The sequence below is a fragment of the Centroberyx affinis genome, unplaced genomic scaffold, assembly GCF_046629955.1.
Source record: "Centroberyx affinis isolate AG114_WGS23_722 - 3 ecotype Tasmania unplaced genomic scaffold, CSIRO-AGI_Caff_v1 ptg001801l_1, whole genome shotgun sequence".
In the NCBI taxonomy this organism is placed as follows: Eukaryota; Metazoa; Chordata; class Actinopteri; order Beryciformes; family Berycidae; genus Centroberyx; species Centroberyx affinis.
This window is the reverse complement of record NW_027280191.1, coordinates 74,841-188,296: the sequence shown is the minus strand read 5'-3', so window position 1 is coordinate 188,296 and position 113,456 is coordinate 74,841. Positions and strand designations below refer to the sequence as shown.

The 113,456-nt window shown below is 41.9% G+C and overlaps 6 protein-coding genes across 6 annotated transcripts; 5 read left to right on the top strand and 1 right to left on the bottom strand.

The window, feature by feature from the left end:
• Nucleotides 1-3,868: 3,868 nt before the first annotated feature.
• On the bottom strand, nt 3,869-21,575 carry LOC139652462 (macrophage mannose receptor 1-like). Its single transcript, XM_071529548.1, has 7 exons — nt 21,516-21,575; nt 20,022-20,060; nt 18,828-19,220; nt 18,205-18,486; nt 6,458-6,610; nt 5,547-5,828; nt 3,869-4,002 (listed from the first exon to the last, which is right to left on the bottom strand). The coding sequence occupies exons 2-7, from the start codon at nt 20,044-20,046 to the stop codon at nt 3,869-3,871; spliced, it is 1,269 nt and encodes a 422-aa protein (XP_071385649.1). The 5' UTR covers nt 20,047-20,060; nt 21,516-21,575.
• A 3,921-nt stretch (nt 21,576-25,496) lies between these two features.
• LOC139652471 (adenylate cyclase type 4-like) lies at nt 25,497-55,929 on the top strand. Its single transcript, XM_071529559.1, has 26 exons — nt 25,497-25,635; nt 28,909-30,273; nt 31,669-31,866; nt 32,228-32,389; nt 33,988-34,137; nt 35,075-35,229; nt 35,867-35,978; nt 36,793-36,920; nt 38,839-38,997; nt 39,957-40,116; nt 40,735-40,911; nt 41,235-41,266; nt 41,557-41,610; nt 42,527-42,590; nt 42,871-42,968; nt 44,480-44,564; nt 45,719-45,856; nt 46,519-46,599; nt 47,265-47,440; nt 49,239-49,323; nt 49,540-49,698; nt 50,385-50,531; nt 50,976-51,083; nt 51,972-52,086; nt 52,728-52,852; nt 53,526-55,929. Exons 2-26 carry the CDS (start codon nt 29,470-29,472, stop codon nt 53,658-53,660), a joined length of 3,807 nt encoding a protein of 1,268 aa, XP_071385660.1. The 5' UTR covers nt 25,497-25,635; nt 28,909-29,469; the 3' UTR covers nt 53,661-55,929.
• A 231-nt stretch (nt 55,930-56,160) lies between these two features.
• Nucleotides 56,161-77,415, top strand: cyld3 (cylindromatosis (turban tumor syndrome) 3). The gene is given in 19 exon segments (XM_071529560.1): nt 56,161-56,228; nt 56,553-56,797; nt 65,324-65,441; nt 65,775-65,932; nt 66,143-66,640; nt 67,390-67,495; nt 68,346-68,818; nt 69,477-69,642; nt 70,060-70,201; nt 71,015-71,137; nt 71,691-71,782; nt 72,048-72,111; nt 72,973-73,177; nt 74,214-74,322; nt 74,687-74,805; nt 75,536-75,558; nt 75,560-75,741; nt 76,279-76,305; nt 76,308-77,415. Coding segments are annotated over 18 exon segments (2,931 nt in total). The 5' UTR covers nt 56,161-56,228; nt 56,553-56,626; the 3' UTR covers nt 76,463-77,415.
• An 86-nt stretch (nt 77,416-77,501) lies between these two features.
• Nucleotides 77,502-87,974, top strand: emc4 (ER membrane protein complex subunit 4). The gene is made up of 6 exons (XM_071529561.1): nt 77,502-77,645; nt 78,250-78,394; nt 82,407-82,521; nt 83,485-83,638; nt 86,082-86,242; nt 87,240-87,974. Exons 2-6 carry the CDS (start codon nt 78,291-78,293, stop codon nt 87,273-87,275), a joined length of 570 nt encoding a protein of 189 aa, XP_071385662.1. The 5' UTR covers nt 77,502-77,645; nt 78,250-78,290; the 3' UTR covers nt 87,276-87,974.
• LOC139652470 (jerky protein homolog-like) lies at nt 78,406-79,873 on the top strand. Its single transcript, XM_071529558.1, has 2 exons — nt 78,406-79,798; nt 79,842-79,873. The coding sequence occupies exons 1-2, from the start codon at nt 78,589-78,591 to the stop codon at nt 79,871-79,873; spliced, it is 1,242 nt and encodes a 413-aa protein (XP_071385659.1). The 5' UTR covers nt 78,406-78,588.
• Nucleotides 87,975-90,985: 3,011 nt separating the features above from the next.
• Nucleotides 90,986-105,449, top strand: lpcat4 (lysophosphatidylcholine acyltransferase 4). The gene is made up of 13 exons (XM_071529557.1): nt 90,986-91,452; nt 92,649-93,012; nt 94,831-94,943; nt 96,766-96,826; nt 97,348-97,406; nt 98,643-98,677; nt 99,425-99,479; nt 100,305-100,387; nt 101,293-101,418; nt 101,567-101,726; nt 102,165-102,257; nt 102,921-103,056; nt 104,637-105,449. The coding sequence occupies exons 1-13, from the start codon at nt 91,363-91,365 to the stop codon at nt 104,819-104,821; spliced, it is 1,560 nt and encodes a 519-aa protein (XP_071385658.1). The 5' UTR covers nt 90,986-91,362; the 3' UTR covers nt 104,822-105,449.
• The last annotated feature ends 8,007 nt before the right edge of the window (nt 105,450-113,456 follow it).

The following is a 113,456-nucleotide window of genomic DNA, read 5'->3' as shown; positions in this document are numbered from 1 at the left end:
ATATCTGTAACACAATAAAAAGCAGAAACACACTTTTGATTAAACTATTTCATTCAATAAAAATCTTATTTTAGCTTTATGTATATTTGCACTCATGTATTAAATAATAAAATGCTCTCTAAACAAAGCAACACAAAATCTAGGTTTAGATGTAGATAGCAAGCTATCGTTTAACTATATTAACACATCAATAATTATTGAAAACATAATGAAATTTCACACATATTCAAAGTTTCTCCATTCAGAAAAGCACAAGCATTACTTTGTGAAAAAAACATTCCAGACACATTTCCACTTTGTTGAAAAATAATCTGCCTTTTTAGCTCTCCAATGCAAATTAATGTTTTCTCTGTCACTTCAGTTTTGACAATCAAAGAATCTTAGGAAATGGAATTTAAACAATTTCAATTTTATCACTTACAGTGTGAAGTCATTTAAATCAATTCAAATTCATTTGTTAAGCATTTTTAACCAAAAAAAATCAGTACAAAGTGCTTTACATTGCATGAGAGAGTATAAACACCGGAAACAATAGGAGAGCACAAAATTAAGGTGTGTGTGTGTTTGTGTGCGTATGTGTGTGTGTGTGTGTGAGAGAGAGAGAGTCTGAGTATGCATACAGGTGTGTCAGTGCATGCGTGTCAGATATGCACACATCAGGGCAACACCAGGCGGTCCACAGAAGCAGAGTAAATAGCAGACTAAAGGGAAGATGCAGATCGTGTATACTTTTCCATTTTACAAATTACAATTATTAAAACAAACATAATGTCTTGTACATTCATGAGGTGGAACTAAACACACTGAATAACCATTTCACTTTTTCTCTATGACAATTTTACATTTAAATTTGTATTTCTATTGCTCTCATTAATTACCAATGCCCTGGACTTTGACAGTTATCAAACCTTGATTGAAAGATTGTTTTTGAAGATAATGTTGGTAGTTATAAGTATAAATAAACACATTATCAGCATAAAGTTGCCACAAAGGTCAATGACCAGGATGAAACATTGTTGCAGCTTTACACTTTTTTACAGCTTGGGTCAGTGTATAATGGTATGACTTTGGATATACAGCATAAGTATTTATTTACATGTAAACATTATGTGATAAATAAAAAGTGTTTTTATACTGGATATTACTATTTTTGTATTAGACAAAAGGTTAATATTGTATGTATGCTGCTTTGTTGTCTAAATATTGTGTTATGAAGCATGATATACTCTTAACAAAAATGGTTGTATATCACCAGAAAATGATTTTTTGGTTTCTACGACAGCAGAACGTTTTAGTTAGTTGCCTTTCCATGAGCGCTTCACTGTGCACTGCTCATTCTGTTTTTATTTACTTTTAATAATTTGAATGGGCAAATAAACTAAACCTAAAATCTTATCTAAACAAAATAACTGGGTCTCACCATGAAAATGTCTGGGAACCAATGCTACAAAGAGCCAACAAATATTTAAATGATTTGTTTGTCAAATCAAAATCCATTACAGAAAATTATTCATTAAAAAACAGTAGGCTAATCAAACCAAAGAGGCAAACCGTTAGATTAGGCCTACATTTTTACATATATAAAATATAAAATTTACTATATGCAAAATCCATTAACAGTGTTGAATTTGTAAGAATGGACTTAAGCAAGACAAACAGGTTCCCTCTATATCAAAACTGCATTCTTCTTATTTTCTTCCTTGTGGAAGACTTTTCCATCAGGCGCCTTTCCCCATCCAAGTTTGATGTTCTTGTTCATCCACTTCTCTCCCATTTTCCTCTCCATCTGAAGAACAAAAGTAGTAAATATCTGCTTTTTCAGCACCTCTCTGCTTCATATTATAAACACACATTCACCCCAGGGAGCCCAGCCCAACCACAGCCTTCACTATGAGCAGCTCTCGTGGAGAACTTCGGAGAAACATGGGACCTCTGGTGGCCATATTGGAGGTCCTCATCTCTTGGGCGACAGTAGCTGAGAACAGCTGATTGTGTTTCTAAATGTGCAACTTGGCCGTCTCAACAGAAATCAATATACATGGTTAATTTCTGTGCTGTTTTTGACTGGGAACTGATTATGTTGCCACTGATAAAATCAATTTTGTGTTTAGCTAATGTTAGCTGGTTATCTAGCTAACCAGGGAGCCAAAATTGATGTCATTTCTGTCAACTGCCAATTGACAGAAATGCCAATTGACAAAAATACTGGCACCCCCCAGGGGTCATGTTCACCCTGTATACTAATAAAAGCACATCCAGCACTTCTAACAATTACATGATAAAGTTTTCCGATGATATAGCCATCCTGGGTCTCATGCTTGACAATTCAGACACTGCAGTATACAAACATGAGAATCAGACCTTTGTTCAGTGGTTCGACAAGCACTTCTCATCCTCAACACTAAGAAAACAGAGGAGATGGTGTTCAACCCCAAAGCCATTGGAGACCACTCATCAGTGGATATCCACAACCAACATGTAGCCCAGGTTGCAGATACTTGGGCATACACATTGACAATAAACTGACATGGAGTGTTCAGGTAGAAAATGTCTGCACCAGGGTCCAACAGCGACTACACTTCCTTCATAGGCTGAGGGTCTTTGGCGTCAACCAGAAAGTGTTGCTCCTCTTCTACCATGCTGTAGTTGAGAGTATCCTGCGATATGGCATCTCAGCCTGGTTCGGCAACCTCAGCGTACAGCTGAAAGCCCAGATTACCTGCCTCACACAGAGAGCCATGAAAATCATGGGAGTCAGGCAGCATCCCATACTCCAGGCTGTCTTTGCTGAAACAATCATCAGCCAGGCCCAGAAGATTACTTCAGACCCCACCCATGTCCTCCACCCTGAGTACCAGCTTCTACCCTCAGGCAGACGCTTCAGAGTCCCCCAGTGCAGGCTCAACCGCTTTAAGAACTCCCTTGTCCCCTTGTCCATCAAAGCCCTAAGTAATAACCAAGCCAGGGTCTGAGCCTTGTAATGCTGTTTTTACCGTATGCATGTACATTTCATCAGAGTTGGACTACATTGGCTCTTCAAGTAGCCTATCTGAATAACTAATTGACAATGATAATTAAAAAAAAAAGCTTTCCAGAAATGGCTGGTAGCTCTATGTGTCTGTTGGTGAGCATATGCCAGTGTCCCCATTTACCTCTACTATAAGGAAAGTTCTGCGCTTCCCTAAGCAGGAAAGAACACCTTGTGGTGGCATCAAGGTAAATTAATACCAGGCTTTTATGTGCTCAATAAAAATCCTTTGTACCTTATTCAGCTGTTATTTTTTTCTCTGACCCTTCTAGTCCTTACTATCTGTTGCTTATAATGTTGATGTAGAAATTTAAGCTCATGGTACAGTTGCATTCATTGCACGGTCATCAGCTAAATACCCAGACATAATGAAAAAAGCAGTGTTATTCAAAAGATCTACTAAAGTACGACGAGAATAGTTGTATTTTGTTACTTCCCACCACAAACCTACATGTACGTGCAGCGTCAAGGTGGTGTCAGTGAGTGCGTTTACATGCACATTAATATTCCATATAGGAGCCTTATCCTGACTAAGGTCGGGAAATGATGTTCTCTTTCATAGCATTCGTTTCGATGTCTCACTATGGGATACGCCCCAACGCAAAAGCTGGCCTGCTGTCGCAGTGGAGGCCCCCGGTCTCGCTACAAGGTGAAGAAATTACCCCAGGCTATGAGGGCTGCTAAGCCGCTCCTCCTGACTTTTCCGGTGCTCCTGGATTGCTCCTAAACGCTCCTCATTGGCTGTCAATGCCTTGGCTGGTGGAGGTGAAACAACTCCTCTGCAGCCCTCCCGTTACACAGGGACCTGTTGTCCCAGGCGGGCAAGGAGGTATTTCATCCTCACCCAGAGTGCCTCACCCTGTGGACCTGGCCCGTGAGTGGCATACTCTGAGCTCTGCTGGGCTTCCTCAGAGTGTCATTAATACCATCCAGAATGCTAGGGCGTCTTCCACTAGGTCTTTGTATGACTGTACCTGGAGGATGTTTGACGAATGGTGTGCTGATGCATGGGAAATTCCTTTTCAGTGTTCAGTGGGTGCGATTTTATCCTTCCTTCAGGTCCTGCATGCATGATCCTTGCCCCAGGGGATTTGCAGGTTACCTTACGGCCTGACCCTGCTTTTGTCCCTGAGGTTATCAACTCATGCTCGCCTGTGGTGCTCGTTGCTTTCCAACCTCCACTGGTTAACTCTCCGGAGCAGCGGCAGTTACACCTGTTGTGCCGGGTGCGCGCTTTATGTGTGTATTTGGATAGAACTGGTGGTTTCAGGAATGGGGACCAGTTGTTTGTGTCTTGGGTTGCGCCCTGCGAGGGTAAGCCTGTCACAAAGCAGAGGCTTTCTCACTGGATTGTGGGGGCCATTGCACTAGCCTAGTTGAGCTCGGGTCTCCAGGCCCTGGCTGGTTTACACGCACTTTCCACTAGGTTACCTCTTGGGCTCTGTTAAGAGGGGTCTCTATTCACAGCATATGTGCTGCAGCTAGCTGGTCCTCGCCTCTCACGTTGCGAGGTTTTACAAGTTGGATGTTGCTGCCCCTTTAGGTTACTATCATAACCCCGGTTCTCTGCTTTCTTGAATGACTCGTGACACCCTATGTGTCAGCCTTATATATAGGAAGAGGGTCCTGACGCACGCGTCATGACTGCCAGCCACTCAGGGCTGGGGTAGTGTAATAAATGCTGCTGAAGATATGCATGGGGGCGTATCCCATAGTGACACATCTCACTCATGCTACTCAGAGAACCGGGGTTACGACAGTAACCAAAAGTTTTCATGTAACAATCAGTAACCAGTTTTTTCATATACCCGTATACATGGAGGTAGTCTAATGTTCTAGTTTTGAGTAGTTGCTAATTAGTGCACGTTATTTTGATGCTTGTGACTCCACAGCAACTCATGAACAGAATGTTTGAATATCCTGAATATAAATGTGCATGTAAACACACCTATTTCAATGGAAAACATGATTGGAGGTGTTCATTTCATTTCACAACCCCAAAGATATACCCGCTGTCACCACTTTCCTTTCATATTCAAGCCCAGTTACCATGCGGGAGCTCACCATAATTGAATGGCACGAGGGATAGATACAGATCCTGTCTATTTAATTTGTTGGAGACTAACCTGTTTCAAGATGGCCTCCATCACAGCAGGATCATTCAGGTTGAGAGCGGAGTCTGCTGATGTCAACTTTATTTTGAACTTCAACTGCGTCACTCCAGCTTAAACAAACATGTGGAGATAGATAGACAGATAGATAGATAGATAGATAGATAGATAGATAGATAGATAGATAGATAGATAGATAGATTTTTGAATGATTTTCATAGGACATGTACTTGTATGTACTGAATTATTTACTTTTATCAGCTTTAAAAATTAATGCCAAGTTGTGAATATTATTTTGCCTATTTTTTATCAAACAGTAAATAACTCACGTTCATAGCAAATGAAATGATATTCATTCGTACACTTTCTGTCCACCCACTTTCCAAGATGAATCAGGCTAATCATACTTGCAGCGCAATTCTCACGGAAATTCTCATTTCCTGGTTGTCCATCCATCCAGTATCTGAATGAGGAGTCGCTCCCTCCTGACCACCACCTCCAGGAGTCTCTGAACAGACCGATCCAAACCTCTGCTCTCTTTGGCACCACCTTCTGGATCTCCCGGTTCTCAGTCTGGTTCCTCACACTGGCCAGGTCTGTGTGGTGCTGCCTGCAGTAGCGCTGAGCTTCGGTCCAGGTCTTTCGTTCACTTACATAGATATATCTATCAGAGGTGCTGCTTGGCACACCTGGAATAACGCATGTTTTGCAAAGTTTAGTTCATTTTCACATATAAATATGATAAAACTAAGAAGTGAGAAGAAAAAATACAAATGCAGGTGAGATAAAGAAACACCAAGGGGCTTCTAGAAACATCTCACATTAGAAGCAAAAAATAAATAAATTAGTTTAACAAAAACTGAATGAGGTGAGATAAAGAAACACCAAGGGGCTTCTAGAAACATCTCACATTAGAAGCAAAAAATAAATAAATTAGTTTAACAAAAACTGAATGAGGAAAATGGCATAATAAAAATATGTATAATTGGCAAGTAAGAGAAATGAAATTTTATTGATGCAGGGAGATAAACTATAAAAGTATTAAAAAAAAAAAAATGAAATAAGAAAATAGCTTCTATTTAGGGGACTCACCATGGATATTTGTGTCATCATGGTAGCAGACAAAAGGGCAATTTGCATCGCAACTCCAATCAAACAACTTCCCGTTCAATATACCACAACAGAACTGCTTGCCGCCCCTGTTATTAGGTTCAGCATTTACCCAGTCTGTAAACGCAGCTTCTTCCTCTCCATAGATACTCTTATCTGACAGAGTCAGGTTTGTCATACAGGCCGATCCAGACTTAACCCCTGTAACCTCTGCCTGCAGAATCAATCAGCTTCTTCATGTCGTCCATGTCGTCGATGGTGGCCAGGTCAGTGAACTTCTCTCTGCAGTAGCTTTGGGCTTCATTCCAGGTCTTTTTCTCTTCAACAAGGTGGTACTGATGATGAAGGCCTGAACAGAGTCCTGTGAACAAAATGACATGAGCAAAATAACATATATCAAATGTTACCACATGTTACCGGATGTTCATTGCTGAATATTTGCTTATTTGGTGAGGTAAGAGCTCAAAACAGCCAAATTAAATCATATTTAATTGTGCATTTTACTTTAACATAAGAGGAATTCCCTGCAGAAAATCAACACTGCGTTTTATTTTTGTGGAGTTATGGTCAAAAACGTGATTTTCATATCGTAAATAAAATATTGAAAACAGACGTGTTTTTTGTTTTTGTCATAGATTATATTTATTTAATGCTGCAAACTTCTATCATCTGTTAGATCTATCGGGAGACTAAACATCAGCAAATGTTTCATGTACTGTGTTGGCTTAACTTTTCTGTTCTCCTATTTTAAATACAGTGAGAGATGGGAGGGACGAAAGTAGCACAGCCTTAACTATGCATTTCTTTGGTGTTATGCTGGCTGGATCTGCCTAGGATTAACATGAGGAAGACAAACCGAGGTCTGACCAGGTCTGAGGTGTATCAGAGGGCCTGCAGGCTGTCTGGCATGAGAGACAGTCTTATAAGAGGTGTGGTAAAGGCAGGTCCCCATTAACATATCAGCTGTCACTGAACAACACTAGGTCAAAACCTAGTATATGGCTGGACCGTGTATGAGTGTGCCACGTGCCACGGCCGACCAATGGTGTAACTAACTCCGCTGTTGACAGGGGTTAAAGTGGGATTTGGCAGGTGGGGGAACCCTGTTTCGGAGGGGGGGTTCAGAAAAAAATAGTAATTTAAAACAAATTTCCTGCATTTCTACAGGGGGTAGATACATAATTGGTGGGGGGGTCAGAAAAAAATAGGGTAACACTTTATAATAACCATCATTAATAAATGGTAAATTGATAGTTAATTAAACTTTAGTTAATAGTTATTTTACTGTTAACAAACAATGAAATGATCATTAATAATGTTTACTAATTATTAGTAATGCTATAATGTATGTTATTTTATCATTAGTTTGTGTAATATAAAATCATTTGTTTATAAATTATATATTGTATCATAGCTTTTTACCCTTTTTACCGTCTCTTATCAGCTATGATACAATATATAATTTATAAACAAATGATTTTATATTACACAAACTAATGATAAAATAACATAAATTATAGCATTACTAATAATTAGTAAACATTATTAATGATCATTTCATTGTTTGTTAACAGTAAAATAACTATTAACTAATGTTTAATTAACTATCAATTTACCATTTATTAATGATGGTTATTATAAAGTGCTACCAAAAATAGTAATTTAAAACAAATTTCCTGCATTTCTACACCACCTAACCTCTTGGATTAAGTCAAGAAACAGCAACCCTGTATAATGTTAACCAAAAATGTAAAGATGATGTTATATTACTAGATTTCAGCATTGAGGTGCTTACATTCATGATCTTGCATAGGCATACTAACCTAAAAATGCTATCATTGGGAATCATGAGAAAGTTTCGGAGTGACAGACACAAAGCGTAACCATAGCAACTCACTCTCACTCCTGCCTGCGTGCGCAAGGCGTGAGAGGAGAGGGAGAGACAGTAGAGCCGCTGACTGAGATTACTCTGAGCAGCATGCATGGGAATAAATTACAATATAATAATTATATAATAATAATATAATATATATAATAATATAATATAATAATTTGTGTATATTTCTCGCTATTCAGATGGTCTGAATAACTCGCTGCGCTGTGCTGCTCTGTCTCGTCTGTCCTGCTGTCAGTTTCCTTTTTTCACGTTGCGACGTCATCAGTTATGAATTTGTTTTTCACTGCGTGAGAAAATAGACTTGTGGCGTGAGAGCGTGTGAAAAATGTCAATTGCGTGAGTCTCTCAGTCAATGCGTGAGAGTTGGCAGCCCTGTGAACTCGCTTGTCATTATTATGTATGAAACTGCTAATCAGATTTATTTACTTATTAATCGAAGGTGCCGGAACGCCGTTCCGGATCGTTCCGGCCCACTTTAACCCCTGGCTGTAGACTGCTAATACAGAATAATAGTCCATACATCCATACTGATCGTTCCAGCGCGTCCCGTCTCTCTCTCCACCGCTGTCGTCTCCACCCACGGCCCGCATTGATCCTGCCGATCCAAGCGCCAGGCGCTCTGTTACCCGTCGGTGCCGAAAACGCTGTTCGCCGGACACCTGGGGCGCATCGTCGCCGGGACCCCGGCCGAAATCTCGGCCGGATCATCGGGAACAAATCGGCGCCCAGCTAGCGGCACTGGCCGGAACCGTGGCCCCGGGAAACTTCGGGAAGGTCGGCAATAAGCCCTCGGCGTGATGAAACCTCCATGCTTGTTTGTGTCTCTCTCTCCCACGACAGAACAGAGGATTTCAGGTGAACTGAGCTCGCGCATATGCATCGACATAAACGGTGATATGATATAATTGTATAGATTCTACTTTAGCTTCAGCTTACATGCATGATATTGGTCAGCCTGCTTACTGTGTGGGAGAAACGGGCTCCTGATCTCAGCAGAGAAACTAGACGGCGGAGAAAACGAAACTTAAATTTCTGGCTCTGTGATACTATGATGTGCCACGTGCCACGGCCGACCAATGGTGTAACTTGATCAGTCAGTCAGTCAGTCAGTCAGTCAGTGACAGACATGCGCGTTTGTAGGGCTGGCCCCGCTGTTGTGGTCCAGCCAAAAATGACAGTGCATATATAGATTAGGTACATATTCTGAAAAAAAGTGAGTGTAGACTAGACATTACAAACAAAACATGACAAGAAATTGATGTTTCGAAACATTTGTTTATGTGGGCCATTAAATGGAGGATAAAATATTGATTAACCAGTAAAATAGTTAGACGCAAGGTTGAACTGTAGCCTATATATTTGTAACAGACAACGTAATAAATTGTATTACATAATGTCAACATTCGCTTGGATGATCAATCGGTGAACTAATGATAAGTATATGTCATAAAAATGTGTTAGTTAACTGTTTTGTGGTCCGTTTTGACAGGTGCTACATTCGTCCCCCGCCTGTGCTACTTTCATCCCGACAGTGAGGGGCAAATGTAGTACTGTGCAGCTTCTCTTTTCGGTCTGATGACGTTTGATGTATTGATCCGTGGGACAAAATTATTGTTTGTATTGGCAGGGCACATATGTAGGTTGTCCACATTAAAATATTGGAACTCTAGGTGACACAATATTTTTGTAATGAGGAAAAAACAAAAAAGTGCGCCAATCACCCGGATCTCCCCAACAAATTGTGTGGCTCTCCATAAGCAACAGACACTGGACCATCATGAATTGATGCTAAATTGTGGAGCTGTTCAGTCAATCAGCAAAGAAGAGTAATGTGGCTTTATTTTACCGTTTATGCACTTTATTGTGTAATTTTAAAATGTTCCAATTCAAAGAATCGAGTTTGAACTCTGTCCTCTCATCCTTTTAGAATTGCATGGAAAAGATCACATGTAACAACGTTCTCTTCTCTAAAAAGTAACTTAGTAACTTTTACGCAAAGTCACAATACTTCTACTTGAGTAGGACATTGTAGTAGTTTTTCCACCACTGGGCGTAGACCTAGTGGGGTGTAAACACGGAAGTGGGGAAGATCCACATGAACACGCGAGGACTGGTTGCATGCAAGCATAAACATTTTTGAAAACAACAGCTTCAGTGAAGATTTGCATTAATAATGCCGTAAATATCAGTCTTTTCTACTCACAGTATCATCGTTTGAATTAAGAATGCTTGGATTATGCTGCACAAGCATGGAGTAATGGAGTGTGTGGAGTAATTTTATGGTTATTTTTTGCTCTTTGTGGAACTCTAAAGTCCTGGTCACCACAGACTTCAGTTGTTTTGGAGAAGGCTGCTACAGAGTTGTGCTGGCAACCTCCCTGTGTGTTATATGGACTAACAAATTTCACCTGTGCTTCAGCCGACATGAAGATGAGTAGATAATGACAGAATTTTCATTTTTGGGTGAACTATTCCTTTAACATTTAACAGAGGACATTTCCACTGAGGACAGGAGGAGTTGGTCACTCATTGCGTAGCATTGTTTGGGCTCTCACAGTTCACTGAACATGCCACACCCAGCACACATTTTATGTGAGAGTGAGCTCTGGATCTTTTTAAACAGCTCTCCTTGTAACATCATCAGACACATTCACATTCATACACTGACACTGACCTGAGAATAGCAGGATGAAAAGCATGGTGCTTGAAATGACTGTGGGAAAAATGAATTAAATACATTTAAAAAAAAATTGAACTGACTTAAACAAGGTAAAACTAAACATCACACAACATAACCATATTTACTTCATATTGATTTAATCACCTAGAACTGTAATTATTAGCAGGACTATTTGACATTAGTGACAAATATTTTTGTTCCCTTTTTTCAAAATGTGCTGGTGAAATGTTCAGTCCAAATTGTTTGTTTTATTCAACATTGACTACAATGTCTGCTAAAATATACACTGTTCATCATGTCTGTTTGGGTGTCTGTGTTTTTGTGTATCCTTCTATAGAAATATCTTTGCTACAATTCAAGATAGAGCCATAAAACAAAATATGGTGATGCTCAGTGAGGTTGTGTAAATCTCATTGTGACAATCCTGTGTCAAAGGCGCTCCTTACAGTATCTTGACTTGCCATGAGTACGCAAAACACACTGATCTCAGAGAAAAATTCATGAGCAGAACAGCGAGATACTTACTTCTAAAAGGATGAAGAAGAAAAATGGGGAGATCAGACACCCATGACAACTGACTCTAACAATATTAAATCTTTTTGTGTTACATGGTAAAAGAGATATGGAGCTATACAAATTTTTATGAAGCATTTAAATTACATTAATTAAAAATATTGCTAACAATTTTTAAATCCAAGAATATCAAATGCACTAATTGAAATAAAAACCTTAATCACATTACCTGAAATGGGAGCACTTGATATTTTGATCTTCAACACATATTTCCTTCGTCCCTCACCCCACGTTCCCTCTCTAAGTGTTCTGTACACATATCGAACCATACCATATGTGACCCAACCTTCCAACCGTATTAAATTTTACTGACCGGGCCTGGAAGGGCACTTGAAGGCCACCAACAAGCATCTACTATCAGCCTCTCTCTTCTCTCTTCAGCAAATCAGTCAACTATATATATATATATATATAGTTTGTAATATAGTTTATTCTTGTTTTTGACCTTGCCCTATCAATGGCTATTTGGGAGGTATACTGGGGTTTTTCTCACAACTGGCTGCTCCTCCACCATATTTTGCATATTTGGCTGAGCTGATTGAGGCTATTGATGGCTATAGGGGCTCCAGGGGAGGGTCTTTTTTTACAACCCATAAAAAATACACTGAGCTGAATACGGAGCACAACAACAAGCCAAATGAGGGATGAATGGATTAGAAGTGTATCCTTCCACCATATCTTTTGACATACTGAGTATAGATTAAAGTGAAAAATTTACAGATTACCTTTAAACAATGAAACTTTGGTTTCTTTTTAAACCTTTATTTTTTTACGGGCTGATAAATTTTGTGTATTTTCATTTTTCAAATGAAAAGGACATAAGAGTTTACATTTTAACATGTTTTATTTATTTGAATAGTATATTTGTAACAATAAAAAGCAAACACAAACTTTTGATTAAATCATTTCATTCCATAAATATCTTATTTTAGCTTTATGTATATTTGCACTCTATATTAAATACAAAAATATTATTTAAACAAAGCAACACAAAATCTAGGTTTAGATTTATAGGAAGCTATCGTTTAACTATATTAACATATGAATAATTATTGAAAACATCATGTAATTTCACACATATTCAAAGTTTTGACATTCAAATGTCAGAGAAGCACATGCATCACTTTGTGAAATACAAAAAAAAAAATCCAGACACATAAAATAATCTGCATTTTGAGCTCTCCAATGCAAATTTATGTTTTCTCTGTCACTTCAGTTTTGACAATCAAGTAATTGTGGGAAATTAAATTTTAACAATTTTAATGTTAAGTTTTAACACTTACCATAAAATACAGTGTGATGTCATTTAAATCAATTCAAATTCATTATTCATTATTTATTATTAAGCATTTTTAACACAGAAAAATATATATATCAGTGCAAAGTGTTTTACATTGCATCAGAGAGTATAAATAAAGAAACAATAGGAGAGCACAGAATTAAGGTGTGTGTGTGTGTGTGTGTGTGTGTGTGTGTGTGTGTGCGTGTATATGTGTGTGTGTGTGTGCGTGCGTGTGTGTGTGTGTGTGTGTGTGTGTGCGTGTACATGTCTGAGTACGCATATAGGTGTGTCAGTGGATATGCAAACACCAGGCAGTCTGCAGAAGCAGAATAAATGGCAGACTAAAGGGAAGATACAGTTTGTTTATACTTTTCTATTTTACAAATTACAATTAGTAAAACAATGTGTTGAATGTGAGGTGGAAATAAACACACTGAATAACCATTTCACTTTTGTCTATGACAATTTTACATTTAAATTTGTATTTCTATTTCTTTCATTAATTACTAATGCCCTGGACTTTGACAGTAATCAACCCTTTAAATAGATTGTTTTTGAAGATAATGTTGGTAGTTATAAGTATAAATAAACACATTCTCAGCATAAGGTTGCCACAAAGGTCAATGACCAGGATGAAACATTGCTTTACACTTTTTTACAGCTTGTATCAGTGTGTAATGGGACTTAAACACAAACATATGGCTTTGTGATATGCAGTATAAGTATTTATTTACATGGAAACATTATGTGATAAAAGCGTTTTTATAGTAGATATTTTGTATTAGACAAAACATGTAGGTCAGTATTGGATGTATGCTTCTTTGTTGTCTTGTTAATATTGTGTTGTATATATTGTATATCACCAGAATTTTTTATTTTTTTTGGTGTCTACGACAGCAGAATCTTTAGTTTGTTACTTTCCCATGAGCAATTCACTGTGCACTGCTCGTTCAGTTAGCCTGGAACAAATAAACCATTTTTTATTTAGTTTTAATCATTTGAATGGGCTAAAAAAATGAAACCTAAAATCTTACCTAAACAAAATAACTGGGTCCAACCATGAAAATGTCTGGGAACCAATGCTACAAAAGCCCTTTTAGAAAGAATATTTAAATGATTTGTTTCTATTTGTCAAATCAAAATCCACAGCAGAAGATTATTCATTAAAAAACAGTAATCAAAGAGGCAATAAAGATTAAGCCTACATTATTACGATATGGTTATACGCCAATAAATCAGAATGTAGGCCTACTTAAGCAAGACAATCAGGTTCTCTCTTAATCAAAACTGCATTATTCTTATTTTCTTCTTTATGGAAGACTTTTCCATCTGGCGCCTTTCCCCATCCAAGTTTGATGTTGTTGTTCATCCACTTCTCTTCCATCTTCCTCTCCATCTGAACAACAAAAGTAGTCTTAAGATGCTTTTTCAGCACCTCTCTGCTTCATATTGAAACACACATTCACCCCAGGGAGCTGCCCAGCACAACCACAGCCTTCCACTGTTTGTTAGTGAGCAGCTCTAGTAGAAAACTTGGGAGAAACCTGGGACCTCTGGCGGCCATATTGGAGATCCTCATCTCTTGGGCGACAGTGGCTGAGAACAGCTGATTGTGTTTCTAAATGTGCGACTTGGCCGTCTCAAGAGAATTCAGTATACATGGTTAATTTCTTTGCTGTTTATGACTAGGAACTGATTATGTTGCCACTGGTAAATCTAGTTGATTTTGTGTTTAGATAATGTTAGCTGGTTAGCTAGCTAACCATATAGTGTCTAGTTGGATAACCATCACTATTGTAAACACAACTGATTTAGTTAACATAAGTAGAAACTAGCGTTGTAGTGGGTAATAGTACATGTTAAAGAAACCCCAAACCCAAATCGGTGTAAAGCTTGACATCTAAAGGTAAAGGCATTGGCTAAAGGTAATCTGCTATTGGCTGATCTTTGGTGCCAGGCGATGTCATCTTCTATAGAGTACAATAGGTGATGACATCACCTGGCAGCAAAGATCAGCCAGTGTTGTTTGTTAACAGTTGCTTTGCTAAATTAGCCTGCTGGCTAGTTAGTAACTGTATGTTAAGGTTAACTTGTAGTGCATTGGAGAAATTACTAGGACCCAAGTGGAAAACGCTAAAAGCAAGAAGGTTTCCCGTGTCCGTAACCTAAGTAACCCAGCAAGCAATAGACGTAATTTCAACGTCTCGGCTAGATATAGCCCCGATTTAGTCCGGCTATGTGTAACCCACTTCTAGCCACAATGATCTTGAAATTGGTTTGATTTAGTTTTTGCCAACGCAGCTTGCGAGATGTATGATATTCCATCATGTAAGCAAAGTCAGCAGTGATTACAAGGTGTTTAGTTTCATTTCTTTGACATGGTCTATGCGTAGCCACGAGTTAGCTCCCAATTGGCCGGCTATTTGTAGCCCATTTGTAGCCCACTTCTAGCCAAAACTGTTTAATTGTAGTTTTTGCCTAGGCACCTTGTGAGATGGATAATATCCCATCATGTTTGCAATGTCAATAATAAATACAAGGTGTTAGTATCATTTCATTGACATGGTCTATGTGTAGCCACGATTTAGCTCTGAATTGGACCGGCAACGTGTAGTCTGCTTTTAGCCCATCCGGCGAAATCGAGGCAATCAATTGCCGTCATTTCAACGGCTTGGCTATCACCGGCTATGTGTATCCCACTTCTAGCCAAAATAGTGTTAAAATTGGTAGTTTTCGCCCACGCAACTTGTGAGGTGCATGGCATCAGATCATGTTAGCAAGTCAACTATGAAAACTGAGATTAGTATCATTTCATTGAAATGGTCTAGCCTATGTGTGGCCACGATTTAGCTCTGAATTGGACCGGCTACTGTATAGCCTGCTTAAGCCCATCTGGTGAAGTTAGCATTAACCTTTGAATTAGCATTATTTTTTGCTGTTACACATTCATATACACCATTCTCCGTATTTGACTTTCTTTCATTTTACAAGTAAATACAAAATGCAATTACGATTCACAACTGCTAGAGGGCAGATGTACTGCTTGAGAGACATGACGACTGGCAACGCGAGACTTGACAGTTAGGAGGCATAATGCTCCGCCCGGTTGAAGAAGCAGTCAGAGGCGGAGCAGAACTGAGCAGTTCACGACACGTTTACGGCTTATTTGGTTTAACTTGTAAGCCGCTGTGTTTTTGTCTTGTCATGTGTTCATTATGTATCTACATTATTTGTTATCATGTGCAGGAACCGTGCCATTTTAGCAGTTAGCAGTGAGTAAGCCATAGTGTGGTTAGCTTAACATGCTACCTAGAAAGCACATGTGCTGGCACAATATTCATGCACATTTCACAGCAGCAGACGATGTGTATTCAAGTTGCATCTGTGTCTGTATAAAACTAGTGCAGTGCCCGTTCAAAACGGGCCTGTTAGCGTTAGCATTCGCCTTAGCGGTTAGCCGCGCCTAGCAGTTGTGTTGTTGTTTAAAATGTTCCATGATTGTAGTTTTTGTTATAAATTACTTATATATTTATCATGTTTTAATATGTTAAGTTGTTTAAAATGTTCCTGTATGTAATTTTTGTAATAAATTCTTTATATATTTATCTTGTTTGTTGTGTATGAGTGTGACATTTATTATCAGAACATGTTATATTTGAGTAAAAAGAATCCTTTAGCCATTATTTTGTTGTCTATTAGACTTATATATGTAGTTGTTCAATAGACGTCTAATTGATGGCTATATACTTGGGCTATGGTTGGACGTCTACTAAACTTTCACTGACAGCCCAAATTTAACCGTGTTTTAGCCTAGACTTCAGGTCTACGTATAGACGCCTATTAGACGTCTTTTAAACGCGAGATTGGCTTGCTATTTTGTCTATCAGACATATATATGTAGTCGTTCAATAGCTGTCTAATTGATGGCTAGGCTATACTTGGGCTATGGTTAGACGTCTACTAAACTTTCACTGACAGCCCAAATGTAGCCGTGTTTTAGCCTAGACGTCAGGTCTACGTATTGACGGCTTTTAGACGTCTTTTAAACGCAAAATTGCTTACTGGGAACCTAAATGTGGAAACAAATCTACGTTATCAAACTTTTCACTTTTACTTTACTAACTTTACTGAACGGATGCAGCCACTCTACAACATTCTTTTTCAGGTATCTCCCTTTTTAATGCATGGTTGTTTCATACAGTAGCCTGTTTAGACATTTGTGCATAGCCAGTTCTCCACTGGACCTTCAGGATGGCTCCAGATGTGGCTGCTAGGAGATTTATGACACAACTGCAAAGCCTCTATTGGTGACCTTACAGTCACCAGCCAGCTTCTCTAAACTTTAGGCTACTGTGCCCGTATTACACCTTCCAAAAGTAATTTGCATCCAGTCTTCCAGTCTTGTAGAGTTGGTCTACATTGTGTCTTCAAGTAGCCTATCTGAGGAACTAACTGACAACGACAACTTAAAAAATAGCTTTCCAAAAATGGCTGGTAGCCCTTTGTGCCTGTTGGTGACCACTTGCCAGTGTCTGTGTGTCCCCATTTGCCTCATGCAAACTATAAGGAAATTCTGCGCTTCACTAACCAGGAAAGATCACCTTGTGGTGGCATCAAGGTAAATTAATACCATACTTTTATGTGTTGAATATCTTCAAGTGGAATTTAAAAATCCTTTGTACCTTATTAAGCTGTTATTTTTTTCTCTGACCCTTCTAGTCCTTACTATTTGTTGCTTGTAATGTTGATGATGTAGAAATTTAAGCTCATGGCACAGTTGCATTAATTGCAAGGTCATCATCTAAATACCCACAGAAACAGAAACACAGCTTGTGCCGTTTTCCAAACCCAACAATAAACAGGACGATTAGGATGCCAGAATATACCGGTTAACAACAGCATATCCCAGCTAGCATATTCAGGTTTTTCATATTCAGGATATGGGCTTATTAAACAGGATATGGTGTTTACAGGTGCCAACTCAAACAGAATATTTGAATAAATAAATTAAATATATTGAATATTAATGTGCATGTAAACACACCTATTTCAATGAAATACGTGATGAAGGTGTTCATTTCACAACCCCAAAGATATACCCGCTGTCACACACCACCACTTTCCTTTCATATTCAAGCCCAGTTTCCATCTGGGAGCTCATCATAGTTTAATGGCACGAGGGATAGATACAGATCCTGTATATTTAATTTGTTGGAGACTAACCTCTTTCAAGATGGCCTCCATCACAGCAGGGTCATTCAGGTTGAGAGCGGAGTCTGCTGATGTCAGCTTTATTTTGAACTTCGTCAACTTCGTCACTCCAGCTTAAACAAAGATGTGGATAGATAGATAGATAGATAGATAGATCAGCTTATCAGCTTTGAAAAGTAATGCCAAGTTAAGAATATTACTTTGACTATTTTTATCAAACAGTAAATAACTCACGTTCATAGCAAATGAAATGATATTCATTCGTACACTTCCTGCCCGCCCACTTTCCAAGATGAATCGGGTTAATCTCACTGACAGCGCAAGTCTCACGGAAAACCTCATTTCCTGGTTGTCCATCCATCCAGTATCTGAATGAGGAGTCGCTCCCTCCTGACCACCACCTCCAGGAGTCTCTGAACAGACCGATCCAAACCTGTGCTGTCTTTGGCACCACCTTCTGGATCTCCTGGTTCTCAGTCTGGTTCCTCACACTGGCCAGGTCTGTGTGGTGCTGCCTGCAGTAGCGCTGAGCTTCGGTCCAGGTCTTTGGTTCAGTTACATAGATATATCTATCAGAGGTGCTGTTTGGCCAACCTGCAATAATGCATGTATTGCAAAGATTAGTTTTCACATTTCACATATAGATATGATAAAACAAAGAAGTGAGAAGAAAAATTACAAATGCAGGTGAGATAAAGAAACACCAAAGGGCTTCTAGAAACATCTCACATCAGAAGCAAAAAAAGATTAAGTTGAAAGACACAGCAGAATAGGATAGCAAAAACTGACTGAGGAAAATGGCATCATAAAAATATGTATGAATGGCAATTAGGGAAAATGAAATTTTATTGATGCAGGTAGAGGAACTCAAAATAAGTATAAAAAAATGTTTTGACTTAAAATAAGAAACTTTAGCTTCTATTTAGGGGACTCACCATAGATATTTGTGTCATCACGGTAGCAGACAAAAGGGAGATTAAAATCGCAAATCAAATCAGACAACGTCCCGTTCAATACCCCAACACAGAACTGCTTGCCGCCCCCGTTATTAGGTTCACCAATCTTCCAGTTTGTGAACACAGCTTCTTCCTCTTCATAGATACTCTTATTTGACAGAGACCACCTCCAGCTGTCAAGTTTGTCCTGCAGGCCGATCCAGACTTTTCCCCTGTAACCTCTGCCTGCAGAATCAATCAGCCTCTTCATGTCGTCCATGTCGTCGATGGTGGCCAGGTCAGTGAACTTCTCTCTGCAGTAGCTTTGGGCTTCATTCCAGGTCTTTTTCTCTTCAACAAGGTGGTACTGATAATTGAGGCCTGAGCAGAGTCCTGTGAACAAAATGACATGAACAAAAAACATATACCACATGCTACCGGATGTTCATTGCTGAATATTTAAAAACAAATCATTACATTCCACTAAAATGCTATTATTTAGTGAAGTAAGAGCTCAAAGCAGCCAAGTTAAATAATATTTAATTGTGCATTTTACTTTCACACAAGAATTGTTTTGCCAAGTATATTTCACGTCTTTATAATGGTGGACATCCCACTTTGGAATGAAACTCTTGACTTTTGTCCATGTACAGGTTTGTGTAGCATTGGAGTGTAAACACGGAAGTAGAGAAGAGGTCCAGGTGCATGCACGCATGAAAGATTTGCGCTAAATAATGGTGTAAATATCAGTCTTTTCCACTCACAGTGTGATCATTTGACTTCAGAAGACTTGGATTTTGCTGCACGAGATATTTGGAGTAATTTTATGGTTATTTTTTGCTCTTTTTGGAACTCTAAAGTTCTGGTCACCACAGACTTCAGTTCTTCTGGAGAAGGCTGTTGTGCTGGCAACCTCCCTGTGTTATACCTGTGTTTCAGCTGGCATGAGGATGAGTAGATAATGACAGAATTCTTATTTTGGGGTGAACTATTCCTTTAACACTTAATAGAGGACATTTCCACTGAGGACAGGAGGAGTTGGTCACTGATTGTGTAGCATTGCTTGGACTCTCCCAGTTCACTGAGCATGCCACACCCAGCACACATTTTAAGTGAGAGTGAGCTCTGGGTGTTTTTAAGCAGCTCTCCTTGGAACATCATCAGACACACTCACATTCACACACTGACACTGACCTGTGAATAGCAGGATGAAAAGCATGGTTCTTCAAATGACTGTGGAAAAAATAAATTAAATAAAAAAGTGTATTACATCAAATTTGTTGAATTAGACATGGCAAAACTAAACATAAGGCAACATAAACATACTGACTTCACATCGATTTCTTCATGTAGAACAGTAATTATTAGCAGGACTCTTTGGCATCAGTGGCAAATGTTTTTTTTTGTTTTTTTTAAATGTGCTGGTGAAATGATCTGTCCAGATTGTTGTTTGTTTTATTTGTTTTATTTGTTTGACTACAATGTCTGCTAAAATATACACTGTTCATCATGTCTGTTTGGGTGTCTGTGTTTTTGTGTATCCTTTACAGGAATATCTTTGCTACAATTCAATATAGAGTCATAAAATAAAATATGATATTAAGTGAGGTTGTGGGACAAAAATAAATTCATGACAACAAACCACAGGGCTAAGAAATAACCTCAAGACAATTTGCCTGATCATATATATGTAGATAGATTTATAGATTATATATCCTAGACTAAATTTCATCAATTGTTCTACCCAACTCTAAGTATTTGTCAAACCAAGGCATGATGTTGATTGTGTTGATGGTTGCCACCCATTGGAATTGCTAGGATCGCATAGGTAACATGAAAAACCAAACCTTTATGCACAGAGATTAATTAACATAAAGAAATATTACATAAAATGCGTTACACAAAAAGGTTTATCTCTCAAACTAATTGTGGTATAGTCAACAGAGCAACGTGGCATCAGAAACAAAGGAAAAGTAGTGGAAGGTCATTTTTTCATTTCTCATTCTGAAGCTGTTGTCCATTTGTCCAAGTGTTTGAACTGGTTAAAATGAAGATAATTTAAAGTGTTACACTTTTGCCCATATTTAAATATCAAGTGCCAAAAAAAACACATAATAATATAATGCATTATAAATGGCTAGCATTTTTTGGGGGGGAACTTAAAACAAACAATTTTTGGCCCTAAGCTGCAAAAGAAACAAAAAAAAGACTGGTCTTAAGTCGCTGTTCACTGGCTCCCTACTGATTCTAACATCAAACTAACTTACACAAACTCATCTTTGTTGTAACCCTTGTTAATCTGTTTTTGAGTGCTTTATTTTCCGTAAAGCACATTGTGACAATCCTGTGTTACAGTAAAGGCACTCTATACAGTAACTTGACTTGCCATGAGAACACACTGATCTCAGAGAAAAATACATGAGCTGAAGAGCGGACCTTGCGATACTTACAGAGTAATTCTATAAGGATTGATATCGGACACCCGAAATGAGCTACTTTTTACTTTTATTTATTTTTACACCAGTACTTTTACTTCTATTTAAGTAAAATATCAGCAAAAGTAACAATACTCCTATCTGAGTAAGACATTCTACCACTCTTTTAAAAATGTTGCCATTACTACTATTGCTAGCAACTTTTAAATCCAAGAATATCAAATGCACTTATTGAAATAAAAACTTTACTTACATTACTTGAAATGGGAGCACTTGATATTTCAATCTTCAGCACATATTTCCTTCTTCCCTCACCCCACGTTCCCTCTTAAATGTTCTGTACACATATGGAAATGTGACCCAACACTCCTTACTTACCTTTAATCCACAGGATTAAATTATACTGACCTGGCCACTTGAAGGTCACCAACAAGCATCTACTATCAGCCTCTCTCATCTCTCTGACTGCCTGCTCTCTCTCCTCTGTGAAGATCACCTTTTTTGAAGGATTTTTTTCTAAGATACATACTTTCTATCCAGCAACATAAACCCTTCCTCAGTGGTTGTTGTTTTCACTATACTTTTAAGCCCTTTTTAGTTACTTTCAAGTTGTGATTGAATATGGAAACATCATGCAGCTTATTCATCATTTATCTTTCGTATTTGGAAGCAATAACCAAGGGTTTCGTGCAATTTATTTTGTGTCTTGGTAAATTTCTACCTGCAGTGTAAGAAGTGACTATTCAAAACTTATTATACTTCATAAAGTCTACTTCATAAAATATCACAACTTGTCCTACAATCTGTAATTAATTGTACCTATAAATATGATATTATATATTCACATATCTTCTTAAAGAAGATGACAACTGTAAAAAAAAAAAAAAAGTATTCCATCCAATAAACAATCAAACGATAGATAGATAGATAGATAGATAGATAGACAGACAGACAGACAGACAGACAGGTAGTGTCTGTGTGTCCCCATTTGCCTCATGCAAACGATAAGGAAAGTTCTGCGCTTCACTAACCTGGAAAAGTCACCTTGTGGTGGCATCAAGGTAAATTTAAAAATCCTTCCTTCCTGATCTCCTCAGTTGCTATTTTCTTTTTTTTTTTTTTACCCTATTATACATTCAAGTGTCACAGGAATATTTGGTTGTATCTTTTGTCAAAGCACTGTGGTTCTGACCTTTGCACTCCTTACTATCTGTTGCTTTTAATGTTGATGATGTAGAAATCTAAGCTCATTCTACAGTTGCAATCATTGCAAATCACTCTGGATAACAGCGTCAACAAAATACCTACATTGTAAGAGCAATTTAAATATATATATTTTTTTAAAGTATAAAACAAATGAAAAAGCTTACTGCAAGTATTTAGTTACTTTCCACCTTTACGTTTAATCATATTCAAAACATATTCATTTGGTAGATGCTGGGCTAAGGATGATGGAAGTGGACATAACCTGTCTGAGTAAATATCAGCTTTATTGTGCCAGGCGCCATGGCCTTCGTCTTTGATCAAGGCATCATAGCAACTGGAAAATCAAGCTGACATTGTGGGGAACATTGCTTAGAGTGAAAAGACGAAGGGTTGATTTTTCCCTAAAGATTACCTGGTAGGCAAATTACCTGCATTATTTGTTACTGCGAGAAGGAAGGAAGTGCGGAGAGGTAAATGGACGTGAGCAGGGAGAGAATAGGAGGACTGCAGGAGGAGGGTGAGCTGTGTTGAGAGGATGGATCTCTTCAACTCTGCTACTCTAAACGTAACTTTTCCCTCACTCCACCGGCAAGATTGCAACAAAAGATATTAAAAGTATAGAGCTATGAGATAGAGTGAGGAGAATCATAAAATACATACAAATAGACATAATAGACATATGCAAATACATATAAATAAATGTGATCTGAAGGGATTTTTTTAAGGCAAAGGGGTGTTTGTGCTTGTGATCAAAGCCAGCTGCAAAATGTGCTGTGTTCAAACTCAACGAGTAGAAACACTGTGTGTGCATTAGAGACAAATAACTGGGGGGGACAGTTCATCCTTCTTCTAATATCCCTTCATCTCAACTGAGTGGTAGAGCTGACTTTGAGAGTGAATAAACACATGAGAAGGAAAAACAATCTGTGTATCAGCTGGATTGGTTTGTGTGTTGTATGTTTCTCCAGTAGAACAGATCTTAAATAATAAGAATATTACAAAAAGTATGAAAATGATGGGATGGTGTTTGAGGGAAATAGGGGGGGTAATGATGAAGATAATGAGTGTGTCAGTAAAGTTAGAGGTTATAAAACAATATGTAAGTTCTTGAAAAGATTGTTCATATAAAATGTTGAAAGAAATGATATTACTGAATTAAATCCAGTTTTACCCTAAATGGACATCTCAGCTGTATGGTAGACTTCCATAGCAAACATCAAAATGAAAAAAAAAAAAAAAAAAATGTTGGCAGTTGGTTATTTGGGTTGCTAGTGATGAGAATTTAAAGTAAAATATTTGTTTCCAGGGGTGACTGTTGGGGATGTTGAAGGAGACATGTCATGTCTGGTTTTCTCTGGTATAGATGCTGGTATAGATGATGTTTCAGTGCGTGATCATGGCTGAGAATCTTAAATATTATGGAGAGATGACAAGAATGAAGCCAAATAATTCAGTACAGTGGTGAGGGTGGACAGACAAGACGGCGGTAAAAATTTGAGGGAGGGGAGAATATGACAGGAGTGTTTGCACTGGGATGAGGAGAGTATAAAGCAAAAGGGGGGAAGATCAGAATCAGACCAGAATCAGCGGGATATCCAGTGAAGTTCTGGTCGCTGAAAAGTTGACTTTGACCACTGAAAAGGCTCCGGGAAAATGAACTTTTCCGCAGTCTGTGTGGAGCCATAACTTTAGAGGGAAAGGAGCCAAAACATTTCCCAAAGTCCTTTCAACCTGAGATCTGTGGAAGCTGAAAAAGGGGAAAACTCTCATCCCTTTGTTCTCTCTGGCAAATACGTTGCCATGGCAGCAAACAACTTAAAGGTTACATCTGATGACAACAATAACATGGAATAGACCATCCAATAAATAAGGATATTCAAAGTAGACACCATATGATTATGCTTCTAATTATTAGTTTATTGAAAATATCAATGTTTATTCATCAGTCACACCTTGTTGCCTATTTAAGACAACAATGTAAAAAAGGCAGTTGACATTACAACTCAGTTTTGTAAAAAAAACAAAAAACAAGTGCTGTTCATCTTAACCTCCTGCAGAGGTAGCACTTCACCAATACAGTACGTATTAAATTAGAGACGTGAGAAGAGAGGAACATGACCATTATGCAAAAATTTTTAAAAATGTAGAATTTAACTCTCAATGTCTATATAGTATATATAACTCTAACCCTACAACATACTGTATGTTACATAGGCAAGATGCATTCCTCTACTCATCCAGAAATACAATTCTCATAGTTTCCCAAATATTTAGTCATTTTGCCTACAAAATGGCAATGTTTTAGATGATACATCCATCTGTGGATTTCAAATATAGAGTGACAAATTTGTGGCAGTACATTTTTTCCAAAATGGATCTACAACATTTAAGAATGAAACCCTTCATATGAAAAAGATGTGTATTTTTCTGAACCAATAGGAGTTGCTTCTATCCATTTTCAATCCTAAAAGGAGGGACCGCTCTGCAGTGATGTGATTTATTATCAAGGGAATTATAAAGATAATAAAGATATACAGGAGGGGAATGGGGTATGGAATGATAATGATTAGAGCAATACACAACATTTCATCTGCTAAAATGTTAAAAAAGTTATTCTATTTCTTCTAGCTTTTTCTGGCATATTAGTAGTATTAGTATCATTAGTATTATTAATAATAACAGTATTAGTAATATTGCTGCTACTATTACATGCTAACTGCATTAAATAACAATATATGTATATATTTAGAGATATACCCACATTTACACATATTTTTGTTGACAGGAAGAGAGGTAAGTCCTTTTGCCCATTTGGACTTCACAGTGGAGGGTTGAATAGCTGCTGAGAATAGATGCATATTAGACCGGTTAGGTGAGTTTTGAACAAAGGAGAAAATAGTCTGTGCAACTATTTTGGGAACGTACTGAGAGAGAGAGAGAGAGAGAGAGAGAGAGAGAGAGAGAGAGAGAGAGAGAGAGACAGAGACAGAGACAGAGAGACAGAGAGAGATAAATGGATTGATACAGAGGAGGAGAGAAAGGTTGGCTAATTTTCAGATAGCTTAAATCAAATAAGAGAAAATAAAAAAACGCTCAATGGACTTGCCCAGTATTTCCAATAATCAACACATTCAAGAAGTCGGATTCACCTACACAAGGAGTTTAAGGTGAGAGGCAATGGGTGGCAACTGTAGATTCATTATTTATGATAGCAGTCTAATAACACATATGCATATAGTGACGGTGAAGTGAATGCAGAGAATAGGGAGTGCATCAAAACTGAGAGAGAGATGAGAGAAACATGAGAGAGAAACAATTAATATTTTTTATATGAATGTGCAAAATATGTTGGAAGGAGACACAAATTCTGCCCCGAATTTAAAAAATATACTCCAGATTTGAATTTTCTCTCCAATGTCATGAAACTTAAGAAACCTAAGAAATAATTGTTGATTTCATCATATTTATTTCTGATTGAAACTTTTTCTTATTGTCTCAATCGTAACATAATGTAACTTCCCTAACAACATAATGTAAATTCCCTCAGTTCTATAGTTTGGTTGCTTCAATTTGTTCCACTGCAAGTCTTGTATTCACTGCATTTTCTGTCTTTTTTCTTTTTTTTACTCTTATTTCTCGATGATGTAGCCTACCTATAAGGTCAAATGTAATATACTAGTTGCTTGCAATGTCCTGAAATGCTTTGGCAACATTGATTCTCCTCCTTTCACACTGATTTTATTGAACTGAGAGAGAGAAAGAGTATGAAAGAGAAACCAGAAGAGCAAACCAACAGCATTTGATGTGTCGTGTATTCCAGCATATTTGGCGGTCACTGAACGTTACACCCTGTTCTTTCCTTGACTGGGTGTTCAGTTGCTTGTTTGTTTGCCTGCTTGAGTGTTGAAATGTTGAAATGTTGCAGTGTGTCTGACTGGTTGGCATTCTGTTGATGGGTAATACCCGGAGCATTCCCTTTGTTTTCTGTTTTGTTGTCTTTATATATACAGTATATATGTGTATGTGTGTTTGCTGATGTTGTAAAATTGCTTTGGCAATGCAAGGGAAATCTTACCGTGCAAATAATTAGCTCTGTGACTTGAAAAGAGAGAGAGAGAGAGAGAGAGAGAGAGAGAGAGAGCATCCAGTCTGCTTGTCTAATAGACACACATGCGGTCTGACCTTTGACCCGGCCCGCCCGCCTGCCTTTCCATCCCTCTGCCTCTCATCTCTGTTGTTTACCTCAATCTATTTGCATAGCTGGACTATAGAACGACACGCTCGCGCTCGGTATCGCGCTCGCTCCTTCCTTCCTCCTCCGCCGCGCGTTCGAACCCCACACACGCTCGCGCACAGACCAGACGCCGTGCTGCGACGAGCGATGGACGTTATAAAAGGTTAAAGTTACAAAAAAAAAAGTGCGGCTTCAGGTTGCGCTTTGGCGGCAGAGAGGATGATGGAGAAGGAAGAGAGATGAGGGCGGAGGGAAATTACCGGGCGCGAGAGCAAAAAAGAGAGAGACAGAGCGGCGAGAAAGAAGTTCGGATTATATAATAATGAGGTAAGAATATTAAACTTAAAAAACTTAACGTGTAATGAGACTTGCATTATCCAGTGTGCTTAAATTGATTGTCTTAGTGTGTAAAGCGAGTGTGTTATAGGCTAAGTCTAAACCTCCCATACGAATAAAAACATAACTATAATAAACCTATAATCAAATTTGGAAGGATATTATACAGATATCACAACAACAACAACTTGAAGGATAGTTTTAGAGAGATAGTTTTACAGAGATACCGTGGAGATTAAAAAAAGATCAAGTAGCCTGTAAACATAGGCTATTATTTAGTAGGCTACCACACACATCGGCTATATGTGTCTTTATGTCTTTATTGATTTTTCGTCAGGGAAGACATATTTCTCTATGTGCTTATGTTTAACTGATTATGTCTAAAGTGAATGAGATTTAAAAGGCTTTAATCTGCCGCTGCTATCGTCACGCCACAGATAAAGGTAGATTTTAACGATAGCTTTGTTGACAGAGGCGTCATTGATGATATTTAACAACATCCATTGGACAATTTCTATTCTAACCTCCTTGTATAAACTCAGCAGTTTGAGGTCTGGGAGCTGTGAATGTAACGTGACTATTTTTGAATGTGTGTGTGTGTGCTACTCTTTTTTTCTTGGAGACCCAATAACTCATTTTATGTCTCTAAAAAACTCATCTATGTGCCATTTGTGGGACAACACACATTTGTGTTACTTTTCAACACAAGACAAGAGCAATAATAATGATAATAATAATAATAATAGTAATTATAATCATCATTATCATCATAAACTTTACTTATATAGTACTTTTTTTTGCTATAAAGTGCTTTATAGCCAAGCAGAACAAGTAAGAGTAAGTTTTCACAAGTAAGAACAACAAAAACAATAGTATACAATAATAAAAGTCAAGCCATTGTTAATAACAACATACTGTATGTTGTGTTGAGATGTATTGTCATTAACACATGTTGTGTCACGAGTGTGTGCAGTTCCACAGACGACACACAGACGTGTTTAACAATGACACATCCTTTTTTAGAGTGTACAGTAGAAACCAGACTGTTGTAATGTGTTGTAGGTGTACAGCATGAGGTTGACCTGCAGTATGCTTACAATAAACTAGCCAGGTGAGTTAAGGTGAAAGGATGAATAACTGTATAATCCCTCAGTGGTTTCCCAGTTAAATCAGACATGTACCTGAAGGGGAGGAGACAGATTAAAGAAGGATTTTTAAACCTTGAATTAATGGGGTAGATTTAGTATTAGGACTGTGATATTTTGCACATCGAGTGTACAGTGTGTGCAGTATTACAACAGACTATTGTCATTGTTTCACTGAGATGACAGACAGGGTAGAAAACGCAAAAGAGGGAAGCGACAGAGAGAGAGAGAGAGAAAGAGAGAGAGAGAGACAGAGACAGACAGATAAGGGCAAACCACTCAGGGGGTGGTGACAGGAAAAAAGTTTTTGAAGTGTCTTGGGTGCGTCACTGACAAGTCATTCCAGTGAACACCTGATGTACTGAAGTGCACTGTGTGTGTGTGTGTGTGTGTGTGCACATGTGCTCAAACGTGTGTGTCACTAGGGAAGAGGCTGCAGCCAGACTAACAAGTTTTTTTTTACATAATGGGGAAATGACTGGGAGAAGTTTGTCATGTAATTGGCATTAAAACCATGCGTAGACACGACTTCCTCACTCTTATTGTTCGCCTTTCAGCTGTGGCAGAGACACACTCACAGTCTGTACGCTGAAACTGTCAATGCTCATCGAATATGTATGTTCTGATCCGTCCTGTTTATTCTCTGTTCTGTATTGATTGTGTTTTGCAAGCGCACGATATGATTTAAATTCTGCTCTTCTAATTGTTAATCTCTCTTTTGACAGTGAGGCTCTTCTTCCACACAGTATGGAGCAGCACTTGTCAAACGGGGAACTCGCAAAGGTTTAAAAGCAACAATCACCGGGACCTTAACGGATCTATGTGACATCAGGGAGCCGTGTCATCATCATCATCATCATCATCATCACTGCTGTCATCACTTTTTTTGCTGGGGTCTTTGGTGCTTTCGTTATTGTGGATATTTTTTTAGTTGTTGAGGTAATCCCAGTCCACAAAAACAGAGGAGCTGGACTCTCTCTATAGAATAGTCTCAGTTCATCAAGTTTATTCGTTTTTTTATTTCTTTTAATTCACTTGAATCTTAGATGTAGGTAGAAATATAGGTAGAACTAGTGCTTGCTGCATGACCTGACAAGGAAAAGACACAAAAGCATATGTTACTCTGGTGTGTTTTTTTTTAACGCGTAGGCAAGCAGCCAGAGAGAGACGGATAATGAGCTCCACTGGAGATCCTGACACAGAGACGGACAGACCGACAGAGAGCTAGACTGGAAATCAGACATCAGAGAGACAGGCAGACAGACTGTGAGATCTTTTGAGACCAGATGCAAGTACTCACAATGCCGGACGATTCTCAAGGTGCTCCGGAGAGGGGCGGGGCCGAGGAGGAGGCGTCACGGGCCCCTTCGAAGCCTGACTCCGGCGTCTCCGGCGGCGGCGACGGCGGGGACAGCGTCCTGGAACTCGCCGCCTTGACCCACGCGACGGACGCGCCTCAGGTTTGCGTTGAGGTGGGCGTGGCCAAGGCGGCGCTGGCCCCGGAGCCTCTCGGGCTCCAGTCGCCCGTCAGAGGGACGGACGCTCCGGTCGACTCCGGCTCCGAAGACTCGGACTGCAGCAGCGCCAAATCCAGTCCTGACTACGCTTGCACTAGTTTCAGTGCCGACCTGCGCGATGGTGACTGTTCTAAACTCCACGAAGAAAAGAGTATCTCTCCTGTCATTATCTCTGAACTCAGTTTAGGCACCTGCAGTAAATCTAATGACAGCACCAAACCGAGCACAGACAAGGACAGTGGCGATTTCAAAACAGACTTAACGGCGGACGACACCGCTAAACCAAAAGACTCCCTCAGTCGTCACCCGGGCAACCACAGCGTCACGCTTCACCCCGACATTTTACCCGACGGTGGCGGCGGCGCCCCCCTCACCCGAGCGGGGGCCGGCGGCGAGGACGGGCGGAGCACCAGGTCCCGGCGGAGCGTGAGCGAAGGCGTGTGCTGCTGCTACCGGGCGGTTCACAGGGCGTTCCTGCAGTGTGTGGAGGAAACGCCCGCCATGCTGCCTGGACTGCTGCTGGCCATGGCCTTCTGCGTGGCCGTCATCGTCCTCATCCCCGCCACCCACAGGGTGAGAGAGAGAGAGAGAGAGAGAGAGAGAGAGAGAGAGAGAGAGAGAGGAAGTGTGTGTGCGCATACATGACCTCTAACCTCTAGTTCTGGAATAGAATTTACAGTAGATAATGTCCTCATGGGTGCCTTGCGTGTGTGTTGTTTTGCGTGTGTGTGTGTGCGTGTGTGTTAGGGCTGGGCGATATGGTTGAAATCAATATCACGATAATCATAATGATTTTTCTCGATATCAATATATATCACGATATGGTTCATGTATGCAAAATCATGTTAAATAATCAAATGAATGTTCATCTCATTGAACCGAATGGTAATGTTAGGTGTGATGTCAAACAAAACAGAAATATTCAAATAATATTCCTACCATACCTCATTTTATGAGAGTTTTTAAGTAAAATTTGCTTGTCATCATCAATTTAGACAGCAGAAATGTGTGTCACGATATTAAAATATTCTTCATATCATCACGATATGATTCCACTGAAAGACGATAAATAATATTGAATTATCGCCCAGCCCTAGTGTGTGTGTGTGTGTGTGTGTGTGTGTGCGTGTGTGTGTGTACATGCACACCACACCTTTCCCCCCACTGTTTTTCCTGCCCTGTCGATGGCTTATGTGGCACTTTGCATGATGTGTGTTAGATCCTTTAGGTGCTTGTGCCTCTTCTTCTTCTCTCCTCTTCTTTCCTAAAATCTCTCTGTATCCTCTTTCTGCCTCTCTCTGAATGTGCGTATTAAGGTTGGATCACTATGGGTTATTAAAGGCCGATAACCAATATTTTTGTACTGAAGCTGCCAATACTTTGTGCTGATATTCAATATCTTTTTTTTTTAAACAATTTATTTATTGACTTTTCTCAGACACAGAGCAGTTTACAGGAGAAAACACAGAATTGAAGTATTGAGGTATCAAGGATATAAAAAACAAATAAGATTAAGTAATAATCCCACAAGACCAGTCCCCCCCACCCCTACCTCCAGACAAGGGCCATAGTAAACCAATGTGTCAGAAAGGAAAAAAAAAAGGTACATTGGTGAGATAAACATAAAGCTGATATTCAATATCATTAAATTTGACCATTTTTATGCCCAAGAAATTGCAAGCATTCAGTGTTTTCCCCAAAATTCTTGTCAGGGTGGAAAAGCCTTCAAAACTGCATTTAGACCATGATGGCACACTAAAGCGCTCCATTGAAAGCAATACTAATGAAATTGTGAATAGGCCAACGTATTGGAAGTTTTTTGTAAATGTACATTACCGTAAGATCCAGCCAAAAAACATTACCCAAGACTCTCTGTCTCATTGCAAAAAATTTACATTCCTTTACTTCACCATATCAGGAAGATACTGTATCTCCAATAATCTACTAATGTCCACTCTTTCCACACAGAGCATCAGTGTCCATGTGGCTGCTCTGTCGGTGGTGTGTGTGGTCCTCTGCCTGAGCACTGTGCTGCTCGTCTGTTTGCCCTGGCTGGCTGCGGTGCGGCGCTGCGGCGACGTGCTGGCCCTCTTCGTCTGGGGGACGCTGTACGTCACCGCCATAGTCTTCATCTTCACCGGAGGACCTGTGTCTGCGTGGGAACAGGTGAGGAGGGAGGAGAGTGTGTGTGTGTGTGTGTGTGTGTGGTTGTGTATTTATTTTTACCACGTCTATGTCACTGTGGTCTTCAAGCTCATCCAGGTGGACTTTCTATAATTAATAAAATTAAGTAAACATTTTATTACTGTGAAAATGTCTCTTTAAATAGGAATCTTAATACTTAAGCTGCAATTTGAATTAATTAAAAGTATTTCAAATTAGGGGAGTGAGAGGGAGGGAAGAGCCAGAGAGTCAGTTGATCGTCACCATCCTTCAGCCGGGGTTCAACTTTCTCACTCTCTCCATCCATTTTCCCGTCTTTCTCGCTTTCTCTCTCTCCCACTCCCTCTCTCTCTTCCCCTCTCAGGTAGCGTTCTTCCTCTTCCTGTCTCTGAGTGTTTACACGGTGCTGCGCCTCTCTCTGTCCTGGGCCCTCATGATGGGGATAGGGACCAGCGTTTCCCACATCATCATCATCAGCACCTACGTGGCCGTCACAAGCCCGGAGACGCCCGACCTGGCTGTGCAGGTAGGTACTGCGCCCGGAGGCACAGACACAGCAAAACACTCATTCAAGCAGCTGGTGGCTTTAGTACATGTTTGCACAGACACACACACTTATTTACATACAGTATATGCATGGAAAGCATACATTGATAAAGCCGTTAAACTTTGCAGAGCACACACTTTTACACTAGGCCTGCACAATATTGAAAGATATTACTGCATATTATATTGTGGTTATTTTGCTGAATATCACAGCTGTGATATAAATTGCAGTACAGTATACAGACACAGCTTTTTCAATATTTTAGATTTTTCAGCAAACAAGAAACATTTTTAATAAAAAAAAACTGAGATGTTGTTGCTTAAGATTTGCTCTGTTTGAATTAAAGTTGTTGTTTTTTTTACTAGTATGTGCAATTTAATTTATAGGTCAGAAATTGAGCTCAGCAACAGAATATCATGTTCAGGAGTCAATTTTGAATCGTTTATATTGCGATTTTCTTTTTTTTTTATTAACTGCGCAGCCGTATTTCTCACTCCTCTCAACTTCTTGCTATTTATTAAAAAATGTCCGTCCCATAATTTATCATTTATAAGTGCAGCTAAGTTTGCTCATGCCAGTGCACGATTAGTTTTAGTATTGCTGCAACACAAATCCTCGCAGCATCATTAACTTCAAATGGAAATGCTGTAGGCAAATGAGCTGTAGGTTTAAAGAGAAGAACACACATACACTTTTGCATGTGCCAAAACACAGCGTCCGTATTCAAATGCCAGGTGAGCACGTTAGGTCAGCCCACACAATAGTGTTCTGTGGTTTGTGAACAGCAGTGTGTTGCAGCTCCACTGAAATGCAAATGATCTGCATTACTCTCCACGGGTTTGTGGAAAAGTCCCACATCCGGTTCTAAGTAATTCTTATCTCAGTCTGCTAATAAATACTACAGTCTGGTTTTCCATACAACAGAAGTAGCACAGGAGCACAGAAATTGTGTTCAGGGTTTTTGAGAAAGTAACAAGTATCTTCCTCTCCTCTCCTCTCCTCTCCTCTCTTCTATTCTCTTCTCCTCTCCTCTCTTCTCGTCTCTTCTCTTCTTTTCTCCTCTCTTCTCTTCTCCTCTCCTCTCCTCTGCTCTCCTCCCTGCTCCTCTCTTCTCTTCTTTTCTTTCCTCTCCTCTCCCCTCCTCTCCTCTCCTCTCTTTTCTTCTCTTCTCTTCTCCTCTCCTCTCCTCTCTCCTCTCCTCTTCTCCTCTCCTCTCTCCTTTCCTCTCCTCTCTTCTCCTCTCTTCTCTCCTCTTCTTTTCTCCTCTCTTCTCCTCTCCTCTCCTCTCCTCTCCTCTCTTTTCTTCTCTTCTCTTCTCTTCTCTTCTCTTCTCTTCTCTTCTCCTCTCTCCTCTCCTCCTCTCCTCCTCTCCTCTCTCCTTTCCTCTCCTCTCTTCTCCTCTCTTCTCTCCTCTCCTCTCCCCTCCTCTCCCTCCTCTCCTCTCCTCTCTTCTTTCCCCTCCCCTCCTCTCCTCTCTTCTCCTCTCCTCTCCTCTCCTGTCTTCTCCTCTCCTCTCTTCTTTCCTCTCCTCTCCTCTCCTCTCCTTTCCTCTCCTCCTCTTTTCTCCTCTCCTCCAGCTGGTGGCGAATGCGGTGCTGTTTTTGTGTGTGAACTGCGTTGGGATTTTCCACCGGTGGATGACTGAGCACGCTCTCAGGAAATCCAGCCAGAAGAGAGAACAATTCAGCATCATACGCTCCCAGAAGGAGATAAAGAAATACCAACAGGTTAAAACACTCACTTCCGCTCAATAGAAGACAAGAGTTCACTTTGATTTGGCGCTGCCTTTATTTGCTCAGCTCACCCTGGTTTATTGCAGTTCAGTTCAGTTCTCATATAAGAAACATCCTGAACAACACAAACCTCAGCTTTTACTGGCTCTAAACGTCATTTTACGCAACACAATTCTCAATTTCACTGCAAAAATGCCCATCTTAACAAGCCTTGTAGTCTTAAAAAATATTATTTTCTTGAAATAAGTGAAATGTTCTGCCAATGGGATGAGTTAATGCTGCTTGTTTTCAATGAAGTTGTTTCAGGAATCAAGTGTAGAAGTAGACGCAAGTGTCAATAACTCTTGAAACAAGCTGATTTGCACGGGGAACAAGTGCGAAACTTGTTTAAACTTGTTTCAAGAAAGGTTTTAAAACTCAATACCCACTTAAATGACTCGTTAAGATGGATATTGGATGGATGTATGGATAGATGTAACTTAATCCAAGTCTCTCCCATGCGGTTTTGTTTCAGTCACACTACAGTAAATTTGAAATTGTTACAAGTACAATCACTCTAATTAAGTCAAGGTGGGCAGCCTGGGGTTTTGGTTACTGTATGCTCTGCTGGCTATTAGGTCAATAGATTAATCATTCACTCGTCTGAACCCTGGCAGCAATAGAATAGGCAAACCAATGTGGACACCATTCACAGTAAGTAAACAAATAGATGAAACGTGATCCAATGGGTAAACATGGCATCGTTTCAAGGAGGCGTTTGCTGGCCGCCTGTTTCTTCTTTACAAGCTTTGTGAAAATAGATTTGTCACTTCTGCAGGTCAGCAATCCACTGACCCAACACACAAGCGCTCAAACGCTCTAACGGCGATGCCCCCTAACCCCCCCCCCGACTCACACATACACCCTGTCGTATCTGTTCCCATGGCGACAGGAGCAACTCCTCCTGTCGGTGTTGCCACGGTACATCGCCGTGGAGCTGAAAACGGAGGTGATAAAGAGGCTGTCGGAGCCCAAGGGCCAGGATGTGAACGGACACAACATCCGCAACTTCCACAGCCTCTACATACGGCAGCACAAGGACGTCAGGTGACACTAACGCTGTTATATACGGGAGAGGGGGCGTGATTCAGTGGGGGGAAGACGATGTCAGGTACTTCAAGTCTTCAAAAAGTACCAATTATATCATTATATATCACCTCTATCCACTGTATTCTCAGATAAATCCCCGCCATCTCTCTCCTCAACTTTTTCTTTTCCCTAGCTTTTCTCTCCCACATGATCTTTTTGTGGTTGGATCTTTTTTGTGCGAGCGTTATTATGGCTCTGACTCCTTAGTATTGGTTGCTTTTAATGATAGTAATCTGGAAATTGAAGCTTATTCTACTGTTGCACTCAAGCCAGAGAGGTGTAAGTGCTTTACTAGAGAGACAAAAACAAAAAGTGGGCCTAACCTTGATCAAATGTTAATATCTTTTGATAATGATAATGTCATCACATAAATACACAAATAAAGAGATACACTACTAAATAGATCTCCTCAAGAGCTTTTACTTGATATATAGATCAAAATTTTGCCCAAATGCCAGTTACACCCTTCTGGCTCATAAGCACTGAATCAATCCTAAGTGTTACTGCTTAACACATTCCTAACGTGTGTGTCTTTCTGTCTCTGTGTGTTTGTGTGTGTGTGTGTGTGTGTGTGTGTGTGTGTGTGTGTGTGTAGTATCCTGTATGCAGACATTGTGGGCTTCACCAAGCTGGCAAGTACCTGCTCACCAGAGGAGCTGGTCATTGTGCTCAACAAGCTGTTTGGCAGGTTCGACGACATCGCCAAGGTGAGAATCCAGCACTGCAGGAGCTCTTTGGTGGCCAGTTGGTCTGTTATGTTCAAAGTTCATCGCTAAAGTTAAAAACAAACATTTCATTGGACAAACCAATGGCAGTTCTTGTGTTGAACTCAATTTCAAACTTATTCATGAAGAGAGTCTTGCATCTTGTTTGCATCTTGATACAGCATATAATCTGATTGGTTGAGTTAAACCTCAGTGGGCGGAGCCAAAGAACCACAGTTTTTCAGAGTGCAAGTTAGCTAACCGGCAAACTTGAATGGCAAAGAAGGAGCTGTGGTCAAAATATAAATAAAAAATAGAAGTGAGAATTATTTTGTTTTCATGTTGGAACGTCAGCAGCTAGCTAACTAGCTTACCTAGATAGCTATATGCTAGTATGGCTAGTTTGAATTTAGAAGGTCAGCTAGGCTAACTAGCTAATCTACATAACCTAGTATGGATAGATTGCATTTTTTCAGTTAGTAGCAGATCGCTAGGCTTCATAATATTAATTAACTCCTCTCTTACTTCTTGCCTTTTTTCACTGGGCTTCACTCCAAAGTTACTTAGCCTGAAAGAATTTGGTTCTTTGGCTCCGCCCACTGAGGTTTAACTCAACCAATGAGATTATTTCTCCCTCCAAAGCAGCTCTGCCTCTGAGAAATGTTTGTAAAACTAAAACTTCAATCTGCATCTCTGAATTCCTCTCACAAATTATCTTCTAAAATTATCTTTCTCTTTGTCTCTGTCTGTCTATCTGTTTCTCTATATCTGTCACTCTCTCTCTCTCTCTCTCTCTTCCCATCTCTCCTCCCTGTAGAAGAATGAGTGTCTTCGCATTAAGATCCTGGGCGACTGCTACTACTGTGTGTCTGGCCTGCCGGACCCGATCCCGACTCACGCCAGGAACTGTGTTCAGATGGGGCTCGACATGTGCACCGCCATCAAGTCAGTTTCATTCAGAACATCAGTCAATGATGTAGTTCTGTTCTGCTCTGCTCTGTTTTCCCCGACCTGATCTGTTGTCTCTCTCTCCTCTCTTCTTCCTCTTCTTCTTCTTCCTCTCCTCTCTCCTCTCTCCTCTCTCCCCTCTTCTCCCCTCCCCTCCTCTCCTCTCTTCTCTTCTCCTCTCCCCTCCTCTCCTCTCCTCTCCTCTCCTCTCCTCTCCTCTCCTCTCCTCTCCTCTCCTCTCCTCTCCCCTCCTCTCCTCTCCTCTCTTCTCCCCTCCTCTCCTCTCCCCTCCTCTCCTCTCCTCTCCTCTCCCCTCCTATCCTCTCCTCTCCTCTCTTCTCCCCTCCTCTCCTCTCTTCTCCCCTCCTCTCCTCTCCTCTCCTCTCTTCTCCTCTCCTCTCCTCTCCTCTCCTCTCCTCTCCTCTTATTTTCCATAAAATTTTCCATGTTCCTCACAAAGAACTGGTGAGGAACAAAGTTGTCTGCCATCATCTTGTATATAACATCCTAAAGTTTCTTCTTTTTTTTTTCAAAATCTTTTTATTGAGATTTTCAACATAAAGTTTCTAAAAAAATACTTAATTACATTTTATGCAATTTTCCATTTGAATGTAAATTCCACAGGTCCATGTACAAAAGATGGGGAAAATACAATGGGATGTATTGTAAATATAATAAGTATGAATAAATACCTAGGCAAATGACTATTGTTTAAAAAAAAAGGAGGGGAGGGTAAGAAAATAAGGCAAACTGCTCTCCACTCTTTCAGTCTGTATTATTGCTGCTGTTTCTTTGTTGCTTCTGTGATCTAAAGCTACACAGGAATACATGCCGTCCAACGCTCACTGATTTGCATCTCATTTTACTCAGCATGACTTCCTCATGGCACACTTTGACTGGACTAACAAACTTTTGGTCACTTCTCTTTCCTGTACAGCTGCAAACACTCTGTATTTCACGCTGCTTGAATGCACACAGCTGTAGACAGTGGAAACAGCATAATATGTAAAAAAAAAAAAAAAAAAAAGTCCATAATATTCTCACACTCTACCTTTCCAGGTCTTGTTGTCTTTGTACCATGTATATCATGTGTATATATACAGTGTCTTGCAAAAGTATTACAGTAAGATTCTTTGGCCTTTTGCAAAAAAGATTTTTGTGCAATAAAGTTATTTCAAAATGCATTTATCAGATATTTTTAGCCTGTGTTCTATGCAAAACACTCTGTTCTATCAGACTGAAAACAAATGTGTAGAAATGTATATGATGCATAAGTATAAAATTAAAATAACAAAAAGTATTCAACCCCTTTGCTTTGGGCTAAACTGCCACACCAGCAAAATTTGCAATTGCAACATTTCATGCCATCTGTTACTCAGATGTCATATTTAGATTGTGTTAAGCAATTCTGAACAATGATTTCCTTTTACTTTTTTGCTAACGAAGCTGAGACCACCTCCCTTCACTAGATCTTAATGGGACTTGAGTTTGTAGGCTGGACTCTCCATCAGAATAATTAACACATATATGGTTAATTTATGGATGACAGAGTTTCAGATGATAAAAAATATTGAGCAAATTGTTGCTAGTGTGGCAATTTAACCCAAACGAAGCAAAGGGGTTCAATATTTAATACTTATGCAAACTCAATTTTTTGTTAATTTAGTTTTAGTCATTCACATAAATTTCTTCAGTTTTGTTTTCTCTTTGATAGAACAGATTGCATAGAACTCAAAATGAAAATCCTGAATAAATGCATTTTGAAATAACTTAATCGCACTTAATCGGTCTGAACACTTTCGTAATGCGCTGTATATGTACGTATTGTGAAAAATGGTGTATTGTGTAACATGTCAATATGTCACTTGGTGTAAACGTAATTCTGATCCTCATGGTCGTTTTTGTCTCCCTGTAGTAATCTGCGAGAGGCGACCGGAGTCGAGATCAGCATGCGGGTGGGCGTTCACACCGGCAACGTGCTCTGCGGCGTCATCGGCCTGCAGAAGTGGCAGTACGACGTGTGGTCACATGACGTAACGTTAGCCAATCACATGGAGTCTGGAGGTCTGCCCGGGTGAGAAAGTGGTAGAAGCTGCTACGATGTGAATGATTTTTCAATAAGGGAAGTAGTGCAAAAACTGATGAGGCAACGAGTGGCGGGGATGAGGATGATGAGGATGAGGATGATGAGGATGATGGGAATGTTGAGGATGTGAGTTTGGCGTCCATTCCAAGTTTGTGATCTCAAAAATACACTGTGAATCCCAAAATACTTCATATCAACTTTATCAGTATCATCTTTCAGACCAATCTTTAAAACACAGAGACACTTTTTGTATAATTTGTTTTAATCTATTTTATTATTATTGTGCTCGTCTGTTTTCATTCATTGTCATTGTCATTTTCAGTGTTTAGTATGGAAGCCCATTGAGGACATACTATATTCATACAGTTTATTTATGCTGTTTTCCTGTGATAACAAGTTAACTTTCTTTTGTTTTCTCGAGATATTGAGTTATTTATGTCATTATCTTGAAATAACACATTTTGTTTTCCGAGATGATGAGATAATTTTCTGTTTGGAATTAACATCCTAAAGGAAAGCATGTCATTCAAAACCCTGAAGGGCATCTTCAGTCAGTCAGCATGTCATCATGTCAGCTGTGATGTGAGTTGAAAATCTTGAGGAACAATATAAATTAATTCATTATCTCGGGAAAACAAAGTTTTGTTTTCTCCAGATAACAAGATAATATCTCTATGCCCATTACTTTGTTATCTCGAGATAATGAGAAAATTATGTTGTTATCTTGAGAGAACAAAGTTAAATTAACTTGTTATCATGGGAAAACAGGGTAAATATAATGTTTGAATATATGTCCTCAATGGGCTTCCGTAGTATAACTTATTGGTCTTTTTTAACTTGTGCCATTGCTTGAAAACAGTGAAAAGTGATATACACACACTTATTACTAATCAACACTGTAATCAAAATATAAACCGCCTGTTTGATAACATTATGTCCCTTTTCAGGCGAGTCCACATCACAGAAGAGACGCTGCAGCACCTGAACGGAGTGTACCAAATGGAGGAGGGGGACGGGGGGAGCCGGGATCCTCTTCTAAAAGGCAGGAAGACCTACCTGGTGATCGACCCCCATAACACAGACAGCCTCACCAGGAGGCCTAAAGAGGTTGGTGTGCACACGTCTGAGTTTGACTTGTGTGTGTGAAGCACTTGTGTTGTGGGGAAGTGAACTGTAAGTAATCTGACGAGTTGAAGATGTGTGGGTTAGTCTGCATGCAAGTTTTACATAAAACTAGTTTTGTGCATCATCTGGGTGTGTGTTTGTGTGTGTGGTGTGTGTCTGTACATGTGTGTACCTATATGAATTTAGTGCAGAAAAAAATGAGTGTAAATGTGTGCACATGAAAGCATGTGTTGCCAAGTGTGTTATTGGTTATTATTTACAGTACATCAAGCATACTTTTCTATTATTTCTTTTTCTTGTTTCTTGTTTTTTTGTTAAAGTTGCACTTGCAATAGGAAGAAAAATAAAAGTAACAACATAAAACTAACACATTTTTAAAAAGTAACTAATATTGGATTACAAGAATTGAAATACTAACACATTAAGTTATTAGTTACCTCAAAAAGGTAATCTGAGTACTCATTTACCCCCAACACTGACTATATGTGTATAATAGTGTATATCTGCTCTGACATCTGACCTCGGAACATGCAGGAAAACAAACTCCAGCTCCTTGTAGTGAAAAACTGTCAAATAACATAACCTTGATTTCGATTTCAGACGAACACTCTTGTGTCGAGTGAGAGCCGGCAGCGGGCGTCGGTCCGGATGTCGCAGTACCTCCAGTCCTGGCAGACCATCCACCCCTTCGCCGACCTGAGCAACCCCAAGGCCACGCCCTCCAAGCAGCCAATCATCCCCGCCAGTGCTGCTGGGAACCAATCACAGCTGTCCGCCGTAAGTATCCGCCCTGAGCCCTTTCCTACTTGCTCAGTTTGTCACACGTTTTAAGGTTTTTAAGATATGCGTGCAAGTAAAAATGCATCTAAATGTGCACACACAAACACAGTGCATGCTTAAAAAAAATACTTAAACCATCATATCTATTGTTATCCTGTTGTAAACGTACACCTTCCTTCCAGAGACACATGGTTTTGATAATGATTAGTTCTGATTCTGTATGCCTCTCACCTTAGAGAGAGGACAGTGTTTCACCATATCTTCTGTATTGTGTGTGTGTGTGTGTGTGTGTGTGCGTGTGTGTGTGTGTGTGTTTGCAGGAGACACCACCTGCTCAGAACAGCCCCAGCTGGTAAGCTCCTTTCAACTCTTAACACCAGTTGTTGAACTATTCTCTATATTCTCTTAAATGGGTTTGAATTATGTTTGGGTGTGAACTGTCTTTAAAAGTAACAGGATTTTCTCGAAGTACAACTGAATTTTTACACTGACTGTCAACATAACAGTCTGTAGCCCCACATAAATGCTCTCTGTTGTTGTAAAGTTTGCACTTAACTGAGTCGCTAAAGCACGAGTGCAGCGTGTGTATTGTTGTGATATGGATAAAGCTGTGTCTAATGTGTTGTTGTTGTTCTGTCCCAGGCTGGTTGTGGATAATGATGTGAGGGGATCGCTGGACACGCTGGATGCCGCAGGGTAAGGCGTCAACACAATACTGTCAGTAACTGTTTTTAAAGGATTATTTTCACGGTTTCGTCTGTATTAGTTGTTAGTAGTTGTTGAGAGGGACAAGAAAGGGGGTGAGAGAGGATATGGCAAGAGACAAAGTTGACGAAACATTTAAATCCACAATATTACCGACCGCTCTGCTCTGTTATCTGTTATCTGTTATCTGTAATAAAATGATTTGGTCTTTTGAGCATCTTCACCAATGTGGAATAACCTCTGCGTTAAGAGTGGATAATGCTTCATTTGTTAATATGAGTTATGAGATGTATTATAACCCCTATTAACCCGTACAAAAAAGTCACATGTGAAAACCCACATGTGAATTCAAAGCACATTTTGTGCATTTTGGACACGTGTTGGTTTTCATATGTGAAATTTCCCTGCAAACTTTGCCTGCGAAAGTTTTCACATGTGAAACAAATATTGACTTATCTAATGGTGGGTGAAAATGTGGAGAAAAAAAAAGTTCACATGCGGAAAAAACCCCCACTTTTTTTTTACATCTGAAGTAAAAACTGTCACGTGACGTCAGAATGAGTGAGAAAAAGTGTTTACATGTGAAAACCAACATGTGTCCAGAAAGCACATGTGCTTTGAATTCACATGGGTTTGCACATTTTTTTGTAAGGGAACAAATGAAACATTATCCATTATCCATTATCTAGCCATATTCATCTCCAGAAACTTTTTTTAGTCTTAAAGTAGATTATAACAGATTTTGTTTGTTTTGCCATAATGTGTGTGTGTGTTATACTCTGATTTCATCATTTTGTAAGAGCTGGTATTGGATCTTTTGTTTCATTTATGGATTTCGGAATGAAACCTGTCACTGTCTCTTATCCTCTAACCATCCCTCTGTTTTTTCTTCATGTCTGTCATTCAGGAGGAGAGCGAAGAAGCTTAACTGGCTGACTCTGCTGTTCAATGACATGGGCCTGGAGAAAAAGGTAGCTTCATTCTCTGATTTAACCAGTACATACAGCAGGATGTGTGTGCGTGTGTGTGTGTGTGTGTGTGTGTGTGTGTGTATGTGTGTGTGTGTGCACAAGCATGATGTATTCGTTTATGTCTGCAAAATCCATATGGTGTAACAATGCTTTTTATGTCCTTAACTGTCCTCAAGCTACGATGAACCTCTGTAATATTTATTGTTTGAATCTTATGTAAAGTAAATGTGTGTGTGTGTTTCTGTGTGTGTGTGTGTGTGTGTGTGTGTGTGTGTGTCAGTTCCGCTTTTCAGAGGTGACGGGTTTGCACCAGTCAATGAGCTGCATAGCTCTGATCTTCGTAACTCTTTTCACGGTCCAGATGCTCGTCTCCGAAAAGTGAGTAACACTTTCATCGTACCTCAAACATTCACACACATGCAGACGCCCACATTCACTATTTAATAAAGTTAAATAATACTTATAATACATACTTTCATGTCATTGTGCAGGTTCAGGTCCAGATTTACTAAGATTGTGTTACAGTTTGCAATACAGTTTGTTTTTTTGCGCTTCAGTTGCCTGAGCTAAGAGTTTTTGTCTTATTCACTGAGAAATTCATGCAAATCAACTTTTGGTGCATCGTATGTGCACTACACCTACAAATCAGTATTACATGGGCAAAATTATGAGATTTAAAGGCATTATTTTTTTTACCAGTGCTGTTAGGCAAACTTTCCACTCATGCTTAACAGATAGAAAATAGCATGGCTTTCTGATTTGGTTATTTTGCTGATATAGTGCATGCTCCTTACTGCGCAGACCGTTAGTGAATCTGGGCGTCAGTCACTCGCACACTTACTCACTCACATTCTTTCTCACCGACTCACTCACTAAGTCACTCACTCACTCACTCACTCACTCACCAAACCTCTCAGCCTTTGCTCCCTCGCTCGTTTGCTCACTCAATTATTCATTCGCTCACTCGTTCTCTAACGCTCACGCTTGCTTTCACCGCCACTCACTCACTCACTCGCTCACTCATTAGTTAACTTACTCATTAATTAATTGACTCACTCACTCATTCACTTGCTCACTTATGTGCTTACTCACTCTTATATGACATGTATATGATGGTAGGTAAAGCCCTTTGAGACTTGCTAATGATTATGAGGGCTATATAAATAAAAATGACTAGACATCACTCACTCACTAACCCTAACCCTCACACTCTTGCTCACTCCCTCAATTATTCACTCACTCACTCACTTGCTCGCTCACTCACTAACTCACTCACTCACACTCTTGCTCACTCACTCCCTACTCAGTCACACACATTTTCTTGCTTGCTCAAATCACTCACTTATTCACTACACCATTCAGTCATTGCAAGCTTGCTCACTCACTCACTCACTCACTCACTCATGCACATGCTACAACAAGGCTTCTCAAACATTTTCATATCACAAACACCCAAAATAGACATTATTTTGGCCCGTTTGATAAGATTTTGTCCCAGGGAAACCCATATGGGAGGATTTTTGTTGTTGATTTAGCACTGAATTGTTTAACTGTCTCCACTGCACCTGGGGAGATATTAGCGGTGAGAGTGAAACCTAAGATTACAATAGTCATTCTTGTACTTTCTCTGTTTCTAGTTACTCAAACTATAGTGAAATTACTGTAAACGATTCCTTATTCTGCTGGGAAACCCCTTGAAACTCCCTGAAGGATCCCTGTGATTCCCTAGAACCCAAAACCACTGCAAGCTCACTCGCTCATTCAGTTTCTTATTCACTAACTCACTCACTCACTCGCACGCACGCTCCCTCGTTAGCTCACTCAGTCATACACTCGAATGACGAGTAAATACTGTAATGTGTAATTATCTCTTTTTTTTCCCCTCCTAGGAACTTTGTAATGGCCGTGTCCTACGGTGCCACTTTCCCTGTGCTGGTGCTGCTTCTGTCCGTCACTTTTACAGAATATTTGGAGGTAAAAAAAAAAAGGCACAGCATGCAGTATTAGTAAGAAGTGTGAGTGTGTGTGTGTGTGTGTGTGTGTGTGTGGGTATGACTGAAGTCACTTTCAGGGACACACACCAGACTTAAAGTCCCACAGAAACGGAAGTTAGAGCGTCTTTAGCTTCTGTACTGTGACGTATTTCCCAGTGAAACGGAATATTTGAGCGGTGTACAGTTACAAGAGGGATTTAAATCAAATCCTTCGCATTTGATTGGACCGCTAAACAGTGGGCGGGGCTTAGAGTTTAGCGCGATACGGAGCTACAGAGAGAAACGGAGCTACAGAGGACTGTTGGCTCCACACACACCTCCCTCACCTGTTGTTAGATCAGGAGGAGGGCAAGGGAGAGATGAATGAATTAGACTTCAGCGACATTGTTTTGGAAATGAAAACAAAGTTTTTGCCCACTGATATCCAAACACACATCTCTTCCTATCTCTCTCCATATCGCTCTGTCAGCTACGACCCAGAAACGGTGAAGTGCGGTTTTATATGACTGGTGTGGCTAGCTAGAGGTTGAAGAATAATTGATGGGTGGATGTCATGATATTATTGGTTGAATTTGGTTGGTTCATGCTTACGTAAGCACACGGCATATTTTGTTTTACAGGAAGAAAACATGATTGGATTTTGATATAAGAATACAAAGAAATTGATTTTTTGTAATTTTTTTGGCATATATTGTTAAATAGGTGCACAGTATGACCGGGGATGTGATCTAAAAGGGTTAAAAATACATTTTTCATTTCATCTCGACCAGTTGATTGGGGACGGCTTGTGCAATTGGGGACAAAAGCCGTGTCCCCAATTGGTAAAAATCTGATTTTTGGGTCAGTGGTTAAGGTTAGGGTAAGTCTCCAGGAAATTAATGTAAGTCTATGTAAATACCCCAAAAGTGACTTAAGTAAGTGTGTGTGTGTGTGTGTGTGTGTGTAGTCGCTCGATCAACAGCAGCAGGTGAAAGCCTCTAAACAACATACACACACCTGGATGCTTAACGCAAATGATGGCCTAATTTTTTAGATCAGTTATTACTATTATATTATTGTTATTAAAATGTGATTACTGAAAGTGGAACAGTGTATAAGTGTGTGTGTGTGTGTGTGTGTGTGTGTGTGTTTCAGAGGTGGCGCCCTAAGATGCCGCTGGGCGTCCAGTGGATATCGGGGCTGTCGCACGGCGTCTCCAGCAGGGCGGCGCTGAGGCTCCTGTTGGTCGCTCTCTGTGTGCTCGTCACTCTGCTCATGGCCGTACTCAACTTTGTGAGTTCAGTGTGTTTTTATTTCCACTTATGTTGCCGCTCTGTCTTTTTTGTCTTTGTCCATCTGTCAGTCCGTTTGATCCATTCATCCACCCACCTTTTCAGTAGGTCATTGGTCTCTATTCTTTCTTTGTTTCTTTCTCTCCATCTTTCTTTCTGCCTTTCTTTCTCTCTTTCTTTATTTATTTCTCCTTCTTTCTTCCTTCCTGTCTTTCTTTCTTTCTGTCTTTCTCTCTTTCTTTTTCTTTCTTTCTCTCTCTTTCTTTCTTTATTTCTGTCTTTCTCTCTTTCTCTCTTTCTGTTGTTATTTTTCTCTTTCTTTCCTTCTTTCTTTCTTTCTTTCTTTCTCTTTCTTTTTCCATCTTTCTTGCTCTTTCTTTCTTTGTCTCTTTCTTTCTCTCTCTCTTTATTTCTTTCTTTCTCTCTCATTCTTTCTTTGTCTCTTTCTCTCTCTCATTCTTTCTCTCTTTCATTCTTTCTTTCTTTCTCTCTCATTCTTTCTTTTTTCTTTCCTTTCTTTCTTTCTCTCTTTATTTCTGCCTTTCTTTCTCTGTCTTTCTTTCTTTCTTTCTCTCTTTCTTTATTTCTGCCTTTCTTTCTCTCTCTTTCTTTCTGTCTTTCTCTCTTTCTTTCTCTCTCCTCTCATCATGTTGTTCCTCTCAGTTCTTCCTCCCAGGAAACAACTGCACCTCGATCTCCACCAACAGGACGGAGCTGGAGGCTCTGAAGCTCTACACTGTGCCTGTGAGTGTCTTTAAAGGAGCATTTCACCATGTTATGTAGATGGGTTTTTCCATTATATGCCTTGTAATTTCCATGGGACAGATTAATAGTCAAACTCTATATTTATTAGATCTATTATTTGCTTTTTCTATAGTTTGGGCACTGTTATTTTTCAAATTTTGGACTCTACATATTCAGTTCTGGTATTGTCAGCAATGGGGTGAGACTGGTGTTGGTTTGCTGATATATCAGGCTGATATTGGCCTTTTATTAAATATCAGATATCGGCCAATCAGTGTCGTCCACTGCAGATATGAAGGAGGTTCCTCTCTGACCACAGCTACATAAAAACAGCATGTTTTTGTACATTTTATGGGGAAACACTGAATACTTGTAATTTATTGGCATGAAAATGGAAAAAATTGAATACACCTTGTATTGGCACAAAATATCGGCTATCGGCAGCTTCAGTACAAAATATTGATTTATTGGTCGAACCCTAGTTGGCAATCAGGAATTCATGTTTATTCTAGTGCAGCTAAATGTATGAGATAAGAGCTTTAACAAACATTGAACATTACACCCAACTTGTCACCCACATTTTTCTCCTTCCACCTCTCCTCCTCCTCTGTATCAATCCATTTCTCTCTCTCTCTCTCTCTCTCTCTCTCTCCCCCCCCCCCCAGTACTACCTCTATTGCTGCCTGCTGGCCATGCTGGGGGCGGTGGTGTTCGTCAGGACGTGCCTGTCGCTCAAAGTGCTGCTGCTCACCCTGGCTGTGGTCGTTTACCTCGCCCTTTTCCTCCACGTTTACGCCCCGAGGTCCGACTGCCTCATCGCCCTGCTCTACAACGACACCAAGTGAGTTACACTTGATGGGTATGGACTTTATTTTGAAAAGAAAAACGAGGGGTCTTAGGAGTCTACCATATAACCGTGACGTCCTGGTTTCAGATTTGGCCCAGGTCCTTTGTCATCCCTCTCTCTCTACCCCAATCTTTCCTGTCTCTCTCTACTTTTAACTCTCTAATAAAGTCAAAAAATGCCCCAAAAAGTAGTACGTGGCCTCAAGCCCTCATGTCAGCCAGCATCCGTCCTGCTGAAGCCTCTTTTATTTTGGCTTTTTTTTCCAAATTATTAAACAGCTGAAAGTGAAGAGAGACAGGAAAGATTGGGGTAGAGACAGGTAGATGACATGCGACAAAGGTCCCGTGCCGGATTTGAACCCAGGACACCATTCACACAGCACATTCTTAACGTAGGATTATCTTAACCCTGGGCTAACAGTTGGCCCAGGGTTAGCTTAACCCCTGTTCACACACAGACATTTAACCCATGGCTAACTCTTAGCCCAGGGCTAACGATTCACACAGCATTCTTGTTAGCCCAGGGCTTACATGTCTGAATATTCTATGGTAATAAAAACACTTGAGCCTAGGAATGCCATGCATCGTTGCTTAGCAACGTTCTGAAGGAGAAGTTTGATTTGATTGGACAACACACAAGTGACACAAAAGTGTTCTAACCCTGTTCACACAGCCAACATATAACCCTAGTTTTAAACAATTTTCTGGGGATAACCCTGAAAAGTCGGGGTTAACCCTGCTCCGGAGCAGGGCCACCTAGCCCTGGGCTAAAGTCGGGGTTATCCCACCTTGGAATTTGCCTGTGTGAATCGTTTTTTAGCCGAGGTAGAAGATGGCACTTAGCTCTGGGCTAAGCGCTGTGTGAAAACCACTCATGACTGCCTGCTGAAACCTCTTTGAGCAAAGGCAGGTCTTCCCCACAAGCCCCAAGGGTAGCTGACCCTGACCTCTGACCTCCCTGTAGAGGGGGCCCAAAAAACAAAAACAAAAGGAAAATTGCCCTACAAAGATGAATAAAGTAACACATTATTACTAGATCACTAGGTACTTTAGTACTAATACTTCTAGGGTTAGGGTTTCCTATCTCGTCTTCTTTCTTATTGGAATATTGCTGGAAATGTTGGAATATTGTTGGAATATTGCTCTGGCTGAATGCCATCTCCACATACGATATAATACTTGCATATTGTACAGTGTGTTGCATGTCGATGATGTCCATTGCCTGGTGTTTTTTTTATTTTGTTTGGTTATTTTATTCTATTTCTGTAAACACCTGCAACCCAAATTTCCCCATGGGGAAATTAAGTTGCTGTTCTATTCTAAGGCCCTTTCGGAAGAAAAGCATCCAACAAATGAAAGCGTGCAGACATGGATTTAGCCTATGTACACACACACACACACACATACACAGTAATCCTACCCAAGCACACTTTCCCTTCCTCATTTTCCACTCGTCCACGTTCATTCACTGCCATCTGCAGTCACTCCACTGTCCGTCTCGCTCAGCCAAGGCTTCATTTTCCTGCCTTTTGTCTGTCAGTCACAGTGCAGATTGTGAATCTCGTCTGGAGTATCAGTTCACCATCATTTATTCAACAGGTTTCTGCAGGGAGAGGCCCCATTGACTCTCAGATACAAGATACTGTTGTGTAAGGAATTACGTAATGAAGGAAATAAAGGCTCTGATGACAGTCTGTAATAGTACGGCTCTAACAGTGTGTGTGTGTGTGTGTGTGTGTGTGTGTGTGTGTGTGTGTGTGTGTGCGTGCGTGTGTATTGTTGTTTTCCTACAGGCCCGGTGTCCTGAAGGAGCCTAAGATCATTGCTGGGGTTTGGCTGTTCATCTTCTATTTCACATGCCTCATACTGGCTAGACAGGTGTGTGTGTGTGTGTGTGTGTGTGCGCCCATATGCACATGCATGTATGGCCTGTTGCAGGCACAAATGAGAGCTTTGAAACTTTGCAACAAATTTTGAAACAAACTACATTTTCACCCACATTTGTTCATGCCTGTTTGCTTTCATTCTCTCTCCCTCTCTCTCTCTCTCTCTCTCTCTCACTCCCCCCCCCCCCCCCCCCCCTCTCTCTCTCAGGACGAGCTGCGTTGCCGTCTGGACTTCTTGTTGGATTGTTCTTTCCAGTCGGAGAGGGAGGAGATGGAGACCATGGAGAACGTCAACAAGCTCCTGCTGCAGAACGTCCTGCCGCTCCACGTCGCCTGCTCCTTCATGGGCAAAAGCAGACGCAACCAGGTGAAAAAAAAAACAGGACTAAGCAAAAACAACAAACAAAACAACAGGAAAAAACAGAGTAGAGACGTACACACTCATCCCCCACTCGCCCACTGGATCATCTGTAAACCATATCCATCTAAACATCAATTTTGTGCCTTGGTCATTCAGTTAGAAAAGACAATTCTCACATATTTATCAATATCTGCTGTCATCAGACTGAGAAATGGTAAGAATTAATATCCTTGCAGCATCACTAGTGAGTTACTGTTACTGTTACTAAGTTACCGTTACTGTACGTGGACAGACTGTGTGTGCCTATTCAGTTGATGAGGCTTGCAAGCATGTCAACTTTAGAGAAAGAGTGAAAAAACATACCAGGTTTATATGGGTGCTGTTACATTCATTCTGCCTGAATCTGCCTTAAAATATTTGAAGAGTTTAATTCCAAAACAAGATATCCAACATCTGGGGAAATTGACACAAAATTAATTTTGGCATGAAGGTTATTATGGGTTACTATTAAAGTTGTGAAGTATCTGAAGACATTTGCCTTAAAAAAAAAAAAAGATGTGTTTTTGTGGACAGAACCGTGCGTTTGACATGTTAATCAATTAATTCCTGGTAGCAGAATTTGACAAACCGTATATATATAGGTACATTTCATTTTGGAATTAATCCCTTCATTTTCACTTTCCCGGCTCCAGGACCTTTACAGCACGTCGTGTAAGAGTGTGTGTGTGATGTTCGCCTCGGTGCCTCAGTTCAAAGAGTTCTACAGCGAGAGCAGCGCCAACAGGGACGGCCTGGAGTGCCTGCGCTTCCTCAACGAGATCATAGCCGACTTCGACGAGGTACGAGGACGGGTGCGGGGGGGGGGGGGGTTAGGGTTAGGGGGAAATCGAGAAAAATCACAGCCTATGCATAAGCTGCCCGTCAAAACAAGTGATTTTATCTTGCGGCGGGTTTTAAAATCTTATCTTTCTTTTTCAAGCGTGTGAGACATTCTGCCAGATCAAATTACTTGTTAAGATGGATATATCTCCCCTCTTTCTCTCCTTCTCATACTTCTCTCTTTCTCCTACTTCTCAGCACAGGAATCTTAAAAGAGCTTTATACAGAATACTGTTTTATGATTCGTATGTTATGTTTTTATGGTTAGTGCGGCCTAGATCGAGTCAGTCTCGGGATTCAAACATTTGAAATAACCCCCTGTCTCTCTCTCTCTCTTTCTTTTCCCCCGTCTCTCTATATATATCTCACTCTCTCTCATTCTCCCATCCTCCTCGTGTCTCCAGCTTCTCTCCAAGCCAAAGTTCTGTTCAGTGGAGAAGATTAAGACCATCGGCAGTACGTACATGGCCGCCGCGGGGCTCAAAAACTCGGTCGAAGGGGAGGAAAGACAGGTTTGCCTCCCTCCAGCTTGTTAAAAAACACTTCATCTGCCGAGTTTTCACTGCTTTCTGTCTTCAGTTTGTGAGGCCGTCCCTGCATTGCACACACACATACATAACCTGTGGATCAGATGTTAAAGATGGCGCTATAATTAATATCGTCATGTTGAATCGGTCAGTGGTGGATAGAGTACTAGAATGTCCTAGAATGTTACTTTGCTGATATTTTACTTGAGTAGAAGGAAAAGTACTCGTGTAAAAATCTATTCAAGTAAAAGTAAAAAGTAAATTTAAAATGTCCTCAGAGTAGAAGTTACTGAGTTACTTTTTTAGAAAAGAGAATGTTGTTAGCTGTGATCTTTTCCATGTGATTCGAAAAGGAAGAGAGGACAGAGTTCAAACTAGATTCTCTTAACTGGAAAATTTGGAAATTCCACAATAAAGTGCACAAAGGAAAGTCAGATTCCTCTTCTCTTACTTGCTGACTGAATTGTTTCACTGTGAATGGCTCCACAATTTGTTAATTCACGTTGGTCCAGTTTCTGTTGCGTATGGAGAGCCACAAAATCTGTGCTGTAAAATTACTGACTTAATACTCAAAAAAGTACAAGTACACAAAACAACTACTCAATTACAGTAACAGTGAGTAAATGTAATTAGTTACTTCCAACCTTGAGGATTTTCCTGAAATTCATGGCTGTACCAAAGAGTATAAAATACATTTGAGAATAAATTTAAACCAAAAATCAACCGGAATGTGCTCATACAGAGGCATCTTAGTGTATTCTGAAATAGTTTTGCTTAAAGATAATGAATTCATGAAAGATGATGTTTTGATGAAAGATGAGAGGTGCCCTGCTGTCCCTGAGCGCAGTCTCTGGTCTCTGTCTCCCCCTGCAGGAAGGTGAGCTGTCCTACAGTCATGTGCGCTCCATGGTGGACTTTGCCATCGCTCTGATGGGCAACCTGGAGCTCATCAACAAACACTCCTTCAACAGCTTCAAACTGAGGATCGGTGAGTCTGCTAGACATGAGTGAATACAGTTAGGATGGTGAAAAATCAATGAAATATCAAAACACAAAAAAATGGCTATTTAAGTCTATGACTTTCAGAATAGAGCACTCATTTATCCAGGCTGCATATGCATATGTTAACTGTTTTTTGTTTTTTTTTCCTAAATAAGATAAGATAATAAAAATGTTTTGTGTCAAAATGATTGATAGTACAAAGTTAAGGTTAATGGATATTAGGGAACTTGCGAGGACACTTACATAGGCTGGATCTTCTCAATTTTAGCAATATTTAATGTTAAACTTCAGGTCTTTTTGTTTTTCATTATAAATATAGAGCGTTGGAATAGCACTGCATCATTTCAAACTAACATGTATGTAGTGCAAGGCAGGTTTATTTTTTAGTTAATTTGTACATCCAAATGTTAAAACTATGAAAAAATTATACTGCCATGTAAAACTACCCAGACAAAACACACTTGAAATCTTTTTTCTAAGGCGCATGCAAGGCTGTCATTAAACGCTCTAAATGTTAGTCATTTCACCACCAACATGTTAGTCATTTCACCAGGGAACAAGAGTAATTCAACTTCAATAAAATCTAGTTTCCCCCCTGATCTTTTCTCCTCCGTTGCTCACCTGCAGGAATAAACCACGGTCCGGTGATCGCGGGGGTGATCGGCGCTCAGAAACCGCAGTACGACATCTGGGGGAACGCTGTGAACGTGGCCAGCAGGATGGACAGCACAGGAGTACTGGACAAGATACAGGTCAGAGAAAAGAAGTCTAGTACTAATCTAATATCTAACACCACTCTGTCTAATATGATGGGAGTTGGCGGCGTTGATTCTAAACATATTATGAAAATGAAGGAGGGAAGGGTGGATGGATTGACTGACGAGTTGCTGGATGATTGATGAATTAAAAAGTGTCAAATTTGAAAAAAACGGAAAAAAAACGTATCCTATAGAAACACGTCTCAATGGGCATTATAGACACACTGTAGAAAGCTTGTAGCCTGAAACATTTGTGTTATTTATTATTCTTAATAATAATAATAACTTTATTAGTTTACTTTTTATTATAGCACTAGTCATACATGGAATGCAACTCAAAGTGCTTTATATAAAATACATGAAAAAATCAAAAATACAGAATTTGTCTAGTAAAATTACATAAAAATTAAAAAAAAAAATAAAGATTCAAAATAGCTAAGTTAAGGATAATACTCCAGTATAGGACTATTATCCTTACTTACCTATTTATCTTTCTTTCTTTTATTTGTTCCCCTGCTGCTGCTTTTTTTTTAATAAATGCATTAATAATTGATGAATAGGTGTATCTCTCTCCCCCCTCTCTCTCTCCCTCTCTCTCTCTCTCTCTCTCTCTCCCTCCCTCTCCCTCCCTCTCTCTCTCTCTCTCTCTCTCCCTCTCTCCTCCCAGGTGACGGAGGAGATGGCCCAGCTGGTGCAGACTCTGGGATACAGCGTCACTCTCAGAGGAGTGGTCAACGTCAAGGGCAAAGGGGAACTCACCACCTACTTCATCAACCTCGACCAATCGTCTCCTCAGTTCTGACCCCCGCAAGCAGCCAATCAGGAGCGCCGATCGGACTGAATGATCAGATAGATAAGAAAAGGCGATGGCGCGGCACAAAAGGCCACGCCCACAAAGTGCGGTACAAGTGAGAAACCCTATTGAGTTTCTATGAGCAAAACAATAAATCGATATTTTCCGTGGTTGCTTTTTCTGTGTTCTAATAATTTATGTGAGATGCAGAGGTGGAAAGTAACTAAGTACATTTACTCAACTACTGTACTTAATTTTGAGGTACTGGCACTTTACTTAGTATTTCCATTTTGTGAGACTTTATACTTTTCCTCCACTATATTTATCTGCCGGCTGGAGTTACTGTTACTTTGCAGAATAAGGTTTTACATGCAAAACATACGATAAGCTCATAAAATATGTTGCATTGTTAGAGTTTAAACTCCCCAAAAGCAACCACAGAAAATGTTGATTTTTTTGTTTGTTTTGACCATAGAAATTGAGCAGGACACACTCTTATACCGCAATTTGCAGGCGTGGCCCATTTGAAACTATTATTATTATTATTGTTTGTTTTAACCTACCTGGTGTACCAGATGGGTGGGGTTTTTACAAAATATAGCAGTACAATGAGTGCCAAGTTTAGACAATCGCAGCAAAGTATTTGAAAGTCGATTGAGCGTATTTCTGCGTGATTGACAACTGAACTGACAGAATATGAATTGTCCTGATGTGATGAAACCCCACTCACCTGGTAGAGATGAAAAAAAAAAAAGCAAACACTAAGAGTCAGATCAGATCATGATGGAAATCTGCACTGACTGGATGTTGAAGAGGCGATCTGGGCCGTCACCTGTTCGGCATTCACACCCACACACCCAGGAGCTGCCTTTGTCTTCTGGATAAGACACTAAACCGCATCCTGACGGGTCAAATGAAGACCTGAGACTCTGGGAACTGAAAGCGTCTTCGGAAAGCTTTCTACTCACGGACCATTCAATGGAAAACTGTGTCGCTTTTACTGTGTCTAGGTTATCTCATGAACCTGTGTGTCACCAGTCAAACTCACATTATTTGATGGTCGGTTGGCAGGAACACTCAACATGGCTGCCATAAAACTTTGAATAATGTTGTCATGGAACTGAGTATTTGTACTGTGCAACTATTTTTTTTAGCTAACAGTGCATAAACTGATACTGGGGAAGCGCTTGTAATCGTTCTTGAAAACCTGTTTTTTTAGTGCAGTGCTCTTTTTTTAAATATATTAAAAACCAGCCCTACTTAATACTAAAAACATGCTTAGCTCTCAGCACTGAAACGTGCAATAGTGCCTTATTTACATTGAAAATAATGCAACAAAAGATGCTGTGAAGAGAGGTTAATTTGTGGCATTTGTGTTAATATTCTATCTGAGTCCACTCATAAAACACTGCTTATTTTTATGACAACTTTATGAAAACAAGTATATGGCATCCATCTTAGGTGATTACCATGATAGGCCACAAAGTGTCTTGTCTATCAGCTATAATTCTAGAGAGGATTCACTTGTAAAAGGGTGAACAGTGGGTTTTGCCTCAAATAGGGGAAACAAAACAGCGTTATAGTTTTACAATATCCAGGACTTCTTATTTTATTTACAGATTTCCCAGTCCAGTTTCAGTTAGTCTTACTTGGCTTTTATTTTTGAGAAAGGTTCAATTTTAGCTTCAGTTTATAGTTTTTGTATTACAGCGGCACACGCCTGTATGGAGTGTGTTGGCACCTGTTGTGTCAATTAAAGTAGAACATTTTCTTTTGGGGCGGGCATAGCAGGCATCAATGGGTGATTTTGTGATACTTTTTCATCTTTGTCGCTCGCTCCTGGAGCTGGAGGGATTTAGTGCCTTGCTCGAGGACACTTCAGCAGGACGGATGCCAGCTGCCGTGGGAGTCTGATGGACGCTTTCACGAATCTGCCGCCCAAAATCGACTTAATTGATTAACTTAACTCGTCTGCTTCACACACCTGCCCTGTTTTTGGCCCACTGCCCAGCCACTGCATACACCTACTGTGTTGTGCCATGAAGCCTTTGCACGTTTGACAATGCACTTTTATTTAATGTTATCATGTTTGTTTGTTTTTTAGGGGAATTCTGCACTATATTCTCAGTTTTGATTGCACACAGAATACTTCTCCTTTTATTTGAACTTTCTCTACATATTTCTTTCATGAAGGACTTTGGCACATGAGACGTGAATGTAAAAAGAGTTGGAGTGAGTATAGGCGTAATATTTTTCTATTCTATTTATAAACTAATAAAAAAAACCAACCACACGTTTGTTTGTTGTTTAAATATGAAAATGTGTGTGCGTGTAACAGTTTCCTACATGCATCACTGTGTACCTTGCCTATCAAGAACTATGGAATTTCCCCGTCGCGGTAACGCCCACAAATGTTCTGATTGGCCAAAACTATGTCCCCCTTAAACTTTTCTCACTTGTCATTGGTTCCCGTTGGTGTCAGCAACTTGCTTCCTGCTTCGAGCCGTTTGTTATTGAAGCGGAGCTGCCTAGTTAAATGTCTGGAAATGTTGACGGACGCCAAAGTTGGTGAAGTTGGTGAGTATCTGATGATGGTCAAGATGTAATTACGTAACTTGTAATCGAGAATTTGGCAGAAAGTTAAGCGTTTATGCTTTTTTAAACATTTTTTTTTACGAATGAATCATATTTTGTAACGTACATGAATGAGGAAAGGTTTTTAAGGTAACGTTAGAGTGGGTGCTGTGCGTGTGGGCGAGGAAATGTTAGCGCCTGTTTAGCTAACCTAAGTTCTACCGTTGCCATACTTACACAGTGAAGAGACGGAAGGACCCAACGGTCAACTTTACCCTCCTGTCGTCCCTTACTGGCTTGTAATACGTACGTTTCTGAATTTTACAGGTGAAATGAGTGGTTTCGGTCCTCTGTGACACGCACACACACACACACACACACACACACACACTCTAAAAGAAATGTCAGGAGCCCACGAACAAGGCAGGAGGCGCCGCCCCCCCAAAACGTTCTTGATATCGACCAACCTGAAGGTCCAGGACCAGCTGGAAGGAGCCATCCGGCTGCAGAGGGGAAACATCTGCCAGGAACAAGATGCGGGCAGGAGCAGAGGGGACCAGCTGTGGGTGAAGGTATGAACACACACACACACACAGAATCACATTAACTTTATTTATCACTAAGTACAATACACGCCCAGGATGTTGTTTTTTTTTGTCTTGGTGCCTTTTGTACAGGAACATTTTGACAACTTGTATAACTCACAGTGACATAAGCAAATACTTGCAGCCATTTTTAAGACATGCATATGAAAACAACTAGGACAAGACACACAAAGGTTTTTATACTTTATTGCAAATACTTTCAAACAATATGTTTTACTTGTGTAACAGAAAAGGGTTCAATGATTTAAGAAAGCTTGTCAGATTGGCAAAATTCGAGTCAAACTGCCACATAGATTTTAACCTCATGGTTTTTAATGGAACGCCTCAGGACTGCCCCCCACATAGTGTAGTGCCAGTCCTAAAGGGGCTAGACGTCTACTAAACTGTCACTTTTCAACTCCATTTAACCTAAATTTAGCCCAGACGGCTGTGGACGATTTAGACGTGTTTTAAATGGCTAATCAACCTAAAAAATTGCTCAGTGGGATTAGTTACTTCTTTTTCGGGGTATTGTAACCAGTAGTAATGGCGAAATTAAGCTTTCTGAAACATTACGGTTTTCCAACTCACCACATTGAAAATGGGTTCAGTACTTGGAGACAATACATATTGACCTCTACTGGTGAGCAGAGTGTAACACAGTAAACTACAGTAGACAAATACTGATAATTTGGGTGGTACGTATAGCCCAGAAGCTAGATCTTACCCTCCCACAGGTAGACTCAGGTTCGTTTCCACTTATGTGAACATGTGTTGACTTGTCATTGACTTGTGTTATTCAGTGTTTCAAGCTTGATAATGAACTATTGAGTGTGAGAGTGAATATTTTTTGATAGTAAACGCAAGCCAGAAGAACAAAAGGGATAAATAAAGACAACCAAAGTGATAATGTGGAAGAGTAGGGAGAAAGTGCTTAAGGACAGACTGCCACTGGTGAATGGTGATTGGTGATTCAGTGATAATGTTGTGAAATATATTATGCTATTACATGAAATGTGCTGTACAAATAGATTGATTTGGTTGGCCATTTAGGCCTATGGGCTATGTCTGTTTCAAACAGAAATCACATGAAAGTGTTATTTAGGCAAAGGCATTTGGGTAATATGGCAACCTTGTTAGGATAAATTCAAAGTATCCCCACACTGGGGAACGTCAGCTCCTCTTTCTTTCTGGCTCCATCATGATACAGAAATAAATGCAATCTAATTGACTCTCCACGACGACAACTATGCACACACCTATTACTACATACCACAAAACTTGTTACATGATATTCCAACACCATCAAACATTATGATTTCTAAAAAAAATACTTCTCCATTCTCCATGATTAACCTTGCTGTTTATTTTGGTTTTCATCTTACAATTATCCCACTATTTACTTGAATGTTGCTCTTTTTCGTCTCTGTCCTCCTATCTGAATTGAATCCCTGTTTATTATTGTTTCATTGCTTTTTAAATTCAAATTTTGAGTATACTGCTTTTATTTTGTCTGTGAAAGCACTTTGTAAACTCTGTTTTAAAAGGTGCTATATAAATAAAGTTATTATTATTATTATTATTATTGTTATTATAGTTATTGTTAATCTTGAACAGGCTCTCTGAGCCTACTTGGGCTCGAGGCTTGGGACTGTCCTGGTTGTCCCAGGCTGCTGACAGTGATAAAGCATCAGTGAAAAAAGATAGGTAGCACTTTTGTTTGGTACATTTGTGATATTGGGATAACCATTTTGTCCACCCAATGGCCATTAGAGAGAAGTTAAAACATGAAAATCATAACTATCAAGAAATGCAGTTCTTTAGATGCAGTTTGTTGTGTGGTCGAAATGCATTTGAGTGATTTTGGTTATTATCTGATTGATTGATTGATTGAATTTATTTGATGATTAAAAAAAAACACATAACACTGCATTGCAGTCATTACATACATTAAAAATCAGCGAGGAAAAAAACACAATAAAGCCTGAAGGCTTATTTCCATTGCAGTCCTCAAGTATAACACTTAACACAACACAAGATAAAAGCAAAACAACAAGACAGCAAGTGAAGACAATACAATCAACATATAAATAACTAGCAGGCGGTGGGGTAGCTATGTCAACATGCTCATGTTACATGGTATTTTGTAACCATTTCTTTGAGGCCACTTTAAACGTGCTCTGTGAAACACTCAATTTCAAATTTGTGGGCAGATTATTCCACTGTACTGCTGCACTGTAGAAAAATGTGTTTTTGCCCATTAGGCTATCTGTAGAATCTATGCTAATTAATATTGAACATGATGTGGCATGCCACTGACAAATGGCAGTGGTGTTTTCAGTTAGCATATAGCTCCAGTTCATTAAAAGACAAAGACACAGCTCTTCATAGACATCAAAATTTATTGGCAGATTGCTGGGAGGGCCAGACGCTCCTTCACCAGTTTAAATCAGTGTGTGTGCTGGGAGGGCCAGACGCTCCTTCACCAGTTTAAATCAGTGTGTGTGCTGGGAGGGCCAGACGCTCCTTCACCAGTTTAAATCAGTGTGTGTGCTGGGAGGGCCAGACGCTCCTTCACCAGTTTAAATCAGTGTGTGTGCTGGGAGGGCCAGACGCTCCTTCGCCAGTTTAAATCAGTGTGTGTGCTGGGAGGGCCAGACGCTCCTTCGCCAGTTTAAATCAGTATGTGTGCTGGGAGGGCCAGAAGCTCCTTCACCAGTTAAATCAGTGTGTGTGCTGGGAGGGCCAGACGCTCCTTCACCAGTTCAGCAGTTCATTCACCAAGTCATCGTATTCACTGGAATAGTCGAGTGGGTTGCCATCAGTTTTCACGTTGGTGTGTGAACTGGGAAAGCCAGATGCTCCTTCACCCGTTCTCAAGTAAGCGTCTCAACTGGGATGACCAGGCGCTCCTTCACCAGTTTTCATGTCAGTGACTGCACTGGGCAGGTCGTCTTCACTGGAAGAGTCCCATGGGCTGTCATCAGTTTGGACGTTACTGGGAAGGCCAGACGCTTCACCAGTTTTCAGAGCAGTGTCTGCACTGGGAGGGCCAGGCACTCCTTCACCAGTTTGCATGTCATCGTCTTCACTGGAAGAGTCCCACGGGCTGTCACCAGTCTGCAAGTTACTGGGAAGGCCAGACGCTCCACCAGTTTTCTGAGCAGTGTCTGAATTGGGCAGGCCAGACGCTCCACCAGTTTTCAGAGCAGTGTCTGCACTGGGAAGGCCAGGCACTCCTTCACCAGTTTGCACGTCATCGTCTTCACTGGAAGAGTCCCACGGGCTGTCACCAGTCTGCAAGTTACTGGGAAGGCCAGATGCTCCACCAGTTTTTACGTCAGTGTCTGCATTGGGCAGGTCGTCTTCACTTGAAGAGTCCCAAGTGCTGTCATCAGGTTGAATGTTACTGGGAAGGCCAGACATGCCACCAGTTTTCAAGTCAATGTCTCCACTGGGAGGGCCAGACACTCCACCAGTTTTCAGGTCAGTGTCTGCACTGGGAGGGCCAGGCGCTCCTTCACCAGTTTGCACATCATCATCTTCACTGGGAGAGTCCAACGGGTGAGTGTGTGTACTGGGAAGGCCAGGCGCTCCTTCAACAATTTTCAGGGCAGTGTCTGTACTGGACAGTTCAGTGTCTGAACTGGACAGGTCAGTGTCTGCACTGGGAGGGCCAGGTGCTCCTTCACCAGTTTTCAGGTCAGTGTCTGTACTGGACAGTTCAGTGTCTGAACTGGACAGGTCAGTGTCTACACTGGGAGGGCCAGGCGCTCCTTCACCAGTTTTCTGGTCAGTGTTTGCACTGGACAGGTCAGTGTCTGTACTGGACAGGTCAGTGTCTGCACTGGACAGGTCAGTGTCTGCACTGGGAGGGCCAGACAATCCACCAGTTTTCAGGGCAGTGTCTCCACTGGGAGAGCCAGGCGCTCCTTCACCAGTTTTCTGGTCAGTGTCTCCACTGGGAGGGCCAGGTTCACCCGTTTGTCCTGCTGTGTCTGCACTCCTTTTTCCTCTCCACTTTTTCAAGAAGCCAAACAGCCGCCGCTTTTTTTTCTTTGGCTGTTCCATCTTCTCCTCAACCTGTCTTTCTCTCTCAAGAAGTTTTTCCTCTCTCTCTATCTGTGCCATCTTCTCGACCTGTCTTTCTCTTTCCAGGAGCTCTATTTGTTTCTCCAGCTGTGCAGCCTTCTCTCCCATCTGTCTCTTAGCATGCCGTTTCTCTTTCGTTAGCTGTGCCAGCTTCTCTTCCACCTGTCTGTCTCTCTCCAGCAGCTTTTTCTCCAGCTGTGCCATCCTCTCCTCCATCTGTCTCTCTCTCTCAATGTGCCTTTTGTCTTTCTTTTGCTGTCTCATCTTCTCCACCTGTCTTTCTCTCTCCAGGAGCCTTTTCTCTTCCTTCAGCTGTGCCATCATCTCCTCCATCTGTTTCTCTCTCTCAAGGTGCTTTCTGTCTTTCTTCAGCTGTCTCGTCTTCTCCATCTGTCTTTCTCCCTCCAGCAGCCTTTTCTGTTCCTCTAGCTGAGCCATCTTCTCCTCCACCTGTCTGTCTGTCTCCAGCAGCTTTTTCTCGAGCTGTGCCATCCTCTCCTCCATCTGTCTCTCTCTCTCGATGTGCTTTTTGTCTTTCTCCTGCTGTCTCGTCTTCTCCAACTGTCTTTCTTCCTCCAGGAGCCTTTTTGCTTCCTCTAGCTGTGCCATCTTCTCCTCCACCTGTCTGTCTGTCTCCAGCAGCTTTTTGTCTAGCTGTGCCATCCTTTCCTCCACCTGTCTCTCTGTCTCCACCAGCTTTCTCTCTTGCCATGCCATCCTCTCCTTCATCTGTCTCTCTCTGTCAAGGTGACTACTGTCTTCCTTTAGATATGTCATCTTCTGCACCTGCCTTTCTCTGTCCAGAAGCCTTTTCGCTTCCTCTAGATGAGCCATCTTCTCCTCCATCTGTCTCTCTCTCTCGATGTGGTTTTTGTCTTTCTCCAGCTGTCTCGTCTTCTCCAACTGTCTTTCTCCCTCCAGGAGCCTTTTCGCTTCCTCTAGCTGTGCCATCTTCTCCTCCACCTGTCTGTCTGTCTCCAGCAGCTTTCTCTCTTGCCGTGCCATCCTCTCCTCCATTTGTCTCTCTCTGTCAAGGTGACTTCTGTCTTCCTTTAGATATGTCCTCTTCTGCACCTGCCTTTCTCTGTCCAGAAGCCTTTTCGCTTCCTCTAGATGAGCCATCCTCTCCTCTATCTGTCTCTCTCTCTCAAGGTGCCTTTCATCTTCCTTTAGATGCATCATCTTCTGCACCTGCCTTTCTCTGTCCAGAAGCCTTTTCTTTTCCTCTTGCTGTGCCATCTTCTCCTTCATCTGTCTTTCTCTCTCCAGCAGCTTTTCCTTTTGCTGTGCCATCATCTCCTCCATCTGTCTCACTCTCTCAACGTGCTTAGCTGTGGAAGGTAAGCAGTGCTCCAACTCTGGCAACTTCTGCGCAAAGAAATGAATTTCAGCCGCTCTCAACTCCACATACTCCTTGATGGAAGTTTCCTGAGGTCTCATCTTGGCTTCATCAAACTGTAGCACACCGCTATTCTTATCTCTCTCTCTTTGTGCCATCCTCTCCTCTGTCTGTTTCTCTCTGTCTGAGTAGTACGAGAACTTGTGAAGTTGTGAAGAACTTCATGCTGCTGACAAACTGGCACTTTGCTGCCCGGCATTCCGTGATCATTATGACATCATAATGGCTGTAAATGGGACTTCTGCCAGTATTCACCTTGTTTCTCGGGGACCAGGGCGCTGGGCTGTTGGTCATTTTGTAATCTCACATCTGTTTTAGAGCGGAAGTAGGATTACATCTCGTTTGTTTATGGTGTACGCCACTAGCTAGTTATGTAACCGACTACCCGACAAGTCTAAAACAAAAAAAAGGAGGGCAAACAGATGCAACTTGAGATCTGTTTCATTGTGTTTATTAACACACACACGCACACACGCACGCACACACACACACCCACTTAAACATGTATAGCCTACACACTCAAACACTGCTGATCTAAATTTCGATTAAAGCGTTTACCATTTAGATCACTGATGGAAACTAACTCATGGCTTAGTAACGGTGCAGTCTTATTACTTTTATCCTACATTTTACCATATTGTGCCGTCTTTACACAGCTGACCGGGAGCACAGCAAGGAATTAATCATGATCAATTTCCACAAGCTTCTTTATCCACCTTTTTACCAGGTAGCCTACAATATATTTACACTGTGGGAGGGGACCCGCAGGAACTACTAGATGCAGCAATAAACTTTATGTGGATGATTGTGCAATAGGCTATCATTTCAAAACAATTTATACGTCCGGTAGATTCAGGATTATTATTTAATAATTATGTTAATAATAGACTGCAATTGATTGACTGAGTGCTGCGGAAGCTCACCTGAAAAAATAAGATCGATAAAAGTAGGCTCGTCTGATCAAATCTTACTGATTTAGCCTCCACAAATTTTCAGTCTTTAGGCTCAGGTGGGAGACGAGTCTGGAGCCTGTTAACAGTGAGACCCACAGAGGAGGCAGTGGGTTAAACTCTCCCATCCCTAGAAAAAACACACTACATGTTCATTTAGTAGAATTAATTGGATCTAGGGATGTCCAGCAAAATTGCTGATCGATTTATTGTTTGTTACACGCCGATTAACCTTAATAACGGTTAACGACTGAATTGCGTCATCGCAGCCGGTTAGTCCAACTGGATTTTACGAGCCATAACTGCATCGCCTACATAGACTAATACTGTAGCCTCAGCCTACATAATAATATTCTTATTTTGTTCTTTATGATTATAGCCTCCATTCAGCTTCAATATGCTTGTTAGTGTGACTTAGGCTACGTTGTTTGTCTGGATAATGCTTCGATTCTTAGTGAGTGAGTGTGTGTGTGTGTGTGCTGTGTGTGTGTGAACTATACTAAAGTAAATTGATTTGATCCAATTTGGATCAGATCAATTTGCTTTAGTATAGTTCCTAGTTTAGTAGCTTCATCCAACCACTCCAAGGGACAGTACTACAATGTAATTGGAAATGTGCATGTATGTCATTTCGGGCCAATTTCGTATGTCATCCACCCAGTCAGTAATAGTAGATGGGTACAGTACAGTTACGCCATCCGATCGCCACAGTTTAGATGATGTATGCTTCCATATTTCATTTATTGTTTCCATATTGACAAGCAAGCAGACAAGATAGTCGGCAGCGTTTAACCAGAAGGACGATGGCAAAGTGGGCGGAGCAGTTAGACACCTGCTTTCACCTGTCCTAGAAGGTATCCCGCATGTTGTTGACGTGACGTTGAACTGACGTTGAGTTTATTAGAATTTAACATTTTTTCACAAACAAAGTAAAACCAGATTACTCTTCTCACTGTGAATGGCTCCACAATTGGCCGATTGTCCAGTTTCTGATGCTTATGGAGAACTCCGTATGGATGTGATTCTACAATACTTCAGCAAAAACTTACTTAAATAAAAGTAAAATTACTGACTTTAAAAAAATAGGCTACTATAAAGGTACAAGGACATAAAAAAGCTACTCAATTACAGTAACAGGAGTAGCCTCAATGTAATTAGTTACTTCCACCCTTGCTAGTAAAGTGATTTATATATATATTTTTTTTTTAAAGATTTATTTTAGGCATTTTATGCTTTATTGAGAGATAGTGTGAGAGAGAGACAGGAAGGTATGGGAGAGAGAGGGGAGGACATGCAGCAAATGACCGCGGACCAGATTTGGACCCGGGTCGCTGCAGGAAGTACTGAGCCTTATGTGGTACGCGCTCTACTCGGTGAGCCCCGAGTGATTTATATTATTAACACAACAAAAGGAAAAGAGTGTTGTGTGGGTTCTTCTGTGTCTTCGGAAAGGGCAATAAGCAAAAATAAGATCCGTCCGAAGATCCAAGATCCGAAGATAGAGGCTTACTTTATCCAATCAGAGTGCCTCTATGCTTTTTATTATGATATTCTGCGACATCAACGTCAAACAGCTACCCTACTCCACTACAGAGAGACAGACCAACTCTAGCTGTGACCATACTGGCCCACATGGTACAGGGAAATCAGGAAATCATTTAGTGCAAGGGGACAGTGCATGATATACCATAAACAGTAGAGTATTCAATAAATGTAAAATATAGAAGATTCATTGTGTAAAAGTGTTATCGTTTTGTCAACCAAGGAATTGCGTTACCTACTATTCTGTAAGAAGCAGCGTTGTTTTTTTCTATTGTTGTATTATCTGTGCATGGCACGACCAGGGTTTGTGGTTCAATTTTTACTTGGGCCACCCATCCTAAAAAATGTGTATAATAATGGTTCAGCGTGGCATTTTGGATACAAGCGTCCACCACGTGTCATAGAGTGGCTTTTTTTCAAATGGTGGATGTCTCATTTCGGATCAAAACTTCTCTCCCCTCATATTTCCCCTTTCTCTTCCCACCCCTCTCTCCATGCCTGCCTTTCTCTGTTCATCCTGTTTTCCCTCAGGTATTAGACAGCGGCATCATGGTAAAGTTAGAGAAGAAGTTCCTGGTTGAAGTCCCTACTGACCTCAGCGGTCTATTGGAGCCTGTATCTGACCCGGAGTCCCGCCTCAAATTTCTAAGTAATACTAACATTTACACTTACATTAATAGTAGTAGTAGTAGTTGGAGTAGTAATGATGATCCTAGTATTATTATTATATTATAGTAGTAGTAGTAGTAGTAGTGGTAGTAATAATCTTGATTCTGGTAGTAGTAATAATGATGATGATCATCCTAGTAGTAGTAGTAATGATTATCCTAGTAGTAGTAATAATCTTGATTGTAGTAGTAGTAGTAGTAGATGATAATCCTAGTAATAGTAATGATGATGTAGTAGTAGTATTAATAATGACAATAACAACATCACTTTCCAAAACATGTTGACAAAGCCACACTTTAACCTGACTTTCCAGGTAACCCTGGGAGGCTTCAGCGATTGGCTGACTTGCCCATGGGCGCCCCGTTGTGGGTCCAGATCGGCCAACCAGATGAGCTGGCGGAGGCGGAGCTTAGATACAGAGGGCCGCTGACCAGGGGGAGCAGCGCTGTGTTTTTTGGGGTCCAACTCAAGGTAATCTCGCTCAACACAAGCCTGTAGGGAGTTTGGAAGCTTGGATTTAGCTTTTCCCCTCTCCTTATGTCACTCTCCCTCCTTCTCTTTTTGTCGCTCACACTCTTGAATGGTTTGTCGCTCTTGTTCCATCTCTCTCTCACTCTCACTCTCACTCTCTCTCTCTCCCTCTCCCTCTCTGTCTCTCGCTCTCTCTCTCTCCCTCTCCAGGGTTCGGCGGTGGGTAGAGGAGTGAGTAACGGCTCCTATAAGGGCCACCAGCTCTTCATCTGCCCCGAATCCTCCGCCCTGTTCCTCCCGGCCAATCATGTCAAGCTACGCCGCTGGTCCCGCTCTGACGAGCATGACCAAGCCCGGGAACGAGACCACCACCACAGCAACAGCAATCACCCCAACAACGGTTACCATAGCAACAACCACCACCCGAATCAGCAACACAATCTTCGGAGTAGTTTCCACCAGCATCAGCCCGTTGGTCCTCCTCAGCTGCCTGCCTTTAGTGTCCTGCCTCGGACCGCAGAGTCTGCGCCCGTCAGCGCCCAGATCCCGGTCCCGGTCCAGGTAAGAGGCCCCGCATCGCCTCCTCCATTCCAGGTCGGCCAGCGGGTGTGTTTCCCTCTGCAGGACACCGTCCATGGGGGGGAGGTGCGCTACTGCGGGCTGCTGCCTGGCCGGGCCTCGTCAGGGACATACGTCGGAGTCCTGCTGGTCAGTAATACTACAGTACTTCTAATACAGGAGATTAAACTATAGGAAGAATTTGGTCCCAAAATGAGATTTGCACCATTTTGAAAAAAAAGGACAGCTACTCTTACAAACTTGCACAAAATCAAAAGAAACAGTTGTGGTATAGAAAACTGTGATACTCGCTCTAAGATTGAAAGCCTGATACAGTTGAAGACTGCTCTAGTGAACAGATATGTATATTAGGGCCACACTGTTAATGCTAAGATCTAACTGTAGTGGGAATTTCCTTGCCTTCTGCAATTTCCACATTGCAGAAGGCATGGTTGTTTTTTCCTCAGAGGGAAAGTTGTTCCAGACAACCTCCTAAACAAGTTTTTCTGGTGCTGTGCAGAATTCCAGGCCTACAGATCAAGTTGCATGTTTTAGAAAATCCTTCATGATGGTCAAACTGAGAAAATCTGAAGCTTTTCCCTCTGCTTGTTTATTTTTTTAAGTGCTAAAAAACATTTTTCTTGTAATGTATAGAAAGCTGTGCTCTTATGTATTACAATTCATATTGCAGGAAAAATATTCAGCAGAAAAACAACTTGTATACCACAGTCACTCTTATTGAGTGCATGGAAACCACAGTCACTGCATAACAACCGCTGCATTTGTGTGCGCATGATGGTGTATTGTGCAAGTCAGTCTGTGTCTTTGTGATTGACCTTATTAGTTTGTTCCTAATTCCCTTTGTGTTTGATCTTATGAGTTTGTGTTGTGCATTACAGGACGCTCCGGTTGGTAACTGGGACGGACTTTATAAGGGAGAGAAGCTCTGCCACATTCCTTCCCTCCTCTATGGACAGCTATTGCCGATCACCATGGTCTCCCCAGGTACAGCAACCTTTTTATATGTACAAGGCCTTGGACACTGTAGTTTAGTTATTTAGCGGTTTGACAGGACACATGGTTGTTGGTTAACACATTGGCTGTCCTAAGAATCAAATTTTCACTTTTAAGTTACAGGACAGTGTCTTGAACCACTAGGCTACCCTGTCGCCTTATGTTTAAGATTCAATCAGCAATGTATTTTAACATCTATCTATATTGTAGGCATTTTAATTAAAGTTTATGAAGAAATTGTCCCAGAAAAAAAGTCTTCTTAAAACGTTGTAAACCAATTGTTACTCAAAATACATTATTTTACACCAGCATTTTTTGAAGAAAGCAAATGTTTTACAGCCTCAAAATACATTTAAAACTCATATTTTGCTGTCACATACTGTTGGCCCTTGTCTAAAAAGGTGATAAAATACATTTCAGAATTGAAATAATAAATGGCTTCAGTCCAGCAAATCCAAAGGCAGTAGTGGGGCAGCAGTGTTTCAACAGAAGGCATCAGACTGAAATCACAAATCAGGGCTCTAATGAGTCTATCTTCGTCTTATCTTCATCTATCGTCTTATGATCCAGCAAACCAATCCAAGTATTACTGTATTACCGTAGTTCTTCTACTCCATACTTGTTATATCTGACTCGCTTTAATCACAAAGACAATAAATGTACAGGGATTTGTCTTGGTGACATGGCGCAGAGACATATTGACAGCTCACACATTCACCGTACATCCTGACACACAATGGAAGTACAGCAGGCCCTCATATGCATTGTGTAAATTCAAAATATTTTGTATGCAGCCTGGAAAGCAATGCTTAACTCTTATGTGCCATTTCTGTTCCCTCAGAGCCCAAGTCGCACCGTCACATCCCACCCGTCCAAAACCCCAAACCCATCCTGAAGCCCGTTCCGCCCCCCGTCTCTAAACCAGCAATATCTCCCACCTCTGCTCCTAAAGTCGCCCTGATGCCCCCTCAGCTCATCCTTGCCAAACAAGCGCCCAAACCCCCTCCGCAACCCCCGCCTAAACCCACCCAGAAGCCCCTGCTGCCTCCCCCCGTCCCGCCTCCCAAACCCCACGGCCCGCCCTCGCCGACCGTCACAGACCAACCGCAGCCCTCGAACGGCGCGCACGGCCCTCCCTCTCCGCTGAGGTCGCCAGGTAACGGTGAAGATGCGGGGGAGAACGGAGAGACGGGATTGGAGGTTGAGCTGGAGGTGGGGTCGATGGTCGAGGTGAACGACCCGCCCCTTTTTGGGGTGATTCGCTGGATTGGACGGATCAGCGGGATTCCAGAACTGGTGGCGGGAATTGAGCTGGTAAGGTAACAGCTTCAGCTTCAGTAGTGTTGGTCTTTGTCAGCTACTGTCATTTGGCACAAAAACTATACAAAAGCCTTTTGTGTTGATGGAAATGTCGCCTTGTTTTATCTTGCTTGTTGGACCTGTAGTAATTTTCTGCAGCTTCAATCTAGTCCAACCAATCTACTCATGACTATCCTGATGTTTTCTGTTTTATTTGCTATTCTATTTATGTATATTTTATTTTGTCTCCCTCTCTGCTTTCCAATTGTCTAGATGAATAAAAAATGCTAGAAGTGCGTGGATGGCCCACTCTCCTAAAAAGAAAAATACTTATCTATGTGTCCCTAAACATGGAGGGCCAAGGGTTGAATTGGAATATGGATGGTGGGCAGTGGGCCAAAAAAAATAAATAAATTGGGTGTTGGTTATTTAGAAGTAGCAAGGAAGCACTAGCTTCTATAGGTCTTGTGTCACCATGATGTTTGCTAATATGCCTTGTATCACTGTAATCACTCCTCCAGCATCATTAAAGTTGATCAAAATAGACCAAATCAAACAACAGTCAAACTTGAATGCTTTGGAGTGCCCAAAAGAATATCGTGGAGGCCCAAATTTGGCTCGCAGGCCTTGTTTTCATTGGCCCTGGTATAATCAAATCCTCTGTGTGTCCCAGGACCAGGAGCTGACCGCTGGAACAGATGGTAGTTACCTTGGCGAACGTCACTTCCGTTGCCCAGCCAACAAGGGGCTGTTCGTCAAGCTTCGCAACTGCAGGCGGGACTCCAGGTTCCCAGCCCCCGAGACGCCTGTCAATCAAGTGGAGCGGTGCAACTCAATAAGTAGGCGTGTGTATGTGTGTGTGTGAGTGAGCATGCATAAGAGTTAGTGTTTGCATATTCCTCATTTAGCTTCTAGTATCTGTGGATTGTCATATCAGAATCGGTTTTGGCTTTACTGGCCAAGTAAGTTTGCTATACAAGGAACTGAAACTTGGTGGGTTGCTCATGCAGGTCACATTAAACAAAACGGAACACAAAATTAAAACTAGTATAAAACATTAAAAAAACAGGTCTCTTAAAGATGTAGTATATTAGAGAAAGTAGTATACAAGTAGTGTAGGAAAAATATATATACATGCACATGGTCACACAGCCTCACAGTGTGTTTACATGTATTTATAAAGTTAATTGTGTGTGCATGCCAACCATTTATGCATGTGCATACAGTTTGACATCCTCTGTCCCTGTCACTCCCAGCCTTTGCGGACTGGGGCAGTGAGCGGGTGGAGGAACACACTCCTCCGGTGGAGGGGGAGGAAGCCAGGGAGCTCTACCGGGGCTGGAAGAGAGGCATCCAGGGTCACCTCAACTCCTGCTACCTGGACGCTACACTGTTCAGGTAAATACTGTACTCTGCTGTTAGGATAGGACTGTCATGCAATATATGAAATATATCAAATGAAAAAACTGTTTATGCGCTACTATCGAGCTGGCAAACCCAGTTAATTCAAGCATAACATTTCAACAAAACTAACTCTGTAGTTATGTGTTAATGAGGATGTATGTCACATCTTTTAAGTTTGTTAAAGTTTGTTAGTTTCATTGTTCAAACAGTAATTTGTTTGAAACAAGGAAAAAGAGAGGCAGATACAGAAGTTCCCTGATGAAGGCCAGCAGGCCACAACATGTTGGTTCAATGTTTTTAGTATTCCCAGCCATGTAACCAATAAAGGCTTTTTAACTTTTGGAAACGGATGGAGTGCCTTTGACTTTTTCTTTTGATTATCGTTCATTGCATACTCTGAGGATTTTTCCCAATTTTTGTTTTTTCCTAAGGAAAAAGAGAATTTGGAGGCTGAAATTTTTTTTAAACCTCAGTTAACTTTTCTGATGTGTGGGTTAAACAAGAGAAATTACTTTCTCCTGTACCCAGTACATTTTTGTATTAAGTTGATCCTGTGTAGCTTAGAGGGTAGAACTGGCACTGACACTGCTGAGAATCTGGAAACCAGTTCCTACTGAGGCCAGCCACAATAAACATGACATTTATACTGTAACTGTTCAGGGATAAATTCATATTGATGTAACAAATGTAAGTGTGAGTGAATGTTTTTTCTGTGATTGCCTCCCTTTGTCTCTTTCTCTATCTTTCTTTCTTTGTCTCTCCCCTCCTTCTCCATCTCTCCCTACCTCCCTCCCTCTCTCTCTCCAGTCTGTTCTCCTGCTGTAGTTCGGCAGACTGGGTGTTGCTCTGGCCTACTGATCCTGAGACGGACCGCCACTCCAGTCAGGCCCAGGACCTGCTGCGCTGCGAGATAGTCAACCCCCTGCGCAGGTCTGTGTGTTTGTGTCAGTGTACATATGTATTTCACTCATATCAGATTGTGTACAGGATATACACTATAGGTATATGCTTTTTCTCTCTTTGATATGCTACTGGTACTATTTTTATTCCTTCTACGAACTGTAATACTATTGCAACTGCAACTATTACTGGTGATACAGTAGTACTAGTATTACTACTGCTGCTGCTGCTGCTACTACTACAACTACCACAAATAATAATAATAATGCATATATATCCACATCAGACGCAATGTGACATGTTTTAAAAGTCTACTGTATGTACTTTTGATTTGCCACTGAAACTTTTTAATGGCATTTATTGGAAATGCTTTTGATGTAAATGTTTGATGTAGATGTGTTTATGTTTAGATTTCAGGTTTTTTGAGACACACTACTGGCATTTATTTATGAGAGATTACAGTGTTTTTTTCTGTTAAGTTCCCACTGCTGTTTGTGTTACTGATCACATTCCTGTTTAGTGTATTTCCTAACACACGAGGCCTCATTGTCCTGAAGTATGCATGTTCTGGTATGTTTCCCAGTTTTGGCTATGTGTGTGCCAGCAAAACCATGGCCTTGAGACGGCTGCTGGAGGCTGAGAACAGTGACACCGGCTTCACCGATCAGGAGAAAGGTCTGTCTGTGTGTGTGTGTGTGTGTGTGTGTGTGTGCCTCTGTATTCCTATCTACTGTATATACTGTAACAGTCCCCCCAGAGGTTTATGGGGGTGCATCTATCATAACTGCAGAACATTTTCAGTGTGTGTCTGCATGTACTTGTGTGTGTGTGTGTGTCTGTCTGTGTCTGTCTGTGTGTGTCTGTGTCTGTCTGTGTGTGTGTGTGTGTGTCTGCACATAGTATTTGAGGAATGCTGTCATGCTGTTGTTCTGTCTGTCAGATCCTGAAGAGTTCCTCAACAAGCTTTTCCAGCTCCTCCGAGTCGAGCCGCTCCTCAAGATCAGGTGACCCCACCACACTCGCCACACTGTCAGTCGCTACGTTTGCATGCACACAGAAACCCGACTATTGGCCATATTCTGGTTAAAGTTTATTCAGCTTAACCTTAAAATGTCATCAGAAGCTGAGCTCAGTTTTGTTCAACATGGTGGACAACATGACGCTGCAGGCAAATAGTGACATGGATTAAACACTGAACTTTAACACCAACTACGTCGTTTGGGGGTCAGATTTTTCTCACACTGATGGTTCACCCACGTATTTCTTGTGTCACTACTCTGGTGTGAAAGGGGTATCAGGTGTGTGATCACGCCTACGGTTTGTTTTCTTTGGTCTGAACAATGGAAAAGTTTACTTTGTTGCATCAGGGTCACGACAAATCCTCAAAAGGCTTCAAATTTCCCCTCATCTTGACTCCAATTTGGTGCCAACTCATGATCCACACAGGTCTTCTGGGTACTTGCTTGCTACAAATCTCTTTTTTGTTTCTTGGTTTTGCAGAGTTTCTCACCCTTACTATTTTACAGTATGTTTACAGAGAAGATAGGTAAATATATAAACATCAACATGGCAAACATTGTTTTTTTATCTGGTTCAGCAGCTATCAAAAAAACGTGTTGTTTCCATGGGAATCCAACCTGTAAGGGGACAAGTGTGTACCGTAGCACTAACATTTAGCATGTACGCTAACATGTTTTCCCCGCATCTCCATACATACTATACTTCTATACATACTCCTCTCCTCTTTCTCAGCTTCTGACACAACTCTTCATCTCTCCCCCTCTCCTCATTCACACACTCTCTCCTCCGCCTCTCCTCCCTAACATTTACCCCTCTCCCTTCTCTCCCCCTCTCCTCTCTTTCAGATCGATGACCCAGCAGCCTCAGGAGTGTCACCTCTACCAGCTCTTCCCTCCCTCGCTCCCCCCGTCTCCCTCCTCTCCCTCGCCTCTCTCTCCGTCCCTCTCGCCCGTCTCTCTCTCCTCGCCGTCGGCCGGCCGGATGCGGGTTGCCAGCGTCCAGGCCCTGCTGGAGTCCTCCTTCCTCCACGCCGGCCTCAAGTTTGTCGAGGTAACAGAAACCATCAACAGATGAAAGCAGGGGAAGGGGGGGTTCAAGATTTCAGGTTGGGTCAGACACACGGCTCCCATTCAGTTCTAATGGGAGATTACTGCTGTGCTGCTTTTTTGAGTTCCTGATCACGTCCATACAAAACATAATTACCTGCTTTTCAGGGTGCATGGATTCACTCTTTTAAGACAATCACTTTATTAAATAAAAATATTGTTATTTATGTATTCATTATTGTAATTCAATCTTCTTTGTTCAGGTTGAATCACAGTGAGTTCAAACCAGTCTTGACGCACTTAATGTGGCTAGAACTGCACTGTTTTGAAATGTGCAATGAAAACAAACGATTGTGATATATTTAAAACTCGCTTCCCATCCAGCTTCCCTTCCATAACAAACATTGTTTGGTTACTGATGTACTTCATCCTGCTTAGTCTCCGTCTCTCATTGTTATTGCTGCCCTTCTTTTTTCGGTTGAAATGTTTAACTTGGCAGCTGGTTAGTGGATTATTTCGGGAGGCTGTCTAATAGTCAGGGAGTTACTGGTTCGATCCTCGGTGCCAACAGTGTCCAGTAGTGCCACAGTGCCTGTGAGCAAAGGCACCTAACTCCCACGTACATATATGTCCCAACATGCTCCAGGAGTGAGTATTGAAACCCAGCCAATAAATGTTGTGACTCAAGCAAGAATTGTGTTTTTATATGTCCTTATCTGTCCTTACATATACATGCATAGGGTTTTCAAGACACTATATAGGGAAAAGTCTGAAGTTCATCATTCAAGATCTCTAAAAAGATCCAGTCTGTAAAAGTATTGTCAGTCAGCCAATGATTTCCATTACCTGCTATCATTCAAAAAGCAGGTATTTGTTTTTATTGTGTGCTACAAATAATTTTGTATGAGCAGGTGGATAGTGAATATGTCATTGTGGAGCAAACCTCTGCATGTTGTTCAAAAATACGAGGATTTGTGTTTTCCTCTTGGATCACTGGTGACATCAGTTACTATCAGACCCTGTATTGATCACTCCACCAGGCCCCGTCCTGCCTCCTACTGCTCATGCCCAGGTTTGGGAAGGACTTCAAGATGTTTGACGCCATCTTGCCCACCCTCAGCCTGGACATCACAGACCTGCTGGATGACAGTAAGAGCAACTTCAGATCAGATCACTTCAGATGTGGTTTAATTCACATCTGGTTTAGTTCACTTCACATCTAGTTTTAGTTCACTTCAGGTCTAGTTTAGATCACTTTGCAGGTTTGTGTTTTGTGTGTTGGTGTTTACTTGAGTTTTTGTTTAACTGCATGCCTCTCTCTCTCTCTCTCTCTCTCTCTCTCTCTCTCTCTCTCTCTCTCTCTCTCTCTCCCTCTCTCTCTCCCTCTCTCTCTCTCTCTCTCTCTCTCTCTCTCTCTCTCTCTCTCTCTCTCTCTCTCTCTCTCTCTCTCTCTCTCTCTCTCTCTCTCTCTCTCTCTCTCTCTCTCTCTCTCTCTCTCTCTCTCTCTCTCTAGCTCTGAGACAGTGCAGTATCTGTCAGGCTGTGGCGGAGTGGGAGTGTCTCCAGTGTTATGAAGATGTGGACATCACTCCAGGCCGGCTCAAACAGTACTGCCAGACCTGCAACACCCAGGTAGACATTAATCACTTTGGACCCCAAACCTCATCAGACTTCACCTCAGAAACTCTTTTTTTTGTATGGAAACTGAACCTGAGTAAACCAAACTTGTATTTTTAGTTCAGTTCAGTAAGGAATAAGCTCGTGTTTGCAGTGACAGCCTGGAAAGAGGAAAGTCCTCCTGAGAGGCAGAGGGCTTCATTAAAGGTGCTACGTGTAACATGTTGACATCAATAAATCATTACTTCATTAATCTTAAGACATTCCTATAATTACCATTACAATAGTCATTGAAAATATTGTCGGCCTCTATACTGCATTTTACATTGTGTGACACTGGGTCAGATCTGCTGGATTGCATTACAGCAGCACGGAGGGAGATTGCTTTATGGCACAAAACTGGAAATGTTTTTGTTTTGCAATTGATACCGATTTTAAGTTCCACTTATTCTGACCGCATAGTTTCAGGGGAACGAGCAAGTACCAACATCCTCTTTGTGAGAAGATGTAAAAAGGTTTATGGGAAATGTGGTCTTCATTTTGAGAAACATGAAATGCTACACGTAACACCTTTAAACTAATGTAATAAAGGGATATAAAGCTGTAATGGAAACATGACCATTGCCTTTCTGAGGACATACAGTACATCTTTTATCCTTCCTGATCTGTCTGTTTATCCATCTCTCATCCATCTGTCTGTCTGTCTTTATATGTTGAACCTGTCCTCTCTTCATCCCTCCATCAGGTCCACAGTCACAGGAAGCGGCTGTCATCGCCCGGGGCAGGTCGGCGTCCCCGGCGGGCCGTGGACCGGCCCGCTGCACGGCACCCGCCAGCGACTGGCCCTCTTCGCCGTGACGTGCATCGAGACGAGCCACTACGTGAGCTTCGTCAAGCACGGGCCCCGCCCCTCGGACTGGCTGTTCTTTGACAGCATGGCGGACCGGGAGGGTGAGACATCCTGACTGACATTTCAATACTGAGATAAAATTTATTTATTTTGAACTGGTGGATTCAAAGTGAATCGACCCCCTATCCTGTTAAGAAACGTCTGTGTAAATTACACATATTCTTTTTTATTCAATTTCTGCTGTATTTTTGTTCTGTTCTGTTCTGTTCTGTTCTTTGTTTATTGTATGATCTACGTTTTTGCGTTCTCACCACGGCAACAACTGGGCTTGAAAAAATTCTATTCTACTGACAAATCCATAATAAATTAAAATTGGCTAGACCAAAGTGATTCACAACACGAACATCCCATAAACACAATATATTAAATAAAGTATGATTAGACTGATATAAGTACATGAAAATAGGCTATTTTCAAGGAAATATTAATGTTATTCTAAAAATATAGTCATTTTTTGTTTATTGTCCAATTGAACTTAAAATTTTAGAATTGTTCTGGAATCGTGGAATCATGAAGGACTCGAGAACGCACCAGAACACGTACTGAGAAAGATCCCTCGTTGTCCTGCTCTCACCCAGGTGGCGAGAACGGCTTCAACATCCCCAGGTGAAGGCGTGTCCCGAGGTGGGCCGCTACCTCAGCCTGTCGGAGGAGGAGCTGAGCAGGGTGGACCCCGCCTCCTTACGGGAGCCCGCACGCCGCCTGCTGTGTGACGCCTACATGTGTCTCTACCACAGCCCCGAGCTCAGCCTCTACAAGTGACACGGATACACAACACACACACACACACACACACACACACACACACATTCACGTACTGGCATCCTGTCTTTGGTTTTACATGTGACTCTCACTTCACCTTAGAAAAGATACCGCAGCCCTGAGATCAGCCTCTACAAGTTATATGGGGACACACACACACACACACACACACACAGAAATGGAGATAATGTGCCTGAATGCCCCCCCAAAAAATGTGACAGGCCTGAAATATACATACACACTTTCCTTCAGGTCTTCGTCACTGTCAGATGAAAACTTAACATCTCCAAAATGTCAGCTTTTCAGGAACAAAAAGCCTTGTTTGCAGCTTGACCACCATTCATTTTTCAGTTTATCCAATGGGGTTTTCAAAAGTTGCATAAACCTGAGATTCTCCAGGTAATCCTTCTATTAAAGTGAAAACATGAAAATTAGGTTAGGTTTTCACATGTGATATTACCCACTTTTTACACACATACAGTACATATAATGTGCCTAAATTGCCCAATGGAAAAAGATATGCAGAACTAATAGTGTAGTGGTAGTTCAGGAGGTGGGTGCACACATGAAGTTGGTATACTGTGACCCCACAATCCTATATAAGTCAATGGTAATTAGGCTGATAGGTGGGTATACTTCACACCTGTGTTTACTCAACTGAATGACTCGCATACACATACTGTACAGACCTAGTGTGCCTATAACTACTCTGAAAAAAAATGTGCCTTACAATATATGCACACTTTACACTTGATTTGCACTCTTTCATTTACGTATCATGTATATTTGTAGACTGGAAAATAATGTGTTATACTGAAAGATTGCACATTAATCTACCCAAGGTGTTAATATTTTTGTATTGCGTATGGGTTGTTTAATACAACGTGTAGCTGCAAAGAATGAAAACAAAAATGTCTTAATAAAGTATTCTATTCTCTTCCATTCTGCATTTTTTGTGTGTTTTCTGAAACGTCTGTCCTCACGTGCCACTAGAGGGCAGCCGTGATGCGATTTCCGCCTTGCCAGCTCTGATATGCGTCATCATTGTGCGCCCGGAACCAGCGACGACAAGTCGATTTGTTCCTCGGCTCGTTGTTTCTTAGCTCATCGAGTCAGTTTTCGTTCCTTTCCCATAAGAATAACAACAAACGAAGCTTGTTGGTCTTTTGGATGTTTATATAAGGTAAGAGGAATGTCAAATCAGGTTTCGAGTTCTTATTTTTGCATGTGCGCGAGCTGCAACAGCGACGTCAACTGACATTGAGAGCAGTAACGTCTAACGTTCCGCTTTGCATCGCATTTGGTCATTTTAAACCAGCGTTTCCCACGTATGAAAGGATATTTTCTGTTTTGTATTTTGCCATACAAGCACTGCTTTAAACTAAACAGGTGAAATGGGCCGATGTTGCTCGCTGTTGTAATCAAAGCGACATTAGTAATCAATGAACCGTTGTGTTCATATTAGCCACATTAGCATCTCTCTATCCGGTTTACCGTTTGGTGTGACGTCCTCTCCCATACAAGAATGGCAGTGGCGTTTATGGGGGTCAGATTCATATTAGCTGTCAAAGAACTATATTTTAGAGTGCACAGTGTCAGCTTTTTCATGCCAACAACAATAGCCTAACATTATCCTTAGCTTATCAAATCCTGTTTATTGGTATATTAAGTCTGTTGTTTTATCATGGCAAGTTCAGAGCCAGAGCAACAGCTTTGTTTTGGTAGTCACTGTAACTAACTTAATAACAATATCTGCAAATCAGCTGATCTTGTCCTCTACTCTGCAGGCACTTCCCATCTCTGGTTTCTAAGAGTGCAGTCGGTTGCCATGGCGTCTCCAGGGGGACAAGGAGGAGGAGCTCTGTCCACGAGAGGAGGGGGCGGGGCCAGGAGGATGAAGTGGGCTCTCGAGCTGAGCTTGGGCAACACCAGGTAAACAGACAGGGGAGAGCATCCAGATGCTTCACTGTAACGAGTTTATCAGACAGTAGAACTTGGTTTGTTCAAACCCCAGGCTCAGAAACTCAGCGTTCTTCTGAGAAAAAATAAAAAAAGACTTTTGTGTTTTGTTACATTTCTCAACATCCACTTTATTTGTCACCCACCTGACCTGGGCTGCAGTCAACATGGCTGACTTACCGGTACCTAAACGCAAGCGGGTAGCACACTCGATCGAATTGAAGCTCGAGATATTAGCCAAGTTAGACCAGGGGGTGAAGCTCACCTCCATTGCAAAGGAGTACAATATAGCAAAGGCGACAGTGTGCGAGATTAAAAAGGGCAGGGCAAAGATTGAGAAATTTGCCTCAGAGGCGACGGACAGCAACACTCTGAAGAACAGGTGCGTCGTCCGGAAAGCGGAGGACGAGGATTTTGACAGGGCTCTGCATCAGTGGTTCATGCAGGAGCGAGGGAGGGGCGCCCCGATAAATGGCCCGACGCTGATAGAGAAGGCCAAGCTCATGTATGAAGAGATGTACCCCGACAGAAGGGGTGTTTTTAAGGCGAGCACGGGCTGGCTCTATCGCTTCAAAAACCGCCACGGCATACGGCAGCTAAAGAGCAAGCAATGCAGCACTCTGTGTGTTGAGACTGACGCCGCTGTTAAAACCCTTTGGGATAACGGGCGCAGCGGTGGGCAAGGACTGTCCGTGCAGAAAAACACAGCTCCGTCATGTCTCGGCCAGGCCGTATTTGATGCTTCCGACCATTTCAAACACACAATGGCAAAGTTTGTTGAGGAAAACAGGCTTACACCCGACCAGGTGTTCAACGCAGACGAGGTGGGCCTGTACTGGCGGTTGCTTCCCGGTAAGATCCTCTCAGACGGCTCCGCGAGGCAGCAGGCGAAGAACGTCAAAGCCAGCAGAGACCGTGTCACGCTGATGGCGGCGGCCAACGCTAGCGGCGATCTGCGCCTTCCCTTGGTGTTCGTTCACAGAAGCGCCAAGCCCAGCTGCTTCACCAGCACCGCCAGGTCGGCCCTTCCGTGCCACTACTACAGCCAGAGCGGCGCCCGGCTGGACGGCGACATCTTCTCCGACTGGTTCCAGAAGCACTTTGTCCCGCTGGCGTCCCAGTACCTCCGGGGCAAAGGCTTGCCGGTCCGCGCCGCGCTCCTCCTCGACGACGTGCGATCCCACCCAGCCGCCGGGGCGTACGTGTCGGAGACGGAGGACGGCTCCGTGCGGTGCGTGTTCGTCCCGTCCGAGGACGCCCTCGTCGGCGCCGCGGTCCGGCCGAGCGTCTCGGAGACGCTCAAACGGCTCTACAAGAAGGACCTCCTGGGACGCCTCCTGCTGGGCAAGCAGGCCTTCACCACGCACACCGACTTCCGCAAATCCCTCACCCTCAAGGACGCCGTGTACATGTGCGCCAGAGCATGGGACGCAGTCGGCGCGGAGACCCTGAGAAGGGCGTGGAGTAAGCTTCTACTGAGCGCGGAGGACGGACAGGCCGAGGGCGACGAAGAGGTCGGTTTCATGGAGGAGCAGCAGCTTCTCGGGTTGAGCCAGGCGGAGATGGAAGAGTGGCTCAGCGCCGATAGCAAGCTGGAGGTCGGCCGTCAGTTCCTCCTTAATGAGCAGCTGCAGGTAAGAATCAGTTTATGCCCCAAGTACGATAAATGTACAGAAATGTGTGCTGTACACACTCTTACACTCTTACAGTGAGTGCAAAAGAAGAATAAGCTTACATTCCTAGGCCACCAAAATTACTAGCAGCCAATAATGAGACAGCGTAAGGTCTTGGAGGGGAAAAAAGATTTAAGGAGAGAGATGGAAGGGATTTTTTTTTTAGAGCAATTGGAGTGAGTAGAGGAGAGGGGATATGATTCAGTTGGTACTAAGCTGAGTTTTCAGCCTATGATGGAAGATGGGGAGTGAGATCAGGGTTTCCCCCTCAAAGGTAGATGGTGAAGGTGCTGAGTGCCTCTGTCGGAGGGGAGGCGAGCAGTGGCGCGAATAATAATACACTTGCCTCTTGTGTGATTGTCACCATATAAGCCAAGGCATAGATAACATTTAAAAACTATTATTCTCAGAGAGGACTTGTGCTTTAGCCTCTCACCTCTGTGGCTAGATCATGCCAGGATCTCCGCTATGCCACCCCATGACTCTAAAAAAAAAATACCTGAGGAGAGTGAACTGCTAGGGTCTTATTTAGTTAATCAGCTTATTCATCTCACTTCATCATCTTGAATCACATCTCTCTCTGTCATTAAAAATAATTTTCTCACTGCAAGACATAGTACACAAATGCAGAAAATTCTTATTCAGAAATACTTTAATTTTTTAGGCACGTGCGGCCGCAGAGTCGGACAACAACAGCGGTGACGACGCGCGATCGCGCCCCATTGCCCACGCGGTTGCCATGGAGTCCCTAGCAACCAGTTTGAGGTGGCTGGAGCAACAGAGCGAAGCAACACCGGCTCAGCTGCTCGTGCTGAAGGAGCTTCACTCGCTAGCTACTAAAAAACAGCTCGCTCAAGTCGTCGGGCTCCTGGACGAGTCTCCTTCCAAAAGCACCTAGTTGGCCGGATCAGTGTCGTTCTGGACGGTTCTCAATGCTTTTTTAGCAGGGTGGAATTTAAGTTCTTAGGCAACCAAACACTATTCAGAGGTCAAATGCAAAAAAAATATTTGGCAGGTACAGTATTGAAATTGGCTGGTGAATTTTGGGGATTTACAACCCATGGTGGCCTGTTGACTAAAAAGTTAAGTTTCCTATTCTGATGTTGAATGCATCGCTGATCCAGACGTCTTTTCTCAGTGCATGCAGAATAGTGAAGCAAGGGATTCAAATGTAAAGCAAATCAGCATTCGACACTTTGTCGAAGTGCGAAAACGTCTGTGTTGTTGGTCATATGGCCGAGCTGTTACTAACTGGTTACTGATATATGCTGATATGATCTTCAGAATGGACTCAAGCTTTTGTGAAGTGTTTCTTCTCAGCTGGTTATTTCTTAACTGTTTTGTACTTAAAGCATGTTGTAACTAAAGTATTAGGCGACTGAATGTATGGCAAACTACAAAGCTGGCAAAGCTACAGTGGAGATCTGTCAAGGCACTTAATTTTACATTTAAAACAGATTTATGGGGAAATACATCTTACACAGGTGTGCTGGCCAAGCCTGAACTTTACTCCTCCTTTAATTATGTGTGTAGTCTTTTAATTTTTAATGCCTTTGTCAGTTACCTGTAACTATTTTGTGTACAATTAACTCTTGCGTCTGATTGATTTCTATGTTTTGTCTGAACTTGTCTTTTAAAAAGAGACTCAAAGTCTCTGCTGTTCATATGATTCAAATTTGAATTAATTTATTATAAATAAATGTTGTAATTTTTTAAATACAGTGCTGTTGAGTTCTTTCTTTCTGAGTGACCAGCAGCCTCTCATGCTGCTGAGCTGAATGTGTGTAACGGTATGAATATGAAAGAGGGCGTTGCTGAAAATGAGTGTGCATGTTCAGTCAACCATCCCTGGATAAATAAAGATTAAATCACTGTATTTAATTTTATCTATATTTATTCTGTGGATATAGGCCTACACTAGCCTAAATGTTTGCATAATCCAATCATTTCTTTAAAACAAACAAATCCATATTCGAACATTTTAAGCAAAATGCAGTGTCATTTTCCACTAATAGGATGTTTTTATGTCTGATTCTTATAGGCATTTTAGGTTGGATGTTGTAAAATAAAAAAAATAAATGAATCAGTCCTTGGGTTTGGATAACAAGATGCAATAGACCCCAACTCCTCCTGAACCATCAATACCAGCTGTTGACTTTCTGTGCATTAACAGTGATTAATAACTTGTAGTGATAACAGTAATGACAGACACAGTGGTAAGCGTTTGCCCGCATTTCAAAAGAAAGACATGCACAATCCAACCTGGGAAAACAGATAAACCCTTGGTGTGTGTGTGTGTGTGTGTGCTGCAGGAGCCGTAGTGACCGGCAGGGCGGGCAGGGAGACGTGGTTTACCCCATCGGCTACTCAGAGAAACCCGTCCCCGACACCAGCATCCAGGAGACGGACAAGAACCTGGTGGAGAAGGTGAGCAGGGATGAGATGTTTTTATTGTATCTTTACTTTTTAAGATATTGATATATAATAGAGATCATAGTGTATGTTTTCCAGTGTCTATTGAGAATGCTTTCAACAGGATTTCATTTTATTGTATTTTTTTAGACACGCAACTCCCCGTTGTATCCAAAGTGAAGTCAAGTTTATTCGTGTAGACCTTAATCACAGTTACAGTCTCAAAGACTGGCCACATTTTAACACAGTAAAATGAAAAAAAATGAAAAACGAGAGATTTCCGTTTCCCCTAATGTGTGAAGCGAAAGAAAAGGAAGCATAAACATACATAGAAGTGTCAAGTGTAAGAGAGCAGAACATCATTTTGGTCTATAGATATAGGTTGGCAATAATTCAATATCGATTATCAACTTTCTGTGGAATCATATTGTGATGATTTGAAGATGTTTTTGATATTGTGACACACAATTCTGCTGTCTAAACTGATGATGATAAGCACATTTTATTTAAAAACTGACAAATTAAAGGCATACTGAGCAGGATTTTCCCCCTTGAAATAGCATAAACTCCAATCCAAAAATGATCCTACTCAATCATGACTTATGGTCCATTGGTAGTCTGTGACAGTGTGTGTGTGTGTCTGCAGAGAGTCGGCCTTCTGCCTGGATTTTCTAATTTCTGAATGTCCGGGACGTTTCTGGGCGTCAACCTTTTGGCAGTAGGTGTGTGCGGCTGCAACCAAAACCACTGCTGAATCGTTTTTTATCTAAAGGTCTCGCTGGCTGCGGTAGCGGTCCCGAACTCTAAAACAGAGCAACTGGTCAGAGCTAGTGTGTATTGGGAGCTGGCAGCTAGCTACCGTTAGCGTAGCTTCGTTAGTAGAAAAGCTGATAGCTAAGCTCTCTCTCTCACTTACTCTCACACTCTCTCACTCACACTCTCTCTCTCTCCCCCTCCCTCTCTCTCCCCCTCACACAGCGTTGCTGGGACGTGGCCCTGGGGCCCCTGAAGCAGATCCCTATGAACCTGTTCATCATGTACATGTCGGGCAACACCATCTCCATCTTCCCCATCATGATGGTATGCATGATGGCCTGGAGGCCCATACAGGCGCTCATGTCCATGTCAGCAAGTGAGTATCCAGATTGTTTATGTCATGTGTGTTACTAACAGGGCAGGAAACTTCACCATCCACAAACTTAACAGCCATTTTCTTTATTTTAGTAGTAGAAAAGCGAGTGATTGTTTACCTGCCAGCCAAAAAATAAAATAAATAAAAAATTGACCATTACTTGGTTGGTAGATGGTGTTCATTTTCCACCTTGGATTTGGAAGTAGAAGTTTATTTTGCCATTTGTGGAGAACCTTGGAATTTAAAAAGTGGTAGATATTACTGATATTACCAGTTGAGGTAATTCCAGGAGCCTTGGTCTGATGAAACCCTTTCCAAACCGCATTGGATAAACGCTAAAAGAAGTCTAATGTTGTCAGTCTGAATGATTACAGGCCTGTTGCTCTGACTTCTGTTGTTATGAAGGTGTTTGAGCGACTGGTCTGCAACCACTTAATCCAATGTTGAGATGGACATGTTTCAGTTTGCCTATCGGGCTAACAGGTCTGTAGAGGATGCTGTGTCTCTGTGCCTACACAGTATCCTGCAGCACCTGGAGGCCCCCACCACCTATCTAAGGGTTTTGTTTAATGATTTTAGTTCAGTGTTTGACACCATCGTGCCCCTTAAACTATTTGATAAACTTCAGGTTCTGGGAATTAATCAGTCTCTATGCAACTGAATTTTAGCTTTTCTGTCAGATAGGAAGCAGGTGGTTAAGATAGGTAACATGTTCTCTAGGCCTATGACCCCCAACACTGGGGCCCCTCAGGGTTGTGTTCTCTCACCTCTGCTGTACTCACTATATACCAATGATTGTGTATCCCATTCTGAATCTGTGCAGATTTTTAAATATGCTGATGACACAACAGTGGCAGGCATGATAAGGAACGGTGATGGATCAGCCTACAGAGCTGAAGTGGGGGTCCTTGTGGAGTGGTGTAGGGCAAACAACCTGGTTTTAAACATCGCTAAGACAAAAGAAATGATAATTGACTTCCGGAGGGGTGGGGCGGTCCTCCCTACATTGGTCATCAATGACCAGATAGTGGAGAGGGTTGACACTTTTAAATTCCTCGGCACCACCATATGCCACACTCTGAAGTGGGAAGTCAACACCAGCCACATAATGAACAAGGCCCACCAGAGGCTTCACTTTCTGCACCAGCTTAAAAAGTTTAGCGTGACTGGGGAGGCGATGCTGCACTTCTACAGAGCTGCTGTGGAGAGTGTGCTGGCCTTCTCAGTCACAGTGTGGTATGGCAACACAACCGCTCTTGAGAGGAGACAGTTAGAAAGAGTTGTACGCACAGTGTCTAAGATCATTGGCTGTGACCTTCCCTCTGTGTCCTCCATATATGCCACACACGTATCAGACGCAAGACGCAGAAGGTAATCGCCGACCCCTCTCACCCTGCTAGCTCCCTCTTCAGACCCCTCCCCTCTGGAAGGAGATGACAGAGTTTTAGGTGCAGGACGTCTCGTCTCAGGAACAGTACATATCCTGAGGCTGTTCGTTACTTGAACTCTGACGCACAAGGACTTGTAGTAGTAGAGCAAGCATTAGCCAACAAGCACTTTAAAATGAATGTAGCAGCACAAAGCACTTTAGGACTTTATCATATTATGTATGTTTGAATGTATAAATGTGATAACTGTTTTTGCTGTTCTTATTTTATATATTTTATTTACTTATGTGTGTGTTTTTTGTCTGCACTGAGGCAAATTCCTATCAACTGTGTTGACATGGCAATAAAGTATTGAACTATTGAACTAAAATGCATGGTGGTCAAGCTAATTTGCTGACAAGTTGCTAATTTAGTGATAAAAGGATTTCACCTGACCTCGATATATAGGGGAATAAAGCAGTAAATCTAATTGTTTTTCTGTTTGATACAGTCTATAGTTTAGGTATTGGGACAGTGTGCCAAAAGGTTTTTCTCTTTTTGGTTATAACATGTATCATTGCCATAATCAAGATGTTACCTTGTTACTGTCAACAGCAAAACTACAAACTTTTTAACACACCTTGGGACACAAACATTGGCAGATGAAGAGCTATTATATTCACTTTTTCTAGGCTTATTCAGATGGTATATTGTTTAATTGAGTAGAAATCTATCACTGTTGTCATTATTGAGTTGTGTTGGTTTGTTTTTTCACTGTCTCTGTCTAACTGCTGGCTACTACTGGCGTTCCCTTCCAGGAAAAATAAAAGTTATTCTGTTCTATTGTAACACTAACTCTTGACGATAGATCAAAGCCCTCATGTTCATCTCAGCCTGTAGTTGGTTTCCCACAGCCGTCTTGAATTCTGTTCCTCACGGTGCCAAAATCTTCCCATCCTGGATCAGAGACTCTTCGGTCATGACGGCCGATAATCAATAACAGGATGAATCGTCTGTCGTGGAGGCAGAAGTCTTGTAGTGTTTCCTCACTTCCCTTTGTGCTCTTGTGTCTGCAGCCTTCAAGCTGCTGGAGAGTTCCAGTCAGCAGTGGCTCCAGGGCCTCGTCTACCTGGTCGGGAACCTTCTGGGCTCTGCGTTGGCCATCTACAAGTGTCAATCGATGGGTCTGCTCCCGACGCACTCGTCTGATTGGCTGGCTTTCATAGAACCGCCTCAGGTAAACATCATGAGAACCACAGTAGCCATGAGGCTTTTCTTGTGATATCTGTGGTTATTTTATTTATGCTCAACTGCAGTAGGCAACTTTGCTCGTTGGAGACAACAAGTGTCCCACAGCTTTTGTTTAATTCAATTTTAAGCTTGGAAGCATTTCCTCACTTTCTGCATTACATCTGGTTTCCTTCTTCCTGTTATTTTGCTTCGTATTTCAGCCAATTTGGCAGCCCTTCACTGTTTTCCGCCTTTAAAACTCTTACCAAACTTCAGCACCCAGAATTTCTGTAAGGTGACGTCAGTAAACTGCTCACAGCTCGGTCATGTTTACCAACCCGGCCGGTCTGTGATGCTTTCTACCAAAAGATACCAAAGGGATGAGAGTAAAGTCACCCAATGAAAGACTGTGTAGTGTTATTATCTATGTCCAGCTCATTTTATTTGAGAGAGCGTGAAATAATCTGGGAATTAAAACAATATGGTTGATGATAGTTGCTTTTAACCATTACAAATAAGTATAAGTAGAGATGAAACATTCGCTTGAATGGACTTGTTGCTCTAAAGAAACATTAGAGATTTGAAAGTAATGGTGCGGATCTGAGGCTTTTCAACAGGATAATTATTCTTATTCTTAACCCCTTGCACCCTGAGTTTCCCTTAAATTTCCTCTGAAGTAGCTTCAAAGTTAGAAAAAATATTTTTTTCTATACTGTACATCAGTGTCACATCCATATTCTGTATCTGCTCATTCCAATGCTTCACTGAAGCTATAGCTGCTTATATTGAGTGAAATATTCAAACCCAAGACACCATTTTCTTTATGGCTGCACCATTACATCAAATGGAAAAAATCTAGATGTTTGTGCATCATTTTATACACATTTCCCTGTAATTCAGCCTGACATGTTTAGTATCTTTGGAATAATTAGAATTTAAAATAAAGCTCTGTGGGTTTGAACAGAGTTTGGCTGCGAGTTTAACCATGTTTGTCCCCCCAACAGAGAATGGAGATCATGGGCGGAGGAATGGTGTTGTGAAGAGGATGGAGCACATGCACACACACATACACACACACACACACACACACACACACACACACGTACTGTTTGCCTTTCCTGTTGGAGACACCGAAAGATGTTAATGTTACATTAATTACGTGGAATAGGCCTCCTGGTCTGCTTTCAGTCTTTGCCATAACCTCTATTGTTTCACCTTGCATCTTTTTTGATTCTTTTAATAGAGATTTCAAAGCCAGCAGACCATCTTGTTGACTACTATTAAGCTGCATTGTTTGTTATTTGAGATTTACTCAAACTGTATAGGTTCACAATAAGGGATCATGTGAAAAGTTATTTTCCAAAATGCTATACTTCCATTTTTTGGGGGAAAAATCATCATTACCTGAGCTTCATCATTCAGTTATTTCCATAATACGGAGGGTTAGCTTTTTCATTTTGTCAACCAAGGTCCTGCATTAACTACTATCATTTTTAACAATTTGTTTTAGGTTTGTGCTATTCAATTGCTTTGAAATAGTTTTTCTTTTTTTTTCTTTTTTTCAAATTGTGGATATCTCATTTTGGAATGAAACTCTTCATTTTCTCAACAAGCATGATTTTAGCATGCAACTCTACAATAATAACTAACCACGGTCTTTCTAGAAATGTTATCTTGAAATAATTGTTTTATTTATACTGATTTGCTCTATGAAAAATGCTCTATGAAATAAATCCTTATTGGTTGAATTAAAATATTTGTCTCAATAAATGTGTCGGTTGAAAAAGAAGCGCCTTAATCTTGTTCCAGGAAATTTGGGGTCTAGGTATGCAATTTTTCGATTTCATTTTTATATATATGGAGACTGAATAGAGAAGAAAGACCTTACGAATGATGTGTGCATAATATTTAATCCTACACTCAATTCTACTGGAGAAAAAGTTGCTAAAGGCAATTTTATGAAAGAGGCTTTAAGTGAAAATCCACACTAAAACAGAATTCACAGTATGTTATTCATTTAATACTGAACTGTTCAATATTTAACAACATGAGCAACTTCTTTTCAATATTAGAGACCAGCTGCAAACAACCTCTCCAATCAGTTTTGACGTTAAGGGACAAAAATGAATTGACAAGATTAGAGCTAAATTGTGTTCACTAAATTAACTTTATTTCATTATGAACCAGGTAATGTTATGCCGTTTTTTAGTTTTGTTGTCATATAGTTTCCCTTATCAAACTGAAAGCTTTGTTTGCATTCTTGATTTGTGTGTGTTTCTCTTAAGGTGAGATGTTTTGTTTTTTTCTTTTATCTCACCTGAACAATCTACTGACATCATCAAGAACCTTGGCTCTCGCTTCAGGAAAGATGTTTTCATGCTCACACTAATCTGGACTGAATTGCAAAAAGCTCATGGGACTGGCCTAGAGGTGAATCCTGTAGGTGGTGGATTTTCCCGTCCACGTCAGCTACAGAAAGGCCTCCCAAACCTTTTCATGTCCTGGACCCCCAAATTTCATCAGGCAAAGGCCCCCCACTCTGTAAGACTTTGTCCTGAGGAACCCCTTCTGAGAAAATGTTTGTTGCAGAGTTATACTGTAGGTGGGGAGCAGGGGTGCAGCTAGAAATTCTGCGGCCCCTGACAAGATGTGACTCCACTCGGGGACCCCCAGAGGTCCCCAAACCCCACGTTGAAAACCGCCGAGCTACAGCACAGGGTTCTTTACATTCCTCTCATTTTTCCCCAGCTGTACAAAGAGCAGAAATAAACACAGCAGCCAGCAGAGGAGCGTCCCGCCCGACCGGCCCTGCAACATGCTCCGCCTGGTAGCAACTCCAGGTCTCAGATTAACTAATTATGCTGCCTTCAAGTGCTGTCGGAAATGTTGTGATGAACGACCCAGTAAAGTCGTAAATACTTCAGGGGAAAGTGGGAGTTTTCTATGATGTCCGAGCTGCTGTGATGTAATGTTTAGATTAGCTTTGTTACATGTTTCTATTTTCTCTTTGTTTAACTTTTAGTCGACACAACTTTTGGATAGTAAATTAAAGTGTCAACTACATGCCTGATAGCAATTTTCTCCTCCTCATTGCGCTGCTGCCGCACAAAGTATCTCTGTGCCGCTTTTAAAATAAGACAACAGCCCATGGGTGTCAGCTGGGTAGAGCAAGATGTTGCACTCGCTATATTTCCGCCTTTGTGAGTTTGATCTTGTAGTTTTTATTATTGCAACGGAGAGCAAGGATCAAGCATAAATCACAAGAATTTAATTTCGCAGGACCAGTTCAGCATTCAAGACCAAAGTTGTGTGTCTGTGCAAGATAGTTGGGTGATCTACATCTAATAATTTTTTGACCAAATATCTTGTCATTTGTTTCCAGAAATGTAATTGATATAAGCAGGTTTCAAAAGTTTGGTGGCATGTGATGTATAGATGCAGGAACTTTGCCAGCACTTGAATATGTGACAAAAGTCCCATTAACAACTTGTGAACTCGGAAGTAGGAACTTACAAGCGGTACCTGAAGGCAGCATTACTAAAAGCATCTTTCTGTTAGTTTTCCTCCCTCTCTCACTCTTTTTGCAGCCCCTTCTCCCTCCCTCCCCCTCCTCCTCCTCCTCTTCTTTTCCCTCTATCTCTCCAGGTTGTCACTGGATGTGGGTTGCTTTACCATGTGCTTATATACTATGGGTGTGTGTTTATTTATATGAGGAAAAAGGGCGTTAGGTGTTGGTATCAGCAGCACCGCCCTGCGTAGAGAACAATAGCAGCTGGGTAGGGCAGAGGGCAAACTTGAGAAGCAAGTAGCACAAAACTTGTACCTGTTTGTTTCGTCATGGGTGAATGGATGTGAAAGGTGGATATGTAACACAGGGTTTGGTTGCCCATTATCTCAAAACATGATAAGAAAAAAACATATGACGCATAGCCTAAATCCTGTGATTTCATTTTAAGGATGTTGTAAATGAAGTGTGCGAGATCCTAGATTTTTCAATTTTGTCTCCATCTTTGTTGCGCTCATTGCTGCGGTGTTTCTGCACTGCATTTCCCAGAGATCACCTGTCAATCAAACAGTGTGGGCGGGACTGCAACATCTTTTTCCTTGGATTTTCTGTTGATGAAGTTTGAGTTTCTGTAGTTGACGCTCTTTTCTTTCTATGTTGAGCCATGGTGGCCATCACTGCTCATGCGAAGTACCCAGTTCTTCTTCTATTTATTCCAAACAAATTGCTGGAAAAATGCTGGAAATGTGAAACGCATCACTTCCTGTGCGCCAGAGGATTTTTTCTTTTCCTGGAAAGACTGAAATGTAGCAGCTTTCCTAAACTGGGTATAGGTTGAATCACTATTGTGTCACATCAAATGGCAACAGAGTACAAAAACAGACATTTATTTTTCAAGAAAAAATGAAGATTATTACTTTAAATTTTTGAGGAGACTTCAACTTTAAGAGGAGATGACTCATGAGATTGCTGCCCTTCTGAGTGAGTGCTTTCTGGCCATTTCCCTCCGAAAGTTTCGTTTGCGCTGATTAAAACTAGCAGACACATTCAGCTAACCGGTCACGGGCTTGTATCTCCACCTTAAGGTGCCTAAAAGACTTGGGATAGTTTCAGGGTCCGGTTTTACTTGCCTGTCACAGTGGAAATGGGTGGGCCGGGCTGTCAGATTGCGGAGGGGCGGGACAGGTGAGAAGCTAGAAGAAAGGATGGGCGTTCATCGCTTTCAGTGTGTTATGTGTGTGTGTGTTTCGCCATGTGGAGGATAGGGACGGGAGAAGTTTTCTTTTAGTTTTGTCCACTGGGAATACGTAACAGTTGTTTTTGCACGCACGGGTGTGTTAGCTTACCTTCTTTTACAGCCTCGTTTCGGGTTGCGCGAGCCACTATGACCGTTTTTTCCCCCACAGCCGTTTTTTTTCCCCTTTGACTCCCCTATAACATCCAAATACAACTTTGTAAACACCGTGGTGAATACGCAGTTTTCCTTTACGCACTATTTTTTTATTTTAAATTTCCAAATTGGCGAGTGTACTTTTTTTTTCTTCTTAACCTAGAAAGGTAGGATTCGTGTTTTGTTTGAGCTGCCCAAGGTAAACTTGTCTGTCAAGGTTTGCCTCGTCGCCATGGAGAAGCAGGACTGTCACTCAGCAACGCACGAGTATCCCCATCCGTTTGTCCATGAGGTGAAGCTGACCAGGGCGCAGAGAATCACGGTAACTTTAAAGTTTCATCATGTACTTTTTTTTATTTTTTATGGCAGACACACTGTCACAGCAAAAGTTGTCCGTATTTCCGCGTGTGCCCATGGCTAAATTTACTACGCGCTGACCACAGCGGCCATACAGAACATACAGTCTCTGTTGATCAGAGAGGCATTTAACTTTTTAACCGTTACACCGCCGTTTCCAGTCATATAAACCTTTCTCCTACGTCAAAACAGTTTCCTTACTGTCTCTGCTGCTGCTTAGGAGGGTTTGCAGTGAAGATTTAGGATAGTTTTGTTCATTTATTGTTTTGTTTCAACCTTTATTTATACAGGGAAATCTCATATAAAAGCTAATTCTCTTACATAGGAGCCCTGTGCAATCCAACACAAAACAGAGAAGGTAAAATGTTTCAACATGGACAAACAAGTCAAGTTTATTTAGTCTTTTATCTCAAGCATGGCTTTACATACCATATCATATAGCCTAACATACATCACTTTACATAAACTGTATACCATATACCGCACTACATCATATACATACATATACATCAAACATCAAACACACTCGCTCACATTCACACCTACGGGCAATTTAGAGCCTCCAGTTCACCTGATCTGCATCTCGTTGGGAAACACGCAACACTACACACATCAGAAGTTACTATAAACGGTCACACAACTATGTACAGTTAATGTTTCAGGTAAGCTCATCCAAAGGTTTAGGAAGTCCAGTTTACTCAGGGTATTGAACTTAAAAGCTGGCTCTCCTAACTCTGATCTAACCTGAGGGGCCTTGAGCTCCAGCCATGTTTGCGACTGTGTCAGGTAGTTACAGATAGGGCTGGGCCATATGGTTGAAATCAATATCACAAAAATCATAAGGATTTTTCCCCCCGATATCGATATACTGTATGTCATGATACGGTTCACTTATGCAAAATAATGAATGGAAGGGTAATGTTAGGTGTGATGTCAAACAATACTGAAATTTTCAAATAATATTACTTAAAATGTTTCATAGCTCATTTTGTCAGTTTTTAAATAAAATTTGCTTGTTATCATCAGTTCAGACAGCAGAATTGTGTGTCACAATATCCTAAAATCACCAAATTATCACAATATAATTCCACTGAAAGACGATAAACGTCAATATTGAATTATCGTTATCGTATTAAGATGTTCTGTTTTCGTCTGATACAGGGCGCCATCCTGGGCAGCGTCCTCTTCCCTGTACGCATCACGCTGGCCGCGCTCTTCTTCCTCATCATGTGGCCTCTGGCCCGGCTGCGATTGGCCGGCCTGTCCGAGGAGGAGCGCTCCCGTCCCGTCACGGGCTGGCGCCGCTGGCTGTTCCACTCGGTCATCTGTCTGCTGAGCCGGGCCGTGTTCTTCTCCCTGGGCTTCCTGTGGGTGAAGGTCAAAGGGCGGCGGGCGGACCTGAAGGAGGCGCCGGTGCTGGCGGTGGCGCCCCACAGCGGCTTTCTGGACATGCTGGTTATGTGTCCGACTCAGCTGGCGACGGTGGTGTCGCGGTCGGAGAATGCCAGCCTGCCCGTCATAGGAGGTGAGGGGCTTCGGTTCAGTTGACCCCCCCACACACACACCCACACACACACACCCCACACACCCCACCCGTCCGAGACCTAGCTTGTTTCTTATAAAGGCCTCTGAAACTGCGTGTGCATCATCTGACACCAACACTCGAGACTGAAGGCCACAAGATTGAAACCAAAGCAAGTAAATTATTTTAGGTGTGGTGGAAGGTTTGTTTGAAGTGGCCCATCTTTGACTGTCGACTGGTGTGGGAATCAAGTGTGTGGGTGTGTGTGTGTAGGGGGGTGGAGAAAGGATGGAGGAGGTAGTGTGGTGAGGGATCATCAGATTAGAGATCAAAGTCAGAATGGTTGAATGGAATTGAAGGAGGATGGAGGAAATTTTGATTTTGAGGCCCGGTCACATCTAGAATGATAACTATAAAGATTACTGCAACTATAAAAAGACTTAAATTGTGAGTAAACAGAATGTTTGTGTTCCCACTAGGACAGCTATAAAAACATCCAAAACAATACATTTTTGGTTCTATCTCTGAGGGATTTGTTGTTTTTTTTTTGGATGCAGAGACAACAAACATTTTCAAGCCAATCAAATTAAAGTTCCAAGATAGAAGGAGGCGGGAGAATTCAGTACCACACTGCAGTGTCAGCTTTGTTTTGTTTAGGAGTAATAAAAAGATATTGTTGTCGTGTGAATGCTTGAGTAACAGTGTATCGTTACAGTTTATAGTTATCTTTACAATTATCCTTCTAGATGTGAAAAACACAACTTTTAGAATGTCTCAGATATAAAATATCAAAGTTTTGTAAGTTGCCAGCAAGTTTTTGTGAAATTCATTGATGGTAACTTACATTTTAATGCATACTGACTACAAAGCTCTCATGTTTGGATGAGTTAATCATCAATTGAAGCGTTGAAACTGTCCTGAGTTTCATCTCCTGCCTGTTCACTCTGCTCCTTTCCTTCTTTCCTTTCCTTTTCTCCACGTTCTGTCCTGGTAGGAGATGAGAGGTAGCGAGGGTTTGAGAGCAGCAGTGAAAAAAAAAATATATATCTTCTCCCCCTCTCCTCCATTTCTTGTCTCCTCCAAGTTACTTCTGGGATGGAAGATGAGGAGCAGTGATAGTGGGAAAGAGAAAAGGAGGAGGAGAGGAATGGCTTCGGGGCACAGTGGTAGAAAGCAGGCAGGCAGGCAGAGGGAAGGGAAAAGAGGTGGGTGCAGTGGGAGAGAGTGGTGTGTGAGAAATGCAAGGAACAGAAGAGTGTTAAAAACCCATTGATCAGTATTTAGCCTGGAGAAACTTGGAGCGTTGCCGACTGAAATCAGGCAGGGATTTGTCAGTTTATGTCAGCTGAGTTTGTAACCATGCAAAGATCAGTGTGACTAGATGACATAATGTTTTACCCAAATTTTTTATTTATTTCCGCCCTCCTCCCCCCCCCGGGAAAAAAAAAGATTCATAGTTAACTGGCATGCACACTGCAATCTACTAGTAGATCGCAAACTCTAGGTTTCCCACCTATTAGGCAAACAACCAAGAGCAATATGTGGGAAGAGAAGGGGCAAGAGAAAAATGAAAGTATGTAAGGAAGCCCGAAGATAAACAAGTGACTCACTCTCTCTGCTTCTACTGACTTCTAATCTCCTCTCACTGCTTTCGTGACTTCCTTTCCTGCTGCAGCAGGCATCCATGCTTGTATAATGTCTTCAGTTTTGGCAGTCTTGCAGTGGACTCCTCCCTCAGTTCTGGTTGTGATTTGTGTGTTTGTGTATTTTTGCACTTATGTCTGTGTGTGTGTGTGTGTGTGTGTGTGTGTGTGTTTACAGCTCTGCTGGAGTTCAACCAGTCGGTGCTGGTGAGCAGGAAGGATCCAGAGTCAAGGAAAAAGGCGGTCGCCCAGATCACAGAGAGGCTGACCTCCGATGGCTACTGGCCTCAGGTAAGATCAAGGGGACCAAAAAGCTTTAAAGATGCAATATGCAACTTTTCTGACATTAAATTGTATATATTATTAGGGCTGCAACTAACGATTATTTTCATTGTCGTTTAATCTGTTGATTATTTTCTCGATTAATCGATTAGTTGTTTGGTCTATAAAATGTCAGAAAATGGTGAAAAATGTGGATCAGTGTTTCCCAAAGCCCAAGATGACGTCCTCAAATGTCTTGTTTTGTCCACAACCCAAAGATATTCAGTTTACTGTCATAGAGGAGTAAAGAAACCAGAAAATATTCACATTTAAGAAGCTGGAATCAGATAATTTTGACTTATTAATTAATTAATTGATTATCAAAATAGTTGCCGATTAATTTAATAGTTGACAACTAATCGATTAATCTTTGCAGCTCTATATATTATACATTTGCATTACATACATTACCTGTCTGTGACTCTGTGTGTTCATGCATAAATCCCTGCTCCGTGTGGCTGAAATTGGTTTTGTCAGTGATGTTTGGGACGTTTATGGGCGGACACCATTTGTTGTTGGTGTCATATGGTGTCATTGGGTGTCATATGGTGTCATATGGTGTCATAGGGGTGCAGCCAGTGATAAGCCGGGTGGTGGCTATCAAGGTGAGGCTAGCAACCACAGCACAGGGAAGTCATAATAAACACAACAACAATAGTGGAAAGCAGTAAGAATTAAAGGAGGCTTAATAGACGCCGGTTCCCTCTGCCTCAGGCTAGATGCCGTGTCAAAGTAGACGGTTCATCAAGACGAGTGAGAAGCGTTGGGGCGGGAAGTTGACCGACTGAGGGGGAGGAGGGCGGGACTAACGATGCACTTCACTGCATCAAGGCAAAAAGTAGCGTAAGTTAGCTTTAATTACAGTTTGGAAATTGCAAAACTAACCTCAGGTCAGTGCCTGTTTACATCTTGATGGAGAGGGATAGAACGCAGGGAGCATTAGATATCTGTACATAACCATGGGAAGCAGATTGGTCTAGAGTTAGATGGTGACTAAGGGCGTTTTCACACCTGCGCTTTTAGTCCGGTTAAATCGGACTCTAGTTCGTTTCCCCCCTTGGTGCGATTCGTTTGGGCAGGTGTGAACACAGTAATCGCACTCGGGTGCGGACCAAAACAACCGCACCGAGACCCTTTAGAGGAGGTGGTCTCGGTCCGGTCCCAAACGAACTCTGGAGCGGTTCGTTTGTGGTGGGAACGTGATCCGACCTCGATCCGACCCAACTACCAGGTTTACTCAATTTACTCCGCAAGTTTGAGCTAAACGGCTCCTGTAGCCAGGTACAGCAGGTATAGCAGGTATAGCCAGGTATAGCCAGTATAGCATTTTCAACAAGTTTCCTCGCAGTGCATTCGGCATTCTGCTGGTACAGTTTTGCCTGGTATATTGCCCAGATAATTACAACAGTTAGGAGCAAATGCCAACTCTGCCGTTGCTCCATGTTGCATAGCAATGTGCACTAGTCCAGAACACAGGACCTTCTTCCTGTATTTACTTTCTTGCTCCCACCCCAGACACATCTGACCAATAAGTGCAGTGAACGTTCTCATGTGGTTTGTAGTGATGCATTTTGGTTCGTTTGGATTTTTCTCTGTGTGAAAAGAAACCGAACCAAGTTTACAAACTCATCAACTGATTCGGACCAGAGCAAACAAACTATAGGTGTGAAAACGCCCTGACATCCCATTGAAAGGCCTGTTAAATGAGCTGCTGTAGGCGCACTGTGCTGCAGAAATCCCTGCTCTCTGATGAAATCTTATCCATCAATATCATTTCCTCCCTCTTGGCCAGATGCTGATGTTTCCTGAGGGAACCACGACGAACGGCCACGCTCTCATCAAGTTCAAGCCAGGTGAGCACAGGCAGCGGGTCTGTGAACCCCTCTGTGTGAGCTGTCACTCGAGTGTACACACCCCCCTTTCATGATGACTGTCTGTGATCTTTCCTGTCTCTCTTGTTTCTGTACTGTATCTAATAAAGGAGAGATGCCATAAAATCTTTTAAAAAGTGCATGGAGTTAGATTAAGACCCTGTTCTAGCCTGTTTTTGTCAAGCGTTAGGTTGTTAAATGTGTGTGTACGCCTGTCCTACGCTCCCAAATCAGTATAAAGGAGTGGAGGAGCGTAAACTTCAGTAGGAGAAACCATTTGATCTGGTTTTACTTGACGCCTGACTCTGCACATATTACACTTTGGTTCGAGTTACCTAGGAATGGATGGCATGTTCCAAAGCAGCAGAGGAAAAGGGCGTAGCAGGGTATTGTGTTTGACGCTGGATGATTTATTACTCCCTCTCTCTGCTGCCGTTTTAAGCTTTATTTTTCTCTCTCTCTCTTCCCTTTCCCCCCCCCATTTTTCTTCTCATTCTCTTCAGGTGCGTTCCTTGCCGGAGTCCCCGTCCAGCCCGTTCTGCTGCACTACCCCAATAAGCTGGTGAGTCAGGTGGGCAGGGAGGGCCGTCCTGTAACTAAAATGTCACAGGTTTGATACCTGCAACAGCCATCTGTCCATTAGTAAGACACTGAAGTATGGATAAGAGCTAAATAGTCAGCTAAATAGTTAAGTGTAAATGTCAGTGGGTCATCATTTTACTTTATAGACTTCTAGCTGGTATTTTTAATCCAGAGTGACTAAGGACCAACATTAGAATAAACTGAAATTCAAGCTGAGGTCACCATTTAGCAAGGAACACTGTTAGATGAACACTGGCCGGATCCCCTTACATCTAATTTGTAGATACACACAAATAAAAGGGGTTTATTATCAGGGTTCCCACACTCCTGGAAAACCTGGAAAAGTCACCGAATTTTAAAATAGTATTTTCCAGGCCTGGAGACGTTCTGAAAAAAAATGATGAAAAGGGAGAAAAGTTTTGAAAAAAGTCATGAAATTTTGTTTGTGAAGTTGATGATTTGTTATCCTGAATACTGTCAAATGTCACAAAAAGCTGTGGCTGGCTCTGAAACACCGAAAATAGTGTTGGTTGCTGACTGTTATTTGTTAAAATTATAGTTAAAATAATATTATAATCCGTGATTTTAAAGTGCAAAAACAAACAAATGCTTAACGTTGGTGTAGTTGATGGTTACTTTTTAATTCAGTGTCAATTTAGTCATAGAAATTTGATTTTTTTTTTGTTTTAGAAAGTTTTGGAATTTGATCAGTGAAAAGGTGGGATATTAAAATTTAAAACAGATCATACATCAGTAATTCAAAACTCTGATATGGTTGATAAATGCCTCACTAGGGCTGTTCTGCTGAAGTTTAGTGATCATAAGCAGACTCAAACAGCGATGCTTTTGTCCGTAATTAGTTTTTTATGACGCCCAACTCTCATTCATTCATAGCTGTTTTGTGTTCCCTGTCACATCCCTGCCCAAAGGTCAACACACATACAGTATCTTACATTTTATTAGGCTGCAGTTGTGTGTCTGATCATCCTGTAATGTTTGCCTAAGCCGGTGTTTGCATACTGCTAGGTGCCATTCGTCTTCCTGTCAGGGTGTGTAGGAAGGGAATGTGACCGGAGTCCTACATGCCAAAAAAAAAACAAAAAAAAAAAACACCTCCCCACCCAGCCTATGGTCACTAAGGATGGGACTTTTTTCCACTCTGTTCTATTGTGTTCACTGTTTGATTACCTTATTATTTTTTGTGACTCTTCCTCAGGATACTGTTCGCTGGACTTACAAGGGAACGACCTGGTGAGTTTTCAGCTCTGCGCCCAGCCGCTGCCACACTAATGTTATTGTGACAATATTTGCTTATCATTATGCCATGAAACACCAATGCTAATGACCTCTGGCCTGCATAGAAGCCACTGTGAAAGCCCTGGTTTCCTACATAGGTCAGGAAAGTATAGAAAAGCATAGGACATGATTTGCTTTGAATGTATGGAAAGAAGTCCTCAGAAAATTTGGGAAAAGTCTGGAAACTGTGCACATCGGTCGCACCTGAAAGAGACTGCATATACAGTATTATTAGGTATTGATAGTTACCCCATATAGTCGGATATATAAAACAATAACTGTTAAAGCTTTACTACCCATAACACAGTTGTCTCACTGTCTCACAAGAGCAACTTAATTTGTTTAGACACTCGGTCTGTGTTTTTTAAAGTAATATCCTTGACATTTCTCATCAGGTAGGTCTGGTAGCTCTTTCCCGAGAAAAATACAATTGTTTCTGCGGTTTGTTTGGAATAAACAGAAGAAGAACTGGGTAGTTAGCATGAGCAGCGATAGCCACCATTGCTGAACAGAGCGCCACCTACGGAAACAGTGCAAAAACACCACAGCAATGAGTGCTTAGCACCAAAGATGTCGCCAAAATAAAATTAATCATACAGATTACCATTTTAAGCACAGGGTTCACAGGAATTACACACTGTCATATTATCATGCAGTTCAAGTTGCTGCAGAGAATATAATGTTGGCCTGTTTGTCTGTTAGGATCGAGGCGCTGTGGCACACGACTTCACAGCTCTACACCAACATGACTGTTGAGGTAAGCCAGCAGACTACTTTGAAAATATGAGGTTCTATCTGACATTTTGGTCAAATGCGTTTATAAAGTAGTGCTACAAACAAGTCCTTTCATGTGGATGAAGTTTTAAAAGATGTTCTGAGTGCATAAAATTTCAAAGTGTAGTCTGTGTTTTGCTCCAAGCAGAGGTGGGGACTTGAGTCAGAATTTCAATTGCTTGGCACTTGACTTGATGCATGAAGAGAAGACTTGAGACTTGACTGGACTTGGGACTCGACTTTGACTTGTGCTCTGATGACTTGAAAAGGTTTCTAAAGTCTTGACTTGAGATCTTGTGTTTGTGTAAATGACTCAGATTGAAAGTGATGAGATTTGTTCCAGCAGACGACTGAATTTAAATTCTGTTTTCTGAATTTGTTTGGAATGATTGAATTTATTGAAGTTGAAACGGATTATAGAAATCAAACTCATGATGCTCTTACCAAGTTTTTATCCTATTAAAACCATGTTGCATTGAAAAGTCCTAGATATTTAGTTTTCTTTAAGATATTAAATTGATACTGGACTCTTGATTTGTTCTGACTTGACTTGCTGTTCTACATTTAGACTTGAGACTTCACTTGAGACTTGTGCCTCAAGACTTGACACTGACTTGGGACTCGAGCAAAGTTGACTTGGTCACACCTCTGGCTCCAAGTTTCCCTCTCATCATGTCATCACGTCGACTCACCAGGCAGATGAAACCAAAAAATTCCACTCTTACAACATCAGTCTGTCTCACCATCACCGGCTTCCATGACTAAAAATGGAAAAAATGTGTCATCTTATTGTCTTATTGTTCTGCAGTATCTGCCAGTTTATAAGCCTTCCCAGGAAGAGAAGGATGATCCCAACCTGTACGCAGACAATGTTCAGAAACTCATGGCCAAGTAAGTAGCAAATTACAGTGTTTTTTATGCCTTATGCCATATAAATTTCATATATGTAATGTATTTGCACTTCTATCTATGTCCTTGTGTTTGTGTGGACCGAAGAGGAACAATTGTGCCCTTTTGGTAGTAATTCATATCGATCCAAGTAAATTGTTTGCACCCAGTATCATTTTGTGCACTTGGATCACAACTATAGTTCATTTTCTTTCATCTGAACCACAGCGAAAAAGGTTTGCTTTGTTGAATTTTTGTATTTGATTCACTTAGGTTCACATTGCCCAATTAGAAGCAAACCAGGGCTTGTAAACAAAAGTCACACAGACTCACAAGTAGCTCCTTTATTGGACTGAATTTTGGTAACCTGTCATCCTGCCAGGTTGGAGATTTTGGCGTTTTTGGTGTCAGAAGGGGTCAAAACAAATCTGATTCCAGTCCCAGGACTTGTCAGCACTCTTTACTGTAATTGACCTTCTCCGGTGTTCATACCAGTTAAGAACACATGAAGAAATAGCTGAATATATGAGCATCAGTCCAGACTGCAGCTTGACTTTCTGCCCTTGTTTCATTTTGTTATGCTGCCCTCTCAAGCATGAGGAACTGCTGTCTGTCAGTTGTCAACATCTGTCTCCTTCTACCCATAAACCCTTGTGTTTTGGGGTTCTTTCCTGTAGTCAGCTTGCGTTAAGTTCTCACTCCTAACGAACCGTTAAAGAGGACAGAGAGTTCAGAGTTTGGATAAACCAGTGTGAACATGCCTATAAAGTAGTAAATCATGGCCTCAATATAATAAAAAAAAAAAATCCTGTGTTCATAACGGGGTGTGTAGGCCGGCGCCGTAGCTACATATTGTGAGTGAAGTGTGTCTGTCAGCTCTTGTAAAGCCGTCTTCCTCTGTGCTTCAGGGCCCTCGGAGTCCCGGCTACCGACTATGTGATGGAGGGCCGGGTTCCCGTCAGTAAACTGGGGGGTCTCTCTATCCCACTGGAGCCGCCTGCCAGGCAAACGCTCTCCCTGCTGCACAAAGACGGGTAAGAAGGGAATCTGAGTTCATCTCCGGGACTCAGTCCTGGCATTTGTTTTAACCTGCTTTTACTGCTAAATGGGGTGCGGCAGTGTGAAGTGGCTCTGATTCATGCGAAAATCCGATTTCTCTCTACATCCTCTTTTCTCTCTCAGCCTGGGAGCGTCAGAGGTGGAAGCTGCGCTGGACAGAATGATTGACAGGTGTCAGTCAGGAGGCGAGGGATCATGGAAGGCGAGTGCAGAGGAGCTGGCCGCCATTCTCGGACTGACGGAGAGACAGACGGCCGTCACGATCTGCGGCCTCTACTCCAAGGTTGGAAACTAGAGTCAATTGCGTGTGTGTGTTGTGTGTGTGTGGTCTACTGAGCGAGTGCATTAGCGTCACAATAAAACCCAAGAGGGCAGCTTTTTATTGTGATGATGCACCGACGACAGGATCGACTTCCTCAAGGGTTTTATGGCTTTTAGTTACCAGTTCTCCCGTCAGTCATCATCATGTATATCGCCGATTGTGATGTATTCAATGTATTGTTTTCATTCAAAATTTATGCTAAACCGCAGTGTCTGTACATACACATTAGAGAAGGTAAATGAGATGTTAATTACCATTATCGTGTTCATCACAAGTGAGACACAGCATTGCTCTCAGTTGGCAACAGATGAGGAAAAGTAAAAAATTTGGACCAAAGATGTGTCATGTAACTGTGTGTGTGTGTGTGTGTGTGTGTGTGTGTGTGTGTGTGTGTTGCAGGATGAAGTCGTGGACCTCAGACAGATCTACCTGAGCGTTGCCGCTCTCTCTGGCTTTGTCAGCTTCAAGTCGCTCCTTCACACTGCTTTCACTGTAAGTCCCGTTCTAATTCGCTTAGTTCCCTCAATGCCTTTGCCTGTTGACTGTAACTTGCCGTCTATCTAATGAAATATTTCTCCATATATCTCCATGTAACATGATGATGTAGCAAATTTGAATCCCTAGTCCCAAGTCCCTTTAGGAATTGCCTAGAAAATCCCTTCACGAATCAGCAGAGTTTATATTTTGGAAACAGTCTTTTGTCGAATGATTCAGAAAGAAGTTTCAATCCTTTTAAAAAAAACAGACTTTTTGATTGTACAAGTAGTGCAACATTGTTTAGACAAGGGAATACCCTTGTTTATATTCCCCGAATAAAGTTGAGATGAGTTTAAATATGCAACACAAGAGCTGCAGTGTTGGCTGACTAGACGGAAAGATTTGAGGACTGAAAATTTCATGTGTTGTTAAATGTGTTTTTCCCCTTTTTTATTCACTGTATTCCCCATGATGGATTCATTTCCAAAATGCTACATAATACCAATATTGGAAAATAAATTGGCTCTAAAATTGCAGAGGATTCAGTCTGTAACAGTTGTTTATCATTTTGTGGGCCAAGAACTTCAGTTACCTGCTGTCATACAATGTTTGTCAAATCTTGTGCTACCAATCAGTTCATAACAAAACTCTTTGAACACACCCGCTCTGTTGTTCCAGCTTTTTGACAAAGAAGACAGAGGCAGCCTGGGTGCAGTGGAGCTGTCGGGCCTCATGGGGGCGCTGCTGGGCGTCCCTCAGCACCACACTGCTCAGCTGTACGCCGAGGCCTCCGCTGCCGGCCAGCTGACTGAAGGTGAGTGAGTGTGTGTTTCTCTCTTCTCAAAGTGCTTCATGTTTAGCAGTTTTCTCCCACACATCCAGAAGTCCTCAGGGATTTGAGCTTTTTGGACACAAAGCTCCCATTCATTTCCGTTGGGACTTTGTTTCGGGGACATTATGTCATGGTGACGTGTGTGTGTGTGTGTGTGTGTGTGGATGCATTCTTGTGAACACAGTGACTCACAAAACATACATGATAGAAACTTCACACACACAGTACAGGTTCCCTAGATGATGATTAGATTTTGGAGCACCTCATTGCTTAAATTTGTATATTTAATTTAACTACTATAACTCCTTAATGCTTTCAGACACTGAGTTTATATTAATACCATCCATGTGTTCTGTGAAGACAAGTATGTTGACATAGAAATATATGCTTGTGATGTAATGTGTGACCCCACATCATTTAATGTGAGCCCCACTACAGAAATCTAGGTTGTTTAATGTGAGCGGTACAGAGATCATTGGTTTTTGACAGTCCTGTAGTGTGCGCCCAGCTTTAATCAACCTACTGATATGTTTTTGTGTGTGTGTGTGTGTGTGTGTGTGTGTGGTTGCAGTTAAACAAATACACCGGAGCTTAGTACAAGAGTGGCTCACACAAACACTACATGCCTACAAGCATAATCTGCGGAAATGATTGTCTATGGGATGAGATTAAAAAGCCCCAAGGCTATTTGTTTGTATGAAAGGCTTATAGAGTAAGCTGCTGTTTGTGTTGCTCAGTCCTTGCACCCTGTCCTTGGTCTGTTTATGTTTCCTATGATTGCTCTCAATTGGCTTTTTTTATTTTATTTTATTTTATTTTATTATTTGTGGTCGTGGTAGCCATAGCAGCAGTAGAGGTGGTCACACTTTATTTGAATAGTCCAGTGCTGGTATTCAACTTACTATGAAGTGACTGTAATTTGTCACTTTAAAAGTCTGAGTTTCAGGTGATACAATAATATGAAAAGTAGTCTATAGATATTCAATGTCTAGGATAGAGTTAATCTTAGGGTTGGTGTTAGAAATAGGGTCAAATAGGCAATTCACACTTTGTTGAACATCTATTGTTTGTCACCTGATAGTTACACTGCCAGTCAAAAGTTTGGACACACCTGATGGAATGTACTATGTTTTTCATGATCTTAAAGCCATTTTGATCTAAAGGCTTATGCTTAAAGGCTTCAAATTAGTTTCTTAGACAAATATAAATAGTGAAGTTGATCCTATGTATGAATTTCTTTCCAAAGCCTTTTGCCTTTCCATCAAGGCAAAGGGCGGCTACTTTAAAGAATCTAAAATATAAGATAGTTTTGTTATAGTATTTGTTCTAACACTTTTTTGGTCACTGCATAATTCCATTTGTGTTATTTCATAGTTTTGACGTCTTTACTGTTATTCTAAAATGTGTAAAATAGTAAAAATGAAAAAAATGCGGTGTGTCCAAACATTTGACTGGTAGTGTAGTTTAGTATCAACATTGGACTTCAATATGCAAATAAAGTGTTACCATGGCAGTGTAAAAACACTTTAAAATCCTCATTACATTTTGTCTTGCTTCCACAGCGGATCTGCTGCGAGTGCTGACAGCCCACCCGACCTATCAGAGAGTGGTAAACGAGTACCTGCAGCCCGAGGAGGCGGGCTCCCAGCTGTCTTGCGCTCCCTTGGCCAATGGGAAGGCCGTGAACAACAACGGGAACATGCAGAACGGCAACGGATCGCTCCCGTCCAATAAGAAGAGCGACTGAGGGTTTTGTTGGGGGAAATCTGGAAAGATTCTCTCTCTCGGTTTTGATTGGATATTACGTTGAAACGGGCGGCCAATACAAGGACTGTTTTATAGGACGATTCCTCTAACTTCACAGGATATTCAGATAGTTACACAAGACTATCAATCAAGACACAATCAAGTCTCTTCTTTACTTGGCATCCATAAGTGCAATAATGCGACAGATTTGACCAGAATAGACGAAGGTGCCGCTTTAACAATGCCGTGTCATATAGTCAATCGCTCTGGTCAGCAGCAGGTGTCTGTGTGTGTGTGTGTGTGTGTGCGTGTGTGCATGTGTGTTCTGCCTTCGCCAGTGTGCTTTTTAATGAAGGAATCTAGTTTACTCCAAACTCTACGTAGCCGTGTTGTTCTAGACACTGTGAAAGTTAAAGAAGTGTCTGGTTTTTGTCATTTGAAGCCGTGAACATTTTATTTTTATACAATCTTCTCTATTTTGTTTTTTTAAAAAAGGGAAATGGGATGTGGAGGAAAAAACTTGTAAAACCCAAAAAGCCTATTTTATGTAAATTAACTATTCTCAGATTTTTTTTCTATGAACATATTGTTTATATTTTACATGTAATCTATTAAACTGTGAATTCTTATTACATATACACACTGCATCACTCAGGTTTTTTTTTCCTCTATAACTTGGTCTCTCCATCCTCTTCACTCATTCACTTCTTCCCTTAGGCGGTTAACTGTGGAGGCTTCAACCATCTCTCCCTTTTTTATTCCAATGGTGTAGTGTTACTTGCGGGGTAAACTGTAGCCCCTGTAGCCCACATTTTCCTCTTTTGCTCTGAATATATATCCATTTTCTTCCTCCCTCTTTGCTTCTATTATCCACTTCTTGTCTTTCTTTTCTTTGCCAGTCTCTTCTTTCCCGACGCTTTCGGCTTCCACACGATGAATTCTTTATCCTTGTTGGGGAATTTGCAGGAAAGCTGCATTCGTCTCCTCCGACGTAAACGGGGGAGGTGGACTTCCTTCACTCTGGTTTCCCTCTGCCCTGCTCTTCCTCCTCGCTCTCTTCATGGGACTGGAAGTCACGCCGTCCGTTCCGTTTCCGTGCTCCGGTGCCTCTGCGGCCCCGCGTACCTGCCGTCGCCTTTTCAACGGACTCGCCGTAAGGATCGGGCTTTCTTCTGCGTCCTCTCCCTTCTTTCTTAACCCTTCGCCTTTTTCATCTATTGTCCCGTCCGGGTTTGCTTTTCTACCATTTCTCAGCCCGGGACTGCATGTGGGAGCTGCTGCGGAGGTCGTCCCGGCTGCCTCGCTCTCTTTAATCCTCGTCCAGATATCTGTCCTGCCTGATGCACCGGGCTTCTCCTCCCTCTTCCTAAGTTGCCTTCTCTGAAGAGTCGGGGAGCTTAACGTTTCAACGTCACAAGTCTCAGTTCCCCTGATGTCGTTTTGTAGCCGTGTCTTTTTTGTTTCCGCCGTTTGTTCCCCATCTCCGCCTCCACTTAGAGCCACTGTTTTGCTTCTTTGCTCGGTCAGAGGAGTTGATTCGGGATGCAGCGTGAGAGACGGCCGAAGAGTTTCCTTACAACTTCTCGCAGAAAGTGACTTGGGGCTTGAGGTCTCCTTCAGTGGAACTTTTCCTGGTGATTTTTGATTGTAAACCTCTTCTGGAACTGGCATTGCACCTTTGTTTGTTGTTGAATGATGAGCCACTTGTATCCGTTCCCGCTTTGAATCTGTTTGTATCTGTTTTCCTTTTGCCATCTCTATTTTCTTATCACTATCCTCTAAACAAAGAGTCCTTGTCCTTTTTGTCCCGGGAGTTGACAGTGGAGGTGACTGTAGAGACGAGGGGCTAGAAAAACTGTCAACTGTTGAAAATTGATTCCCTTTCTCTGCATTTTCTTTCCCTGCTCTCTCTTCTGCTCGCTCTCTACCTCCTGTCATAGAGCTTGTTGTCGGTTTCCGCGATTCCTCCTCAAAACCTTTCTCAGCCTTTGCCTCTTGTGTTTTCTTCTCTTTTTCATCTTTCTTCCTTGCATCATCTGTGCAACTTCTCCTTCGTTTCATGGGGCTCGGGAGAGAAGATGGTACAGGAGGAGAAACAGGATCACACTTTTCAGAGGCTTTCTCCTCATTAGCCTCATCCCTGCATCCACTCGTATCTCTCTCATTTGGAGTTTTATCTATCTTGCTTCTCCTGCTTCTCGTCACAGGGCTTGAAAACAAACTTGCCGAGTGACTGAGCATTTCACCGAGGTGTTCGTTCGCGTTCTCCTTTGGTTTCACTGTTGCTTCACCGCTGATTCCTCTCTTAGGTGAAGCCTGCGTCTCACTTTTCTCCACTGCGGTATATGTGATTTTCCTTCTAGCTCTGGAGGCGGGGCTTGCCACGGGACTCGGTTGCCCCGTCTTGGGCCTTGGGTCATTTCCACGTGTCTCTCTCGGCTCTCCTTCCTTTTCTCCAATGGTTCTGCTCCTCGTTCTTCTCCTCGTGATGCCGGACCTTTGAATCCTCCCCTCTTTTGTTGCATCCCCCTGTTTCACCGCCCCATCGTCCACCTCTCTATTCTCTTTCCCGAGACTTGAGTCTAAATCTGTCGCTGGGGTTTTGGTTGAAAGAGTGTTTTGCGGCTCCGCCTCAGTGCTGATGTTGGGGTCAGTAGCCTCAAACCTTTCCTCGGACTCCTCTTTGAATTTCTGCGCCTCCCCTTTGAACCGTTCCTTTTGTTCCCCGTCTGCCATCTCCCAAAATTGCCCGGCTGTCTTTGTCATCCTTGCTCCTCCGCTCCGCTCTTTGCAATCATCCTCCTCTCTTCCAGGTAATTGCCCTTCTCCCACGGACTGTCTCTTCTGTTTATCGAAAATCGCCCCCTCCCTCTCCGGTTTGAATCCGACAGTTTTCTTCATACTCTTTTCTTTGTGTCTCCTCTCCTCTTCTCCTTTCGTGGTGCATTCACCGCTCGGTCTCTCTTTCTCTTTTTCAATTCGATCTGACAGCCTCCTGCTACATCTGCGTTGGTCGGTGTTTGTCATTCCCCTGAGTTTGGTCTTACTCTCTTTAATCTCCACCTTCCCTTCAACTATCATTTTTATCATCCCTTGTTCTCTAGCTTCTGTTTGTCTTTGTGTCTCTGTTGGGCCAGCACCCTTTTTCTGATTTGTCTCACATTCTCTCTCAACCTCCAGACCTTTTTCTGTCCCCGAGCTGTCAGACTTTTCTCTCCCCTGCATGCCACACACTTCTCCCTTTGTCACAGTTCCTCCATGCATCACAGAGTCAAGGGGCAAACTCTCCTCCACCTGCTCATGGGAGGAGGCTGTTTCTGGGGTGAGAGCTGTGGTCACCTTCCCTAAGGTTGGGTCGAAATCGTGGGATGTGTCAAGTTGCACTTGGGCCTCGCATCTAAGTTCGTCAGCGTCCGTCGTCCCCTTGATTCCTCTCTCACTCTCCCCAATCTCTTTTTCCACTCTTTCAGCAGTCAGTCTACCTCCGTCTTCTTCTCTGGCCTCTGTCACTGTTGGATCTTCCGCCTCCGCAACACTCTCTTTCTCCCCCGTCTCACTTTTCCTCTCTGTCTCCAGCCCTCCGTCGCACTTCCTCTGTCTTTGTTCGTAACCTGTTTCCTCTCGCTCAGTTCCTTCAGGCGTTGCAGAGTCAAGGGGGGCGTTCGCCTCCATCTGCCCGAGCGAGGGGAGTGTTTCTGGGGCCGGGACTGCAGGTTGCACTAGGGAGTCCGCTGCTGGCTCTGTATTCGTGCACACAGCCTGGGGAGCGGTGCGGACATCTTCCACGCATGCAGCAGTTGCGGGTGAAGTGGCTGAATCGGTCAACAATGTTTCACCGTCAAGAGAGTATGTTGAGAGCAAGCGTTCATCATGCATATCTCCATTGTTCATCATGGAAATGGCTTCAATGAAAGACATAACCATTTGATCTACACTGGTAACCTCTTTGTTAGTGTTGTTTACATCATCTGATATACTGGAATCTGGAATATCATTTGCTATCTTCATATGGCTTTTCTCCATATTTTGAGCATTTAAGCTCCCAGGAATCTCAGCGTTGCTCTCCTCAGATGATGGAGAACTTACACCATCTGTTACTTTATCGTCAAGAGAGGGCGCTAGATCCACGCTGCCTGGCCTGGACTGGCACCCCTCTTCGGGGTCAGATGGAGAGCCAGGAGTCGCTGATTCTTGAGGAACTCGCAATTCTTCTGGTGGCTCTACGGTTTTGTTCTCGAGCGCCGGGCCAGATGAATGACCGTCCATTAGGGGGTCACGGGACGCGGTGTTGGAAACATGCATAAATAATGAATTGGCTGGCGCTGGAATTGGGTCGTCGTATGTGGGACAGGGAGGAGTGTCACTTTCTTTGGGTTGGGGGGACACGGAGAGATGGGAGGATTTGGGGATCCAGTTTAGAAGGCTGTAGCTCTCCTCAAGCCCCCTGTTCTCAGGTGGTGGGGAAGCTAGTAGTCCAAGGCGCGCTTGCATAGCTGGGACCTTCAGAGTTGGAGGGCTGATTGGCTGTTTTGGCGGGCTGTCAGTCACCGGATCGCTTATGTCACCGGACGCAAGAGGGGAAAGGGTGGGACCGAGACCGCCGGGGGATACGAGTGGGGAAAGTCGGTCGAGGGTGGAGAGGGAGGGAGGAGAGGGGTAGGGGTAGGGGAGGGTGAAAGTGAAAGAGAAAATTTCCTCCATGTCATCCACCTCTTCTCCCTTTCCTATATTCTCCTCTTTCTTCAAATCGTCCAGCTGCCCTGTGGTTGAATCTTCTCCACTGAAATTCTGAGAAAACGGCTTGAGGGAGAAAGCTTGGAAGTCGCTGTTTTGATCCGTCCCGACAGGGGCCTGCGGGTCCTCGAGTGCCCCAGAAATGGTTGAGGTTGAGGGGGACTCAGAGGTGAGATGATCCCCGGGCAGAGGTCTGCCCTGGAGCTTATGATATGAGGCGTCTTTTGACACACCTTCACCACCGTTACTTGTAGGCAATGTGGCTGCTGGCACTTCTAGGGATGCATCATAGTCTTTGAAATCCATTGTGGCTTCAAAGGGTGTGTTTTCAGTCTCAGAGTCAGTAAGCGACTGCGGAGCCGACGTGTGGCTATAGTCCATGAAAAGAGAGTCAATGTGATGAAGAGGAGACAAGACATTTTGGGGATTGTAAAATTCTTCAGTCGGGAACAACGTATACTGAGAATCGCTCTCATAGAGCAGACCAGCAGGGCGCAGCCAGAGAGGGCAGCGCTGAAATGCCTCATGGTTGTTTGAGTTTTCCTCATGACCATCGAGTGTGGCATAAATTGGCAGTGGTGGATCATGGCTGTTGTAGTTCTGAAATACAGCAAGGCCTTGAGGAGAAGGCTGGAAGTGAGGGGAAATAAAAGGGAAACAGGGAGAGAGTTCCCCTTGCTGGGCGAGCATGAACGGCAGGAAGTTGCTCCTCTGACCTTCCTGGGATCCCGTATTCAGCAGGAGCAGAGGTGCATTCTGGACACCGTAGTTTGGCATGTGAAACTGCGTGCCCGGAGGATCCGAAGCGGGCGACTGAGCTCTTTCCTGCTGCGGCTGCGTCTGTGCCTCGGTTTGTTCAATGTAAGATTTCACCCGAGAAGATGTGCTGTCGGTCACAGGATCGGTGTCGGAGTCGGGCGAAGGTTTGTGTGGTCGCTGCTGCAGCTCGGCCTGCAAAGTCTGTAGACCAGGAGGAAAAAATAAAGATTACTTAATCGGCCATTTTACACTAGAATTTTCCCTTTTGCATATCCCTCCTTGATGCACATAGACAAATCCTTCACATTTGCATTTTTACAGAGTTCATACAGCGGGGTCGACCACAGTGCAGCGACTCTGGAGCAGAAAGGGGTTCAGTGCCTTGCTCAAGGACACTTTGGAAGCAATACTGGACACTGTATATGTACAGTAGTAAAACCCTAATCACTAGCACACTGTTGCACACTGCTGTTGATGTCAAGGACTGAACCAGCAAACGTCTGGTTATTGGTTGGCCGTTACTGCTACTGCTAGACCAACCTCCTGCCCCACAAGGCAACACAAAACAACAATTAACAAGTAATTTATCTTCATGTTACCTCTTGCTCTTGTTCTTCCAGTGCAATGAGGTCTATGGGCTCTGGATCTGAAGACAGTAGGGAGTTCAGGTACTCTGTATCCAATATGGATCCCACCTGACAGAGAGGGAGAGAGAGAAAGATGAGCACAGATTGAAACGGAGTGACAATAAAATATATTCTCCACAATATCTATGGAAATATGTGTGGAAGCTTTAACAGCAGCTTCCTCAGTCTTGTCAGTAGTCGTTTTAAAAGCAAACATATGCTGCGAGTTAGTTTGGGAAACAAGATAACAAAATTACCTTCTAAGTGGCTTTATTATCTAAGTAACAAAGTTACAACATTATGGTCTTGTGAGTGAGATGTGAAACACTTAAGAGAGTAATGACATCCTAGACACTGCTTTGGGCAATAGAGTTGGGCAATGCTTCCGGCAACAGGAAATAAAGTGGAACACAGAGCCAAATATTTATTCAAATCTCACTTGGCAACATGATGATCCTGTGCGATTAAAACAGCAATAATGACGCAACTCCCTGGCCAAAGTATTGCTCTCAGATTATATGGAAATTTGTGAATGTGACAAAATCTAAGATAAAGTAGCAGGCTATAGCAAAACAAAAACCTGGTGAGACTATCCTGTCACAACTTTTGGCTTTAAATCTTGCCAAAGTGTCATGGTCTTTAGACGTATCACCACTACTGGTTATCTACCGCAGTAGTGGTTCTCAACGTGGGGTCTGGGGACCACCAGGGGTCCTTGAGGGGGTTCCAGGGGGTCCCCAGCAAATTGATTAATTGTTAAACGTCACCTCTATTTCATTTACAAGAAGTTAACACAATTAGAGAATTTAGGAGAATGACTATTTTGATCATAGTTTCACTGTTACCTCTCTACCTACAATACAGATAGTCATAGGATTCTGGACAAAATCATATCTGACCATAAAAATATTCTCAGATTTGCATCTGAGAGACAAAACCTCATCAAATGGGGCCCTAATGTGGACTAAATTAGGGGTCCTTGATATGAAAAAGGTTGACAATCACTGATCTACCGTTCTGACAAATTCCTCATCACTGCACAGCCGGTCCAGGTAATCCATGAACAAGCCGTTTTCCTCCTCCTCTCCATCCTTTTTTCTCTCCACTTCTTCGTCGTCTTTATTAGATGTGTCCTCTGCGCTCTCTCGGATCTGAGCAGAGACGGCAGGAGATTTAGGCAAACCTATCTCATGTACCCAGGTATTATGCACGAAATGATTATTTGTTCTCTGCGGAACACGGCTTTATGCATTGTAGGCTTTTTGCTCCAAAATGAAATATCCACCAGTTGGACAAAGTGACATCTACTCTTACAAAACAGTCGCTGAATGAAAGTAAAACTCCATTTGGGAAAACAAAGTTAGCGTCTATTTTTCGTAAATGTATCCACCAAATACAAACATTTCAAGGATGGAATAATCTATGAGGACTCTATTAATAGTCTCTTGGAGTGAAGCCCTGTTCGCATGCATCATTGATAAGACTTCCGACTGCGGGGATCGTTCCAGACTGATACATAATGTATAGCTGTGGACCTTGGGACAGAGGGAGTCCACGATCTCCATGTATTCCTCGAAGGAACGCTCTGCCAGCGTCTGGACGTCCAGCGAGGCCAGACGGGCGGCGCGGGACGGCCTGGGCTTTTTACTTCGTCTGCTGTTCGTTTTTTGTGTTTTCTCTGCGGCCGTCTCCCCTGTTCGGTTGTTTGCTGCGAGAAGGCAAAAAGAGAATGAAAGGAGGAGGACAGGGACTGAAATGACCTCAGTCTTCAGCAGAGATGAACGGGTGAAAAATCAAGCTGTTTTTCAAGCTACTTCAACACTACAGTGTACCTGTCGCTTTCCTGCAGTGGCTTCTGTGAGAAAATCTAAAATACTCAGTGAGACTCTGCCTGACCCCTGACCTTTTGACTGCTCTCTCCCTGGCGCTGTGGACTCCGGTGTCACCTTTACCCTCTGCCTGAGCTGCAGACCGCTCAGCTCGTCTCGCTCCGTCTCCAAGAACCTGAGGCCGGGTGCAGAGTGGCAACAAAGTCAGTCGACACACACACACACACACGCAATATCGATGCTGTCCGACGAAAAACAACGCATCTATAAAAAGCAAATTTCCAGGAATGGAGAAAAGAATTTTTATTTTCTCAGTGTCACCCCTGTGTTCTTTCTAACAGGCTTCACGGGCCCAAGGGTGACGGAAGTCGCTCAACATATAAATGGCCGTGTCAACTCTCGATTCAAGTAGGAAGAAAGAAGAAAATGGGGCTGGTGAAAGGGTTTCAGTTTTGGCGACACCAAGACTGAAAGACTTGAAGCAACTAACGGCAGCGAGAGGTAACTGTTTGAAAAATGACAACTTCAACCGTTCGCCCCACTTTGTGATCAATAAGATAAGACAAATGCATTTTACACGACAGTCTTGCCTCGTGTAGCTTTAACAATATTTAAACCCGGTGTTTGAATACAGACACCTCAATTTAAGACAGTTTAAGACCTTCTGAGAGCCTGCACCTAATTTCAT

Coding starts and splice junctions, on each gene's coding strand:
- LOC139652471 (XM_071529559.1), top strand. CDS start 29,470: ATGCAAGTACTCACAATGCCGGACGATTCTCAAGGTGCTCCGGAGAGG. Junction 41,611..42,526: donor GACACGCTGGATGCCGCAGG/GTAAGGCGTCAA, acceptor TCTGTCATTCAG/GAGGAGAGCGAAGAAGCTTA. Junction 49,324..49,539: donor GCCTCATACTGGCTAGACAG/GTGTGTGTGTGT, acceptor TCTCTCTCTCAG/GACGAGCTGCGTTGCCGTCT.
- emc4 (XM_071529561.1), top strand. CDS start 78,291: ATGGCGTCTCCAGGGGGACAAGGAGGAGGAGCTCTGTCCACGAGAGGA. Junction 78,395..82,406: donor CTGAGCTTGGGCAACACCAG/GTAAACAGACAG, acceptor TGTGTGCTGCAG/GAGCCGTAGTGACCGGCAGG. Junction 83,639..86,081: donor GCTCATGTCCATGTCAGCAA/GTGAGTATCCAG, acceptor TTGTGTCTGCAG/CCTTCAAGCTGCTGGAGAGT.
- LOC139652470 (XM_071529558.1), top strand. CDS start 78,589: ATGGCTGACTTACCGGTACCTAAACGCAAGCGGGTAGCACACTCGATC. Junction 79,799..79,841: donor CACCACGCACACCGACTTCC/GCAAATCCCTCA, acceptor CATGTGCGCCAG/AGCATGGGACGCAGTCGGCG.
- LOC139652462 (XM_071529548.1), bottom strand. CDS start 20,046: ATGCTTTTCATCCTGCTATTCACAG. Junction 5,829..6,457: donor GATTGATTCTGCAGGCAGAG/GTTACAGGGGTT, acceptor GCGTTATTCCAG/GTGTGCCAAGCAGCACCTCT. Junction 4,003..5,546: donor CCGTGAGAATTGCGCTGCAA/GTATGATTAGCC, acceptor AACATCCTCCAG/GTACAGTCATACAAAGACCT.
- lpcat4 (XM_071529557.1), top strand. CDS start 91,363: ATGGAGAAGCAGGACTGTCACTCAGCAACGCACGAGTATCCCCATCCG. Junction 94,944..96,765: donor CCGATGGCTACTGGCCTCAG/GTAAGATCAAGG, acceptor CCTCTTGGCCAG/ATGCTGATGTTTCCTGAGGG. Junction 98,678..99,424: donor ACTTACAAGGGAACGACCTG/GTGAGTTTTCAG, acceptor TTTGTCTGTTAG/GATCGAGGCGCTGTGGCACA.